Source organism: Populus nigra, chromosome 8 (assembly GCF_951802175.1).
Source record: "Populus nigra chromosome 8, ddPopNigr1.1, whole genome shotgun sequence".
Lineage (NCBI taxonomy): Eukaryota > Viridiplantae > Streptophyta > Magnoliopsida > Malpighiales > Salicaceae > Populus > Populus nigra.
The window spans coordinates 4,548,805-4,670,520 of NC_084859.1; the positions used below are offsets into that span (position 1 = coordinate 4,548,805).

The 121,716-nt window shown below is 34.4% G+C and overlaps 6 protein-coding genes and 1 non-coding gene across 13 annotated transcripts; all 7 read right to left on the reverse strand.

Annotated features, from left to right (window-relative positions):
- Nucleotides 1–12,619: 12,619 nt before the first annotated feature.
- Nucleotides 12,620–18,013, reverse strand: LOC133702186 (putative hydrolase C777.06c). 4 transcript variants are annotated; one of them, XM_062126446.1, is made up of 13 exons: nt 17,579–18,010; nt 17,060–17,184; nt 16,863–16,975; nt 16,672–16,713; nt 15,649–15,704; nt 15,465–15,541; nt 14,853–14,972; nt 13,703–13,779; nt 13,544–13,607; nt 13,350–13,400; nt 13,220–13,268; nt 12,874–12,991; nt 12,620–12,837 (listed from the first exon to the last, which is right to left on the reverse strand). In XM_062126446.1, coding segments are annotated over exons 1-13 (1,170 nt in total). In that variant the 5' UTR covers nt 17,856–18,010; the 3' UTR covers nt 12,620–12,836. The 4 variants fall into 4 exon arrangements, 3 of the variants coding, with proteins under 3 accessions (XP_061982430.1, XP_061982429.1, XP_061982431.1); XM_062126445.1 differs by having other exon boundaries at nt 12,620–12,991; nt 17,579–18,008; XM_062126447.1 differs by having other exon boundaries at nt 12,620–12,991; nt 17,060–17,237; nt 17,579–17,718.
- Nucleotides 18,014–35,928: 17,915 nt separating this feature from the next.
- Nucleotides 35,929–39,948, reverse strand: LOC133700902 (uncharacterized). The gene is made up of 8 exons (XM_062124632.1): nt 39,648–39,948; nt 39,391–39,483; nt 39,174–39,261; nt 39,002–39,063; nt 38,724–38,908; nt 38,452–38,632; nt 38,326–38,369; nt 35,929–38,232 (listed from the first exon to the last, which is right to left on the reverse strand). The coding sequence occupies exons 1-8, from the start codon at nt 39,720–39,722 to the stop codon at nt 36,147–36,149; spliced, it is 2,814 nt and encodes a 937-aa protein (XP_061980616.1). The 5' UTR covers nt 39,723–39,948; the 3' UTR covers nt 35,929–36,146.
- A 273-nt stretch (nt 39,949–40,221) lies between these two features.
- Nucleotides 40,222–41,545, reverse strand: LOC133702415 (glyoxylate/succinic semialdehyde reductase 2, chloroplastic-like). The gene is made up of 5 exons (XM_062126767.1): nt 41,531–41,545; nt 41,389–41,459; nt 41,227–41,299; nt 40,550–40,654; nt 40,222–40,474 (listed from the first exon to the last, which is right to left on the reverse strand). The coding sequence occupies exons 1-5, from the start codon at nt 41,537–41,539 to the stop codon at nt 40,316–40,318; spliced, it is 417 nt and encodes a 138-aa protein (XP_061982751.1). The 5' UTR covers nt 41,540–41,545; the 3' UTR covers nt 40,222–40,315.
- Nucleotides 41,546–83,973: 42,428 nt separating this feature from the next.
- On the reverse strand, nt 83,974–84,113 carry LOC133702446 (small nucleolar RNA Z247). The gene has a single exon (XR_009843736.1). It is a non-coding gene; the product is annotated as a small nucleolar RNA Z247 (small nucleolar RNA).
- A 2,157-nt stretch (nt 84,114–86,270) lies between these two features.
- Nucleotides 86,271–89,260, reverse strand: LOC133701794 (nucleosome assembly protein 1;2-like). 3 transcript variants are annotated; one of them, XM_062125886.1, is made up of 11 exons: nt 89,133–89,260; nt 88,955–89,065; nt 88,694–88,786; nt 88,476–88,563; nt 88,304–88,365; nt 88,026–88,210; nt 87,757–87,934; nt 87,631–87,674; nt 86,810–87,536; nt 86,699–86,716; nt 86,271–86,598 (listed from the first exon to the last, which is right to left on the reverse strand). In XM_062125886.1, the coding sequence occupies exons 2-11, from the start codon at nt 89,027–89,029 to the stop codon at nt 86,518–86,520; spliced, it is 1,551 nt and encodes a 516-aa protein (XP_061981870.1). In that variant the 5' UTR covers nt 89,030–89,065; nt 89,133–89,260; the 3' UTR covers nt 86,271–86,517. The 3 variants fall into 3 exon arrangements, with proteins under 3 accessions (XP_061981870.1, XP_061981869.1, XP_061981871.1); XM_062125885.1 differs by lacking the exon at nt 89,133–89,260 and having other exon boundaries at nt 88,955–89,124; XM_062125887.1 differs by lacking the exons at nt 86,699–86,716; nt 89,133–89,260 and having other exon boundaries at nt 88,955–89,125.
- Nucleotides 89,261–89,363: 103 nt separating this feature from the next.
- On the reverse strand, nt 89,364–94,267 carry LOC133701795 (glyoxylate/succinic semialdehyde reductase 2, chloroplastic). 2 transcript variants are annotated; one of them, XM_062125888.1, is made up of 12 exons: nt 93,950–94,267; nt 92,812–92,893; nt 92,564–92,629; nt 92,238–92,313; nt 92,112–92,167; nt 91,304–91,388; nt 91,128–91,188; nt 90,837–90,889; nt 90,693–90,763; nt 90,541–90,613; nt 89,902–90,018; nt 89,364–89,826 (listed from the first exon to the last, which is right to left on the reverse strand). In XM_062125888.1, the coding sequence occupies exons 1-12, from the start codon at nt 94,137–94,139 to the stop codon at nt 89,668–89,670; spliced, it is 1,089 nt and encodes a 362-aa protein (XP_061981872.1). In that variant the 5' UTR covers nt 94,140–94,267; the 3' UTR covers nt 89,364–89,667. The 2 variants fall into 2 exon arrangements, with proteins under 2 accessions (XP_061981872.1, XP_061981873.1); XM_062125889.1 differs by having other exon boundaries at nt 89,902–90,006; nt 93,950–94,266.
- A 13,659-nt stretch (nt 94,268–107,926) lies between these two features.
- LOC133701903 (heterogeneous nuclear ribonucleoprotein 1-like) lies at nt 107,927–111,160 on the reverse strand. The gene is made up of 6 exons (XM_062126079.1): nt 110,663–111,160; nt 110,466–110,506; nt 109,534–109,697; nt 109,299–109,401; nt 109,043–109,212; nt 107,927–108,937 (listed from the first exon to the last, which is right to left on the reverse strand). Exons 1-6 carry the CDS (start codon nt 110,890–110,892, stop codon nt 108,389–108,391), a joined length of 1,257 nt encoding a protein of 418 aa, XP_061982063.1. The 5' UTR covers nt 110,893–111,160; the 3' UTR covers nt 107,927–108,388.
- Nucleotides 111,161–121,716: the final 10,556 nt, after the last annotated feature.

A 121,716-nucleotide genomic window follows, 5' to 3' on the forward strand; every position in this document is an offset into this window, starting at 1 on the left:
GATGCCTCTCCCTATGTTCGATCAATTTGTACTCATAACTCTTCAGGTACTGGTACTTTACTCTCTAGCACATCTGAAGCTCCATTCTCATCTACAACCCCTCAATCTTCATCTGAGATTGTGGATCCACCTCCACGTCAGTCCATCCGCATTCATAAGTCCACAAAACTACCAGATTTTGCTTATTCTTGTTATTCTTCATCATTTACTTCCTTTTTAGCTTCTATTCATTGTCTCTTTGAGCCCTCTTCCTATAAAAAGGCAATTCTTGATCCGCTTTGGCAGCAAGCTATGGATGAGGAACTTTCTGTTTTGCATAAGACAGATACTTGGGATCTGGTTCCTCTACCTCCTGGTAAGAGTGTTGTTGGTTGTCGTTCGGTGTATAAGATCAAGACTAATTCTGATGGGTCTATTGAGCGATATAAAGCTAGGCTGGTTGCAAAAGGATACTCTCAACAGTATGGTATGGACTATGAGGAGACATTTGCCCCGGTTGCAAAAATGACTACTATTCGCACTCTTATTGCCGTAGCTTCGGTTCGTCAGTGGCATATTTCTCAGCTTGATGTTAAAAATGCATTCTTGAATGGAGATCTTCAAGAAGAAGTTTATATGGCACCCCCTCCTGGTATTTCACATGACTCTGGAAATGTTTGTAAGCTTAAGAAAGCATTATATGGTCTCAAACAAGCACCTCGTGCTTGGTTTGAGAAATTCTCTATTGTGATCTCGTTTCTTGGCTTTGTTTCTAGCAGTCATGATTCTGCTCTTTTTATTAAGTGCACTGATGCAGGTCGTATCATTCTGTCTTTATATGTTGATGACATGATTATTACTGGTGATGATATTGATGGTATTTCAGTTTTGAAGACAGAGTTGGCTAGACGATTTGAAATGAAGGATTTGGGTTATCTTCGATATTTCCTGGGTATTGAGGTAGCATACTCACCTAGAGGTTACCTTCTTTCTCAGTCGAAATATGTTGCAGATATTCTTGAGCGGGCTAGACTTACTGATAACAAAACTGTAGATACTCCTATTGAGGTTAACGCAAGGTACTCTTCTTCTGATGGTTTACCTTTGACAGATCCTACTTTATACCGTACTATTGTTGGGAGTTTGGTATATCTCACCATTACTCGTCCAGATATTGCATATGCTGTTCATGTTGTTAGTCAGTTTGTTGCTTCTCCTACTACTGTTCACTGGGCAGCTGTTCTTCGTATTTTGCGATATCTTCGGGGTACAGTTTTTCAGAGTCTTTTACTTTCATCCACCTCTTCCTTGGAGTTGCGTGCATACTCTGATGCTGATCATGGTAGTGATCCCACAGATTGCAAGTCTGTTACCGGGTTCTGTATCTTTTTAGGTGATTCTCTTATTTCTTGGAAGAGCAAGAAACAATCTATTGTTTCTCAATCATCCACCGAAGCAGAATATCGTGCCATGGCATCTACTACCAAAGAGATTGTTTGGTTATGTTGGTTACTTGCTGATATGAGAATTTCCTTTTCTCATCCTACTCCTATGTATTGTGACAACCAGAGTTCTATTCAGATTGCTCATAACTTGGTTTTTCATGAGCGCACTAAGCACATTGAGATCGATTGTCATCTTACTCGTCATCATCTCAAACATGGCACCATTGCTTTACCTTTTGTTCCTTCTTCCTTGCAGATTGCAGATTTCTTTACTAAGGCGCATTCCATCTCTCGTTTTCGTTTTCTGGTTGGAAAACTCTCGATGCTTGTAGCTGCCGCATCGTGAGTTTGAGGGGAGATGTTAAATAATATTTATGTGGTCTTATTTATTAAGGGTAGAATAGTACTTTCAGTTTGACCTATATATACTCTATTTGTATTTAGGTTAAGACTAAGCATTTATAATATACAGATTATTCAGAATTCTAGCCTCCTTTCTCTATTTGATCTCAATTAATTTAACATTCTGCACTTCCAAGTAAGAAATAAAAACCCTTAATGTTATGCATGTGGGCTTGTAAAGAAAAATCTACATATAAAATGTGGATTAGTTTCAAAGTTAATTTTTAGCACAAGAAAACATTTATGTAATGGATGCATTTATAATAGTTCCAGGCAAATTATAATAATCTCTCCAAAGAATTATAAAATAAAAAAAATATTTTAAAAAATCAATTATCATTTAAAAAAAGTTAAGCAAAACAATTTAAAAACTAAAAGATGAAGTTTGAATATGAAAATAATAAATTTTTAAGATCATAGATATTATGCTTTATGTTTGATTGTTAATGTTTACAATTAAAAATTACATAGTTAGATCCGATGTTAAAAGAAATATATTATAATTAAAATAAATATTTAGAAAAATAATAAATATAAAAGTTTTCAACACTTTTTTTTTATATAATCATCGATTTTATTAAAAACATGGCTATTTAGATAATAACCATAAAAAAAATAGGGCAACTTACATTGTGATAGGAAAAAGAAAAACATACAAAACAAATCAAAACATAAATAAATTCTATGTTAGTTTGTCTAAAATTTAATGCTATTTGCACTGATTAGAAGATTAGATCTCAAATATATGAACCGGTGATTATAGAAATTCAACCAGTAAAAGAAACACTGAAGGATCAAGCTAAAATAGAAACCAAGATTTGCAGTACTATCTTTAAAGACAATATCATTCCGAATTAGCCATCTATTCCAGGTTGTGTAGAAGGATAAAAGCTTCCTAGCTCTTTTTTGAAAATTTACAGTACCCAACGCAAATCATTGATATAACATAAAAGTTTTCAACATTAAACCATGTTAAATGATAAACCAAGTCATAGTTGGGATATTGCTCGTCTCAAAATAAAAAATCGCAACAATCTTGGTTAAAAATATTTTTTGATTTTCAATATTTTCAAGAATGAAGAATCCAAAAATGAACAATCAATATTTTCAATATATATATTATCACTTGCACATGAGAAACAATTTCTCATTTTTCGCATCCATTACAATATTATATCAGGGCTTAACCTGTTATTTTTCCTTGTGTTAATTTGTTTTAATTATTTATAGTAATTCATGTATTTATAGTTTTCCCGTATTAGTAAAACTGGCTCTATTAGAATCTGTAGTTAACTTTAATCCAAATATTGTTCTATTAATTGATCAATGGTAGTGAAATAAGCCCTAATTTAGTAATTTACAAATACATGATGTTATGGAATAAATTATTAACTCAAAATTAATTTTGAACACTTGAGAAAAATTAATATATATAAGGCCAAAATAATAGAATAAGCCCTCATCTTTGATATAATTAATGATTGGTCTCACAACTATGGACCAAAAGAGAGCAATTATTTTTTTCCCTTGTCATTTTGGTTGAGTTGTTGAAGGAGAAAATTATATTTTAATCCCAAATCTTTCATATAATTTAAATATAATTTCAGGCACAAGCATTTTTACATGTGGTTAGTTTAGTCTTTCAACTTTAAATATTGTAATGATTTAGTCATTAAAAACAATTTTCAACATGATTCTAAAATTTTATCCATATGCATGCATTTAAAAACATTAAAAATAGAATAAAAATATTGATTATGTGCTCCTAAAGCTAAATATTCTAAAAACATAGTTTAGTATCTTGATGATATCTTAATTTGAATCCAAGACTAGGGCATGTCAATGAGATTTGTTATCTTTATTAATTTCTTTGGTTAAAATATTGGGATATCTTGTTTTTTAGAATGCAATATATCAATATGGAGAATGTGTTCTTAAAATCTCTCATATTGATAAACAAGTTGATACAAAGATATCCCTAATAGTTGAACCAACGAAGAAAATTCTCAAAAAAATTGAATTTAAATTTTTGTCCAATGTATATTAAAATAAAAAGTTAAAAAAAATGATAATTACTTATTCTACTACATGATAAAAACAACTTTGCCTCAAATCTATTTCTTAATCATAATGCAATGAAAAAAGATAAAAAAAAAAATCAAATAGCATAGAAGTATACAAAAATCTTAATTTTAAAATTTAAAATTTCTAAATAAAAATAAAAACATAAAAATTTAATTTAATTTATTCATCTATTTAATTACACACACACTATGAACTACTCTCATAAAAAAAAAAAACTGAATTCAATTGACCAATCTAATAATGATTAGGTCAATTTTGTAATTGTTTGGTGTTAAACGATCATTCAAACCAAATGATTGTAATATGTATATTCTAATCACATATTAGAAGGAAATATGGAACTCATGGGATTAAACTAAATGAATATCTAACTAAAGTTATTTAAAACTATTTGAAATAAACCATCCAGAAAACAATAACAATAAAGAAAATTGTATAATGATTTATTGGTCATTAAGTGTCTCGATATGTTTTTACAAGTACTAGCATGACCTCTTATAGGCCTCATTTCCTAAGAAACTAGATAACAATTGTTTGGACAAATAATTGTCCATCCTTATTGCTATCTGTTAGATGTTAATATACCTCTTACACTTAATATATTATACTATACCTTAAAACAAAAATTATTATGCTAATACTGTATATATAATGTGTTTATACTATAGATAATACTGTAGACATACAATATTTTTTTTTTATGATGTTTTATTGTTTGTTTTGCCACGTGTTAGAAGTAGATTCATTGTTGTCATGAGCACTCTTTGCTTTGTTCACAAAGCATTTTATATTCTCACATTGCATTGTCCTTTAGGCAAAGTTATTTCTCCAGGAAGATATAAAATTGTTTCCTTACAAGGGTTTTTAATGGAAAAAGGTTAATTCCATGGTTTTAATAATTGCCTTTATGTTCCTATAATTTGACAAATAGTTGGGAACATGTCTCTAGGATCATTCAATTGATGCATCTGACCCTTCATATAGCATGACTTCTCGAAATTGTAAAAATTATTATTACCCTTTTTAAATTTTAGATTTTATACTCAACAATCTCTAAGGATGCTTTGGTTTCTGTGCAACTCTATTCATCTTTTAGGAAATGATCATGTGGAAGTTTCAGGAAATGAAACAAAAAACGTTGTTTTTGACACTTTTTTAATTTTTAGGAATTTCAGAATAATCTAAAATAAAACAATTTATAAATTCATGAAGGGGGGGTATCAACTTACCTTTTCATTTTCTTTAAGCAATGAATAATGTATATAACGCTTTGTCAAAAATTATTTACTCTTTTATACTTTTATGGTTGTCTTCTTTAGGGATGCTATGCATCAAATTTGTCTCTCCAAGATGCCCCCAACTTTAAACATCATACTATTCATTAAAGTATGGTTGTAACATCGATTATGTGGAAGGATTTCTTATTAGGTGGTATATGAAGAAAGTTTTGGCGATTTGACATAGCTATATTTAATCAAAATTATCATGTTAGCTTTAGAACATCCTCTAAGTCTAACAAATTTATGAACCAAAACAGTCATTATAGAGGGAAGTTTTAGAGAAATTGGTCATCACTTGAAAAAGGTTATTAAGTGATCATGAATCATTTTATCCTTTTTCTTCATTAGTCCAAAATACTAGTAGTTAATGAAAGGATGATGGGATATTCTGGTTTGTGTGGATCCAATCTTGCCCTAGCAAAGCAATATCATTCCCTTGCACCATAAAAAAAACATTTTGGTACTTATGACTCTCTTAATGATTAGTTCCAATGTCAAGATTCCTCAGGTTGCTTCAATATCCCTAATGAAACTTATGACTACTTTTTTTCTAGGGTATCATATATATATATATATATATATATATATATATATATATATATATATATATATGTATTCCTTGTTTTTTCTCAATTTATGAACATCCTTATTAGCAAAATGTTAACAATAACATCAATTATCAACCAAACCATCCATTTATGAAAGGATATACAAAGAGCAAAGATGTGTATGAACTTCATCTAGTGGTTTGGCAAATACCACCTTTCTTAAGCTAGGCTTCTCACCATCACCTGAATCATCATATTGGTTATAAGTGGTTTGCAAGATTTGTAGTCAACTAAAAATCATAAGGTATAGTATAATATGGTGATGTACTCTTCTCATTATCCTCATTGGGTGAATAAAAAACCATAACTTGTGGGTCTAAGGGTTTGCTAGGGTCACTCACAACCTCTACAAGGCCCTAAATTGCAAAAGAGAATGTAATTTATGATAACAACTAAACAAGGACCTTAATTGCAAAGAGAGAATTGTTATTTGTCTATCTCATTGGATCCAAAATTATTGTTTTTGCTATTGTGCTTTTTAAATCATGGATCTTACTATGATATGTTGAATTAATAGCTTTAACCTTCACAAAATCTTTCCATGTTAGTAAGTGTAGTCCTTGTCTCATTGGGGAGATTCTTCAACAAACTTAGGAGGAGGAATATATACTTTTGCATGATGCTTAACTATCATTCTTGCCACTTCATTGCGAGCTGCTATCATTTCTCCTTTTAAGGCCATCAACTTTTTCTTCCACTGGTAGTATTATTTATGTATTATGATAATTATTCTTTTTGGTTTCTAGTTTTAAGTGATGCCGTTCATCATCATCCACTGATGGGGGTTTTATGATGCATGTGGCTCTTATAGTTCACTTAGTTTTAGTTTGATTTTGGCCCCTAATTGAAGATGATACATTATCTCTCTAAGTATTAGAGAAATTTTTAATAATAAAACAATCCAATTTAAGTCTTCCTCTATCCCTTATTCATCATGGATGAGTTCGTTGTTGCCTATTAAGTTCATAAGAAGCATTTTTTTCGCTATACTAATAATATACTATTGATACTAGAATGTCAATTTTTCATGTGGAAGCATCCATGTTAGAGATCAAGCTCTACTTTCATTTCTGCAATCACTATTTCTATCACTTTTGAGCTGGTTGTTGTATCTTGATATTTAGATTTAACTTTGTTCATCATGAACTCTCCTCTAACATACGCGCGTGTGTGTGTAGGAAGCATCACTGATATTTCTTAATGTTTCATTTCAGTCATGTTTTTCTCTAGTGGTTTAGAAAAAGGAGTTATCTTTGATGATCATGTCCTTATAATTAGCAAATTTGAGCTTCTTAGCCTATATCAGTAGAGTATTTTTAAAGATCACACATTGATTAGTGTAGTGAGAATAAGTATTATGTCATCTGCACTATTTCTTTCCCGTGATTTGTTTATCAAATAGAACAACATGACCCACTAACAATTTAACATGTATATCCTTAACTAAGATATCAAATATCTGCTAGAATTTTTCCTTTTATCAATGAATTTAGAAGTGGATTTGTCATTATTCTGGATAATTTTTTTTAGAATTCTTACAAATATATGACCCAATAATGGTAAGTCTCGTGCTTCTTTTATCAGTATCCTTTGTGAAGCCAAACTTGTGTTGATTCACATTATAGTTTGAGTTTTGATAATAAGAATCCCTATATAAATTTCCATCTAATCCTTTTCGATTAACAAACATTCACAGTGAATGGTACAAGTCGTGAGTTGATTCAAATCAATGAATTTATAGTCTTTAAGTTTCTTTCTTATTTTAATGTTCATTCTACTCTTCACTAGGTGAATTAACTCTTTATCAGGGAAAAGAGTGTGACTCTTACTCCTTACTTGATTGCTTGAAGTAATTAATGAACTGTCGGACAAGTTCATCAGAAAGTTATGTTAACAACGCAAGTTTGAAAGTACTTATTTTTTTATTTAATTTGAAAAAAAATATGAATGGAATAAATACTTTAGTTGATGCCAATCTTGTATAGAATTTGAAGGCAACTTCATATACCAAGCATGAGCCACTCGAGTTAATGAATTACCAAGCAAATAAAGCTTGGTATGATCATCTATATTGCCATATTTAACCATGAATTTACAGAAATGTTCTATAATAGATTGACCATTATGCTGGGGGATGCAACGAATTTTGGATAGAGAAAAGTATGAGGGAATGGGTATGCTTGGTCGATCCAATCTCGATACAACTTTCTATGATATACTCTCGAGAAAGGGTAATCCAAGCCTAATTATTCTTGTAAATTCATTAAAAGTTGGTTCTTTAATTAATAATATATAAATGTTAAAGTCTTGACAATAATTACAAAGTTTGTTTTTAGAGAACCTTTGATTCATTTGGGTATTGGTTAGGGATTGGGACGAAATTCTCTTTAAGATTTGCTAAGTAAGAGATTCACTTTTCCTTGTTTTTACAATATGCACTCACCATATTACATATGGTAAAATTAAGGACATTATAAAATATTAAAATTAACTTTGTTGATTTTATATATAAAAATACAGATGTAGATTATGATGATTATAACTTTGCATCCGTAAATAATAGAGATCGATTTGGGCAGAATAAAATCTAAAATAATGTTAGTTTTGGTCAAAGTGGAATATTTAGCCAGAAGAAGAATACCCGTGATTTTGGGCATTGTGAAGATTCAAGTGGAGAATTAGGGTCAATTAAGAAGAAAATATTATCTTTCTAAGGAAATAATGATCTGGAGGCGTATCCAAAATGGAAAAATAAGGTTGAATGGTTCTTTAATTGTCATTGCTACACAGAAAAAAGGTAAAACTCGTTGTTATTAAGTTTATAAATCATGCACTAATATGGTGGTATCAGTTTGTTTTTAGCAGGAGGAGTGATGAAAGATACATTGATTCATGGGATGACATGAAAGCTATAATGAGAAAATAGTGTGTTCCTAACTTCTATTATAGAGAGCTCTTGCATAAATTATAGAGTTTATATAAGTTGATATCAAAGTTAGACTCTGGAATCAGGTTATATCTTTCTTGTTATCAATATCTATTTGTTTTCGCATCAGTTTTTTTCCTTCTTTATTCTTTGTTTTGTTATGAATTGCTTAAGCTAGTTTTGGTCTATTTTATTTTCCTTTTTACATCTGTCCTTGTTTATCTATTTTAATTGTGTTTTTTCTTGGAGTAAAAAAAAATGTTACATATCATAAAATTTATTTTAGGTTAAAAGGGATTGTTTCACATCTGTTTCACTTCTATATATATATATATATATATATATATATATATATATATATATATATATATATAAACCTTGGAATTAACTCAAAATTGATATTATAGTTATTTGGGGTGAAATCACACTATATCAAATTATGGATTCTTTTAATATTGCTTGAGTAGTGTTTCAATTCTAAGTTAAATTCTACCGCAAACTGATCACACACAGGTGTTCGATATCTAAGCATTAGAGAACAACCTATAAACTAAAATATGTTTTTTTTATTGGATATAAGGGTACTACATATCAAATTTAAAGTTGTTTCGATATCATTTGATCTGATTTTCAATTATGATGTTTAAAATTGCATAACAAGTCAAATTTAAGGTTGTTCCGATATTGTTTTTTATTATTTTTTTAGTTATTCGGTTTATTTATGTTATATTTGGGTTATTTAGGATTCAAATAAGTATTTTCATTTATTCTTGCTTCTATTTTGTTTCAAGTCTTTATATCATCCATATTTTGTATGAATTCGCTTTGCTATTTGTGAAATCATAATCATCATTTTGTTTTGCTTGTTTTCAATATCTTATTAATTCTTGAGTCACTTTATATATGTTTGGATTGCGTTACAATAGCCATTGACTTTGGTTCATTGATTTTTAGTTCGAAAGAATTACAAGAAAATGAGTTGAAAGGTAAAAGGCGTAATAAGAGCAATTGAGTGAAAAGCCTTGAATTGTATGAAACATAAGAGTTGTGAGGTTTAATTTTCTTGCTACAAATTGATTTTTGTAGATTAAAAAAATGTCTAAAAATAATGAGTCTGCAACTCAAAAAATGAATAACACCTTTCAGATACAAGTTTTCACCAAACAACTTGAGCTACTACTAGGGTGACGAAGGATCTAAAATATAAGATGGCTTTGATGAGACAATAAAATGGCGAGGTTTGACATAGAGCTAATAAGAGGAAGTTCAATATTAGTAAGGAAGATAAACTGAGGTTACACGTTTCAAATATTTATTATCATAATGCTTTTATGATGTTAGATAAAGAGCGCGAGGTTGAACGAATTGCAAAGGTTTATAAAAAAACAAATAAAGAACGTGAAGAATGGAGAGATTCAGTTTAATATTGAAAAGGTGAAAAGATGAAAGAGAGAGGCATGGTTATCATTCAAAAAATATGTACGCAAGTAGATGGTAATGCATGTTTATTTTAAAATATTATCGGCTACTATTTTCATACAATGTTGTTGGAGATAAGTGTGAGTAAAAAAAAGAACTCTAAAGGCTTCAATAAGTGGCTAAAGAATTTTCCATCATACCTATTGGTGATTCGAGGATGAATCATATTGAAGAGAGAGGGAATGACACGATCCAAACAAGGTTAAATTTAGATTCTTGCGTAAATTTTTCTATTATCCTGTTTTACTCTATTGAACATAACTTTTAATTTAACCGCTGGATCAGACTGATATTTTTATAGGAGTTGTTAGACATGCTATTAGATATTGGTTTAAACTTTCAGGTAAATCAAAAATTTTAAGGGATTATCTCAAACATGATCGAAGTTACTAGACGAATTGTGTTAAATCTGTCTGTCTGGACCTTTGTTTATTGTTGGACTATATTTAGAGTTACATAAGGAATTTTGCTAAGATTTTAATTGGGTTGGAAAGTAGAAATTCATAATTTTTCAAATATATATGGTAAGCTTTCTAATTCATCTAGAAAAGAAAGAACGACGTGTTTGAAGTCATGAATGAAATCTACTATGAATGTGTGAAAATTAGAGAAACATTGTTTCCTTGTATATTATGGATTCCAGACAATACAAAGATTCCTTAATGCTCTCTTGAAGGCACATGTGACAGCTGTTGGCTTACTACTTTACAAGAATTTCATGTCAAATAAGGAGATATTTCATAGTTTGCAAGAATTCCATATCCATTATGGAATGTATATGGAATATGGTGGCAGGGAGGCTTGAGATTCTTTTGTTGTTCTTTTCCTTATTTTACGAGATTTTCTTACTAAAAAAGAAGATTATGAGAGACTATTTAAATGAGATATTTCTACCACTTTTCTTTCTATTTTATAGAGCATACTTTTGGATAAATAAGGAAAGAAACTTCAGCACTTTATACAAAAAGCTTGTGCTTCATTGAATTTTAGTTAAGGCCCATTAGGTTGTAACCTAATAAAGGACTTATTATCTTAGAACTATATTATGTTTTGTTTTGCTGCAAATTTGAGGCAACCATTAGATATTAATGAAACTTTGTTTTGTTTGAGCAAAATTCTTCTTCTTTGATAGGACTTATCAAGGTATAACTGATCTTATAACGTCATTCGTAATCACCCAATACCCATATTTCTTAGTTACATGTTTACTCTAGGTCAAGATTCAACTAAACCTAATTATTCAATTTTTTTTGAGAAGTTATTATTTTCGTTGTGAGTTGCGTGGCCATGTCATATATATATATATATATATATATATATATATATATATATATATTCTTAGATTTGTTTGAGAAAAAAACATTTAATCTTAATTTATATACAAATTTTTCTCAAGATAGTGCTTGCCTACCATTGAAATAAAAAAAATATAAAACATGTCATATGCAAAAAGACTAGTTTAGATTTATACCTTTCTTTTATTATAGTTATAACATTCAACTCAAAGATCAATAAATGAACCCATAAATTAATAGGTGAACTCAAAATATGTCACTTAAATAAAAACTCGAAGTAAAACTCAATTCAAATTAAATTTTAAATTAATGGATGCTATTTAGATAAAAAAAATCGAAGTAAAACTCAATTCAAATTAGATTTTAAATTGATGAATAACTCACCAGGTCAAGAAAGTTTTATATCTATGCTTTCATTCATTTGCAAATGAAACAAAAACGCTGCGAGGTTTTTGTAATAGCTCAACTAGATATCTGCAATATCCTATTGAAGCAAAGAAAACAGGATATTTGCAACGTACAAAGTTGTTGTGCTTAGAAGGAGGTTTCATTCTCAATCCTATGAGACAAAGGAGTATTCATCCCATGTTCTAACCTTTAATTGAAAATGTGGGCAAAGTTTACTTTGCAGTGATGCATATTACCTCTAAAGATGATATAAGGTTAATTCTTCTGACCCAGCAATGTCAACTTGAGGTTTATGCCTATCTTTCTGCTTATATCATTATATTATATATGAACAAGAACAACCATGTGAACCACCGGGCCTCTGTTAAATGCCAACTTTGAATTCAGATGTTTAGTTGCCTGTTTGCCTGGTTTAGATAACCTGCTCTCATGATTGGCCTAAATCTTGGTCAGAAAAACAACAGCCATAGAACTATCTTAATCACTTCATCTCAACCAACGATTTTATCGTTTAATAAATCCTCCCAGAAACGCTTAGAAGTGAAAGCTAAATAAGTGAAACGCTTAGATTTGTTTCAGCACAAGGCAAAAAAGTCGAGTATTTCTTGTATGCCAGTGCTGAAAAGTCTAGATATCAAGCATCGATAGGTAGTCATTTCAACTGACCAACACAACATTTGGAATTAACCAATTCTAAATCATGTGCCGAAAATTCTAGTCCATCAAATGTATGCAATCGCATCCTTGTTGATGAAAGAAGTTACATTGTAATTGTAAACAGAAAAGTAACACTGTAAGCACAAACTTAAAATATGCAAGGAGTAAAAAAGGCAAATATCAGTCCCTGAATTGACTGAATCAGAGGCGCTCACAAAAATGACTGTAGTATGTTAGACCAATTGACATTTGAGGTATGCTATAGAATGCCTTTACTGAGAACAAAGAATGGGAAGACGTGACAAAATCTAGAGTGTTACGGGCACACACAACCCATCATAGCTTAGCTCCACATTGAGACCTTCTGTCTCCATCAATTTTGCAAGATATTCATTCACATTATCATGATCCATCAGGTGCATCATACCTTCAATATGGTTAATTAGGAAAAGAACCAAGTTAACTTTTGCAATTTCACTGAATGACAAGACTTGAATATGGTTATTAATGTAAATTAAGGAATGGCATGATCTAGATCATTTTTTTGCAAAACCATATGTAAAGAAAGGAATGGGAACTTGTATAGAAGTTCTGTTCTTCCAGAAAAGGCACAAAGCAGCACTTCTAAAATATATAAAAGGAGGCTTACACATACCAGTGAAAAGTGTTCTCCTTGGTTGAATTTTCCGTACTTCTTCTATGGCCTAAAAGAAAGTGAAAATAAGCATAGTTCTGAATCTCCTGATAATATAATCTTGTTACAAGAAAAGGCAAATAAAATATACCCTTGGAAGTCCAAAGTGTGTCGACGAAGACCGATCAGGCCGCAAAGCATCCTGGAGATATTTTCATATCATAAGCTAAAAGGGGAGTATTTGCAATGAACTAGAAGAAATGTGAAAGCAAACATGTGTGCCATTTTCAACCATGATATTTTTGTGTGTGTGAGTGTGTGTGAGAGAGAGAGAGAGAGAGAGACCATAATCAGGAGTTCACAGTCCTTAAGGAGTGGATACGTTTCTTCAGGTATTTCACTAACATCACTGCATGAGAAAAAATAGCTCTGGGATCTAGATAAAAATATTAAAGACAGCATAACAGTTTCCAAAAGAACATCTGTGATACATATAAGCCATACCTGATGTAACATATGTTACCAAAACGAAAACCAAGAGAACGATAACCATGACCATGCCACACTGGTAAAGGGGTAAACTGAAAAGAAGTTAAAGAAAGATGTGTGAGGAGTTGTCATACTCAGACAACGAAATATCTCTTGATCTCATCTGCAGAAGGGTGGGTACTCGAACTTTAGTTATATTGCCCTTGTAAATGTGTTGCAGTTTACCTCAAATGGGGAATAATATATTGAATTGGGTGTGTTTGTGTTTAACATTAAAGTAGAAAATTCAAAGAATTATTAAGACCAGGTCACTACACCCTCACAAGCAGGGTCACGTTATTACTTAAATAAGCACACAATAAAAGAAAAAAATTTGATTTAAAATCATATTTTTGTATCCATAGGATCCCAACTATAAAAAGCACATAGTAAGCAGGTAAGATCTAAAACAAGTGAGCCACTAGCCCCTTCTATGAAACAATAAAAAATGATACTCTGAGTCTCAGATCGTTTCCGATAAGCCATTTCATCACCAAACAGTTTATAACATGATGCAAATTTCTGCAAGTGAAGTTTGAACCAGTTAAGACAAAATACCATCTGTTCAGCAAAATCAACATTGTACACACATCCTTTTATTCTGACATGGTTTTGCAAGATTCATAAATTCCAACTTCCAAACAGCAATTAAATAATTTAACCCTTAACTAAATCCTGGAAAATAGAGTTTTAAGAGAAACTCTGCCATCATTCCTCATTCAGCTATGCTATTTGATGCTGGATTAGTGAATTAAGATGAAAATTGGCCTTGATTGCTGAAGAATTCAAATATCATAGGAACATAATGACTGTAAAATTCCTAACCAAGCTCCAACTGAGGAGTCTTCCAATATTTCCGTTTGCAGTTAACCTTCCCCAAATTTAGAATTTGGCATGTACACAATCAAAAAGACATAAATGTAAGTGTTTTTGACAGCAATAACTTAAATTACTTGATGACTAAATAGTCACAAGTACAGCTGGCCACAAAAGGAGAATCCTAGCTGGTAGGAGAACAGTTTATCAGTCAAAATAGAAATTCAAACTTCATCACAGGCCCAAAAAACCCATTACTTCAGCTAAAAAAAGACCTCAATTTGATACTAACTGGCAAATTGATGAATACCTTCAAATCATTCACAACAAAGGGCTCTTCATGTATTAGGTTAAATTGCAGCTCTGAGACAGCAGCACCTGGTGTAACCACACTTGTATCCACCAAATAATAATGAGTCTTCTTCATCACCTGAAATGATTTGAACATCATACAATCAGTTCTGAAATGTGCCCATAAAATAAAAAAGGTACATTGCCGTTTTGATATCAACAATTTCAGTATAGGGTTTCTAAGTATCAATTCACCCATCAATTTGGATAAATGTAAGTGTTTTCTACTAGAACAGAACAGGATTTCATGCTCTAATGAAATATTAGGCACAGTACAAGGGTATGAAAAGAAATAGATGAAAAAGACCTTATTGTAATGTTATGCAGCTGAGAGAAACCATGATTTTCTGATATGGTTAATGGTGAGTCTAAGAAATATTGAGAATTAAAGTAAAACTTTGACCAGTATATCATAAATTTCTAACCAATGATTTGGTCCAGGAATTATCATTTACATTACAAGCACTTTTAATGTACTTATAAAAATACTACCGGTTACTGAACATGTTAAGATCCAGAAAAAACAGAATTTGTAAAAAGAAATGCATAATTGGAAATTTGGAATTTACACCTCAAAATCACGCTCTGCAACATAAATTGGAATGTAAGGCTGCACATTGTTTGTCCAATCATGGAGATCATCCAGACCTGCGAGAGTGTGTATTTTAATGAAGAAGAAGAAGAAGAAACTTGACACTTCATCTCAATTATCTTTATCTAGAACAAATAACATTAGAAAGCTTTGAGTTAGAGACCTCCAATTGCATCAGCATGAGAATGAGTAATAATAACCGCATCAATTGTTCTTAGCCTGACAGGAATGCAGATAGTTACATAATGGCAAATACCTGAATAGACACATGCAATATAAGATAATCTGTTAAAGAACTACCGATTTAGTTAAGCATTCCCAACCCACCATTTTGAACTGTTACTCTGTCGGGATCTTAAAAGACAATATCAACATAGCAAAAACCTAATAGAAAAATCAAAATGTACATTGGTGCCATGTAGAACCAACTCATAGTTATTAAAGAGGAAAAGTCATTAATATAACATGCTAAACATCACCATTGACAACAGTTCATATTTTTATATTCCAGTGTACAAGTTATTTCAGTTTATGACTTAAGACTAGCCATCGTTCAGTTGCTCTCATACTTCCATGACCTATGGTTATGCATACAATAAAAAACAAAATACTCAACAAATACAGTTTCCTCTATATATGATGAAGTGGCTGTTTATGTCTCCATAAGAATGGGGAAAAAAACTTGTGACTGGAATAATGAAACTAGAATAGAAGAAAACTAAAGTAAATCAAGGAAAAAGTAGCAATTCATTACCTTGTATACTTAAAGAATACGCCATGATCAGCAAGTATAATTACCACCTTATTTGTGCATGCGCATGTGCGTCTTCAAATTTATGAATTCAAGTAGAAATTCAATCATGTATCATTTATAAAAGTAACATTGATGGTTCCAATACATTGCCACCTTAAATATATAAAAGTAAACCATCCCTCTCTATTTCATGCATAAAACCTAAAGATTCCTCTGCCTCATTCTGATTTATTCTTGCAACCGGACAACTTTCCACGCACACATTTAAGATTCCTTGGGTCAATTCTAACATGATGCTTTATCTGAATGTTATCCTAGCAGAGTTATCTTATCTAAAGAAAACGGCCACTGATCAAATTTGACTGGCTATTATTGATATCATCTGAATTAAAAGCCTCAAGTATTTCTAAAGTATGAAGAGCTAAAACTAACCCAAATGCAGGAAACCATCGAAGAGCACTATGGTAGAAAAACCTGAAGAATAGAAGTTGAAAGAAAGTCTGATCAAATAAGTAATTAGATATGTAGTAAAACCATGAAAATAATGCTAACTAAAAAGTCATGATTAATCAAACCAGTAAACAATACAATGACACAAAAACATAAAGCAGTCTGTCACATACTTGCCGACATCTATAAGAATGTTGCGCCTTCCAGAGGGTCCATGATAGCATATAAGGAGGCCTGTGTTAAGCCTCCTGTTCTTGTTACCTGGTTCCACAGCTTTCGAGCACACCTACGAAACCAGGAGTCACAAGTCTTGAAACAATCATGAAAACATAAACAGTTGGTGCCAAATGTGGATGTTTTGCAGCAGTACCGGACATTTATTTGAAGGATTGGTAAGGCAGCTGAGACGTGGAATCCCTTCACTAGTCCCCGTCCCCATAAAAATAATTTCAGATTGGCCAGCCTGTAACTGTGCATCAGCATTTCTACTAGCATCTGTAAGAACTCAATGCAGTAGCAGGTCAAAACTTATTGAAAAGCACAAAAATCTGCAAACAGCATGATATTATTATTGATAAAAATACAGCGCGTCAAAATCTCTAGTCAGGAAACAGAATCAATAATCTCAAAAACAAATGACACCTACTTGATTTGATTTCAAAACATCAAGAAAAGAAAACTCAAAAAAGGCACACGAGCCGTTGAATCATAATCTCAAAGTGAGCTCATTAGTAGGCCCCAGTAATCCAACGGTTCATATATATATATATGGTTTTATCTTGTCATGTTTTCTTAATGTAAGCATTTTTCGATATAAAAAACATATGTAACACAACCAAGACAGAGATATCTGAAACTAGTTAGTTCAGTTGGATGGTTGGTTAGTTACTTGATTGAAGACAAGCTTGAAGAATCCTTCTGAAGGGAGAGAACCCGTTTCTAGGAAGTGAAAATGAGGAGAACCCATTTCCTGAAAGTGAAGATGAGGGAACCCCATTTCCTGAAAGTGAAGATAAGAAGAACCCATTTCTTGAAAGTGAAGAGGAGAAGAACCCATTTCTTGAAAGTGAAAAAGGAGGAGAGGAGTTGAGATTGATGAGATTGATTTGGCGTCTGAAACTGGGCAGGGAAGGAGTAACGCGTACTGTGCCCAGATATTGAACCATCGTGTTCTTTTAATTAAAATTAAATAAATTGTGGAGAGGAATAAAGGAGCTTTATGGGTTCGTTGAAAAGGAAGGTCCCCACTGACGTCCCCAGAGACTCAGAGAGGGACGAAGATTCAGACGGAAAGTGGAGAGGAGAGTTAACGACAGATCGTTTTATTCATTACTGTTTAGTGCACTTCTCCAAACAACTTGTCGGATTCCTTTTTATCCTGTTAATTAATGATGCTCAAAAAAAGAATATTGTTAATCAAGATGTTATATATATATATATATATATATATATATATATATATATATATATATATATATATATATATATATATATATATATATATATTCTGATTAAAAACTTGTTTGTCTCCTCTCTAAAAGAATGATTAAGGACATAATAATAATAATAATAATAATAATGGATTGTTACAATGCCTACGTATTAGATAAAATACACTAGAAAATTCAATGATTCAAACTAAACCAAAATGAAAATTAGAGAAAAAGAATATTTGGTTTTATTGATTTATTTTATTTTTAAATTGAATAAAAAATATATAATTATAAAACCAAATAAATCAATGAATCAAACAAATGGAACTCAATGAATCCAATTTTATTGTATTTAGTTTTATTCATTTCTAAAGTTATAATTTTATTTTTCACATTGTTAATTAATATATTAATTAGCAATTTCTCTTTAAAGAAAATACTTGAAAGTTGCATGATGTCAACTCCACTATGGATTAACGTTTTTACCTATATATCTCCTAGATTCTTCTTTTCATGGGCATATAAATTCTTTTCTTGTTTCATTATTAACTTACATTGAAATTTCAAGATATTTTCTTTTAAGGTGGCATGTAAAGAAAAAAAAAGAAATAATATAGTTTAGAATTTATTTAGAAAAATAATACAGTTGTATATAATATTTATGACTCGAGTTACATGTAATATCTGTGACTCTAGTCAATTAAAACTTTAACCTGGAGCGAAGCTAAGATTATTTGATAAGGGGGGCCAAAACTAGTATAACAAGATATATTTTTTTAATTTACTGTACATAAATTGTAAAAATAAAAAAACTACATAATTTAGTTTTATTTAAAGAACTTATTACAAATATATGATGATTTTTGTATAAGATAAGAGGTTTAAAGTAATACCAAATTAAGTCAAAGCTATAAAGTTAATTTCATCTTCATAATATATTCATCACTTTAATTTTGTTGGTCTTTGTACCTATCAAATATAAACATACAAAATATATAAGAAACATTAGCTAAAACGATGCATTATTTATGTTTGATAAAACTTTGAAATAAAGTAAAAATAATAAAGAATGATTCTTACATATTTATTTTAATTGTGCTTGTCGTTCTTTCATAAAATAGAAATAATCGATTATTATATCAATTGTAAATCTTTCAGCAATTTTTTTTTCTATAGACAATCAAATAATTTGCAAGAAAATCATCCTCCATCTGATTGCGAAGTTTTATTTTAATAATCTTCATCGCTGAAAAAGCTCGCTCAGTAGTTGCTGTCGAAACAAGAAGAGTCAAAATAAGCCAACTTGTCAATGAATGGATAAATTATTGATTTTTCTGTTTCTACCAATCATTGACATAAATCAGCAATTGATGACATTCTTTAACTTCAAATGATTGGGTACTTCAAGCTTTTAATGCTGCAACTGAAATCTTAAATGAGTTTTTTCTTGGTCAGAAAAGTCTTCAGGATAGAACTTGTTAACAAGTAAGCATATATCTTCAACACAAAATAATTTATAGTTATTTTTAGGATCTAAAGTTGTGCTCAACTTAAGAAGCTCGATTGTTTGCTCATTGAATCTAGTATTTATCTCTTGCAATCGTTGATCAATGATAACTGTAAATATATCAACTCGGTAATAATGCTCAACTGTTATTGATTTTGTTTTACGGCGAGATTGTCTTACACTAGAAAAACAAGCATCCATATTAGGAACTTCAATGTCTTGATGCTTACAAAATGATGTCACTTCTTCTAAAAGAGTTTCCCAATCATCATCTCTTAACTTCTGAATTAAAATCTTTGTGGTAGTCGCCAAATACAAAACATTTAAAATGTCTTGAGATTTCTTTTGCAAAGCTTGACAAAGCACATAAGTAATTCCCATAACATTCTTCATTATATGCAAGATAAATGCAAAATCAAATGACATTAGCAACTTAAATGAAAAGGCCACATCACCATGTTGAGAATAAGTAGATCTATTTAAAGCGATGTTTTCAAGAACCAAGCAAGTTGCCCCATATATTTTTATCAAATTGCAAATTGATTTGAAATGCGAACTCTATCTGCCAAGTCGTTGCAAACCACCTACTTGATTAACTCCTTTACCCGTTTCAATCTCACAATATCAACTAAATGTTCAATTGTAGCTGCTTGAAAAGCCCGTAATTCATCATTACGCTTGCAAGAAACACTAACAATGTTAACAACAAAAATCAAATTCTGAGAGAAAGTGTGAACATCAGATATTTCTTTAGTTGCAACAATAAGAGCCAATTGTAATTGATGAGCTAAACAATGTACATAATATGCATAAGAGCAATCATTAATGAATAAAGCTCGCAATCCATTCCACTCTCCACGCATATTACTAGCACCATCGTACCCTTGACTCCTAATATTTTGAACATCAAGATTGTGATGAGATAAAACAAAGGAAATCTTTTTCTTAAGAGTTGAAGTAGTTGCATCTTTGACATAAACTATATCCAAAAATCGTTATTGTATAAATCCACTTCTATCAACAAACCTAATAACAAGGGCTATTTACTCTCTTCTGGATTTATCTTGAGCTTCATCAACAATTAAACAAAATCTTGCATCACCAATCTCATGATGAATTAAAGACTGGACATTTCTAGCAAAGACATGCAAAATTTCTTTTTGAATTCGATGGGAGGTGTATTTAGCATTTTGTGGAGCATTATCCAAAACAAGAGCATATACTTGTTCATTGTATGATGCTAAAAGTTCCAACATTTCAAGAAAATTACCTCGGTTTTTTGATTCTGGGCGTTCATCATGCCCTCTAAAATCATATGATTGAAATGTAAGCCAACGAACAATATTTATTAAAGCTTTAATACGCAATCGATTATTTAGAATTTCTTAAGTAGTTTGCCTTTTAACTACCTTCTTAATATGACATGACTAATTTTTTAAATTTTCCAAGCACCTGGTAGCAAATCTATGAGCTGAATCCGGACCTTTTTCCATATGAGTCAAAAAAGCACATCGTTCCCCGTCATTAACTTTTTTCCAACAATTGAATCCTTTAACAGTAAATGTGTCTGATCTTGACTTTCCAGATGGCCTACCTGAAAATAGATAGCAAGGGAAACAAAATGCAGTATTTTTCTCTAAATATTCAAGCCATGGATAACTTTTGAACCAATGAGACTAAAATCGACGATGATGTTTTTCACTAGTTAGCAGATATTCAGACATCAAAGGTTGATATGACCCCAAATTAATGTATGTCCTTCAAATTTCATCTTGTTGATTAACCGGGTATTCCCAAATTTAAAGACGATTGCTTGGATCTCTAATTGAATGAGCATTGCCGATTCTAGTAGGAGGCTGCTCACTAATCAATGCAGGTTCTTCATAAACTGAAGCACATTAGGGCTGCTCAACCATAACTTCAACATTACATATTAGAGTTGGTTCACTAGGTTGTGAGTTATCAATATTTTTTTCTCTTTTTCTTAAAAAAGGAATCAATTCTTCTTATTTTGTTCATGGTTCAACCTAAAATCAAAACATCTAAATTTTTATTGTTTTCTATTTTAAAAATTAATACAAATAACGATGTGTTGAAGCAATAATCAGAACCAAAAATACATTTTTACATGTAATTCACACTGACATATAAAAGCAAAATTAACATATTAAAAAAAGAAACTGATATATAAAAGCAAATCTAACATAAAATAAATATGAGATTATTGGTTTCTAAATAAGAAAACTTACATTGAATCAAAGCTGAGTATGTGTTCTACAAAGAACTCAATTTGGCTAGAAAGATTGTGTCTAATTGTATATTGGACCTGGTGATAGTAAGGTACACATGAGAAAAAATGATAATTTTGGTGGCTCTGCTAAAAAAAAAACATAAAAAAAATCCAAGTGTAATTGAAACAAACCCATAAAAAATATCCAATTAATTAGAAAAAGAAACAGTCACTATAACAAGAATTAAAAAAATGGTAAAACTAGTAGATATGAAAAAAAAGTAAATATAGTAGAATTATATAAAATAAACCTCATCAAATTCCTAACAAATTTATATAAAGAAAAGATTTTAAATTTGGGTCACCGCTAACTAATTACCTGGTAGCTTTGCTTTAGCCTTTCCACGTCGCTTTATATTCTTATAGTTTTGGGTTAGGGCTCTAGAGAAAGAAACGGAAAGATAATTAAATTGAAAAGGTTACTTGCCTTTTCTTTTCCACTCCCATGTAAGTAAGCAGAGCATAAAATAGAGACTTTTAAAGTGGAGAGTTTTAATAGCTAAGGAAATAATAATTTATTATTAGAAGGGCCCATCTCTTTAACAAATTACACTATCCATGCATTTAAATACTAAATAAAAAAAATTAAAATGTTTTGCAGCGGCTCGACCCTTGCCTGCCCCCCCTTAATTCTGCCCCTGACTTCAACCCTCCCCTTCAACAACTCCCTAGACCCATCTTATTTAAAAGATCCATCTAACAACCTTCTCTCCATCGTGAGATGACTTACTCTCTCCTCTCACTCATATGTTGTTGTTGATTCTAACTACAATCCCTATTAATTCATATGTTGATGTTTCCACCACCACTATTACTCACTTTTAACTATTTAAGATTTAAGATAAATTACACATTCTCCTCTATTAACTTGATAGCATTTTTTTGATTTTTGATTTTGATTGTTTTAGGGTTAAGTTTAAGGTTTTTTTAGGTTTTGGTGAATTGCATTTAAATTTTATTAATCAACTATAAAATGCTTATAGAGAAAAATGATGAATTTAGGTTGTTGTCAATTATGTTATGGCTAGGGTTTTTTTAGTTAATTTAGGATTTTTTTTCAAATTAGATATAAATTATGTTAACTAGCTATGAAATATATCAATTGAGTTGATGAATTATGTTATTTATGGAGAAAATTGATGCTGGGTTGTTGTCGATTACATTAGGTTTAGGGTTTCATTGAATAAAGTTTTGTCGAAATTATATACATTGATTAATTTGCAATATTGATAAATTAGGCTTAGGTTTGGTTGTGTTGTTTGACAAATATCTCATAGTATTAGATTACTAAGCTTTTATGGTGGTGTTATGATGTGAAACCTCATGATTACGTGGTTATGTAGTCCACAACAAAGATGATAACTTCCCACAAGAAAGCTGAATAATCAAGTTTGGTTGAACTTTGACATGGAGTTAACTTGTAACTAAGAACTAGAGGTATTGGGTGATTGCGAATGACCTATAAGGTCAACTATACCTTGATAAGTCAGATTTAAAAAAAAGTTTGTTCAAGCAAATCTAAATTTTATTAATGTCCAAAGGCTCTCCAAATTTGCAGCAAAACAAAACATGATATAGTTCTAAGATAATAACTATAATGGTCCTATATTGGGTTGCAAACCAATAGGTCTTAATGAAAACTCAGCTAAGCACAAGCCTAATGCCTAAAATAAACCTAAACATTGATTTTAGGCCAAAACAAGCCTAACAGAAATAAAATTTCAAAAACTAAAATATAATTATCCCAAATATTAATTAAAACAATAAATAAACCTTAAAAATATTTAGATTAATATGGAAGTGGTGTGTTCTGCCATCTAATCTTCATAGAAAGTTTTTCATTGATGCCCATTAACCTTGAGCACTTTCTTTGTTTCTAAACTTGTAATTTCAACTGCACCATAAGAAAAAACATTAGAAACAACAAAGGGTCCAATCCAACGAGAGTGCAACTTTCTAAAAAAAAGTTTCAATGATAGAGAATGACTTTGTCTCCAACATGAAACTCCTTTCTTGTAATCATTCGGTCATCAAGACTCTTGGTCTTTTCTTTGTAAATCCTTGCATTCTCATAGACATCATTTTGTATCTCTTCCAACTCTTGCAATCCCAATAACATCATATTTCAAGTTACATTGTTTAATGGCCCAAAAAGCTTTGTGCTCAAGCTCCACTGGTAAATGACATGCTTTTCCATAAATCATCCTATAAGGTGACATTCTTATAAATGATGATTTATAAACAGTTCGATAAGCCCAAAATGCATCGCCAAGTCACAGACTCTAATCTTATTGGTTAGGTTGCACTGTTTTCTCCAAAATCGACTTGATTTATTGATTTGAAATTTCAGCTTGGCCATTCGTTTGAGGATGGTAAGCTATGGAAGTCCAATGAGTCACATGATATTTACGTAAGAATGCTTCCATTGAACGATTGCAGAAATGAGTGCCATGATCGCTAATGATAGCTTTGGGGATTCCAAACCTGTTAAATATGTGAGTCCTGACAAAATCTAAAACAACTTTAGCATCATTAGTTCGTGTGGCTTTCACCTTTCTCCATTTAGATATAGAATCAACAACAAGAAAGATATAAAGATTACCGAAAGAAGAAGCAAATGGACCTATAAAATCAATACCCCAAACATAAAAAATTTCACTTACAAGAATATTCGTTAAAGGCATTTGATTTTTATGAATGATATTACTTGTTCTTTGGCATTTTTCACATGATTTTCAAAAGTAATATGCATCTTTAAAAATAGAAAGCCAATAAAGACCACTTTCAAGTACCTCATGGGTTGTTCTTTTTTATCTAAAATGCCCACCACAAGAATGAGAATGACAAAAAGTGAAAATGGAATGAAATTCACCTTGTGGTACACATCTCCTAACTACTTGATCCGCACAAAATTTCCATAGATAATGTGTCCCAAAAATAATATTTAGCATCAACTCGTAAGTTGTCTTTTTGGGATTTAGACAAACATGGGGAATTTTTTGGTGTCTAAATAGTTCACCAAATTAGTATACCATGGTCTTGTAGAGGAATGTAACACATATAATTGCTTGTCGGGGAATGTCTACAATTTACTTATTTTTGAATCTTTCATCCAAAAGTGCCTTCAAAACATAAAATAAAGAATATCAAGGCATTTTATATAAAAAACATAGGTAAAACACTAGGTAAACATGGGTAAGAGTATCGAATAATATGATTGCATCATCATATTAGACCACCAATAGAGGTGTTTCAGGTCCCGATACATCTTAGTGCTACCAGGATGTATGGAGAACTTGGACTCATGTGCCTCTTGTAAAACCATCCATTTGACTGTCTCGTCATTAGGCACGTACAACCATTGTCCCATCATTTGCTACCCAGAATTGGGTTTGTAGTATCTGTTCCCGATACGTTAATTGTACCAACAGTTGGGCTAATAATTCACCTCCTGAATTAATGCTCAATTTTGCACTCATCTCTTTCAATTCCGTCAATTATCGTTCCTTCCACACTATTGGCTTACTCAAGGCGATTTTATTTTTGCGATTGAGAGCATCTGCCACCACGTTTGCCTTCCTCGGGTGGTATTTTATGGTGCAGTCATAATCCTTAATGAGTTTTATCCACCTTCTTTGTCGCATATTCAACTCTTTTTGCGACATCAGATACTTCAGACTTTTATGATCAGTAAATATTTGGGTTTGAGACCCATACAAATAGTGTCTCCATATCCTTAGAGCAAATACTACAGGTAGTTCATCTCATGGGTCTTTAACTATCTCGATGTATAGGCGATCACTTTCCCATGTTGCATTAAGATATACCCTAATCCCTTCCTCGAGACATCATTATGAACTACAAAATATTATCTCCATATCCTCAAAGCAAATACTATAGCGGCCAACTCCAGATCGTGCACCGGGTAGTTCACCTCATAGGTCTTTAACTATCTCGATGCATAGACGATCACCTTCCCATGTTGCATTAAGACACACCCCAATCCCTTCCCCGAGACATCATTATAAACTACAAAACCTTCAGTTCCTGAGGGAAGTGTTAACACTAGAGTGGTGGTGAGCCTCATCTTCAATTCTTGGAAGCTTTCCTCACAATCTTCCGACCATACCCACTTCTTATTCTTCCTAGTTACCTAGGTTAAAGGGGTTGTAATCAGGGAAAACCCCTCAATAAATCTTTAGTAGTATCCTGCAAGTCCTAGGAAACTATGTATTTCGGTGACCGAAGTCAGTCTTTCCCATTTCAAGACTACTTCGACTTTCTAAGGGTCTACAAAAACACCTTCGGTCGAAATGACATGTCCTAGAAACACCACCCTTTCCAAAATTCATATTTACTTAGTTTTGCATACAGGTGATGTTTTCTCAAGGTCTGTAAGGCCTGCCTTAAGTGTCCCTCATGCTCCTCGAAGGAGTTTAAGTAAACTAGTACATCATCAATGCATACCACCATAAATTTATCAAGGTATGGTTGGAAAACCCAATTCATTAAGTCTATGAAGAGAGCTGGGGCATTTGTTAACCCGAACGGTAGCACCAAAAATTCATAGTGTCCGTAATGGGTCCTGAATGCAGTATTTGGTACATCTGCCTCTTTAATCTTCATCTGATAGTATCCTGACCTTAAATCTATTTTTAAAAAATGCTCTCGCTCCTTTTAGTTGATCAAATATATCATCTATCCGCAATAATGGGCACTTATTTTTTATCATTATTTTGTTCAGCTGGCGGTAGTCAATATAAAGTCTATGGGTTCTATCTTTTCTTTTTACGATAGAACCAATGCTACCCAAGGAGAATTACTGGGTCGTATAAACCCCTTGTCTAGCAACTCTTGTAGTTGAGTCTTTAGCTCATTCAATTCTGCTGGAGCCATCTGACACGATTGTTATGCTATGGTTGAGACTTTAGGGAAAATGTTTATAGACACTTCTACCTCTCGCTTTGGGGGTAGTCCTGATAGTTCTTCAGGAAATACATCTAGGAATTCCTTCACCATAGGAAAATCCTTTAGTTATGGACCACCACCATATGAGTTTAAGATGTATGCGAGGTGTCCCATGCATCCTTTTCTCAAAAGTTTCTAAGCTGTTACAACTGATATTAAGGCGATCGGTTTGGGAATCCTCTCTTCGAAAACCATCCTCTTACCCTTAAGTGTTTGGAATGTAACAGTTTTAGTATAACAATCTATTAGGGCCTTGTATTTACTCAGTCAATCCATGTTTAGGATTATGTCGAAATCATGCAATTTCAAGGGAATCAAGTTTACTTATGTTTCATACCCAGTTAGACTAACCCCCACTCCCACATACACATTATTTATTTCAACCATGTTCCTTATCGGAGTTCCAATTACGAACCCCTTTTCTATAACTTCTACTTCTTTTTCCACTTTGGTGATAATTTTCCTAGTAATGAATGAGTGGGTGGTGATTAGTACTTAAAAGTACATTTTTATCAAGGTTTTATATCATCATTTTGCACATGAAGTATCAATAACTCCTTAACTAAAGCATGTCTTATAATAACATGTCTAATACCATAAAATACCTTTAATTTATGGTAAATGTTCATCTTAAATGCAGGCCTATCATATAAATGAAAGGATTGATTGATGAGTAAGTACTGAAATTGAAAGGACAAAGAGAGGGCCAAACTTCGAAAAGAGATGATGGTTCAGTCTAAACTGGAACACTGTTCGGTCATTGGGTCATCTTTGGAGCTATAGATCTTGGATTTAGGTTTACTTTATATGGATGGAAAGCTAAGACATAGGCCTAAAAATTTCATGGGAGTTCAAGATTTAAAAAGGCTGTTTTCAAGTCCAAATTGTAGCAACAACGAAGAAGTCTGAATCTGTCCTGTAGCCTAGATACTGTTCAGTGTTCAGCCCATATCTTGAGTTCTAGAAGTCCAAATGACCTCAATTGTTTTTCCTGGAAAGCTGAGATAATTTCCTAGAACTTTCACGATTCAAGTTTGTTCGAATTCTGACGTTAGCAATGACGTTATGTTCAGACAAGAAGATAAGGATTGTCATCAAATCAATAGTTCCAAATTTTGACCTATAAAAGGAGGCATTTTCCATGCATTTAGGGGCTGGGTTGTTCAGATCAAGATCTTCCTCTTGCTCTCTCTCTCTCTCTCTCTATAATTTTGTAATGCTTAAATTTTGCTTTCATTAATATCATATTTATGCTTTTCATTTCCTTTCCTTTACTTAGTGAACTTGTATCTTATTTATGTTCCTATCTTGTTTATTTATGTTTCTCTTCTTCATTATGTTTAGCTAAGTTTATTATGTCAAGGTGAAAAGGTTACACTAATGGTGTAAGAATAAGTATAATATAAACTCAATATGGACTTCAATGCTTATATCCTAAACAACTTGCTATTAATATGTCTTATCATTTTTATCTTATTAACTCTTAATACCTTGCTTGTTAAATGGTTAATCTAGATTTGAATTGTATAACACTTGGTACAACAAATGCTTGGCACTTTCATAACTCAACCATATGGTATAACCTACACCTGTGCTATGAAAGGAACTTGATTTGTTGTTAACTTAAGTTAGCATCATGAATTTCTGACAATATTTAAAAGTTTGGTGTTACTTAAATAAGATAATTAATATGATCATGTTAACAATTTATAATGAGCTATTAATGACAAATAATCCGATTGGAACCTCCTTTGTGTGTGGTTTCCAGTTGAGTAATAAAAAAAGTTTATACTATACTTATTTGAAATACCATTAGTGGATCCTCTAACCTTGACATTTATTTTTATTAGTGTTTAATCCTCACATTAATTTTACATCTCAAAGTCCTTTTTAACTTATTATTGTTGTTGTTGTTGTTGTTATTAACTATAGTTTATATAGTTAACCTCTCTGTGGTTCAACCCCGGTCTTGCCAGGTTATTTATTACTTCAATACTCCTACACTTGGGAGAAGACATCAATCTTTTGGTCGTGTCAAGTTTTTGGCACCGTTGTCGGGGAGGTAAATTCTTGTACAAATTATAATATTTATTTTATTTTCATTTTTCACTTTTCATGTATCTAATTTTGTTTCCTTTTGTTTTGCTTTCTTCTTCTTTTTATTCTCTTCCTACACGTGCATGAGAGTTTGTTCATGTACATTAAATGGTAAACTTTGTAGGGTATCTTCATCATTTTCAGAAAATATGGTCGAAGAAGATAACTAGTCGCTTCATAATGAGAATAATGAGAATAACCGTGTTAGAACACTAAGAGACCACATGAATCCCACAAGAATAAGTGCACCCTTATGCATAGTTTTTCCTCTTGGTGTATCTCATTTTAATTTTAAGCCAAGCATTATTCAACATTTACCTTTTTTTTCATGGCTTAGATTTAGAAAATCCATACTTGTATTTGAGAGAATTTGAAGAAGTTTGTAACACCTATAATGACTTAAATTGTAGCATTAGTACCATTAGATTAAAGCTTTTTCCCTTTTCATTAAAAGATAAAGCTAAAACATGGCTACAAAATCTTAGGTCAGGATCTATTCATGCTTGGGATGAAATGCAACAATAATTTTTAAAGAAGTTTTTTCCATCTCATAGAACAAACTCTTTCAAAAGACAAATCACCACTTTCACTTAAAAACCAGGTGAAACATTTTACTAATGTTGGGATAGGTATCGAGACTTGCTTAATACATGCCCTCATCATGGTTTTGAAACATGGAGATTGGTTTCACAATTTTATGAAGGGTTAACACCTAAAGATAGACAAATGGTAGAATTGATGTGCAATGCAACTTTTAAAAATAAAGAATCTGATGTAGCAATGGAGTACCTAGATTTGCTAGCTGAAAATACTCAAAATTGGGACACCATGGGCACTTATGAGGCACCAAGTAAAACTCAACCTCATACATCTAGTATGTACAACCTTAGGGAAGATCATGACCTCCAAGCTAAATTTGCATCTTTAGCTAGAAAAGTCGAGGCAATTGAATGTAAAAAGAGTGGTCAATTAAAATCTGTTCAAGACATTGTATGTCAAATTTGTGAAACAAATGAACATGCAACCAATGACTGTCCAACTTTGCCTTCTTTCAAGGAATGCCTCTATAAACAAGCCATGCTTTAAACAATTTTCAAAGGCCCAATCATAACCCATACTCGCAAACATACAATCCTGGTTGGAGAAATCACCTAAATTTCAGTTGGAAGAGTGGTAACAATAATGCACAAACTTCACAGCCACCGTTTTAAGCACACCACACTTCCTAAAATTCTCATGGATATGCACCTCCTTATGCTCCACCTCCTAGAAGAAATCTTGAGGAAACATTGCATGCATTCATTGAAAAGCAGGAGACAATCAACACTCAAAATGCTCAAACCATGGCAGATCTTAAAGATACTCTTGCAAAGTTCACATCTGCTCTCAATTTTCAAGAGAAAGGTAAGTTTCCATCTCAACCACAGCAAAATCCCAGGGGGGCAATACAATGCAAATGCAAGTAGTTTTGGAAGCCAACACATGGATCAAGTCAAATCAGTCACTACTCTTCGTAGTGGTAAGGTTATTGAAAAACCCACTCTTGAACCTTGTGAGAAAGATGACGAGTCAATCTCTGAGGGTAAGGAAGGGGTTAAATCTGAACATTGCAACAAAAAGACTGATTCTCCGCCAACACTTCCATTTCCTCATGCCATGACCAAACAAAGGAAAGTCAATCACAACTCTGAAATCTTTGAAACTTTCAAACAGGTAAGGATCAATATACCTTTGCTGGATGCTATTAAATAGGTACCTTCCTATGCTAAATTTTTAAAAGATCTATGCATTGTGAAGAGAAAACTGAATGTGAAAAAGAAAGCATTTTTAACCGAACAAGTAAGTGTTATTCTTCAGAATAATAATGCTTTGAAATATAAAGACCCTAGTTGTCCTATAATTTCTTGCTTTATTGGAGAACATAAAATTGAAAGAGCTTTACTTGATCTTGAAGCTAGTGTGAATTTACTTCCATATTTAATTTTTCAAAGTCTCAATCTAGGTGAGTTAAAACCAACTTTTGTAACTCTTTTACTTGCTGATAGATCTATAAAAGTGCCTTGAGGAATAGTTGAGGATGTGTTAGTACAAGTTGATATATTCATTTACCCTATCGATTTTGTTGTCTTGGATACACAACCTGTTGAAGCATGTAATTCAATTCTTATCATTTGAGGACGTCCATTTCTTGCAACTTCTATTGCATTGATTAATTGTAGGAATGGACTGATAAAGCTATCATTTGGAAACTTGAAATTGGAGATGAATATTTTCAACATTTGCAAGCAACCTGGAGATGATAATGATTTACAGAAGGTGGACTTTATTGAAAAATTAGTTCATGATCAATTTCAAACCACTTCCAGTGAAATTGAGATTGATGAATCTGACGATGTGCAAATGGTTTATTTTCAGGAAGAATCAAAGGCAAATAGTTGGGGACCAAAAATTAAAGAATTGCCACCATAATTAATTGAGTCCATACCTTCAAGTGTTCAACCACCAAAACCTGATTTGAAGCCGTTACCATTCAATCTCAAATACTCATTTTGAGAGAAAATAAAACTTTTTTGATAATAATCTCTTCAAAACTTAAAGCACATCAAGAAGGTAAGTTATTACAAACTCTGAAAATGCACAAAAATACATTAGGATGGACCATAACTGACATAAAAGGAATTAGTCCTTTGATTTGCACACACATGATTTATTTGGAGGAAGATGCTAAACCCTCTAGAGAAATGCAACGAAGGCTTAATTCTAATATGAAAGAAGTAGTGAAAAATGAAGTCATTAAGCTTCTAGATAATGGAAACATTTATCCTATTTCTGACAGCAAATGGGTAAGTCCTACCCAAGTTGTATCCAAGAAGTCTGGAGTCATTGTGATAACAAATGAGAAAAATGAGTTAATTCCAACTAGGACTATTACTGGTTGGCGCATGTGCATTGACTATAGGAAACTTAATTCAATGACTAGAAAAGATCATTTTCCTTTACCATTTATAGATCAAATCCTAGAAAGAGTTGCAGGTCATGAATTTTATTGTTTCCTATATGGCTATTCAGGTTACAACCAAATTGAAATTGCATTGGAAGATCAAGAGAAGACTACTTTCATTTGGTACTTTTGCATATCGAAGAATGCCTTTTGGATTATGTAATGCACCAGCCACGTTTCAAAGATCCATGCTTAGCATATTCAGTGATATGGTTGAATATTTTCTTGAGATTTTTATGGATGATTTTTCTGTTTTTGGTGATTCATTTGATGATTGTTTAACTAACTTGGAAAAGGTTTTAAACAGGTGTGAAGAGAAGAATCTTATACTGAATTGAGAAAAATGTCATTTTATGGTAACAAACGGCATTGTACTTGGTCACATTGTTTCATCAAAAGGAATTGAGGTTGACAAATCTAAAATCGAGTTAATTGCTAACACCAAAATCTATTAAAGATGTTACATCATTCTTAGGACATGCTGGTTTTTACAGAAGGTTCATCAAAGATTTTAGTGTAATATCTAAACCATTGTGTAACCTTTTAACAAAGAAAAATGTTTTGAATGGACTGAACAATGTGAAAAAGCCTTTGTTAAACTTAAAAGCTTGCTTACTTCTGCTCCTATCATTCAACCTCCTGATTGGTCATTACCTTTTGAAATAATGTGTGACGCTAGTGATTATGTCGTGGGTGCTGTCTTGAGACAAAGAAAAGATAGGAAACCTTATGTAATTTACTATGCAAGTAAAACTTTAAATAATGCACAAATGAATTACATCACCACTGAAAAAGAATTAGTTGCAGTAGTATTTGCATGTGAAAAATTCAGGTCTTATCTTGTTGACTCACATGTTGTTGTTTTTAGTGATCATGCAGCATTGAAATATCTTTTTTTTAAGAAGGATTCTAAGGCTAGATTGGTGCGATGGATTTTGTTACTTCAAGAATTTGATATCACAATAAAAGACAAGAAAGGCACCAAAAATGTTGTCGCAGATCATTTGTCAAGATTGACAACAGATTCAAGATCTGACATCACACCAATCGATGACTACTTTCCTGATCAATCTTTATTTTCTGTCTCTACAATGCCTTGGTTTGCTAATATTGTTAATTTTCTTGTTTCTGGACAATTGCTAGCTCATTGGAGTACCCAAGACAAAAGAAAGCTCTTGAATGAAGTGAAGAATTTTTATTGGGATGACCCTTATTTATTCAAATATTGTCCTGATCAAATATTTTGAAGATGCATTCCTGACAATGAGGTAAGTAGTGTCATTAAATTTTGTTATTCTGAGGCATGTGGGGGTCATTTCTCATCAAGAAAGACAACTGCAAAAATCTTACAAAGTGAATTTTACTGGCTCACCATGTTCAAGGACTCACATGCATTCTGCAAGACTTGTGAAAATTGTCAAAAGTTGGGGATCTATTTCAAAACGTCACATGATGCATTTAAATCATATTCTTGTCATTGAAATCTTTGATTGTTGGGGTATAGATTTCATGGGTCCATTTTCTCCATCATTTGGTTTCTTGTACATATTAGTCGTAGTAGATTATGTTTCAAAATGGATAAAGGCAATTCCAAGTCGAAACAATGATCACAAAACAATGATAAAGTTTTTAAAAGAAAATATTTTGAGTCGATTTAGAACCCCTCGAGCCATGATAAGTGATGGTAGAACACATTTATGCAACAAACCATTTGAGTCTTTAATGAAGAAATATGGAATCACACACAAAGTTGTCACCCTTTATCACCCTCAGATGAATGGACAGGTAGAACTTGCTAATAGGAAGATCAAACAAATCTTGGAGAAAACAGTGAACCCTAATCAGAAAGATTAGTCTTTCAGACTTAATGATGCACTTTGGGCTTATCGAACTGCTTATAAAACATCATTAGGTATGTCACCTTATAGACTAGTCTATGGAAAACCTTGTCACTTGCCTGTAGAACTTGAACATAAAGCTTATTGGGCTATTAAAGCTTTCAATTCAAACTTTGATGATGCTAGTTAGTTGCGAAAATTACAAATAAATGAGCTTGAGGAAATAAGAAATGATGCATATGAAAATTCAAGAATTCATAAAAGCAAGAATCAAAGAGTTTCATAACAAGAAAATATTGAGAAAAACATTCAATATTGGTAAAAAAGTCTTGCTTTATAATTCTCGACTCCATTTATTTTCTGGGAAACTAAGATCAAGATGGAGCGGTCCTTTTATTATGAAGCATGTGTATCCATATGGAGCCTGTGATATCGAGAATCCAAAGAATGACAACGTTTTTAAGGTAAATGGATATCGTTTAAAAGTTTACTTTGATAATTTTTCAGTTGAAAATGACTCTATTGAATTGAGTGATCCTATATATAAAGATTGATTCTTTTTCTCACATTGTTTTGTGTTTCGTTTTGGTGTGAATTTTGTGTTGCTAGTCTCTCTCACCCCGGTCAAATGGCGGATAACTGTACTCCGTGACTCTTAAGTCGGTTCTTTTAGTTTCCCATAATAACTGATATGTGTGTATATACTTTTGCAATTCTTTGCTCTTTCTCCCTTCTTTGAATCTCTTCTCTAATTCTCATTTGAAAATGGACTCCACTCTTGAAAAATTGAAAAAGTATTTTCCCGTTCTGCCTCAGAATGCAATTATAAAAATTTACAATGCTAGATGTGCAAGATTCAAGTTGTTAATGAATCATGCAATTCCTGAAGATGTTCACTGGCTAATTGAAGCAAAGGTCTGATTATCAGATGACTCCTCCAATTCTTTCATTTCATACATGCTTGGAATAGGTAAAAGCACTTTTGCAAAGAAACATCATGCAAAACGACTGAAAGTCTGTCACAGATGTGCCAGATGGACTTGTAATGCAGCATGTCATTCTTTAGGAATGATATCTGTAAACCGTGAAGATAAAATATAATTCATTAAGGATAGCCTGAGTAAGGGGTCTTTAGATAATCTTCTATTGACTCTTGAGACGCATCCTAGTGGAGATGTGCATCTTGCAATTCATGATTTATGGCCACAATTCCATAAAGAACATGCTCGACATAGTCTTGGGAATTTGACTAAAAAAGACTCTGTTTGCCAGTTTTTAAGAAAATTGGATGGGAAGCCTATCCCCGACCCATAGAGGGTGTTTAAGCTGTTTTTGGATGTAAAACCAAGGGAAGATGTGAGCCACATTCACAACTACCTGTACATACATATGCTTTTTCAAAATAAATAAATAAATAAAGAGAGAGAGAGAGAGAGAGTGAGATTCCAGTTGGCCTATATATAGGTGGTATGATTGCATTTTTAATTTGTCATCTATAAAATCTTCTCTTCCTTCCCTTCATTTCTACTCAACCCATACATTCAACAAACATAGAAGTGTGCAGAAATGGCAGGTTCCTTAAGTCATCATATAAGAAATATTTGTGTTTTTAGTGGATCCAGTCTTGAGAAAGAAAAAGAGTTTTTAGAATCAGCAAATCATTTTAGTCAGGTACTAGCTGAGAGAAAGATTCATTTAGTGTATGGAGGTGGCAGCCTTGGGTTAATAGGGGGTGTCAATAGCTGCATTTTTAGAAGGTAGTCAGGTTTTGGGGGTCGTCCCCAAAGCTTTAGCAAAAGGGGACATCATTGGCAAAATAATTGGAGAGGAATTACAGGTTCCCACAATGTCTGATCGACTGAATGCAATGTTTAACCATGTTGATGCCTTCATTGCTTTACCAAGTGGTTTGGGCACATTGGAAGAGATCTTTCATATTTCCTCTTGGGCCCAACTGCACATTCACTATAAACCCATAGGTCTATTAAATGTTAATGGTTTTTATGATAAGTTGTTGTCTTTTTTTTATCATGTTGTGGAACAGGAATTTCTAACATCTTCAGCACGATAAATCATAATCTCTGCTGCTACTGATGAAAAATTGATTGACCAACTTGCGATCAAGGTTTGTTTTTCTTGATAAATTTCTGTTTTCTTTGACTTAGCATTAATTGTTTCTTTCTGTTTACTATAGCATACCATTAGATAACTTCACAACCCCCCCAATTGTATATCTTACAACATAAAAATTTGAATTAAACCTTCCTCATGGGATCGACCCCTTACTTATTCTATACTATCTTGTTTATTTAAGATAGGATAATTAAATTGTGCAACCACGACATCGCAACACCTCGTCGTTGTCCTCCTCCTCATCCTCGTAATCATTCTCCTCACCTTCATCATCATCGTCCTCCTCATCCCCATAATCATTCTCCACATCTTTGTCCTCCTCATCCCAATCATCATTCTCCTCATCTTCATCCTCATCATCATCGTCCTCCTCATCCCAATCATCATTCTCCTCATCTTCATCCTCATCATCATCATCAAACTTCTTCAGGCCCCATTTTCTTTTCCTTTCCTCATCCCCATCCCCATGATGGTCCTCTTTGATGTCCTTCTTCACACCTTGTTTTCTTTTCTCTTCGTGCTCAGCATCCTTATTGCTTTCATTGTTGTCCTCATCCCAATCATCATTCTCCTCATCCTCAACATCATCCTTCTTCTGACCCCATTTTCTTTCCTTTTCTTCATCCTCATCCCCATCCTCATCATGGTCTTCATTGATGTCCTTCTTCACACCTTGTTTTCTTTTCTCTTCTTGCTCAACCTCCTTGTCGTTTTCATTCTTCTCTTCATCCCCATAATCATTATCTTCATCATTGTCCTCCTCATCCCAATCATCATTCTCCTCATCTTCATCCTCATCACCATCATCATCATCATCATCATCATCATCCTCATCCCAATCATCATTCTCCTCATCTTTATCCTCATCCTCATCATCATCATTGTCATCCTCATCCCAATCATCATTCTCCTCATCTTCATCTTCATCCTCATCCTCATCATCATCATCAAACTTCTTTAGGCCCCATTTTCTTTTCTTTTCCTCATCCTCATCCCCATCATGGTCCTCTTTGATGTCCTTCTTCACACCTTGTTTGCTTTTCTCTTCCTGCTCAGCCTCCTTGTTGCTTTCATTGTTGTCCTCATCCCCATCATCATTCTCCTCATCCTCATCATCATCCTTCTTCTTGCCCCATTTTCTTTCCTTTTCTTCATCCTTATCATGGTGTTCATTGATGTCCTTCTTCACACCTTGTTTTCTTTTCTCTTCTTGCTTAACCTCCTTGTCGCTTTCATTGTCCTCCTCATCCACATCATCATTCTCCTCATCTCCAGCCTCCCCGTCCTCATCCTCGTCATCCTTCTTCAGACCCCATTTTCTTTCATTTTTCTCATCCACATCCTCATCATGGTGTTCATTGATGTCCTTCTTCACACCTTGTTTTCTTTTCTCTTCTTGCTCAACCTCCTTGTCGCTTTCATTGTCCTCCTCATCCACATCATCATTCTCCTCATCTCCAGCCTCCCCGTCCTCATCCTCGTCATCCTTCTTCAGACCCCATTTTCTTTCATTTTTCTCATCCACATCCTCATCATGGTGTTCATTGATGTCCTTCTTCACACCTTGTTTTCTTTTCTCTTCTTGCTCAACCTCCTTGTCGCTTTCATTGTCCTCCTCATCCACATCATCATTCTCCTCATCTCCAGCCTCCCCGTCCTCATCCTCATCATCCTTCTTCAGACCCCATTTTCTTTCATTTTTCTCATCCACATCCTCATCATGGTCCTTTTTGATGTCCTTCTTCACTCCTTGTTTTATTTTCTCTTCTTGCTCAGCCTTCTTGTCGTTTTCATTGTCCTCCTCATCCGTATCATTATTCTCCTCATCTTCAACCTCATCATCATCATCATCATCATCCTTCTTCAGGCTACATTTTCTTTCATTTTCCTCTTCCTCATCCTCATCATGGTCCTCTTTGATCTCCTTCACACCTTGTTTTATTTTCTCTTCTTGCTCAGCCTTCTTGTCGCTTTCATTGTCCTCCTCATCCCTATCATTATTCTTCTTAGCTTCAGCCTCATCCTCATCATCATCCTTCTTCAGGCCCCATTTTCTTTCATTTTCCTCATCCTCATCCTCATCCTCATCATGGTCCTCTTTGATGTCCTTCACACCTTGTTTTGTTTTCTCTTCTCGCTCAGCCTCGGCCTCAGCCTTATCACCATCACCATCACCATCACCATCATAATCTATACCTTCCAACTCAACATCCTCGATAACCTCTCTAGTAAACCATGACATGGCATGTGGAATGATTTTGTCCCGAATAATAATACTACCATCAACAAACACATGTCCAAATCAAAGAAAAGGAGAGAGATGCACAGAATAGACCCAATGAAGTTCACAGAAAGAATATGAGACTTACCCTACATTGTAGTCCTGTTCTATCCGGTCCTGAAGTTCATCATTCTGTGAACACAAGAGACCATGACATCAGTTAACATATCAACAATTACATTGCTTTCCTTGTACATAACGAAGCAGAACGTACAGCATCATCATCAAGACCATGCTCATTCTCAGGGATATGAGGAGGATTAAAGAATGTGAAGAAACTTTCACAGTTCTCAATTGTTGTGATGATTTTTGCAATCTTTGACCCCATTCTTGGTTTCTTCTTCACAATCACCTTCTTCGTCAAGCATTTCCCAGGAAACCATTCAATTTCCGTCCTAAGAAATCAGATGAAACATTATAAGAAGGAAAATTAGAAAGGAAGAGATTAAGAACTCTCAGGACAACAACATTAATATAATTAACTACCCAATTGCTTGACTCAAAATAGGATCAGATTCATCAATTATGTGGTAAGTCTTTGTCAGGACAGAATTTTTGAAGTAAGGACAAGGGTTGAAGTAAAACTCCAGCTCGAAACCCTCAGGATTTTGAAGTCTCGAACACTTGATATCTTTTATGAACTTTAGGACTCCTTCATCTTGTCCCTTAATCTATTGCAAGAATCAATTGATAAATCACATTACACAGTGATGAATCCAAAAGGAAGAAATATATGTGTGCATATGTGAGCACGCCTTGCATACCTCCTCTGCTAGTACTTCATGAGTTTTCATTGCAGTGAGCCAGAATTCAGGCACTCCTTTCTCTGCATTGAAGAAGTACTATACTCTTAAGTTCAATATAAGGCATTGCTTTCAAATACTCCATGTATGTTTGCCAAAAACAAGATATACTGTTAAAAATATACGCTAGTACCTTCTGTAGCTTGATCCTCTTTTATGCTATCTAATTCAGCAGACATAACCCCGTCAACTTCTTCTAGACCATTCACAATCTCATATCTCTGCGCCGAGAGCCCATCAAAAACTTAAATTAATTACATAAATACGGAACAAAAATTGTAATGCATGCTACCTCTGATTCAACATTCACGTAACACATGCAGAAGTATTAATGCAAAGACAATACATACCTTAGTGTATAGTGGTTGATAAAGCTTGTGGTATTTAGCTTCTAATGCCTTTCTCTCCTCAAGAAACTGTGCTTCCAGCTCATCATGTTGGCTCTGCAGAATACATCAATTCGCGTATGTAATTAAGCATGTCATGATCATCTATACATGTAATAAAACTTAACAAAAATGTTGAAAACTGGGCTATAAAATAACACAAGCTTATGAAAACATAAACAGCACAATGTTTCTTGTAGAAAGTAGATATATACACCAACCTGAAGATGTCTGAGACACTCCACGTGTTTGCTGACCTTGGGAGACGATGACACCTTCATGTTATAGTTACTCATACGGGAATGTTTGGGGGATGGGAAAATAAAAATAGCCTAGAAAAGGAGAGAAAGTGAGTTTAGTTTTCTCTTATGAGGGAAGGAGATGTCGATGTGAGCTTACAGGTTGTTATTTATAAGTTGAGAAAGTGATGTGTTTCTTGTTGTCTTGACTTTGGTATCTTTCTGATGCTGTTAAGGGGTTCGAGCATACAGCCCATTGGAATCGATTTCAAGTTTAACTGTCAAGTAAAGCCAGGAAGGATCAGCTTCAGGATGAAATTAATACCATGTCACTTTGGAGTTTAGAATAGATTTCCACTTCAAGTAAAGTATAGATAGGATTCTTTTATCTTGTTTCTTTTATCAATTCTACCTCAAAAAATGAGTAGATTATAAATTACTCCTTGTGGTTTATTGCAATGAATTTGTCCATCAATTATTAATTATGGTAAATTCCTTGTTCAGAAACTATCAATAGTTTAGTTTAGGGACTGCGCAGTGTATTAACACAGAAAAAAGACCACAAGCTGGTGATGATGACATACAAGAAAACTCGAGATCTCAGGTATAAGCCTCTCCTTCGTAACCAGGAAAAAAACACACAAGTTTGCTCAGGATTGCACTTTTCCTTTCAGTGCTTCAATCACTGCTGAAAAATCACTATCGCTAAGCCCGTGACTTTTTGCTACCTTGTATAGTTCATTTGCAGCTGCTGCAATTGGAGTGGGTTGGGAAACAGATTCTGCTAATCCCAGGGCAAGTCTCATGTCCTGAAACCATTGACTTCATTTTTGAGATGACAGCGTTGATTTAAATAGTGTCTGCAATTTAGAATATCTACAAACCTTCTGCTGATGCTTTAAGGGAAAAGCAGTAGGGTATAGAGATTTGACCATTGATGGACCTTTCAGCGAATACATCGGTGCACTAATGGCACCCTCAGACACTACCTGCAATTTCACCTATGTAAGAAGATTCCTACGAGGCTTCAATAGATGCCTTCAAAAACAACAAAATAAAATAAAATAAAAAAGATAACATCATTCTATATACTAGAGGCTTTTAGTTTTACCAACAAAGACAAGGAAAAAGAGTGCACGCTATAATTTTAAGAGTTTTTCAAGCCAGAACACCTAACAAATGAGGTCCATTTTGGATGTGCTCTTCCATTAAGTGCTGTTATTGAACAAGAAGGGTGCAACACCTTGATTCGTCTTGACCAAGGAATTTTAGTTAAGCATCATTCAGAACCTCTCTCTCTATCTCTCTCTATCTCTCTCTCTCTCTTACACAAACAAACGCAGACGAAGAAATAAAACAGACTGAAAATCAACGAGTTTCTTCATTTATTTTCCAGAGAACGGCAGAGCAATGATTATCATTGTGCATGTTCGAATGAGATAGAAAGAACAAGAATAATCCAATAAAAAACAAACAAGAGTATGAATTCAGTTAATCTTCATGGGGTTTGATGACAAGTGACACGACATAATCTAACAAGATTTTCTCTGTTCACAAATACCTCAACCAGTACATTTGGGTCCAGTCCTACTTTCTCGCTGAGAAGCAACCCTTTAGAAAAGGTTGCCATCATACTGCAAATTGTTGAAAACACCAGGTGTCACAATATAATCCAGCACAGAAGCAAAACAGAAAACAATTGACAAAAGGAACTCGGTAGAACCTGCCCATGATCATGTTGACAATAAGTTTCATTGCAGCCCCATTTCCGACTTCCCCAAGGTAAAATCTTGACTGGATATTATCAAAAAATCCATGTGAACAATAAAGTGATTAGTTTCCAGGAGAAAAATAGGATACAGTACCTTCCCCATGATATCTAATAAAATACTGGAATCTTAGGTTAACCAAGTTATTGGTTATAGTTAAAAAGAATTGCTAGATTGGGATCTCAGGTTTACCGAGCTAAAAACAAAGACCAAGGTTCAGGTTAAAAGGGGTCTCTAAATTGAGATTTCATGTTAACTAAGTTGAAGATAATATTTTAGTTCTCGTTAAAGACAATCGCCAAATTAAATCTCAAATTGACCGAGATCAAAACAAATACCAAGGTTTTGGAGGCGTCTCTAGATTAAGATTTCAGGTTAACTAAGCTGAAGGCAACATTTTGGTTCTAATTAAAGAGGATTGCTAGATGAGGATCTCAAGTTGATTGAGCTATTGGTTCTAGTTAAAATGAATAATCAAATTGGGATTCAGGTTGACCGAGCTGAAGAAAAGGACTAAAGTTCTGGCTAAAGGGGTCTCTAGATTGAGATTTCAAGTTGACCGAGCTAAAGATAAAAATCAAAGTTCTAGTTAAAGGGGTTTTTAGATTAGGATTTCAGGTTAACCGAGCTGAAGGCAAACATTTTCATTTTGGTTAAAGGGAATCTCCAAATTAGGATTTCAGTTTATCTATTGTTTTTTAGATTTTGGTTCTAGTTAAAGAAAATTGTCAGATTATGATCTCAGGTTGACCGAGCTATTGGTTCTAGTTAAAAGGAATCGCTAAATTTAGATTTTAGGTTGACCGAGTTAAAGAGAAAGACTAAGGTTCTAGTTTAAAAGGGTCTGTAGATTGAGATTTCAGGTTAATTGAGTTAAAGGCAACATTTTGATTCTGGTTAAAGGGGATTGCTAGATAAGATCTTAGGTTGATTGAGTTGAAGATAAAGACCAAGGTTCTAATTAAAAAAGTCTCTATTTTGATATTTCAGGTTAACTGAGTTGAAGGCAACATTTTGATTCGGTTAAAGGGGATCGTCAGATGGGATCTCAAGTTGACCGAGTTGGAGATAAAGACTAAGGTTTTGGTTAAAAGCGGTCTCTAGATTGAGATTTCAGGTTAACTGAGCTAAAGGTAACTTTTTTGTTCTTGTTAAAGGGGATCGCCAAATGGGATCTCAAGTTAACCGAGCTATTGGTTTTGGTTAAAAAGAATCGTCAAATTAGAATATCAAGTTAGCCAAGATGTTTCATATTTTGGTTTTAGTTAAAAGCGATCTCCAAATGAGATCTCAAGTTGACCAAGCTATTGGTTCTGGTTAAAGGAAATCACCAGATTGAGATTTCAAGTTAGTCGAGCTGTTTTATATTTTTATTCTAGTTAAAGGGGATCACCGAGTTGGGATCTCATGTTGATTGAATTTTTGGCAAAAAATTTGATTTTGGTTAAAGAGAGTCGACAAATTGAGATTTTAGAACAACCAAGATGTACATAGTTTGATCGTAGTTTTGGTTGAAGGGAATTGCTGTGAAAACAGAGTTTCAAGTAAACTGAACTAGACGCTTTGAGAAGATTAGTTTTGGAAAAACAATTGTTTGTCTTTACAAACTTACTATGCAAAGTACTTAACAAGTCTTTTCTCTATAAGTATTGTAAAGATAGGACATTTGTTATTATCTAATTTTTTACTTTGTTTTTGAAAACAAAAACCAAAAAATAGCAAAAAAAACAACAAAAACCCAAAAAAATATGTACGTCTTTTCCAAAGAATTTAAAATAAAAGAAAAAGAAAAAATTGCATTTAATTTTTAGGGATTTAATTATAATTGTGGAAAGGAGAGGATCAATTTGAAAATTGAAAACTCTCTCACCAAGCAACCCACTTTTTTAATCAAATAGTCTACAATCATTCTCTTAGTACAAAGGTTCTTTTTTCTTTCCTGTCTCCAAGTTATCAAATGAATGGTTGAGATTTATTCTTGAAATTCAATGGTTAATCTTGGTTTGTTTTGCCTTCAAGCTAAAGAAAATTTTCACCTATAAATAGATGGCTAAACACACACACACAAGGGCCAAGTTTTACATAACAAAAATCTTTCTTTCAAAAATACAATTTTATTTTAAATTGTATTCAACCAAGTTTTCTCAAAAATACAAAAATCCCATCTTGTTTAAAAAATAAAATACATAATATGTTTTATTTTTTTAGCATACATTTTGAATTTAATAATCAATTTATTAAATCCATGAGGATTTAGCCAATATTTCTATAACCAATAAAATTTTAATTCATGAGAATTAATGGTCAATATTATGGTATAAATGTTAGACTTACAAGTAAACTGATATTTAATTATCAAAAGTTGACCAGAAAATTCTCAGAATTATCCTGAATATTGATGTAGAACAAGTAGCAGAAGCATACATGCTCAAGAGGGATCACCCGAAATTCAAAGGCAACTGAATTTCGGTAGCCGAGGCGTCGAAGTCGAAATGCCGCGAAACTCACCGAGTCAATGCATTTTGCCGTTTGCGAAGGAAGTCAGCGACTGTGCCCCTGATGTCCACCAGTTTTTGGCCAAATTCCATCGTTTCGGCCCCGAAATCGTCATTTTTACCATTTTTAGAAAGTTTCGTTTTAGCCATAACTCTTGATTTCCGAGTCTGAATTGACTTTCGTTAATTCCTGTTTGTTCAGGATTCATAGGCCTTTCATATTCTGCATTTATCTCAAATTTGCCATTTATGGTAAATTTAATGTTTTGTGTCGTTTCCTTATCCATCATGGGTTTGGTTAGAGTTTTGCTTTAAATACCATTGTAAGGCCTCTGACCGGGGCAGCTATTGATTTTTGAATAAATAAACCTTGAGTTTTCTGAGAGTTTCTCTCGTTGTAAATCATTTACGGAATATTGACGTTGGTCGTATTCATTTACTGTTTTCTGCTGCGTCAATCTTTCGTTGTAAATCATTTATGGAATATTGACGTTGGTCGTATTTATTTACTGTTTTCTGCTGCGTCAATTGGTATCAGAGCACGGATTTGCCGAACTCGATGGCGAATAACGAAGCAAGAGACGAAAACTCTATTGGCGGAGACCATAGAGTAGAGGCCTTGTGGGCGGCAGTGGAGGAGACGCGGCAACAAGTAGCGCAGATTCGCGAGATGCTTGCTGTCGGGGTTAACCTCAATGCCAATAACAGGCCACCAGTTAACAGGGCTTACGCCGAAGGAATTGCTAGAGGCCAACCTGTTGATAGAAGACGCAACCCAGCACCTCACATCCAACTTGACAGCGAGGATGATTCTGACAAAGAAGATGACATGGGATACGGTTTACCTCCACCTATGAGACATCCGAGGGAGCAAGATGATTATCGCCTGAAAGCAGATCTGCCCAGTTTCAATGGGAATCTGCGAATTGAAGATTTTCTTGATTGGGTTACCGAAGTGAAGTGATTCTTTGAGATGATGGAGATACCAGAAGAAAAGATGGTGAGGTTTGTAGCCTTCCGATTGAAGGGAGGGGCTACAGTATGGTGGGATCAATTACAGAAGAATCGGCAGCGACAAGGAAAGGCGCTTGTAAAGACTTGGCGTAGGATGAAGCAACTGATGATAGGGAGGTTTCTGCCACCAGATTATGAACAATATCTGTTTCAATTACTTCAAGACTGCTCACAAGGATCTAGATCTGTGTTTGATTATACTGCAGAGTTCTCTAGACTCTTGGAGCGAAACAATCTTAACGAGACAGAGGGGCAGCGCGTAGCCAGGTATATGAATGGATTGAAATCGTCACTGCGAGATAAGATTGGGTTACAGGTGGTTTGGACTGTGGAGGAAGCTCATAATCTGGCATTGAAGGCTGAAATGATGGAGCGAAGAGGAGAAGTCTCAGGGTTTCGTCGAAACAATCCAGAGTCTTCGTTTAATACCAGAGACAAGGGTGGCAACAGCAGCCAAGCAGGCGTAGTGAATCAGAACAAAGAAAAAGGCAGCAGCAGCAGCCAAGCAGCCCAAGGCAACAGAAATATACCTAGAAATCCAAATCAGAACACGAACACGAACTTGAATCCCAACCCTTACGCCAGACCTGCACCTGGAGTCTGTTATCGCTGTCGAAAACCTGGGCATCTCTCTAACACTTGCCCGGATCGTCGCAGACCTGTTAACTGGATTAAAGGGGAAGAAGGGGATCCAGAGGCTACTGGAGATGATGTAAGGGAGGATGACTGTTATGAGGGGGTAGAGTTCGCTGAGGAGGATGGAGAACGAATCAACTATGTAGTGCAGCGGATATTATACACTCCAAGGCAAGAGGATGCAGGACAGTGGAATAACATCTTTCGCTCATACTGCACCGTGAGCCAGAAATTATGCGACTTAATTGTGGATAACGGGAGTTGCGAGAACTTCGTTGTAAGGGGCCTAGTTGAACACCTAAAGCTACCAACCAAGAAGCATCCGACTCCATACACTATCGGCTGGATCAAGAAAGGACCCACGGTGAAGGTAACTGAAATCTGTCGTGTTCTTATTTCCATTGGAAAAATATATAAAGATGAAGTAGATTGCGATGTGATTGATATGGATGCTAGTCATGTGTTGTTGGGTCGGCCGTGGCAGTATGATGTTGATATTACCTACAAGGGTCGGGATAATACTTATTTGTTCATGTGGGGGTCACATAAAATTGCTATGGCTCCTTACAAAAGGAAGGCACTGTCCGGTAAGGCTTCTAAAGTGGGGAAGCAGTCGTTTTTTACAGTGTCCAGTTCGGATACAAAGTTTGTGGCAGACATCAAGGGTGCGCCAGAGTTCTATGCGCTCGTAGTGAAAGCCCTCGTGGTGGAAGGGGAAGTTGAGGCTTCGGTGACAGTCCCTGACAGGCTGAAACCATTGATAGATCAGTTCAGGGATATCACTTCGAAAGAGTTGCCGAATAATATACCGCCCTTGAGGGATGTCCAGCACCATATAGACCTCATACCAGGGGCTAGCTCGCCAAATCTACCTTATTTTCGGATGAGTCTGAAAGAGAACGAGGTCTTGAGGGAGAAAATTGAAGGCTTGTTGCAGAAGGGTTTTATCCGCGAAAGCATGAGTCCGTGTACGGTTCCTGCTTTATTAACGCCAAAGAAAGATGGGAGTTGGCGTATATGTGTAGATAGTCGAGCTATCAACAAGATAACCGTTAAGTATCGCTTCCCAATTCCCCATCTAGATGACATGTTGGATCAGTTTGAGGGCTCGAAGTTATTCTCAAAAATTGACCTCCGCAGTGGATATCACCAGATTCGGGTCAGACCAGAGGATGAGTGGAAGACAGCATTCAAAAGCAAAGACGGGTTATATGAGTGGCTGGTTATGCCGTTTGGGTTATCCAACGCGCCCAGCACTTTTATACGCATGGTGAATCAGGTATTGAGGCCTTTTGTGGGGAAATTTGTTGTCGTTTATTTCGACGATATCCTTATCTATAGTAAAACCGCGGATGAGCATGTGGAGCAGTTACGGGATGTGTTGGCGGTGCTACAAGAGAACTAGTTATTCCTTAATCTGAAAAAGTGCAGCTTTATGATGGATAGCTTGTTGTTTCTGGGTTATGTGGTAAGTTCAGAGGGGATTCATGTGGATGAAGAGAAGGTCCGAGCAATTAGAGAATGGCCTGCACCAAAGACCGTGGGTGAAGTTCGGAGCTTCCACGGATTAGCCACTTTCTATCGCTGATTTATTCGGAACTTCAGTACTATCATGGCACCGATAACTGAATGCATGAAGAAAGGCAAATTTCAGTGGGGGGAAGAGGCAGAAACGAGCTTTGCGTTAATAAAGGAGAAGCTATGCACCGCACCAGTATTGGCCCTAACTAGTTTTGAGAAGATTTTCGAAGTTGAATGTGATGCGAGTGGCGTGGGAATTGGGGTTGTGCTATCCCAGGAGAAAAGACCAGTAGCCTTCTTCAGTGAGAAGTTGAGTGAGGCTCGTCAGAAGCTGAGTACGTATAACCAAGAGTTTTACGCCGTGGTCCGAGCTTTGAAGCATTGGGAACACTATCTAGTGCAGCGGGAGTTTGTTTTGTACACTGATCACCAAGCTCTGAAATTTATTAATAGCCAGAAGCACTTGGATAACATGCATGTCAGATGGGCAACTTTTCTTCAAAAGTTCCCTTTTGCTATTCGACACAAGTTTGGTGCTTTGAATCAGGTTGCCGATGCGTTGAGCCGTCGTACCAATCTGCTTGTGACATTGGCTCATAAGATAGTGGGGTTTGAGTGCCTAAAGGATTTTTATCAGGAGGATGAGGATTTCAAAGAAATCTGGGCGAAGTGCCTTGAGAAACACCCTGTCAGCTATTTTCATGAGAGCGAAGGTTTTTTGTTTCGCGGAAATCGTTTGTGTATACCCTGGATGTCGTTGCGAGAGAAATTGATCTGTGACCTTCATGGGGGTGGATTGAGTGGACACTTGGGCAGGGACAAAACAGTGGCTAGCTTAGAGGAACGATATTTCTGGCCGCAACTGAAGAGAGATGTCGGCAATTTTGTACAAAGGTGCTATATTTGTCAGGTATCTAAAGGTCAGTCGCAAAATACTGGTCTTTACACACCTTTACCTGTTCCTAACAATATTTGGGAAGATTTGTCTATGGATTTTGTGCTGGAGTTGCCTCGCACCCAGCGAGGGATGGATTCTGTTTTTGTGGTGGTTGATAGGTTTTCAAAAATGGCTCACTTCATCCCTGCCGAAAGACCTCAGATGCTTCACATATAGCCCAGTTATTTTTCAGGGAGGTGGTCCGACTTCACAGAGTGTCGCAGTCAATTACTTCTGATCGCGACACGAAATTCCTTAGCCATTTTTGGGTGCCTTTATGGAGGATGTTTCAGACTTCGCTGAACCGAAGCACAACCGCGCACCCGCAAACTGATGGGCAGACAGAGGTGACAAACAAAACTTTAGAAAATCTGGTTCGTAGCATTTGTGGGGATAAACCAAAATAGTGGGATCATGCGTTGCCATAGGCTGAGTTTGCTTACAATAGTGTTGTTCATAGCGCAACGGGGAAGACTCCTTTTGCTATGATATATGTGACACCACCGAGACATACAGTGAACTTAGTTCGTCTACCCAAGGGAGGCCCAGGATTTAGTATGGCTACTGAGAACATGGCTACATAAGGCCAGACCGTGCAGGAGGAAGTGAGGCAGAGGTTGGAAGCAACAAATGCAAAGTACAAGGCTGCGGCGGATAAACATTGACGTCGCCAGGTGTTTGAAAAGGGAGATTCCGTGATGGTTTTCTTGCGCAAAGAAAGGTTTCACGTAGGCACTTACAACAAGCTGAAGCCCAATAAATATGGTCGGTAACAGGTTTTGAAGAAGATCAACGATAATGCCTATGTAATTGATCTTCCCGAAACCATGGGCATTTCTAAGACTTTCAACGTTGCAGATTTGTTTCAGTATTATGCAGAGGAACACTTGTATCCTGATCCCGATCTAGAACCTAACTCGAGGTCGAGTTCTTTTCAAGTGGAGGAGTCTGATGTAGAACAAGTAGCGGAAGCATACATGCTCAAGAGGGATCACCCGAAATTCAAAGGCAACTGAATTTCGGCAGCCGGGGTGTCGAAGTCGGAATGCCACGAAACTCACCGAGTCAATGCATTTCGCCATTTGCGGAGGAAATCAGTGGCTATGCCCCTGATGTCCACCAGTTTTTGGCCAAATTCCAACGTTTTGGCCCCGAAATCGTCATTTTTACCATTTTTGGAAAGTTTCGTTTTAGCCATAACTCTTGATTTCCGAGTCCGAATTGACTTTCGTCAATTCCTGTTTGTTCAGGATTCATAGGCCTTTCATATTCTGCATTTATCTCAAATTTGCCATTTATGGTAAATTTAATGTTTTGTGTCGTTTCCTTATCCGTCATGGGTTAGGTTAGAGTTTTGCTTTAAATACCATTGTAAGGCCTCTGACCAGGGTAGCTATTGATTTTTGAATAAACAAACCTTAAGTTTTCTGAGAGTTTCTCTCGTTGTAAATCATTTACGGAATATTGACGTTGGTCGTATTCATTTACTATTTTCTGCTGCGTCAAATATTCATCAATTATAATTGGAAATATTTTTCACCACAACACACGAGTTATGGAAAACCCTTTTGCCTTCTAGGATAGGCAAACACTATCAGGACATTTACATGGATCCTAAGCAATATATAGACCTCCGGTTAGAAAGTAATCAAAACTTTAAAATTACATTTAGACCATATAATACAGCTTACTTCAGGCAAGGTATGCTAAGGATGTTAATATCTTTCTTAACCACAATAAATCTCTTATCCTTACAATTTCTTATAAAATCAGTACACCTAAGTTTCCTAACTACCATAAACCAAACAGCTAACTCTCATGACCCCAACAACACATGTCCCCTTGCGACAGGGTTAAGCACATAAACAAAACTGAGCAACGTTAGTTGAGAGCCTACACTTTTGACTTATGAGATCACATGGTAAGCTTTTATTGGTGAGAGAAGTTACAGTTTTTTATGGGTGCAGGTGTTTGATTGTTTGGATTTTCCAACTTTTCTTGAAACCAAGAGTTATCATTGAGTTTAGCATGCAAACTAAACTCATAGTTCAGATACAACCATTTTCATTTATGAGATCAGGTGTTAGGTTTTTATTTGTAAAAGAGATGTTATAGAATAGTATTAGCCACTAGAGGGTAGAGTTTGTTGTTGTATTTGAAGCGATATTCATAGTGGTTTCAAACATCATTCCTTCTTCTGATTCTTTTAATGTCTATAAAAAGTTCAATTTTAAACCTAGTTGCTTTTCTTGCTGTTGATTTTCTTTTATGACATTCAAAATGTTGTGTCAAACTATATAGTTTGATGGTCTATTTTTATGTTTAGAGTAAGGTGTTCTGTGGTAGCCTTAAAATCATTCACAAACAAGCTTTTCTGTGGTTCTTTATATTAATTCTTCGTTGTGGATCTGCAAATCTTTCTAGAAAAAATGCAGTTATGATTTAAAATCTTTTTTAAATCTCTGGAGTTTTTCGTGCATCTTAGATATACTTATGCTTTTTGCTAACACTAGCCTTTAGCTTTGTAAAAAAAAAAAAATAAGAAGGGAAAGAGATGCAGTATTTTTTAGAAAAACCTTTCTCCTTTAAAATTTTGATTGATGCTTACTTAGATTATGTGATGCCTATCTTATAAATTGGCACTTCTTTTGATTTCTTTTTTTTTTTTACTTGGAAAGCTTTGAATTTTGAAAACATTGCCTCTTGGCGATCTACTTTTTTACGATGAAGGTTCGACTCATTTTAGATAGCATTGTGTGACTTATCGTTCAATGTTGTCTTGCATCAAATGGTTCGATTGCTTTTCCTCATGGTTTTTTGCAATGGCTCTGCACATTCTTTGACTGATTCATAGCTATGACATCCATTTTCTTTGCTTTTCATGCATTTTTACTGTTCCAGCAGCAACCTTAGGGCTCCAAAACAGAAAACAGAAAATACCTAACTAACTATAATAATAAGATGTTTATGAGATGATCTTTTGTTTTTTTATAAGCAATGAGGGTACATTTGGAACAAGTTTTCAATGAGCTTAGCGTTTTGAGTCATTGTTGCATATTTTCTTTGTTTTCAGCCTCATCTTAACTAAACAATGCTTTAGTCTATTTAGTCTTTCATTGATACAAAGAAATAATTTGTTTTCTATGGCAGCAACAATGAAAATGCAAGGAAGCTGCATAAACAATACATTTTTTTTTATCAAAATATAAGTATATTAATATATTAAAAATTTACAATACTGGAGAACCAGCAAGTTTTGTATATAGTGATTTACAAAAGCAGGGAACAAACTCCCTAATAGAACTTTACATCAAAGCCAAGGAAAGGAAGCTAATAAGCTAAGATTAGCAGACAATAGTTATGTGAGGAACCATAAATTACAAGGTTCCCAACCTAATACAAAGCAAAAGTCAAGACAAGTAGATGGCCTAGGCACTAATTGGAGTAGAAAACACAAAAGTCTATCAAACCAGGATGCAAAAAACACATGAACACCATGCGGCACAACAAATCTTCAAGAAAAACAGCAACAACAAAGGACCAATAAGAAACATATGCAATGTGGCTTGAAGGACTGTAAACCAAAGAGAAGACAACTTCCCATAAGAAAGTTCATCCAGAACAACCACTAATATAGTTAGCTGACATTAATTTGAAGGTGATTGCACTCATGAAAGTGCAATATCATGTAAAATAAAACCTGAAATCTCCAAAATAGAGATTCAACCAGTGTGCAAGAGTTCTCAAAGACTCTTCTATTCCTTTCTTCCCATATCAGGTAGATAACAATGTTAAGGGAGACCCTTTTTCATTCTGGCAACAATGTTTTTCCCCTTGAGATTGAGGCCCCAAATAGCACTACTAATGGTGGCCATAACCCTGCAGACCCGAAGCCAAGATTTAACCTTCAACCATGAGAGGGATGTCCAACTGCATGCAAAGAAAAGGTGATTATGGCTTTCCTCATGATCCTGACAGAAGACGCAGCTAGCATCAGCATCAACAAAGTGCATCTTGTCTCGTGTTCTCAGCCTCCCAAGTAAAGCAAGCCAAAGGATGAAACTATGCCTTGGTAAACACCAAGGTTCCTAAATAGCCTAAACCTATGACACCGAGGTTCCTTTAAATCTCAGAAACTCATAAGCATAACCCGAAAGGCTCAGAAATATTATCTCAACTTTGCATCATGGAGATCACTTCTAATTGTCCCCCGCAATCTGCAAGGAGCTGATCTCGAAGAGAAATTAAGGACTTCCATAGGGGAGAGGAGGTTATTTGAACAGGAACCAACCAGATAGTAGTATCCCGCAAGTAAAAATGGTGCACCCATCTAATCCAAATCGAGTCAGTTTTTAAATGAATATTCCATAGCTGCTTTGCAATGAAACAGTTGTTCCTTGCCTTGATGTCATAGAGCCCAAGGCATCCCTCATTCTTTAGCAAACAAATGTGCTTCCAGGTAACTAAGGCAGACTTGTTTCTGGCAGTGTTGCCAGTCCATAAGAAGTTCCTGCAAATGCATGTAATTTGGTTGATGACAATATCTGGCATAGGGAAAATGTTGAGCCAAAATTGCACCATGCCAAAGAGAACAAATCTAGTTAACTCCAGACGCCTAGCATAGGATAAGTGCTTGCCCATCCAGCCTTGTATAGTAGATTCAAGTTTATGCAGGAGAGGGGAAAACTAGCTAGCAAGAAGCTTGTGGGTCTGAGAGGGACACCAAGGTATTTGAAGGGGAAGCTGCCTTTAGAAAAACAAGAATCTTGGAGGATACCCTGCTTCATATTGTCTCTAACTCCTCCAAAATATATGAAATATTTCCTTGCATTAATGTGTAACCCTAAGGTCTGGCCAAAGACATGCAACTGCTCTAGAAGAATCTGAATAAAAGATTTGTCCCCCCGATATAACAGAAGAATGTCATCTGCAAAAGCAAGTGACAAATGTTATGAAATGCACACTTCGGGTGATAATGGAAGCATGGTTGTTGAGATGCTATCTTCAGCATACATGAGAGATATTCCATGCAGATTAGAAACAAATAGGGAGAGAGAGGATCACCCTGCTGGACTCCACACCTCCTAGGGAAAAACCCATATAGGCTGAACAAAATGTTGAGGAAAACCCAGCAGATGAAGAAGCTCTCTGAGAAAGACCCATTGCACCAAATCAAAAGCTTTCCTAAAATCAATTTTTATGAGGAACTGGGGAGAGGTTCTATTCCTGCCATAATGCGTGAGAAACTCTTAAGCCAAGTTAATGTTATCAATCATATTCCACCCTCCAAGGAAAGTATTTTGAGCTGGACCAATAATGTCTTGCAGGGCACGGCACAATCTACCGGCTAGAATCTTGGATATCACTTTGTAAATCACATTGCAACAAGAGATTGGCCTAAAATCATTGGCTGAGTTGACATTAGCAGACTTTGGAACCAAAGCAATAATGCAATGATTAATCTGTTTGAGGATTTGACGAGAAGAAAAGAAATCTTGAACTGCCGCACAAAAATCAGCCCTAACGATGTCCCAAGATTTCTTGAAAAAAAGAGATGAAAATCTATCAGGACTAAGAGCTTTGTCATTACCAATGCTGAAGAGAGTTTCCTTGATAGCTTCATTTGAGACAAGAGCCAAGAGAAAACTAGAGTGGGATTCATCAAGACAAAGACTACTATGAACAACAATAGCATCAATAGGAGAAATAGATGATGAAGTTCCAAGAAGGTTTTCATAGTAATGAACAAATTCAGCTCCAACTTCATCTAAAGAGGTAGTAAGAGCCCCATTACCACGCTAGACAGCAGGGATGAAACTTTTCTTGTGCTTATGACTCATCAAAGCATGTAAAACCCTTGTACCTCTGTCACTTTTCTTAAGAAAGTTACACTTGAGCTTCTGGGCAAAAAACATTTTCTTAGCAGATTTGAGGTTGAAGAGATTCAACTTCATTTGATTAACTCTGTTCAGGAGAGAGATGTCATCTCTAGAATTGTGCAGGAGGCATTGATGATGCTCTAAATCAGCCTCAGCTCCAACAACTCTCTCTAAAATGTGACTAAAATGAAGCTTGTTTAAAGTTGTTGCACGTCACCCGCGCGATGTCGACTTGGTGATTTTCGTTAGCTTGATTGGTTCTGTTCTTGGGAGTCGCCACCTAGTATTTCATTGAGGGCTACTAGGAAACCCGAATATACTGGTCTTGTCAGAGATTCATGGGTAAGGGACTGGTTGTGGTTAGAGAAGGTGTCAGCACCCCTAACGCCCCCTAAGGTAAGTTGTTTCGTGACTTTGATGTGTTAAAGAAGTTTTAAAAATTTATCTTTTCATCGGATATTAGAAATACGACTTACGTGTAAGTTCATAATTCTTGACCGTGATCAAATCAAAATATTAAATTCTTCTTTATTCTTTGCAATTTTATCATAAATATATAAAATAAAATAAAAACATTTATAAAACAAATACAAACACACACATACACTTTTACTATATTTTTTCTTTTTTCCTTTTTTTTTCTTACTCACTACAAATTATACAAAATTCAAACTAAACAAAAATTACATTAAACACTTTAAAAATTACAAAACAACCCCTAAAAAATCCAAAGCCTTCTAGAATCTGCAGGTACAATGTTGAGGAAGGTTTCTGGGCGCGGGAACAATGGCGGTGCGTCTTTCCCACGCTCCCCCGCCACTGGCAGTGCGTGGGCTCACGCGCCGCCGTGAGGAAGAACCGGGAAACTTTGGGATCGGGAACGTCTTCTTCTTCTCTATCTTCCTACCCTGACGGTGACACTGATGCAACCATATTATTCGATAATTTCACTCACATTTAACTAGTGTTTTGCTTATGTTTTATATATAAAATGCCTTGATATTCTTTATTTTATGTTTTGAAGGCACTTTTGGATTAAAGATGCAAAAAGGAGTCAATTGGAGATAATTGGCAGATTTGACATTCAATCGATGTTTTATGCAGAGCGTGAGCTCTAAAGGTTCAAATGAAGTGATTCTAGTGGCATTAAAAAGCTAACATCCATACCTTTCTAGATATCTAAGGCAAGAAAATAAAATAAAGAAGCGCATGGAAATCGCAGCCTTCAAAGTCAAATCTTGCAATCTGCCAGTATTGACCTTCGGCCATTCCAACTTGAATATCTGGAGTAACAGAAGTCCAATTGATGCAAACTTAATTTTTTTGGATTCATGACTCAAAGGTCTGTAAACGCTCCAAATTTCAACCAAAAACAATATCATATGTGGGAGATATGATTTTGCAAAGATGACATCTGAATTCTGCTAGCAAACAGGTTTCGTGAAGAAACGAGTCCAAATTACGTTCCGAAGCATCTAAACCGATATCCATGTTTTTATTTCAGCAATTTAGCTCCTCTAAGTCAAAGCTTGAAGATTTCATGCAAGGCTATTTCTCCATTTTTAGGAAAATAGTTATTGAAGTGCTTAAATATAAACAGTCTACTTAATGGACTATTTTGTAAAATAGAGACCTAGGATTTCCTAGGATATAAAAAGAATGAGAGAAGAGAAGGGGGGCAGCTAGCCAAAAAGAGAAAAACGCCCTCTTCCTCTAAGAAACCCTAAATTATACATTCTTCCTTCTTTTCGATTAGTTGTTCAACAAACATGCAAGGCTAAACACTCTTTCTTGGTTGCAAGGACACGGAAACCTTCGGATTTCAAGAACTGTGAGATTTATTTTACCTTTTCTTTTCAGTTTATATGATGAATATGTTTGTTCTCCTATACTTATTTTCCTATGATTGTTTATTTTAATTGCTATAGCGGTCTCTAAATTATTATTGTAGACAATCTATTGCTAAGTTTGATATCAAAACCAGAGTTATGGTATATGAACTTGTGAAGTAACTGAGTTTAATAATTGTGGTGGATCTACATTATTAATCTTAGGGAGAACATTCAATCAAATCAAACATAGACTGCGGACAATTATGTTTTCTAGATTAATCAACTTATCTAGTTCTTAAGGCTGCCATTGAATTAAATTACTAGTGCGGACACTATGGTTGTTTGATGGTTAGGGTTAGTTATACGGCGGATCCGCTAACAAACCAATGTTAAGAAGAGATAAATATTCAGAATATAAATTGATGTTTCGTTTCCATGATCAATTCTGATTTCTGTAAGTGGATGTGTGCTTGTGACCAAGGTTTGTTCTTTTGATAATTTTCTGATTTTATTTTATAGTTTTCTATTTTCTTTTGCTTTAGCCTAGATAATGTCCAAACCCCTCCAAATTGCATATCATCTAGCACAAAAATCTGACTTGAATCTTCCTCGTGGGATCGACCCCTTGCTTGCTCTATACTATCTTGTGTGTTGTGTTTGAAGCTAGGGTAATTAATTTGTGTGACTGTGACATCGTAACAGACACCCACCGTCACCTGCAAAAGAAGAAAAACGCACAAACAGCAGTCAATTTTAATTTTTCTTTCCCTTTTTTCAGACCTCTTCCACTTCTGCTCTCTCATTTTCTCAGTCCATTTGATTGCTGTTGGCGGTGGATCTTGCGGTTGTGGGAACCCACATTGGGAGGAAGGGGAGCGTTGCTGATGGAGTTGGATCCGTGGTTCTGTCGGGTGGAGAAGCTGAGAGACGGCTGATGTGGGTGTTGTTGGAGAACGGGGGCTGTCGTTGTGGGGCTGCTCTCGATTATGGGGCTAGGTCGGCCAGGAGAGGGTGAGCGGCGGCTGGCCGAGAGAGGAGGCTGATAGGCGCCGGTTTTGTGTTGATGAGAGGGAGATGGGACAGTGTATGGGGCTGCTGGAGACGATGGGAGAAGGAAATTGTGAGCGGCGGCTGGTTCAGGAGAATAAGGTGTTGGGTCTGTTGGGTGGAAGGTTGAAGATGAGAAGAAATAGGGGAACAGTGATGGCTGGCTTGGTAAAGGGAGAGGAAGAAAACCAAGAGCTGCTGGGAGAGAGACAATGAGATGGCCCCGGGGGAATGTAGGGATCTCAAATGGCGGGGTGGGGGGGGTCCTTCGCTCTTTGGTTATGGGAGAGCAAAAGCCAAGGACCCTAGGGGATGGCGGCTGTGTTTCAAAAGATATCAAAAGTGGGTGGCTACGGCTCCTTTAGCTTAAGAGGGAGCACAGCGGCTCTAGGAGAAAGGAAAAGGGTTTTTTAGGGTTAGGGTTTTTTGTGTTTTTCTCTCTAAATGTGCAAAATTACCCTCCCTCCTCTTGTGTGTGTTGTAGAGACTAGTATTTATAGGTAAAAATATTGCTAGGTTTTCAAAATTGGTCCCTCAACTTCTTTTTTTTTGTAAATTTGATTTTTTATTTTATTTTTCTTATCAACATTGACTTGAATGAGGAAAATCGGCGATTTTAAAAATAACGTGTTAAAAGTCGAACGCGTTCCAAAAACCTTTGAAAATTTAAATTCTTTTGATACGATACTAAAAATGCTAAAAACGATGCAAATATATATAAAAAGGTATTTTTTTGGATTTTCGTTGTTTTTCGCTATTTTTGGATTTTTCTGAAAATTTATCAAAACATGGGTCAAAAATTGGGTAACAACAGATGTCCCCTCTTTACAATGCTTACGAAGCAAAACTCCTCAATGTTTTACATATTAAGCTTTGTAAAGAAAACTTGTCTTTTTGTCTTCTTAACTTGCTCAATATCCACTCATTTAAAGACCTTTTTTTAATGTTTTTTTTCTCTTTTCCTTCTCCTTTCTTTATCTCCTTTCTTTCTTTCTCTCTTCTTTTTTTTTCGTTAACCTGAGATCCCAACTGGCAATCTCCTTGAACCAAAACCAAAATCTGTGTGGTTAGGCTAACCTGAGATCCCATCCGGCGATCCCCTTTAACCAGAACCAAAATCTGTGTGGTTGGGCTAACCTGAGATCCCATTCGGTGATCCCCTTTAACCAGAACTAATATCATGTGTGTGGTTAGGCTAACCTGAGATCCCATGTGGCAATCCCCTTTAACCAAAATCAAAATCTGTGTGGTTGGGCTAACCTGAGATCCCATCCGACGATCCCCTTTAACGAGAACTAATATCCTGTGTGTGGTTGGGCTAACCTGAGATCCCATCTGGCGATCCTCTTTAACCAGAACCAAAATCTATGTGTGGTTGGGCTAACCTGAGATCCCATGTGGCGATCCCCTTTAACCAGAACCAAAATCTATGTGGTTAGGCTAACCTGAGATCCCATCTGGCAATCCCCTTTAATGTGAACCTTGTGATCACATAGTCACGCAACCCACACGCAAAGACACCAATTCCCAGAAAGCCAAATAAATCAGGTTTGATAGGAGTGTGACATAAAGATAACTTGTACCTAGGCACCAGCACTATTGGAAATGGAAACCCCCACCCAACGAATATTGATTCGCGAACAAGAAGTATAAGGATGACGCCACGAAGCCAGTTGTTCTTCGATAAGTCGTTTTTAGTTCTTTAGAGAATCAATGAAGGGAGATTATCCCACCAACACACAACAAGTGAAGCAAAGAAGTTTATTGATTTGAAAATTACATACCCTACATTTTAACACAAGAAAGTCAAAGTATATATTTTATTCGATATAAACTCTTTTTTCTTGAGGATCCGCTATAATAATGAGAAAGATTTCTGCATATACGGACAAATCGGTCGATAATATCAGAATCTGAAAAATCGGCCCAGGTCGGTTTACTAATGGGATGTCCTACTGTGTTATAAAATTTCATTTTTGCTAATGATCCAATCAAAGGAATAATTGAAACTGTTGTATCGAGTTTATTCATAATATTATCCATTAGAAATGCATTTTCTAGCATTTGACTCCGTACCACTGAAAGGTTTAGTTGTACACTTGAACTTGAAAGATAACCTAATAAGGCGAAAGAATGCTTGTATAATGAAAATGGGTTTATATGGATCTTTTGTGGTTGAAAGTACACATCAAAATGACATTGACATAAATTGACAAGGTAATATTTCCATTTTTTCATCAGAAGAGGTGTATCCTTTGAGACAAAAATGGATTTTCCTTGATATCTAATATAATGTATGAAAGGATCCTTGAGCAAGCATAGGTTGTCCCCCCAATCCTTAGTAAAGACTTCTACAAAATGTTCTATTTTTCCATAGAAATATATTCGCTCAAGAAAGACCTGATAAAATGTTAATCGAAAATGAAAGGATTGCTTACAAAGAAAAAAGAAAACGGACTCGTATTCATATACATGAGAATTATATAAGAACAAGAAGAATCTTTGATTGTTTTTTACAAAAAAGGAAATAGATTTCTTTTTTACATGTTTGGTTATGCCTTTATTTATACTGACTCTAGACTTAAAGAAACCCTAATGGACCTCCCTTAGGTGGACTTATATGAAGCCCACTTACAATTGGCCCAAATAAGTAATAATAACCCAAAAACTAATAAGAAAATAATAAAAATCCAAAAATTACCATCCTAAATATGCCAGAATCAGATTTGTCACCCTTAAGAAGTCTTACATAAACTAGGAAATATCTTATTCGGAAAATTTGTGTTGTTGCCCCCCTTCCCTTTGATGTCCTTGATTAGCTTGGATTTTCTTGTTTAACTTGGACAAATAAGAAAACAAATTTCCTCCTTTGTTGCTGATTCAATTACTTTCCTTCCTATGTTAGGAAAAGCATTAAATAGTCCTCCCCTCTTTAGGAATAAGATATGGCCAACTTCCTTACTTAATTAGGAGAATAAATTGCTGACTTTTTATCCTTGTAGCATTAGGAAAAAAAGCAAGCCTAACAAGGCTGGTATTGGGCCGGATATATCAACCCCTTGTTCCACATGAATTAGGCTCTTCTTGGACCTGAACTAGATGAATTAAAGGTTGTCCATCATGCTCCTTAAATGTCCCAATCCCCTCTAGGTCCATCTTTCTCCATAAGTTCTGAACAAGCCCATTCAACGCTTCTTTGCCCTAGCTCTTGTGATTGGCCCAATTGGCACCTCCAATGGGTCATTAGCATGATTATGCTTAGTGTTGGGCTGATCTGCATCATCCTTTAACCAGAACCAAAATCCTGAGTGTGGTTGGGCTAACCTAAGATCCCATCCGGCAATCCCCTTTAACTAGAACCAAAATCTGTGTGGTTGGGCTAACCTGAGATCCCATCCGGTGATCCCCTTTAACCAGAACCAAAATCTGTTTGCTTTCTTTGTTTTTGTGATTTTGCAGGACTGACATTTGTCCTTCCTAATTCCAAAGTTGACATCTGTCCTTTATGATGACTGAAATTAACTGGATTTTTCTTGATGACAAGGTTGGAAAACTTGGTGCTTCCTGATTGCAGGGTTAACCTAAAGACTCCTCATAATGACAAGGTTGATCTTCTCATTTCTTTGAGATTTTCCTAACAGTAAGGTTTATTTCATCTTCTTCTCGTTCCAAGGTCACAACCATGATTCTATGTTATTATTAGCTCAATGAATTTTTTTTAAAAATCTTGCTGGACTTCTTTGAGGATTTTCCTGTAACGAATAAAAATATGTGTGCAATGCTTTGAGGTTAGATGACATGCATGCATCCTTACCTGATTTGAAATATAGGTCCCCCCTCTTTGATGTTCCATTGTCATAGGGTGGCTTTGTTTTCTATCCAAAGCCTTCTTTGCTATTTCCATGTACTGGCCCGTTCATGTGCTAGTCATCCACTCAGCTGTAAGAGTTGTGCCTATCCGGGCAGTCCTCGATGATTACTACTCTCGTTGTTTATTAAGCATGAGTGTGCCCCCAAGTATGGTGTTGCTTGATTCATCACGAATGAGCTTAACCGATCATTCATCTTCTAGATTATCCTGAGAATTGTTCTCTCATTGATTGTGCGCATCATGCCAACACCCATCAAGATTGTCAATTAGTCATGAACTTGCCTCAAGTTAAAACAATACTCTTCAAGTATATGTTATCACCAGCCTTCTTGGAACTGCCAAGTCATCCAAACAAGCATCTCATAGCTTGTAGTAAAATGCTCTTTGTTGTATGCTCAATGTTCTTCTCAATGGATTCCTTTTATCTTATTGAATCAGATTGCGAAAAAAAATTTATTGCCCTCATCAATGATGTTCAATTTATCACCCATATTCATGCTGTGAAGTGCGCCTTTGAGCTTCAAAACATATGGTCCCACAATCAGTTTTGGTGGTGTGTATCTTTCTGACATTCATCAAATGCAACTATGTGATAACATTTGTTATAGCCATGTTTCAAAGAGTAACCCCAAGATGAAGATACGAAGTTGTCCCTTAAGTGCAGTGTTGTTTTCAATTGCTGCTGGAGTTCACTAGATCATGGAGTGTTTTTGAACAATATTGCCCCAGGTGTGATCTGAATATGCTCGTTCATTGATTATCTTTCTTCGAACCACATTGTCCTCCGTTCACCGATTCTTCATTTAATCATCTTTCTTTGCCCCCCCAGCTGAGCTGAATACTGTTTGATTTTCTTCTCAGAGTCCACTATATTGCCCCATGGTGTCTCAACTTTTCAAGGAATGTTAAGAAGAGTTGATGTCATTTCATGTCAAGGATTCCGCAGACTCAATCAATGTTCTTCTTTGTTTGACAATCTTTCTTGTTTTGGAATCAAATCTCATACTTCAAAGGTCATGTCTATTCAAGTCTAATTGTTGAAATGAAATCAGAGAGATATCAGTTTTGGAAAAGATCTTTTAAAAATCAAGCTTTTTGGTCAAAGACCCAACACACGTCATTCAATGTAATCCTTTGATTGTCTTGTATTTTGAAAACAGAAATCGACCTGTTGTAAGATTAAAATGGCCTTTCTCATGGTTCTTTGTGTCCACTTTAAACTCTGATTTTAGGTATATCTTTTTGATGGTCTGTGATAAGGTAACATTTTTGTGAATTTTAAAAATAAGATGCTTAGGCTTTATCAAGAAAAGTTGTTTATTTTCTTAGCATTTATTTTATCAACATGCATGATAATTAGCAGCTTAATTCATGAAGTCACGACCCTTATAGAAAAGCTCTTCCAGTTTTGAGAGCGTCATTTATCGGTTCAGATTGCTTACTTGATCGAAAAGGGCTTTTAAAAGCACGTATGCTAGCTTTGGTTCATGGCTATGAAAGAAAGGGAAATTCATAAGCTCAAAAAGGTGTTTGAAGGTTTCAAAGACTTAGGATCAACATCAAATATTCATCAATTCTCTTTCTCTTGTTGTTTTTGTAGGGAAAGTGACATATAACCTTGTTAACCTCAAATATCATAATTCTCTTAACCTAGGTCACAAAACAAATCCAACTTCTTCCTTAATGAATAACCAATCTACTCATTAGAGGCTTTATCATTGATACCAAAAGACAATGTTTGTAACTTGGTATTTTTTTTTGCATGGACTTTTGGCGTATGCTGTGTCTTTTCTTAATTGAAACCTCTTTTGCTCTTTCTAGCCTTGATAGGCATTCTCCTTCCTTAATCTTCGACTTGCCTTTAAGTGTTGGCAATTTCCACTCTTTTTTTTTATAGCCTTCCTCGAAGTTTTCTTACATGCCCCTAGTCTATGTCTTTTTCTTTTCGACTTTTCTCAATCATTGGACTTTTGTTCTTAGCCTTCCCCTTATTCATTGATTCTAACATTGTCTTCATCTTTGCTAACAAAAATCTCTTATTTGCCCCCAGTATGGGGTGTGATCCTAGTCAGGGTTTCTTGAAAGAAATATTCTATTAGGCTCAAAATGAGTTTGTAAAGGATAAATATTTTTAGAAAGTGAGGGGATGAACAAAGATGGCCTTTTCTCATTTCAAGCAAGGTCAGTTAGAACCAATAAATTTTGACCTCATCCAGTGTAATGATTTGGACTTGTAAGAATCATGATTCACGAGTCCTGATTAGTACTTAAAAGTGCATTTTTATCAAGGTTTTATGTCATCATTTTGCACTTGAAGTATCAATAACTCCTTAACTAAAGCATGTTTTATAATAACATATCTAATTATATAAGATACCTTTAATTTATGGTAAATTTTCATCTTAAATGCAGGCCTATCACATAAATGAAAGAATTGATTGATGAGTTGAAGTACTAAAATTGAAAGGACAAAGAGATGACCAAACTTAGAAAAGAGATGCTGGTGCAGTCCAAACTGGAACACTGTTCGGTAATTGGGTCATATCTGGAGCTGCAGATCTTGGATTTAGGTCCATTTTATATGGATGGAAATATAAGACATAGACCTACAACTTTCATGTGGAGCCCAAGATTTAACAAGGCCTTTTTCAAGCCCAAATTGTAGCAACAAAGAAGAAGTCTGAATCTGTTCAAGACATTGCATGTCAAATCTGTGAAACCAACGAACATTCAACCAATGATTGTCCAACCTTGCCTTCTTTTAAAGAATGTCTCCATGAACAAGCCCGTGCATTAAACAGTTTTCAAAGGCCCAACCATAACCCATATTCGCAAACATATAACCCTGGTTGGAGAAATCATCCAAATTTCAGTTGGAAGAGTGAAAACAATAATGCTCAAACTTCACAGCCACTGTTTCAAGCACACCATAATTTCCAAAATTCTCATGGATATGCACCTCCTTATGCTCCCCCTCCTAGAAGAAATCTTGAGGAAACATTGCATGCATTTATGGAAAAGCAAGAGGCAATTAACACTCAACTTGCTCAAAGCATGACAGATTTTAAAGATACTCTTGCAAAATTGACATCTGCTCTCAGTTTCTAAGAGAAAGGTAAGTTTCCATCTCAACCACAACAAAATCCAAAGGGGCAATACAATGTGAATGCAAGTAGTTCGGGAAGCCAACACATGGATCACGTAAAATCAGTCATCACTCTTCACAGTGGTAAGGTTATTAAAAAACTCATTCTTGAACCTTGTGAGAATAATGATGAATCAATCTCTGAGGGTAAGGAAGGGCTTGAATCTGATCATTGCAAAGAAAAGATTGATTCTCCGCCTGCACTTCCATTTCCTCATGCCATGACTAAACAAAGGAAAGTCAATCACAACTCTGAAATCTTTGAAACTTTCAAACAGGTAAGGATCAATATACCTTTGTTGGATGCTATTAAACAGGTTCCTTCTTATGCTAAATTTTTGAAAGATCTGTGCACTGTGAAGAGAAAACTAAATGTGAAAAAGAAAGTCTTTTTAGCCGAACAAGTAAGTGCCATTCTTCAGAACAATAATGCTTTGAAATATAAAGACCCTGGTTGTCCTACAATTTCTTGCTTTATTGGAGAACATAAAATTGAAAGAGCCTTACTTGATCTTGGAGCTAGTGTGAATTTACTTCCATATTCAGTTTTTCAAAGTCTCAATCTAGGTGAGTTAAAACCAACTTCTGTAACTCTTTTACTTGCCGATAGATCTGTAAAAGTGCCTAGAGGAATAGTTGAAGACGTGTTAGTACAAGTCGATAAGTTCATTTATCCTGTGGATTTTATTATCTTGGACACACAACCTGTTGAAGCATGCAATTCATTTCCTGTTATTTTAGGGCGTCCATTTCTTGCAACTTCTAATGCATTGATTAATTGTAGGAATGGACTGATGAAGCTATCATTTGGGAACATGACATTGGAGATGAATATTTTCAACATTTGCAAGCAACCTAGAGATGATAATGATTTACAAGAAGTAGATCTTATTGAAGAATTAGTTTGTGATCAACTTGAATCTACTTTGAGTAATACTGAGTTTGATGAATTTGAAGATTTGCAAATGACTTATTCTCAGGAAGAAATCACGGATGAAAACGGCATTGAAAATGTTGATGCGAATCTTTTGTCAAGAGTGACAACAGATTCGATATCTGACATCACACAAACTGATGATTACTTTCCTGACAAATCCTTACTTTCTCTTAGTTCAATGCCTTGGTTTGCTAAAAATATCAATTTCCTTGCCTCAGGAGACTTGCCAACTCATTGGAGTACCGAAGACAAAGGTAAGTTTTTGAACGAAGTGAAGAAATTTTATTGGGATGACCCTAACTTATTCAAACATTGTCCTGATCAAATATTTCAAAGATGCATTGCGGACAATGAGGTAAGTAGTGTCATTAAATTTTGTCATTCGGAAGCATGTGGGAGTCATTTCTCGTCAAAAAAGACCATTGCGAAAATCTTTCAAAATGGATTTTATTGGCCCACCATGTTCAACGACACACATGCATTCTGCAAAACTTGTGAAAATTGTCAAAAAGTTGATACTGGTCAAAAAGTTTTGCTTTATAATTCTCGACTTCATTTATTTCCTGGAAAGTTAAGATCAAGATGGAGTGGTCCATTTATTGAGAAACATGTGTATCCTTATGGGGCCTTTGATATTGAGAATCCAAAGAATGACAATGTTTCTAAGAGAAATGGACATCGTTTGAAAACTTACTTTGATAATTTTCCTAGTGAAAATGAATCCATTGGTTTGAATGATCCTGTAGATAAAGGTTGATTATTTTGTTTTTCTCACATTGTTTTTGTGTTTCCTTTTGGTGTGACTCTTGTTTTGCTAGTCTCTCATCCCGGTCAAATGGCGGATAACGGTACTCCGTGACTTAAGTCGGTTCTTTCAGTTTCCCATAATAACTGATATTTGTATATATTTGTGCAATTCTTTGCTCTTTCTCTCTTCTTTGAATCTCTTCTCCAATTCTCATTTCAAAATGGACACCATTCTTGAAAAATTGAAAAAGTACTTTCCCGCTCTGCCTCAGAATGCGATTACAAAAATTTACCGTGCTAGGTGTGCAAGATTGAAGTTGTTAATGAATCATGGAATTCCTGAAGATATTCGCTGGCTGATTGAAGCTAAGGTCCGATTATCAGGTGAGTCCTCCAATTCTTTCATTTCACACATGCCTGGAATAGGTAAAAGCACTTTTGCAAAGAAACGTCGTGCAAAACGATTGAAAGTCTGTCACAAATGTGCCAGATGGACTTGCAATGCAACATGTCGTTCTTTAGGAATGGTATCTATAAACCGTGAAGATAAAATACAATTCATTAAGGATGGCCTGAGTAAGGGGTTTTAGATAATCTTTTGTTGACCCTTGAGACGCATCGTAGTGGAGATGTGCATCGTGCAATTCATGATTTATGGCCCCATTTTCATAAAGAACATGATAGACTTAGTCTTGGGAATCTGACTAAAAAAGACCCTGTTTGCCAGTTTTTAAGAAAACTGGATGGGAAGCCTATCCCCGACCCATAAAGGGCGTTTAAGCCGTTCTTGGACGTAAAACCAAGGGAAGATGTGAGCCACAATCACAACTACCTGTACATACACATGCTTTTTCAAATAAATAAATAAAGAGAGAGAGAGAGTGTGACTCCAGCTGACCTACATATAGGTGATATGATTGCATTTTCAATTCCGCATCTATAAAATCTTCTCTTCCTTCCCCTCATTTCTACTCAACCCTTACATTAGACAGATATAGAAGCGTGTAGAAATGGCAGGTTCCTCAAGTTATCATATAAAAAATATTTGTGTTTTCGGTGGATCCAGTCTTGGGAAGGAAATAGCTTTTTTAGAAGCAGCAAATCATCTTGGTCAGGTACTAGCTGAGAAAAAGATTCATTTAGTGTATGGGGGAGGCAGCCTTAGGTTAATGGGGGGTGTGGCAATAGCCGCATTTTTAGGAGGTAGTCAAGTTTTGGGGGTCGTCCCCGAAGCTTTAACAAAAGGGGACATCATTGGAAGAACAATTGGAGAGGAACTACAGGTCTCCACAATGTTTGATCGAATGAATACAATGTTTAACCATGCTGATGCCTTCATTGCCTTACCAGGTGGTCTGGGCACATTGGAAGAGATCTTTCATATTTCCTCTTGGGCCCAACTTCACATTCACCATAAACCTATAGGTTTGCTCAATGTTAATGGTTTTTATGATACTTTGTTGTCTTTTCTTGATCAAGCTGTGGAACAAGAATTTCTAACATCTTGGGCACGACAAATCATAATCTCTGCTGCTACTGCTGAACAATTGATCGACAAACTACAATCTTTCACCCTTGTAATTGATCCTTCCATGAGTCGCATAAATTGGTCAACTACAGAAAGCCGTAAAAAGCTTAGATTGGATTTAAGCCTTCGTTTGTGAATCCTTGTGTCTTTTGGTTTTATTTCTAGCATAGTATTTTGTTCTGTTATTTCTTATATTTGTCTAAGTGTGTTTCAGGTTTGTCAGTGTTCGTTGATTCAGGTGATGTCTTATATACTCTATCTTTCTACATTAGGACATTGAGGACAATGTTTCATTTTGGTTGGGGGGAGAGGGTAGTAGTATTTTAAAAAAAAAAACTAACCAACTAACTGTTTTTGTTTTAAAAACCATTCGGCAAAACTGTTATTACTAGAATGGCAGAGTAAAGGGGAATGACTCTTGAGACGCATCTTAGTAAACATTTTCTAATGGTTATTTGCAATATTCATAACAAGGCCTATTAGAATACTTCTTGAAATATTCAGGTTTACAAACTCTCGCATTGTTATCACTTAATTCTGCTCATATACTCATTTAACAAATATTCTTAAACCTTCATTTTCACACACACACTTTAACATATGATTGTGGGTTGCACATTGGATTATTACATTATTTATGTTCTTTTGTTAAAGGTAACAACTAAGGGATAGGGATAGTTTATAATTTGCAAAAAAAAAAAACAAAAAACAAAAAACAAAAAACAAAAAGAAACAAAAAAAAAAGAAAAACAAATGATGATAATAAAAACGTAGATAAGTTTGGTTTCGTAGCCTCCCTAACCTAAGCAATTAAGCCCGAAGGGGTGTTTTAACACCTAATACCCTAAAGTCAACTGACTTGGGAGCTATTGGCCCAAAGCTTGTTACATGGGTTAAGGAGAAAAGCTTAAGGGAATCAAACATTGTACTATCTACGTATCAGTATCTGCAACCCGAGTTACTAAGCTCGTAGGGGTGTCTCAACACCTAATGCCCTAAGATCAACTGGTCTGGGAGTCATTAGCCGAAAGCTCGTTACATGGGTTAAAGATGCATTGTGTTTTAAGTTATATGTATAGATATTAAAAAAAAAGAGTAAAATAAAATAAAATAATCCCAACCCAAGGAAGTTAACCTTAAACATTAGAACAAAATATTGTTTTCTTCCAATAAAAGCCCCATAATCTATGTTTCATACATTGAGCACATAACAAGGAAGGTTTATTAATATTTTGTTTAAGAGATATTGAGCAGATATATAAATTTAATGAGAGTTTGTTTTATCTGGATAGATTAATGGAAGTTGAATGATGAATGCCTTGCTTTGTGGAATTTGCAAATTGTTTTTCTACTTTAACGCTTTAATTACTAGGGACTAGTAATAAGCTGGTTGGGGGTGTGATTAGTACTTAAAAGTGCATTTTTATCAAGGTTTTATGTCATCATTTTGCACTTGAAGTATCAATAACTCCTTAACTAAAGCATGTTTTATAATAACATATCTAATTATATAAGATACCTTTAATTTATGGTAAATTTTCATCTTAAATGCAGGCCTATCACATAAATGAAAGAATTGATTGATGAGTTGAAGTACTAAAATTGAAAGGACAAAGAGATGGCCAAACTTAGAAAAGAGATGCTGGTGCAGTCCAAACTGGAACACTGTTCGGTAATTGGGTCATATCTGGAGCTGCAGATCTTGGATTTAGGTCCATTTTATATGGATGGAAATATAAGACATAGGCCTACAACTTTCATGTGGAGCCCAAGATTTAACAAGGCCGTTTTCAAGCCCAAATTGTAGCAACAAAGAAGAAGTCTGAATCTGTCCTGCAGCTCAGACACTATTCAGTGTTCAGCCCATATCTCGAGTTCTAGAAGTTCAAATGATCTCAACTTTTTACCCTGGAAAGATGAGACAATTTCCTAGAACTTTCATGATTCAAGTTTGTTCAAATTATGACGCCATCAATGACGTTTTTGGCAGACAAGAAGATAAGAATTGTCACCAAGTCAAGATGTGGCCACCCACTCATCAATTAGTCAACAAATCAATAGTTCCGAATTTTGGCCTATAAAAGGAGGCATTTGCCATGTATTTAGGCATCTTGGTTTCCAGATCAAGATCATGCTCTTGCTTTCTCTCTTTATATTTTGTAATGCTTAAGTTTTGCTTATATTAATCTCTTGCTTATGCTTTTAATTTCCTTTCCTTGTTTATTTATGTTTCTTTCTTTTATTATGTTTAGTTAAGTTAATTATGTCAAGGTGAAAAGGGTACACTAATGGTGTAAGAATAAGTATAATATAAACTTAACATGGACCTTAATGTTGGATACTAACATGCTTTATATTTGTTATCTTGTTCACTTTTAATACCTTAATGTCGGACCGAGAGCAGATCTAAAAGGGAAAGAAAAATTAAAACCAACTGTTGTTTGTATGTTTTTCTTCTTTTGCAGGTGATGGTGGGTGTCACTTTCAGACCTCTTTCACTTCTGCTCTCTCATTTTCTCAGTCCATTTGATTGCTGTTGGCGGCGAATCTGACGGTTGTGGTAACCCATATTAGGAGGAAGGTGAGCGTTGCTGATGGAGCTGGATCCGTGGTTCTATCGGGTGGAGAAGCTAAAAGACGGTTGATGTGGGTGCTATTGGAGAACGGGCGCTGCTATTGTGGAGCTGCTCTCGATTATGGGGAAGCTAGGTCGGCCAGGAGAGGGTGAGCGGCGGCTGGCCGAGAGAGGAGGCTAAGAGGCGCTGGTTTTGTGTTGATAAGAGGGAGATGGGACAGTGTATGGGGCTGCTGGAGACGATGGGAGAAGGAAATTATGAGCGGTGGCTGGTTCAGGAGAATGGGTTGTTGGGTCTGTCGGGTGGAAGGTTAAAGATGAGAAGAAATGGGGGAACAGTGATGGCTGGCTTGGCAAAGGGAAAAGACGAAAACCAAGAGCTGCTGGGAGAGAGACAGTGAGATGGCCCCGGGGGAATGTGGGGATCTCAAATGGCGGGGGGGTCTTTGGCTCTCTGGTTATGGGAGAGCAAAAGCCAAGGACCCCGAGAGGACGACGGCTGTGTTTCAAAAGATATCAAAAGTGGGCGGCTGCGGCTCCTTTAGCTTAAGAAGGAGCACGACGGCTCTAGGAGAAAGGAAAAGGGTTTTTTAGGGTTAGGGTTTTTTGTGTTTTTCTCTCTAAATGTGCAAAATTACCCTCCCTCCTCTTGTGTGTGTTGTAGAGACTAGTATTTATAGGTAAAAATATTGCTAGGTTTTCAAATTTGGTTCCTCAACTTCTTTCTTTTTTTGTAAATTTGATTTTTCTTATTTTTTTTTTTGGATTTTTCTTATCAACATCGACTTGAATGAGAAAAATCAATAATTTTCAAAATAACAAGTTAAAAGTCGAACGCGTTCCAAAAACCTTTGAAAATTTCAATTCTTTTGAGAAGATGCTAAAAATGCTAAAAATGATGCAAATATATATAAAAAAGTATTTTTTTTTGGATTCTCGTTGTGTTTTGCTATTTTTGGATTTTTCTGAAAATTTATCAAAACATGGGTCAAAAATTAAGTAGCAACAAAAGTCTTTAAAGGACTCTTCAAAGATTTGAGTTTCCTGCATAAAACAAACATAGGAGTGCCTGCAATTAGGGATTGCCATCCTTCAGAGATTAAACTGCATAGTCTTGGTGATCAACCCACATATTAAAGAACTTGAAGGGGCGTCGACCTGGGGATCTATTGCTTCCAATCTGAATGTGAGCTCCTGATTGATCAGAGAAAGCACCCGGAGGGTGAAAATGCACATGGGATGTGAGCTAAAGATTTCAACATAAGGGATTGGCCAGAACACGATCTATTTTAGGCCAAATAGTCCTACTGAACCAAGTATAGTGGCAGCTAGTGTAATTCAAATCAGAGAGGCCCAAGTCGGAACAACATGCTCTGAAATTAGAGACTTCATAAGATGAGACAGGTCACCATTGTGTTTATCTTCCTAGGAGAGAATGGAATTAAAATCTCCCAAAACAATCTAGGGACTAGCTGGAGCCCAGGACTTAAGGTTGTCCTAAAGAGATCTGCGAGCAATAACAGTAGAAACCATAAACAATACATTTTGCTAATTGGTATATAGGTTATTGTAACTTCTTAGATGTTGTTGGACCATAGTTGCTGAAGAAGCTTTGTAAATAGTAGGATGCAATTTAGAGCTCATGCAACCTTTTTAGTTGGTAAATTACCGGTTTCAAGAATTTTCGTAGTGATGTCCTAAGGTATTTTGCTAACTGAAACTTGATGATGTGCAGATCTATTATCTTCAAAAACATGATACAAAGTAAAGTTATTACTCCACTATCTCACATATCAAATTAATGCATGTTTTCTCATAAGGAAAAAATCAAAGTCGTCAAAGTTATTGGATGATTCATATGCATACACATGATAGAGCGCGGACAATGGAATTAGTAAGTGTTAAAGTGTGATTTGTAATTTTTAGTATTATTAATTTTAGTTTTAATGAGTAAAAGTTCTCTTGGTTTTCCCTAGATTGTGAAAGTTCATGTGCTCTTAGATTTCATTAAATTAGTTCTTGTTATATAGTCTTTCTCTATTATGTTCTTGTAACCTGCAAAATAAAAAGAATAATAAGAAAATATTTATGGTATTAAGTTGCAGCTTTATTAATTATCATATTCAAATCTTCATCTTCTTTATTTCTGCAGTTTGTTTCCAGCAAATTTGGTATCAGAGCAGGTTTCTTTTGAATGGCTTCTTCATCAAGTATCTCTACTTTCTCTTATACAGCAACGTAGATTCCTATCTTTGATGGAGAGCATTATGAATATTAGAGTTCTCAAATGGAGACTATCTTTATTTCATAAGATTTATGGACATTAGTTGACGAGGGGTTTAAAGAACCACCCTAGACAGGATCTTCTACATCTTGGACAGAAAAAAATACAAAGGAATATAAGTAGAATGTGCAAAGAAATGCAACTGCCTTTAGCATAATTCAACGAGTAAGCAAATCAATTTATCTCGGAATTTTCTCTATTAAAAAGGCAAGAAAAGCATGGGAGATTTTTAAAAATGAATTCTAGGATTCTCATAAAGCTATCTCCATTCGACTACAGAATTTGTGGAGAGAATTTGAAAATCTTACAATGAAGGATATTGAGTTGATTAAAGATTTCTCTTCAAGAACCACCGAAATCATCAATCAAATCAAAAGTTGTGGGGACAATATTTTTGATAAAAGAGTTGCAAAGAAGATTCTTAGAAGTTTGCCACAAAAATTTGAGGATATAGTTGTTGTTATTGAAGAAACAAAAGATTTGTCAAGGCTTACAATTCATGAATTGATGGGATCTCTTGAAGCATATGAACAAAGAGTAAACTAGTATAGCAATCAACCAATTAAGCAGGCATTTCAGATTAAAGCAAATTTTTCTGATAGGAAGGCAACAAGATTTCATCAAGATCAAAGAGGAGGAAGATCATTTTTTAGAAAAGAAACATATGGAAGAGCAAGTGAAAGTCAGAATCATAGCAAAGACAAAGGTAGAAACAGAGGAAGTGGAAGAACAGACTTTCAGCTAAGAGGAAGCAGCAATTTATATTGCACTATTTATAAAAGAACTAATCATAAAACTTGAGATTATTTCTTTAAATGTACCAGATGTAAAAATTCCTCACATTCTGACAGAAATTATTGGCATAAAGAAAAGGAAGATGGCAGTGGAGAGAACAGTGCAGCACACTTTTCAAAGAAAGAAGATCAACTATTCTATTCTTACATGAATGTAGAACACAAAGGAGAAGAAGTTTAGTATCTTGATAGTGATTATAATCATCATATAACTGGTAATCGCTCAAACTTTGAAACTCTTGATAAAGCTTATTCTTCTCATATTGAACTTGGTGGCAGTAAGAGGGTGGAAATCAAATAAGAGGTGATGTTACAATCCACTCCAATAAAGGTAATAAAAAAAACATATTCATGATGTGTTTTACTCTTTTATCATTGGTTAGAATCTGTTGTGTAGGACAAATGATGAGAAAAGGTTATAAGCTGATTTTTTTATGAAGAATAATATGAGATTTATAATAAGAAAACAAATTAGAGAATAACTTGTCAAGATGAGTTCTAATAATGTTTTTCCTCTTAACATGAAATCACTTCATAATGTTGTTATTAGAAGTGAACATGTTGATGAATCTCATCTTTGGCATTTCAGATATGAACATCTGAATTATAATGGCTTGCAACAGTTAAAGCAAAAGAATATGGTTTCTGGTCTTCCTTCCATCTAGAACCAAACTGGAATCTGTGAAGGATGTGTGTATGAAAAAATGCATCGTTTTTCATTTTTAAAGACAACCTGGAGAACCAATACACCTCTTGAATTAATTCATGCAGATATTTGTGGCCCTATTCGAACTCTATCTATAAGTAACAATAGATATTTCTTACTCTTTGTTGGTGATTATTCTAGAATGATTTAGATTTATTTGCTTGATAAAAAATCATAAGCATTCTCTTTTTTTTTTTTTTGCTATTCAAAACTCTTGTAAAAAAGCAAAGTGGGTGCCAGATAAAGGCTCCAAGTATAGATCATGGAGGAGAGCTTATGTACAAGCTTTTTCTTGATTATTGCAAAAAGAATGGTATTCAAAGGCAACTTATTATCCGGCATACTCCTCAGTAGAATAAAGTTGCAGAAAGGAAGAATAGAATTATTGAAGAAATGGCAAAAAGAATTTTATAAGGGAAAGGACTTCCTAAGAAGTTTTGGGTTGAAGCTATCAATACTGCAAATGACATTCTCAATAGATCTCCAATAAAGGCAGTCCGAAATCAAACTCTGTTTGAAACATGGTATAAACAAAAGCCTGATGTTAGTCATCTTAAAGTATTTAACAGTATTGCTTATGCTCTTATTCCTTCTCAAAGCAGAGACAAGTTTGATGAGATAGAGGAGAAACTTATCTTTATTAACTATAATGATGAATCAAAAGGCTTTCGACTTTTCAATCATAAAAAGGATCAGTTACTTTTTTTCAAAGATGTTATTTTTATGAATCTACAGTTTAGAAATGGGAAGATACAGTCAATCCAGAATCAGCAACACTGGAGTTACTTGAAGCTTTAAAGCAACCTAATGTTTCCAATTCTCCTTCTCAAAATGGAACTTGTTCAAATTCTCACAATGAAGGAAACTCATCAAGTTCTAATGAAGAATCATACTCAGAATCTCCTCCAATGAGATTTCAACCATTAATTGACATTTACAACTCTAGTCATGTTGCTTTCTTTTCAAGTGAACCTCGAAATTTTAAAGAAGCAGTAACAAAGAAAGAACAGAGGAAAGCTATGAATGAGGAGATAATAAGTATTGAAAAGAATCAAACATGAAAGTTAGTTGATTTTTCAAAAGAAAACAAGGCAATGGGTGTTCAGGATCAAATACAATGAGGATGGCAGTATTCAGAAGCATAAGGCTAAAATTGTTGCTAAAGGCTACTCATAACAACCTGGAGTTGATTTTACAGAAACATTTGCGCCTGTTGCAATAATGGAAACTATCATAATATTTCTTACTTAATCTGCACAACTTCAATTACAGGTTTTTCAACTTGACATTAAGTCAACATTTCTTAATGGAGAATTGTAAGAAGAAGTCTATGTTGAGCAAACCCCAGGATATGAATTAAAAGGGAAAGAAGAAAAAGTTTACAGACTTTGTAAAGCTCTTTATGGATTAAAATAGGCACCAAGAGCATGGAACAATAAAATTGATCTCTATTTTCATCAAAATGAATTTAAAAGAAGTAAATTTGAACCATCATTCTATATGAAGAAAAAAGGAGTGGACTTTCAAATGGTCTATCTTTATGTTGATGATCTAATATATACAAGAACAAGTAAAGATATGGTTGCAGAATTCAAAGATGTTATGATGAAAGAATTCAAAATGTAAGACCTTGGATTGATGAGATATTTTCTTGGCATTCAAATGAAGCAATCTCCAAGGAAAAATTTTATTTCTCAAGAAAAGTATGTTGCAGATCTTTTCAAGAAATTCGACTTGTCAAAATGTAAACTAGTAACATCCAAATGAGAAGTTACAATAGAATGATGGTGCTGCTAAAGTGGATTCAAAGATTTTTTTGAAGTCTTATTGGATGTTTAATTTATCTCACAAATTCAAGACCTGATATATTATTCCCATTAAGTATTATTTCTATATTTATGAAGGATCCTAGCCGACCTCATTGTGCAGTAGCAAAAAGAATCCTGCGATATCTTTAAGGAATAAAGGATCATGGAATCATGTACAAGAAACAAGAAGATAACAAGTTGATTGGTTATTCTAATAATGACTAGGCTGGAAGCTGTGATGATAGGAAGAGTACATCTTGTTATGTATTTTGTCTAGGAGCAAATATAATTTCATAGCATTTAAGGAAGAAAAATTCTGTAGTTTTATCTTTTGCAGAGGTAGAATACATTGCTGCAAATAAAGCAGTATATTAATTAGTGTGGTTGAGGAGAATTCTTTTGATTTACATACTATTGTATTATGTGATAACATGTTAGCAATTGTAATGACCAAGAATCTAATTTTTCATGCACGATCAAAGCATATAGAGATAAGACATCATTTTATCAAAGACATGGTGAGCAACAAAGAGATGCAACTAGAGTTTATCAATACAAATGATCAACCTGCAAACATTCTCACAAAAGCTATTCTAGTTGAAAAGTTTCAGCAATTCAAGGAGTTTCTAAAGATTACAAATTATGAGGGAGTGTTAAAGTGTATTTATAACTTTCAGTGTCACTAATTGTTAGCTGTAATGAGTAAAAGATCTCATGGTTTTTCCTAGATTGTGGAAGTTTATGTGCTCTTAGATTTCATTAAATGGAATAATAAGAAAACATTTATGGTATTTAGCAGCTCTATCAATTATTGGATTCAAATCTTTTTCTTCTCTGTTTCCAACAATAAGAACTAAACAAAGATGATTTTGAAAGTAAAAGGTCAATAATATTACAAATAAAAGTAAAGGGGTAAATTAGTAAAAAATCAAGAATAAAAGGACTAAATAAAAGAAGTCTTAATTGAAAACTAACTCAAATAAGAAGTTGTTTATATTCCCCACTTAGTTTTTTAATTTATTTTTAACCTCTTTTCTAGCATAGTCTCTAACAAAAATATTTTAGTGAGTAAAATGAAATGGACAATAAGAATGAGGGACCCAAATATAGTTTAGAAGACTATGAGAGATATTAAAAGGATTTAAAATTTAAATTAAAAAATTAAAAACATTTAAAATTGAAATTCAAAAATAAAGGAATTTAAAGTTTAGAATTAACATTAATGGAATTAAATAAAATAGAATTGAAATTTAAAAAAAAAAGAATTTAAAACTCATATTAAAAATGAAAAAAATAAAATCTAAAAATATTTTTAAATTCAATTATAGGATTTTTAAATTTAAGGAGGAGCATTATAAATAGACAAGGAGAGAAACAAGAAGAAGAATTTTTTTATGGAAAGAAATAAAAAAATCAAAAGATAGAAATTATGAGAGAAAGTGAAAGAAAAGAAAAGAAAAGAAAAGAAGAAAAAAATAGGACAAAAATAAAAAAAAATTAGGGAGATATAAAAAAAAATATTTTAACAAAAACAAAAAGACAAAAGACTCTCCTTGTTTACTAAAACTAAACCTTAGCCGCCTACACCATAGCCTCGCATTTTTCTAATACTGCTGGAATCTAACAACTTAGGGTCCGTTTGTTTACGCGGTTGCGGCTGCGTTTTAATTAAAACGCAGTTGATGGTCGTTTGGTAATGAAAAAACTTAATTTACTGTGTCTGGATCCCACGTGTTTTTCGCGGCTGGAACGTTAAAAATGAAAAGCAGGAAAATCATGCTTTTCATTCACTGTGCATGCTAATTGTACTGTTCACTGAACAGTGCAATTAGCATGCACAGTATACACGGTACACTGTTCAAGTGAACAGTGCATGAGAATTGCACTGTTCACGTGAACAGTGCAATTCACTTGCACTGTTAGAACAGGGTTTTTTTAAAAAAAAAAAAAATAGTTTAAAGTAAATTAAATTTATTTGTACTGTGATATGAACAATATATTTTTACTGAAAAATTAGTATAGAGTAAATTAAATTTAATCGCACTGTAATATCAATTTTATACATGATAATATTTTATTTAATTGTATTATTAAATAGTTTAATGGAATAATAAAAAATATTTTATATAAAGTATTATTTATTTCATAATTTAATATGAGTAATTAATTCTACAATATTTAAATTTAAAACTATCAATATTAATATATATTTTTTAAAATTATTTTATAACCTCAATTTCAAAAGCATTTTTACCCAAACACATTAAACTACTTTTTTTCAACCTCAATTTCAACCACAGTTTTAACCAAACATCTATTTTTTCAAACCAACCTTAATTAAAAGTACTTTTTATAAAAGTATTTTTTTCAAACCACAACCACAACCACTACCGCAATACCAAACACACACTTAATCATAACCTCAGAACTTGAAATCAACTGTAGTCTTTATCTCTCTTGCTTTCCCATGTTATAACCCAGCCTAACCTCTCCCAACCACGCAATCTTTATTTTGATAATGTTTGGAAAAACAGTTAAAATCATGTTTTTTAAAAATTATATAAAATATTGTTTAAAATTAAATTTTTTTATATGTTTAAATTATTTTGATGTGTTAATATCAAAAAAATTAAAAAAACATATTATTTTAATATATTTTCGAGTAAAAAATTAAAAAATATATATTTTAAACTGCAACTACTATCATATTTTTAAACACATATTTCCTCGAAAACATAAGCCCACGACCAAAACTATTGTCTCCTCTCACTCGAAATCGAACACAACAACCTCCTTTATTTCCCTTATTATAATATATACTAAAATATCTATGACAAACAGAGTACTTTTTTATTCTTACTCAATTTGTTTTTTAATTACATCAATGTAAGCCTAAATTGATGACTAATTTGTCCAATTTTGTTAAAGATTGGAAAAATTCAATTATAGGGCAGTAGAGTGAAAACAATGGAGAAATATAATGGCCAATCTAATATTCTTAGGAAAAGTTCATTTTGGTCCAAAAATATTTTTTATTGTTTTTTTAATTACATCATTTTCAAGCCTAATTGCATGGAATATGGCTCAAAATTATGGTAAATTTATAAAATTAAAAGTTTAAAGATAAAAAAGTAAAAGGCGAATAAAATTGATGGCTACCCACAAATGTTCACTACATTTTTTTGGTCTTAAATTTTATTTATTTTTTATGTTTTGGTCTATGTATGAGAGAGAAACAAAAACCGTTAAAAATAGCATTAGAAAGAGAAAATGTTTAGTTGTCATAATTTCGGCAACCAAAATGATCAAGTTTTATGTTAAGATGATCCATTTGCGAGGAAAGTTTGTTGGTGGTGGTTTTGGATCCTCATATTATCAAAAAAATAGATCCGATTTTAGGAAAATTTATGTTATCAATTTAAATTTTCAATTTTTAATTGATTTCTTACTATTAAAGGGCACATGAGGGTTTATTGAGGTTTGTAGGGTTTTCCTCGGATATTTTGAGGTGAAACTTTGGTTGAAAATTGGGTTGTTTTGGTTAAAAAATGCAAAAATTATGTGTTATTAGTCACAATAGAAGTCGAGTCATCCATTTCATTTTTTAAAAAAAAAAAGTTGGATAACATCCATTTTATTTTTTTAAAAAAAAAAAAGTTGGATGACATGTTGTACTCCACCTTAAAAAAAACAAAGAATCATGGTGCGCTTGAGCCTGGCCTTCAGGCCCATAAGCGTCTAGCATTCTCCTTCTTCTTCTTCTAGACCCTATCATGAACCTTAGCCCCTTCTTCTTCTTCATTTCACTAAAAAAACATGCTAATTCATTTACTTTGATATGATTTTTCATAATATTATAATTATTTTCCTGAGTTTTAACAATTTATTTTTTTTAATTGTTATGTATATGATATGACAATAATAAATTGCTAATGAAAATTCAATTAAAATCATATTTTAAAATTCTATTTTTTCATATATTAAAAAAAATTCACAGGTTTTTTTGGTCATCTTGAATGTTTTTCTTAAATCAAAATTGAATTATTATTGTCGTTAAGGTTTCTTTTAGATCAACATGCTTGAGCTTCTTCTTCTCTTTTTGTTGTCTATTCTTTTTATTTCTTTGATTTTATTGTTTGTATTAAAATAAAGTTTTGGTTCGATCTGGAACATAGCACAGGGTAGTAATCTAATGCAAGCTAAACAATATAACCACCAAAGCAACAACCCTCCACCAAGCATGACAAGTCCTCCTTCTCTCCCAAGTGTTGTGCCTTGTGCTCCTTCAAAAATAGTTCATGGTATTGATGATTTTATGCAGAATGTGGTTGTTGTTGCAGGACGAGAGCCCCCTAGAGGCAGGAAGCAATATATAACTCGTAGCATGGTTGCTGCTACTACAAAAGTTGGTGAGCATGTGAAGACTGATGTTGTTGTTCTCTGTGAAGGCAGTGGTTCTGCAAAGATTCGGCCTATAGCAAGCAATAGGCTTCAAAGCAAGCATGAGGGTTCAGTTTCCCCTTCTTCTTTCTTATGACTCCATTTGGATTTTGATGCTATTTTATGTAGTCTTGTTTTGGTTTTACAGCATCTCTGTATGTGGATTTAATACTATTTCAAGGGAGCATGTTCCCTTTGTTACTTAGTGTTTATTGTACATTTGAACTTGCTGGTCTCTAGCTTTGTTTCTCTCTAGTTGTTGTTACATGTAGCGTTGTGCATGTAAGTTTGTTATGAAGTCGTCTATTGGGTTGTTCCCAGCGGTGCTCATCCTACTGTGTGATCCATTGCACTGGATAGTTATGCTTGCCATGGCCTAGGTGGAAGCTGGCTCTGATGTTGAGTGTTGGTAGCTCCTACTTATTCTAGGTTTTCTGGTTTGCTAGAGTAGCACCCTCTCTGGCTTAAGTTGCTCATTTTGTTTCTTGGTCAACTGAACCTCTGTTGGCTTTTGTTGATCTATTATATGTTATTTTGCTGTTGTTTATTGCTGCTTGAAAACTTTACAGAAACTTTAAAGAAGAATGCTTGAATACTGTTGTATTTTCGTTGCTTAATATGTGCATGTACAAAGGGTTTAAAAAAAAGATAATGCTAACTACTATCCTACATATGTGCATGTATATCTGATGAGTTCAAAATTTAAACAGCAGATACAATCTTGTTTGATTTCAAAACTTTGAATATTGGATAGCTAAGCTCCTGCAAATTTGGTGGTTGTTGCAGCATGTTTATGCTCTTTGACTTGTTCTTCTACACGCTCTTGCAATCGAAAAGGTAGGGACCAAACCCTGAGATTGTCACGAAAAGTATGAAATCGGACAAAAGGAAGCAGTTTTGTTAGAGCATCCGTATACTGATCTTTAGAAGAAATAAATTGAACATTAAGTTGCCCACAACGAACCTGGTCATGAACATAATGAAAGTCAATTTCAATATGCTTTGTGCGAGCATGAAATAGGGGATTACTAGTTAAGTAAGTAACCCCTATGTTGTCACACCATAGAATGGGAGAATGCACAGCTAGAATACCAAGATCATTAAGTACTGATTTAATCCATTGAAGCTCTGCTGCTGCATTGGCAAGTGTTTTGTATTCGGATTCTGTACTGCTGCGAGCAACGGTTTGTTGTTACTTATAGCTCCATGAAACCAAATTATTGCCCAAGTATACACAATAGGTGCCAATGGATCATTTGTCATCAGGATCAGACACCCAATCTGCATCACTAAATGATTATAAAGTAACACTGGCAGTAGGTTGTATTAGTAAAGAATGAGAAATGGTGTGTTTTAAATAACGCAATATGCGTTTGACTGCTGCCTAATGCATCTCCATAGGATTATGCATAAACTTGCTAACTTTATGAATTGCAAATGCAATATCTGGCCGAGTAAATGAAAGGTATTGAAGCCCTCCAACGATACTTCAAAATAAAGAGGGATCATGGAATGCAACGCCAGCAAATTTTGATAATGGCAGTGAGGTTGACATGGAGTAAGACAGGGTTTGGCTTTGTCCATTTTGTTGCGCATCAAGAGGTCTAGAATCTAACGTCTCTGTGATAGATAGAGACCATTATCAGTGTGGAGAGCTTTAATGTTTAGAAAGAAGCTTAGGTCACCCATATCTTTGACTGCAAAATCACCCTGCAACAAGGTGATCACTCAGTTGATAGAATCGATGTCACTTCCAATTATGATTATGTCATCGACATAAATCAAAAAATAAATAAGAGTGGAACCTTGATGATAAACAAAGAGGAAGTGAAGTGATCGGCTTGACTGCCGATAAAACCAATAGATTGGAGCTTATCTGTTAAGCGTGAAAACCATGCTCTTGGTACTTGACGAAGACCATGGAGAGATTTTTCCAGTTTACAAACATGGTTTGGAAACTGAGAGTGAATAAAACCGGGAGTTTGAGACATGTAAACATCTTCATGTAAGTAACCATGTAGAAATGCATTTTGAACATCAATTTATCGAAGAGGCCAACCACGTGAAACAGTTAATGATAGAACCAACCTTACTGTTGTTGGTTTCACCACATGACTAAATGTCTCGCTAAAATTAACGCCTTTTTGTTGATGGAAATCTTTGGCTACAAGTCTTGCTTTAAATCTGTTAATATCACCATTAGCTTTCCTTTTGATCCGGTATACCCACTTACATCTAACTAGATTAGCATTGGATGGTTTGGGAACCAAATTCCAAGTTCCATTCTGTAGTAAAGCATCAAACTCTGTGTTCATAGTAGTTCTCTAGTTTGGATTTTTAATAGCCTCTGTGTAGCAAGTTGGTTCTGTCTCTGGTGTTTGGAATGTGGCCAGAAGGGCTTTAGGAATAGGATATTTGACGTGGGAATCAAATGGTAATTTTGGCTTATGTATGTTGTTTTTGCTTCTTGTAGTCATTGGGTGCCAATTTTGCGTTGGTGGAGCAGAGGCAGAGGGTAAAAGAACTTGGGGTGGACTATCAGTATTTTGAGGCTCGGTGATATTTATTGCAGGAGAGATCAAATCAACACAATGATCACGTGGAAGACCAGATGAAAGGGCCATATACAGAGTGTTTGATGCAGTAGATGATGGAGTGGCACCTGCAAAAAAAAAAGAGGAACTTGTAGAAGATAAATTGAGATTGGATGGTAGCGTAATAGAAGTAGTATTTGATGAAGGATTGAGTGGTTTAAATGCAATGTATGGATAGAGATTTTCATCAAAGACAACATGACGGGAAACAAAAATTCTATCTATGGAGATATCTAGACATTTGTAACCTCGATGACCAATACTATACCCAATAAAAATGCAGTTTTTGGATCGAAAATCAAGCTTATGGTGATTATATGGACGTAAATAGAGCCAGCATGCACATCCAAAGGTGCGTAAAAAATTATAATCAGGTTTTTTATGATGAACCATTTCATATGGAGATTTATGATTTAAGATTGGAGTGGGAAGTCTATTAATAATAAAAACTGCAGTTAAGAACGCATCTTAACAAAACATTTGAGGCAAATTGGAGTGAGTAAGCAGGGTTAGTCCAACTTCAACAATTTGCCTATGACATTTCTCAATGGCACTAGCCTGTTGATGTGTATAGGGACAAGTTATTTGATGGTTAATGCCTTGATTGTGTAGATATGTATTTAAGTTACGGTACTCTCCCCCCCGCCTCAATCACTTTGAAAATCTTTAATTTTGCTGCCAAACTGGCGTTCGACAACAGTTCGAAAACTGAGAAATGTTTGATGTGTCATATTTGAGTTTTAATGGAAAAAGCCATAAAAATTTAGTAGCATCATCTAAAAAACTAATATAATAGCGTGCACTAGAAGTGGATAATGTAGAAGTTGGCCCCCAAACATCCAAATATATTAATTCTAAAGGTTGTGAAACTGTAACATGCATATTTATAAAGGGTATAGCATGGCTCTTGGCCAATTGACAATCAGAACAAATGGAGCGAGTTTTATGTGGAATTAGTAAAGAAATAGCCTTATTGATAACTAGAAATGAAGCATGTCCAAGACGACATTGCCAGATTTGAGAAGACACACAAATACTAGAGAAAGCTTATGGTTGAAGATGAGCTAATGAAGTTGAGAAGTTGTAGAGTCCATTACTGAGGGGGCCGCGATGTAGGATATTCCCCCAAGTAGTCCTTCACAATGAAGAAAGAGGCATGAAACTCAAAGAAAACGTTATTGTCTAGAAAAAAATGATGAACAGATAACAAATTTTTTTGAATATCAGGAATAAGCAGAATTTGATTAAGAACAAATTATTTAGAGGGAGAAGATATAGTAGAAGTGCTACTGCGCATAATTTTCAGACATTCACTATTAGCCACCTGAACATGATCTTGTGTATCATGGCCTGCATGGGAAGCATGAATATTGTTCATGTCATTGGTGAGATGATGAGTGGGTCCTGTATCGGGATGCCATTCTTTATGCGGTTGCAGATAGTGTGCAAAAAGCAGTGCTTGTGGTTGGTTCTTGGAATTGTATAGAGCCTGTTAAGATAAATCAAAGTGATGATAGCATTTGCGAGCACTATGGCCTGGTTTGAAGCATACTTGATAGATAAGAGATTGTGATTGGTTGGAATCATGAAACTGAGAACGTCCTCCACGTCCCCGACCACTATAATTACCCCGATAACGATTGGAGTATTGAAATGTTCCAGGTTGGCAGTTGTATTGCTGGGGTTGTGTAGTGACCAGATTGGTAGAAGCGGTAATTTGAAGGGGTTGATTATTATGATTGATTCGTGATTCATAGATGAGAAGCAGAGAAAAGAGTTCCTCCAAGCTGACAGGATCAAGCCGTGAGGAAAATTATGCAGGCTAGGGAATCATACTCCTGGCCAAGTTCAGCAAGAATATAAGTGATCATATCATCATTTGTGAGAGGTTGTCCAACAAGGACAAGCTCGTCAGCCATTCTCTTGAATGAGAGGAAAAACTCATTAGCTGTCAGTGCGCCTTTTCTGGCATTGGCTAATTGAGTTCAAATTTAGATCACTTTAGCATAAGAAAGGAAGGAGAAATTGCGCTCAAGTGCAAGCCATACCTCACGTGAGGTGGTGTAGGACATGACTTGAGTGAGTACATCTTCTGTGAGGGAGGAGTTGATGGTGGCTAGGATTAAGGAATCTTGACGAAGCCACTATTGATACTGAGGATTTGGAATTTTTTAAAGGATACCTATGGCTCGAATGATTTATTTTTGTGTATAGGCTGTTTAACTTTTGCAAATGTGCTTGATTCGTGTGTATGGATTTGTATGGACTATTTAGCTGGATTGTTTAGTTTTCATGGATATGCTTGATTTTTGTGTATAGATGTGTTTAAATTTTTGTGTGGATGCGTTTTATGTATGGATGTGAGCTTTAATTCAAGAAAAATAAATATGCTTAACAAATTTTCTAAAAAAAAAGAACAATATGAATATTTTCGCATGAGTATTTTTTTATATATAAAAAAATTGTTTCTTGTTTTTTTAGTTGTTTGTTAAAAATAAATAAATAAAAGATTTCTTGATTTTCTATGTTCATTTTTTGTATATACTTTCTTTCAAAAATTAAATATGATTGAGGTGCTATATTTCCAAAGTAAATTGTTTTTTTAATATTAATTTGGATATGAGTTGAAGGGTAGCTTGGAAATACTCTATTGATTTACTACTCCATTATATAGTAAACCACTATCCTACTAATAGATTCAACAACATTTTTTTAATATATATATTGTTCTATTCTTTGTTTGCAAATGTGCTTCTTTTTCTTTCTTTTCATCAAGGTTTGAAAATCTTGTTTAGAAACATCTAAGTGTTAGGATATATTAACTTGTTCGTTGTGAGTAGGTTTGGGATGAATCAATGTGATCCCATCAAAACTCATTGAGAATGAGTGTCTCATTTTGAAACTACTCAAAGAAAATAAGTCAAAGCCCAACTAAATATTCATCATCCTCTCGGGTCTAATGCTTGCATTCTAAAAATGAAGATTAAGTCTTGTTGCTTGTTTCAAATTCTAAATCACTGTCTTAAGTTTCAGTTGCCCTTTACCATCTATATGTGTGTCTGAGAGAGACAACACTTTATATATATATATATATATATATATATATATATATATATATACATATATATATATATAACATGTAAATATTGTTGTAGTCTTTGTTTGAAAATATGCTTCTTTTTCTTTCTTTTCACCAATGTTTGAGAATGCTTGTTTAGAAATATCTAGGTGTTAGGATATATTAACTTGTTCATTGTGAGTAGGTTTGGGATGAATCAATGTGATCCTAACAAGGTTTATTGATGGCGAATGATGGCCTTCGGTCTCATTTTAAAACTACCCAAAGAAAATGAATCAAAATCAAACTAAACATTCATTATCCTTTTAGGTCGTACACCTACATTCTAAAATAAAGAATTAAGCTTTGTTGTCGGTTCTAGATCCCAAATCATTGCTTTAGGTTTTAGTCGTCATTTACCATATATATATATATATATATATATATATATATATAAACATAAAAGGTACTTTTATCATAAAATGCAAACGTGAAACATTATATAAGTGTTTTATATGCTGAAAAGCAAGTAGCCATGAATTAAACTTATGTTTTATATGATTCAACATGTTATCTTTATTGGGATAAAGATCAAATCTGACTTATTAAGGTATAATTACCTTGTGGTGTCATTCGATTTAATTTCAATAGTGTTGGTGTCTTGGGATAAGTTTCTATTGTGTCACACTTCTCAAATCTAATTTTCAGCTTTTTTAGGGAAATATCATTTTTATTGGGAGTAACTTGATCATGTGATAAGGAGATTTGTATCAATACTTTTATCATAAAATCCAAACATGAAGTAGTTTATTTTTAAGATGTCTTGGGGTAATTTTCATTTTATTATTTTGTATAATAATCTCTGAATAACTAGTTAAAATTTTTAATTATCATAAAATTAGATGGAATTTCCTTTTATTATTTTTTTCCTTCAACTCGCATAGATGTCCCATGTGACACTTCACAACACTGAAAATCAACAGAGTGATTTGTTTAAGCTAGTAATGCATCATATTGACCATGATATACACAACAATATATATAGCATACAATATCAAGCAGCCATTAAATTAGATACACTGATAGACATTATTTCTAGTTTCACTCCAAATGCATAGCTAACGAAAAGAAAAGAAAAGAACATTGGCCATATCGATATATGTAGATGATAGATAGATAGTCAATGCCAGAGAGCTAAAGCTTTTGGTCAACTAGGACCGATGATGCTACAATCTTTAAGCTGCTCCTGTCATTTGTGTGCAAGTGTGATCCAACTCCCTTTGCTGACCTTTCTGAATTTGTGCCCCTCCAATCTTCTGCAATAAATAAAACCAAATCAGATTTTCTCGGAACTTTATACACAGAACAACAGATAGCATAAAAAACTAAAATAATGAAATATCAGCTGCAACTTGCCTTGTGTCCATCGGATGACTGAAAGAATATTGCAAAGAAAGAAACAGTGGAAGAATATGTTAGCATCTTCAAAAATATGGAAGTCTAATTTATCAAATTGATGCACTTTACCTTCTTCCAGACCCGTTTTTCTTCCTCTTCCTCCTCATCCTCGTCTTCAACATCCTTCTTTAGACCCCATTTTCTTTCCTTTTCCTCATCCCCGTCCTCATCATTGTCCTCTTTGATGTCCTTCTTCACACCTTGTTTTCTTTTCTCTTCTTGCTCAGCCTCCTTGTCGCTTGCATTGTCCTCCTCATCCCCATCATCATGCTCGTCATCTTCAGCCTCATCATCATCATCCTTCTTCGAGTCCCATTTTCTTTCCTTTTCCCCGTCCTCATCCCCATCCTCATCATAGTCCTTTTTGATGTCCTTCACACCTTGTTTTCTTTTCTCTTCTTGCTCAGCCTCCTTGTCGCTTTCATTGTCCTCCTCATCCCCATCATCATTCTCCTCATCTCCAGCCTCATCATCATCATCATCATCATCATCATCCTTCTTCAAGCCCCATTTTCTTTCCTCTTCCTCATCCTCATCCTCATCCTCATCCTCATCATAGTCCTTTCTGATGTCCTTCTTCACACCTTGTTTTCTTTTCTCTTCTTGCTCAACCTCCTTGTCGCTTTCATTGTCCTCCTCATCCCCATCATCATTCTCCTTATCTTCAACCTCATCCTCATCATCCTCATCATCATCATTGCCATCATAATCTATACCATCTAACTCATCTTCCTCGATAGCCTCTCCAGTAAACCATGACACAGCATGTGGAATGATTTTGTCCCGAATAATAATACTATCATCCACAAAACATGTCCATATCAGAGAAAAGGAGAGAGAGATGCACAGAATAGACCCAATGAAGTTCACATAAAGAATGTAGGAATTACCCTAAATTGTAGTCTTGTTTTAGCCGGTCCTGAAGTTCATCATTCTGTGAACAAAAGAGACTACGACATCAACTAACATATCAACAGTTACATTGCTTTCCTTGTACATAACGAAGCGGAACTTACATCATCATCATCTAGGTCATCCTCATTCTCAGGGATCTGAGGAGGATTAAAGAATGTGAAGAAACTTTCACAGTTCTTAATTATCATGGTGGTTTTGGTCTTCTTTGACACCATTCTTTGTTTCCTCTTCACAACCTTCGTCGTCAAGCATTTCTCAGGATACCATTCAATTTCCGACCTAAAAAATCAGATGAAACATTATAAGAAGGAAAATTAGAAAGGAAGAGAATAAAAACTCTCAGCACAACAACATTAATATAATTAACTACCCAATTGCTTGACTCAAAATAGGATCAGATTCATCAATTATGTGATAAGTCTTTGTCAGGACAGAATTTTTGAAGTAAGGACAAGGGTTGAAGTAAAACTCCAGCTCGAAACCCTCAGGATTTTGAAGTCTTGACCACTTGATATCTTTTATAAACTTTAGGGCTCCTTCATCTTGTCCCTTAATCTATTGCAAGAATCAATTGATAAATCACATTACACAGTGATGAATCCAAAAGGAAGAAATATATGTGTGCATATGTGAGCACGCCTTGCATACCTCCTCTGCTAGTACTTCATGAGTTTTCATTGCAGTGAGCCAGAATTCAGGCACTCCTTTCTCTGCATTGAAGAAGTGCTATACTCTTAAGTTCAATATAAGGCATTGCTTTCAAATACACCATGTATGTTTGCCAAAAACAAGATATACTGTTAAAAATATACGCTAATACCTTCTGTAGCTTGATCCTCTTTTATGCTGTCTAATTCAGCAGACATAACCCCGTCAACTTCTTGTAGACCATTCACAATCTCATATCTCTGCGCCGAGAGCCCATCAAAAACTTAAATTAATTACATAAATACGGAACAAAAAATTGCAATGCATGCTACCTCTGATTCAACATTTACGTAACACATGCAGAAGTATTAATGCAAAGACAGTACATACCTTAGTGTATAGAGGTTGATAAAGCTTGTGGTATTTAGCTTCTAATGCCTTTCTCTCCTCAAGAAACTGTGCTTCCAGCTCATCATGTTGGCTCTGCAGAATACATCAATTCGCGTATGTAATTAAGCATGTCATGATCATCTATATATGTAATAAAACTTAACAGAAATGTTGAAAACTGGGCTATAAAATAACACAAGCTTATGAAAACATAAACAGCACAATGTCTGTTATAGAATGTAGATGGTTATATACACCAACCTGAAGATGTCTGAGACACTCCACGTGTTTGCTGACCTTGGGAGACGATGACACCTTCATGTTATAGTTACTCATACGGGAATGTTTGGGGGATGGGAAAATAAAAATAGCCTAGAAAAGGAGGGAAAGTCAGTTTAGTTTTCTCTTATGAGGGAAGGAGATGTCGATGTGAGCTTACAGGTTGTTCTTTATAAGTTGAGAAAGTGATGTGTTTCTTGTTGTCTTGACTTTGGTATCTATCTGATGCTGTCAAGGGGTTCGAGCATACAGCCCATTGGAATCGATTTCAAGTTTAACTGTCAAGTAAAGCCAGGAAGGATCAGCTTCAGGATGAAATTAATACCAATATTTCATCTGGGGCAAAGCAAAATTCACTCATGTCACTTTGGAGTTTAGAATAGATTTCCACTTTAAGTAAAGTATAGATAGGATTCGTTTATCTTGTTTCGTGTTGTGCATTGTTTCTTTAAGTGAAGTACAAATTACTCCTTGTGGTTTTTTGCAATGAATTTGTCCATCAATTATTAATTATGGTAAATTCCTTGTTCAGAAACTATCAATAGTCTAGTTTAGGGACTCCGCAGTTTTTTTCCGACAGACTTGTATTAACACAGAAAAAAGACCACAAGCTGGTGATGATGACATACAAGAAAACTCGAGATCTCAGGTACAAGCCTCTCCTTCGTAACCAGGAAAAAAACACACGAGTTTGCTCAGGATTGCACTTTTCCTTTCAGTGCTTCAATCACTGCTGAAAAATCACTATCGCTAAGCCCGTGACTTTTTGCTACCTTGTATAGTTCATTTGCAGCTGCTGCAATTGGAGTGGGTTGGGAAACAGATTCTGCTAATCCCAGGGCAAGTCTCATGTCCTGAAACCATTGACTTCATTTTTGAGATGACAGCGTTTATTTAAATAGTGTCTGCAATTTAGAATATCTACAAACCTTCTGCTGATGCTTTAAGGGAAAAGCAGTGGGGTATAGAGATTTGATCATTGATGGACCTTTCAGCGAATACATCGGTGCACTAATGGCACCCTCAGACACTACCTGCAATTTCACCTATGTAAGAAGATTCCAAAGAGGCTTCAATAGATGCCTTCAAAAACAACAAAATAAAACAAAATAAAAAAGATAACATCATTCTATATACTAGAGGCTTTTAGTTTTACCAACAAAGACAAGGAAAAAGAGTGCACGCTATAATTTTAAGAGTTTTTCAAGCCAGAACACCTAACAAATGAGGTCCATTTTGGATGTGCTCTTCCATTAAGTGCTGTTATTGAACAAGAAGGGTGCAACACCTTGATTCATTTTGACCAAGGAATTTTAGTTAAGCATCATTCAGAACCTCTCTCTCAAACGCAGACGAAGAAATAAAACAGACTGGAAATCAACGAGTTTCTTCATTTATTTTCCAGAGAACAGCAGAGCAATGATTATCATTGTGCATGCTCGAATGAGATAGAAAGAACAAGAATAATCCAATAAAAAGCAAACAAGAGTATGAATTCAGTTAATCTTCATGGGATTTGATGACAAGTGACACGACATAATCTTACAAGATTTTCAGTTCACAAATACCTCAACCAGTACATTTGGGTCCAGTCCTACTTTCTCGCTGAGAAGCAATCCTTCAGAAAAGGTTGCCATCATACTGAAAACACCAGGTGTCACAATATAATCCAGCACAGAAGCAAAACAGAAAATAATTGACAAAAGGAACTCGGTAGAACCTGCCCATGATCATGTTGACAATAAGTTTCATTGCAGCCCCATTTCCGACTTCCCCAAGGTAAAATCTTGACTGGATATTATCAAAAAATCCATGTGAACAATAAAGTGTGATTAGTTTCCAGGAGAAAAATAGGATATAGTACCTTCCCCATGATATCTAAGAACGGAGCGACTGTTTCATACAGAGATTTGTCACCTGAAAGATAGCACATTATGCTTCAGTTTCTAGCAAGTGATTCACTATGTTATGCAGCAGAGATAAAAAAAAAAAAAAAAGGTATAGGATAAAATACGAGCAGACAATAACAATATTGTGGAAGAGGTATATGAAGCAATCTTATTAGTGACCAGAAACTTTTAAAATTTCAGTAGTCTCTACATCATCCATAAATTTGAACTTGTGGAGGGAGGACAAATTTAAAATCACTTTCAACCTGCAGTAAGAAATATAAGTTGCCCATCTTCTGCTGGTTTCTTTGAGCCAGAAACAGGAGCCTACAGGAAAATAATGTAAAGGTTACTGGAAGTTCTCTTAAAATGGTTATCATGCAACTTGATCGAACATGTCTTAGTTTCAGTAAGAATAGTTGCAGTGAGAACAGATTTTCACTTCCAAAAATGATGCCCCAGAAGCTTCGATATGTCCACAAATCAATTTAGAAGTCCCACCATCAACAGTTGAAACATCCACATACCTGTCCATCATGCAGGCAGATGTGGCTTAGGTAGATAGAGAGAAACAAATATAGCTTCAATAAGGCAAATGTAGAAAACCAGCTGAGAATAATGCATTGTTAATCCTTATCCATTCTCATATATCCTCTGATCCAAGCCAAACCAGGTGTGGATATAGGATTTTATCTCTGTTGAAAATCAATTGTGAATGGTGAATGTATTAGCAAGCACTTGACTCTTACAAGGTATTAGGAAGGATCTTCAAGCTATTAAATCAGAAAAGGAACCATATGAAAGGCAGTTTCTAGGATATTCTTCTCTGTTTTCTTTTGGTTCAGTAGAAGTTTAAGTGGGCCTTGACCTTGAGCTACACGAGGGAATCAGCCTCCCCAAATACCTCCCACCTCCCCTCTTGGGAATTGAAACTGGAATGATTGGTATGGTGGTACCATGCCAGGTGAATTTTTGAGCTAAGCCAACTAGTACCCACCAGATGATACTTCTGTATCAACATATAAGTTGGATCTTTTAAGTTCTGTTAAGAAGTGGCTAATTCTCCAAAATGAACACCAGCAGCTAGCAACTTGCACATTGAAATGCTCAAATGAATGTTGAGCAAGCAACGACATAATCAAGTATTCACAGAAGGTGGTTCTAGTATGAAGCTAGGAGCAATGACCAATGGGAAACGATCTGAAGAACATATAAATTCCCTATAATGAGAAAGAACAAGGAGAGAATACCCTTTTCCTGGACCCATACCACTTGCAGCTCCATGCTTTCCACATGCAACCTCCACCTGAAATGAGGCCACTATTGGCTTCCCAGTATGAAATACTTAGGAGGCAATTAAAATAAAACATACTCACTGCACATTCTGGATCAGCAAGCATTGCAAATGTGACATCACAGGCTGCAGTTACTTCCTCAGGAGAAGGCTTATATCTGCATAAGAAAACAATTTGTAAGATTTCTTCCCTGCTTCATTCTGTAAAAGATTGCACTTTGAAGAGTTGCAGATGATAGCATCAAGAGCAATTAAAAAATAGCTAGATCCCTGCTCCCGGAATTAAAATGAATGCTGAGTCATCCTACGTTCACTTGTTTCAAGCGTCTCATTTGGAGGTAGTCCATGACCATTTCGAAATTCCATAAATCATTTACTTCATAGGCTGTATGTACATTAAGTGCTTACTTTGCTCCCAAGCTGATGAGAGGATCACATTTGCTCTTGGTCCTGTTCCAAACAGTCACATCACACCTACAAAATGCCAAGTATGGGATTAAACTAAACAGTCCAGAAAATAAAATTGGCTCAACATAGCCCAATCTGATAGCTATTTTATTTTTTTTCTTCTGTAGCTCCTGATTATGCAAAAATAAAATACACTGCAGCCATTTGATTCTGTCAATCAAACAGAGTAACAACAAAATAAATCATACCCGGATTTTATGAGATTCTGAGCCATTGGAGAACCCATAATTCCAAGGCCTAGAAAGCCAATAGTTTTTGGAGAGCCACCATCTGCAAATTCAGAAAAGGGTTTGGTTAGAGAGGGTAAATACACCAAAAACATGTTTTTATACATGAAAAGCAGCTCAACTGATAGCTAAATACAATCACGATTATCTGTTAGAACATAGGTCAAATATAAAACCTATGCTTTATTATGAACAAACAAATTAATGAGGTATTCTAACAAGAAGGCGGTCACAGTGAGACTGCCCCCGGCACATCATCATCGTAAACAGTTTGTCTCCTGGCACTGCTGCACTCTAACAGGTTTGTGACACCTCGTCATTTTCCATTTTGAAGATACGAAGAACAATACCTTTGATGTTCAATGTGCATGTGCCATTGCACGGTGCTAGTTCCATTTGCAGTTGCATAAAACTATTGCTTTTGAAACCTCTGGTCAGATTCAAGAATTTTACAGACCAAGCATGCTCACAAACAATTCTGTATCCACAGGCACATTGCTTTAGCACTAACAACCTAATCCTTCAACATGTATTCATTTTCTTGGTATACATGCAAAACGAAGCAGCTTGTCCTGTATAGCAACCATACTGCTAATTTTGCAGTTCTAGTGCCAATGTGTATTTGCACTGTGCCCCACTTAATCCATCCATCACAATGTCTATTTCCATACGTTTTGTATAAAATTTACGGTCACAAATATCATTATCTGTATCAGATCGCACCATGTAAATTCTCAATTTGTTCTTATCATAAAAAAAAAAAAAATACATGTGCAGGAAGGACTAATGTTTCTGGTTTGACTCTCGTTGCTCAACTTGAAAGACATCATGAAATGAATCTCAATCTGCAATCTCCACGCAAATGCAGTTTTCAAATCCCATTCAAGTTTGAAGGCAAACACTTCAATTACTAAACAAGTGAATTAAGCGGGAAAAGCCAAGGAGCCACCTGTTAATACTTTCTGAATCCTTGACATAATAGTAATTCAACCTAGTTTGGCGTGATAAAACACAAACCCCATAAAGTTTCGCAGCTCAAGTTGCTGAATTGTACATGAAGAAGAAGAAGAAGGAGAAGCAAAGCAAAGCAAAAAAATACCATTAGCAGGAGAAATTGAAGCTTGGGCAGAGAAGGGCCTGAAAGGTTGATTAGTGGGAAAAGAAGAAGAGATGGGTATTGGTCTAAAATGGATGGGAAGTTGAGCGCAGAAGCTTGAACACGTTGCCATGGAAGCAATTGATGATGATAAGAAGAGATGACCGTTGCTGGCCTTAAGCAACAAGGACATAGTCCCTTCCTTGTTCGCTTGCTACTGCTCTCTTCTCTTGCACTTTAAACGGTTGTCTGTGTCCAAACCAAAGCTAAGCTCGCATTTCTATGCAACCTCTGCATGTTATCAAGGGGATAAAGAAAAAGATAGAGGGTCACCCTTTTCTTTTTCTTTTTCTTTTTTTAAGAGAATAACTAATTTTGGTCCCTATAGTTTTAGGGAAAGGTCATTCCTCCCCTTATTTTCATTCTATTCAATTTCCCCCTTCATTGAAAGAATGCCAAATTAGACCAATTAATAAAGACATTCAATGAACCATTTAGTAGGTGGCCTAGTGGTAAAAGCTTGAAACTAAAAGGTTTACTCTCCTTGTAATCTCAGGTTCGAGTCATGTAATTGTCAATATTGATAGCCATTGGAGGCTTACATAGCCGTTAACTTCAGGATCCATTGAGATTAGTCAAGATGCGTGCAAGCTGGCCCGAACATCCTAAATAAATTAAAAAAATAAATAAATAAAGACATCCAATCCGTCAATTATTGAAATGGAGGAGGAAATTGACTTTTTAGGAAAAATAGGATTCTCTCTTTCTTCTTTGTTTGATATTCAAATTTGTCACTTCATTTATAAAACCTGTTTGCAATAAAACAAAAAACAATATTTGTTCGTAACTAAACATGGAAATGAAGGCTACAATTAACCGTGAACATTAAAATCAACTAAAAAAATCATGATCAACTAAAATAAAACAATTGACCACAATAATAAGAGTTTATATAATTGATTAGAAGGTTTAGTCTTGTTTCCCCCCAACAAATTAAATTGATTAGTTGTTGGATTTTTTAAAATATATAAACACAATAAAAATATTAATTTTAAAATTTTTTTGAAGTATCAAGAATCTCATTAGATAATATAGGCTCTTTAGGATTTGTAAGAAAATTACCAATCACAATTTTCTTATTTCTAGGTTAGTTCAACTCTTCAAGGTTACATTGTCGCAAAATAAAAATTATTTAATTGTCCAATTTTTTTAAGAGAGATGAATTGTTATATTTGAGTGTTAGGTCTTTCTTTTCTCTTTTATATATAAAGAATATATTTAATTGTCCAATTTATATATGTTGGCCTTAATATAAATAAAAATCCTAATAAAAATAGGATTAAATAAATTAAATAATTTAATTTATTACAAATTTAATAAATTGATTAATTTATATATGAAGATCGAGTATATCATCTAACAACATGTCATAATCTCTCAAATATTTAGAATATCATATGTTGTTGAACTTAATCTTTCAATGATTATTTACTTAGTGTAATTATTATCCCTTCATCAAGAATATTCTTATTTAAACATTTGAGCATGTAGTGTGTTTGTTCTATCAAATCATATTTGTTCTAAAAAACATAGTCATTGATTATTTGAATAAGATTTGAAATTCTTTTTAAATTATTTCAAATCTTATTCCACTTTACGCAGGTATTTCCCAATTAATACTATTAGAGAAAATGTGGAACATTTTTTCTAATTCACCTAAGTAGTGAATCATTTTTTGATCACTCAAATACCTTAATATAGTTTATGTTATATCCAATATTTTTTTATTTTCTACAATTGATTAAGACAACATGTAATTAAGATCATGATATCACATCCCTATATAAGATAACTTGATAATTTTTAGTCTAATTATCACTTACACAACTACCACATGAATCTTTCTATAAATATAAGTGATTTCTCTATATATAATCATCATAAGAAGTAGCAGAACACTTTCTCCTCCATGTTCCTATGAACTTAATGAGTGGTCTTGACTCATGATCTCATGACCTTAGTATTTTAAGGAGTAATCCCAGCCATGCTTTCATGTTCAACAGCCATACCCCCATGATCTAGGACACTCATTTCTCTCATAAAACCATGATCGTAACTATCGTAACAACTCACTACACTATTGTGTAACTGTCAGTCTATGCTACCGAGTTTGTTGTATTTGTTATTGCCTTGAACTGTCCATCGTTCAAGTCCAAACTTGAATTAGTACACTACTCGCATAGGCCATTATTGTCAATTCTGCCACTAATTCTGAATCTGACATTGTTCCATGGACTGTCATTGCCCAATGTGTCTTTCCAGCAATGTTTTTGTCAATGTATTCATGCTGAATTTTTACTTCGTTACAAACATTGCAAACGAAGATCAATATTGATATCAATAGGTTGATCTTAAATAATGGAGTTCAATAAAAAAAATGTTTTTTTTTCATTTTAAAATGTAAAAAAAAAGGATCCAGGTCCATGAATTTTTGAATTCAATTTGATTTTTTTTTAATTCTTAGGGTGATTAGATGGTGATTTAGTGTTAAAATGGGTTTACTAAAGTTTCTAGGTTTTTTTAAGGTATTTTTAGGTGAAAATAAGTTAAAAACTATATTTTAAAGGTCTAAAAACTCGAACTTCATTTTCCAATCACTAGATATGACAAAAAAAAACCAATTAATGAAACATCATCGACGGACAACATTTTATCAATCTTTCTTTTTTTAATAGGCAAATAATATATCATTTGTCTCTCTTTTTTTCAAAAGATAATCAAGCACACGAGTCTAGCTTCCAAACCTAAGGTGCTTAGTTATTTTGCTTTCAAGCCTAGGGGCTTTTAGTTTTTTTGCTTTCAGACCAGGTATGCAAACCTTACTTGTTTCTTTTAAGGGAATTTTGATACATCATCTTCTATTTTTTTCTGTTAATTAATTATTTTTTGTAAATTTCTTTTAAGATAATGTTTATAAAATTGTTCAATGATAGTGATATAATAACTTTTAAATAAGATTATAGATTTTATGGTAATATTAGAAATTATTTTATGAATAATTATATATGAATCTAATATATATAATTTAAAAAAAAACAATTTTATTATGGAATATTCAATGAGAATAAAATATATATTTTATTATTTCTATATTGTAAACATTTATATAATTTTCACAAATTAATCATTCTTTTATTTTTTTTCATACAGTCACACAAAAAATATAGATAAGTTTTAATATAAAAAACTTTGCTTTTAATAAAAAAAATGTTTTCATCCAAAAGAATAAAATACATGAATAAAAGAATGATATTTGGACTGAAACATTTATTTTTTACTCGATAATATAAATCATTGGAATTGTTACAAATATTTATTTTATTTTTAAAAATTTATATAATAATAGATTTCGAACATATCTAACAATACCCAGCTTTTTTATTATTTTATTTTTTATTTAATATTTAATTAATATCATCTCATTTTTTAAAAAAAATAGCTTAACTATTTTTTAAACAATAATAAATCATTTGGATGGTTTATATAATTTCGTAATACATCCAAGAGATTATTGTTATTTATATTTAATTTTTTTCTGATTAAATTTAAAATGAATTAGTTGTATTTACATCATGCATGCATTATATATAATAGGAAAACTCTTAAGATAAATATAAGAAAATATATAAAATAAAAAAAACAATTAAGATAAAATATTTATATTTGTATCTATTTTAACTTGGTGAGGACACCAGACCCACACCACAAACTACACGAGTATATGGATGGAGACGACGTAGGATGACCTAGCCTGTCACGCTTTGGTTAAGAGACTAAGCCTATTTGGGCCTATCTCGTTGTTATTTTATTTATTTAGCCCATTTAGGCGTGTCTCATTGTTATTTTATTATTTATGTTAAACAGATTGATTTGATGGACCGATTCCAATAGCGAGATGTTTTAGGGTTTACTATTTATATGTTCCTCTGTCATTTTGTGAGACATTTTTTATGATTAATGAAAATATTGCAAACTTTGCATATCTCCAATCCCCTTTCTTCTCTTCTTTAGCTTTCTTCTTTCTCTAAAACTTCTTTCTTTTCTTGTTTTAATTCTTATTATTTATTGTCCCGCATCAAATTTGGTATCAGAGCATGGCTTTTAATTGTTCTTACAATTAAACGACCCATATGTTTATGCTTAACCCTAGATTGATCTAAAAAAAAAAGTGTATTGTTCTAATTACAAAAAAAAAAAACATTGTTCATCAACACTATTCATCATCCACGATTGTAATCGGATTTTCCAGCAGTGGCGCCTCAGCCAGTCACAGCGGCAGACCCACCACCGAGAAGACCTGCACATCAGTCCACCGATCCATGCCGATTTGCTACCTCCAACACAGACCAGCGGCAACCACTAGATTGACACCGCAAGAGACATTAGTGGATCTCCGATTTCAGCAGCCAAACCAGTGGCACAAAACCACCAGCCACAGCTACCCACAAACCTATCACCGCCAATACCGACTAATGGTTCCTCCTAACAAAGGCAAGCCTCAGCCAGCGTCATCCTCTTCAGCGCCAGCGATTGAGCTTCAGCTGGCACCGTCCACAGTACTATTGCCCTCAACCATTAGCAACAGACAGAGCAGTAGAACCGGCCGGCAGCAACCACCACCTTCAACAGACTGCAATTGTCCTTGCCTTCAGCAATCACGCCGCGTCGCCAGCAACAACAGGTTACAGGAGGTAGGGAAGAAAGAAACAGAAGCTAGTAAAATAATTAACTCAACCACGTCAACACCACGTCAGAGCATCCGCGTCATCAGCCACGACATCAATTCTTGCCACGTTGTCTGCCACGTTAGCAGTTCCTGCCATGTCAACTAGCATATCCTGTCATGTCAGCTGCCACGCAATCCTTCACTGCCACATCATCTGGACATAATTTTTACCCATTGAGAATCATCATTCCTGGTATGCTTTTACACTTGTTAACTAAGATTTAGCATTGATATTATTCTTTGTGCTTGCCCGTAACTAAATTACATAGCTTGCCTTTAAATTGAATTACCTTAATTTTGAGCTTGTTTATTGGCATTGAAGATCTGATCCTCTTAATTAACTATGGAGCTTGGTTAAAATAGTGGGAAAACTGAAACATTGTGTTTGGATTACTTGTGTGCATTTAGAGGACTTACATTGCTTGTTTGCGTATTTTCCTGGTTTAATCCGTCATTACTTAGTCTCCAAGATAAAAATAAAAAATAAAATAAAATAATAATAATTTTTAAAATATTAGTTATAATTTTATTTTGCGTTTTTACTTGCAAGTGTTATTTGTGATTTCAGTCTTAGTATTAGTTTTTGCATGCATTTACGTAGTGGTTGTTTGGTACACAATTTAGAAGTCATAGCTACCATGGACCCGAACTCTAGTAATGTTCTTAGAGATATTCAAGAAAAATTACAACTTATGCGAACGAAAATGAGCAACATGTCCAATCAAATGAACAACCTTTCTGGGAGAATGGAGTCCATAGAAACTTTGCAAGTAAGACAGTCTGGTGAGAGTGAACATTCTAATGACAACATGGGAATCCTCAAAGACCAGTTCCTTGTAGGAACCGCCACCATAACCAACACCAGGGTTACAATGACTTTGTTAACCCTAACGATAGTGAGGGTTTCAATGATTACCGTCAAAGACTAGGTCATCCTATGAACCGTCAATACAATCGCAATCAAGGTCATCATGATTACGATGACCTTGACGAGCGAGTCATTAGGCATATCAAGGTAGAAGCTCTAACTTTTGAGGGTCAACTTGACCCGTGGATCTTTGATAGATGGATCCGTGACATGGATCAATTCTTTGGCTGGTATAATCTATCTGAGAATAGAAGGGTAAGATTTGCAAAATGAAACTTAGTGGAACCGCTCAGCTCTATTGGGAAAGTGTAGAAGAGTCTTTGATTAGGAGAGGTCAACCCCCTATTACTAATTGGGTTGAAATGAAGACTAAGTTAGAAGAAAAGTACTTGCCTCGTTCTTATAGAGGAAATCTTTTGGACAAGTGGAATAACTTGAGGCAATGAGGCAAGTCTGCCAATGAATATGTGTCACAATTTGATGAGTATAAGATGAGGTGTGCAGTTAGGGAGAATGAAGTGATAACCCTAAGTAGATTTCGAAAAGGCTTAAACGATGACCTTAGAAAAGAGGTTGTGCTTAGAGGTGTTTCCACCCTTGATGAAGCTTATACCCTAGTACAAAATTATGACTTGGTCACAAAAAACCAGTGGACAAGACGTCAGGACACTCGTAATACCCCTTCTAAATCTCAACCTGGTAGTAATAACTCCATATTAGGTGCCCCACCTCGTAAGTCTAATCATTTGATTTCCCAAATACCTAGAGAAGACAAAAGTAAAGGTATTTTTCATGAAGCACCTAAGACAACCTTAAGAATTCAGTGTTTTAAGTGTTAGGGTTTTGTCATATTTGCTATAGTTACCCTAATAAGGCTGTAATAGTCTAACTGTACGACTCGATCAATGTTAAAAGATTCCAACATATCCTTTTTATTTGAGGGTAACTTTTTTTAATTTCCAAAAATTCGGCAGAGTTTCATTTGCATTTAGGACATCCCAAGTTATCGACTACTATCAGTTTACTCAATCAACCCATCATCACAAGGTCCCTTAATTTTGGATCTTATATCAAACCTCATAATTCCACACACACACACACACACACACACACACACACACACATATATATATATATATATATATATATATATCCTACGAGTAAGTTCAATATGAACATAGTCCAACCCTTGATGAAGCTTATACCCTAGTACAAAATTATGACTTTGTCACAAAAAACCAATGGACAAGACGTCAAGACACTCGTAATACCCCTTCTAGATCTCAACCTGGTAGTGATAACTCCATATTTCCTCTTAGGGTTTTGGTCATATTTCCTCTAGTTGCTCAGGGTTTTGGTCATATTTCCTCTAGTTGCTCTAAGAAGGCTGTAATAGTCCGACTGTACAACTCGATCAATGTTAAAAGATTCCAACATATCCTCCTTATTTGAGGGTAATTTTTTTTTAATTTCTAAAAATTCAGTAGAGTTTTGTTTGCATTTAGGACATCCTAAGTTATAGACTGCTATCAGTTTACTCAATCAACCCATCATCACAAGGTCCTATAATTCCGGACCTTATATCAAACCTTATAATTACACACCTCATACAATCCACATAATATATATATATCCTACAAGTAAGTTCAATATGAACATAGTCCAACACATCATATCATAAAATTTAAAGGAAAAGGAATACTAACATGCAAAGAAAGTATTTATAATATAAGAAGTGTTCTTAAATATTTCAAAAGGGTTAATTACAAGATAACTAAAATACTACATGCTAAGCTGAACCTTTATAAATACATCAAGGTTTGCACAAAAGTATATTATATAAACAAGTTAATTCCCTTTTGTTTTAAGTTAAATATTTACATAAGCTTCACAAAGTAGAGTCCTAAACTAATGATCTTCCTGGATGTTTGATGGACCTGTTACATAAATAAACATACCATTATATTGATAAAAAAAAATATATGTATGCTCATGTAATGAATATGAATGAAGTATTAACTTTCTATCGAATCCATGAGAATTCTAACAAAGAACTTATATTTTACTTGTAAATCTTTTAAACTCAATTAACACTCATTTATATATTCTTAATTAAATAATCTTATTTACTTGCATAAACTGGGTGACCTTACAAGGTTTAATCCTGTAATTCATTTCCCGGCAATCCTATCATGGATGCCATTAACCGGAGCTAATCATGTAAATCATTTCCCGGCAATCCTATCACGGATGCCATTAGCCGGAGCTAATCTTGTAAATACACTAGGCTTTATTTACATTGAACATGATATTTATTATAATTGCATCTACCAGAAGGATTCTAAATTGTATAAGTGCAAATAGGAGGGAAAATCACGCACCTACTTCGCCTGTCTCGCGACCTCCCCTAACAGAAGATCCAATCCTGGTTGCTCCTCCTGAATCACAAGGCCAATATTATAGAGAATTCATATTCATCCATTACTCATATGTTACTTTCTATGCATGTTCATTTCCTTATAATAACATACATACATATATCATGTATATTTTCAGAGTTAGTATCTCAATATACAAGTGTTCGTATGACTCAATTCTTTTATATTCTTATTTATAGTATTCACGTGAAAGTCTACTATTATTGTCTAACTTTGAACTATTACTGTCCAATTTCTAACTATTACTGTCTAACTTTGAACTGTTATTGTTTGACTTTGAACTATTACTGTTTGACTTTTCCAACTATTACTGCCTGACTTTAAACTGTTACTATTTGACTTTTTCAATTGTTACTGTTTGACTTTGAACTGTTACTGTTTAACTTTTCCAATTGTTACTGTCTGACTTTGAACTGTTACTGTTTGACTTTTCCAACTATTACAGTCTGACTTTGAATTGTTACTGTTTTGACTTTGAACTGTTACTATTTGACTTTTCCGATTGTTACTGTCTAAACACTCATCAGATTTTTAACTATATCTAAAGTTTTAAAACTCCATTTTAAGTGAGATTGATCTCGTTAGAAAGCTAAGACACGAGGCTACTAGTTTTCTGAGGGAGGAGAACCTAGTTTTGCCTCCAAGATAGTCAAAATTGTTCATTTACTAATTAGTCCTACTGCCCTACATAATTAGTCACGACTCAGTCTCAGTTGGTAACCCATAACTAGAGTTCTACATCTCCAAATTGAGCAAGATCAGTTTCCTTGGTTAGCTAACATTCAAATCTACAATTTTTATGGGGAACCCGATCCTAATCCCCTCATCCTCCTACCCAAAATCTCATTAAAAGTTAGGAGACAAGTCTGTTCAGATTCGTCTCCCCCTCCCCTTCGCACAATACTTTCATAAACTACATACCACACATATGAATTAACTTAATCTCAATAATGAGTAATTTTTCCCCAATTTATGTCTAAGAACCCTAACCTATGATTCAATATCAAGGCATCAATTTTTTATCGAATTTAAAAATGATTTTTTTAAGATCATGTTTAGAATACCTTACCCGGTACAAATTAAGATTTTGATCTTCAACCAGTTGAAGATTTTCAACTCCCTCCTTTCTTTTCTTCATGTTCAATTTCTCTCCTTTCTTTTCTTCTTGTTTAATTTCTTGGTAATCCTTTGCTCTCAAGTGTTTATCCCATCTATAAGCTCTTAATCTTGGATGGGTTCTTGAAATTTTTAGTATCTGAATTGGTATAAAACTCCCTATCTTCTCTCCTTATGGTTCCTGCCGATTTTTTTGGTGAGGAGAGAGTATTTATACTCTATATTTTCTCTTATTTGCATTTAGGCCCCCCCTTTCCTTTAAGTGTATAATTCTCTTCAATTAAATTCAACCCTCAACAGTACCGGGTTTATTATAATGTCTCGAATTATTTCGCCCGGAAATTATTCAAAAATTTCTGAATTTCTGTTTTTATTTAACTATATGCATGAATTTCTTCACTTTTATTTATTTATTATTTTTACCGGGGTTTACAAAGGCTCTGTTCATCAAGGGGCAAGAGGATATGAGTGAAGTAGATAATTGTGATAATAAGGTATATGAACCCAATCCCGATGACTTTCAGGATCTAAATGATGAGAAGGATGAGTCTAACTTGCTAGGATGTGTTAGGTCTATATCCACTCAAATCAAGACAACCAGGTTAAGTGTGGTTAGATGTGCTTTAACACAACCTAAAGGAATTGAGAATTAGAGAAGGACTGCTATTTTTTACACTTACATTAAATATGGAGATAAAGGGTGTAAGATCATCATAGACAATGGTAGTTGTATCAATGCAGTTTCCTCGGGTAGTGTATCCTGCTTAGGCTTAAAGTCTATTCCATACCCTAAACCCTATAATGTGTCCTAGGTTAATGATACATCTATAGCGGTCAAAGAGATATGTCTTTTTCCCATAAAGATCTTGGACTATCATGATGAAATTTGGTGTGATGTCATTCTCATGGATGTAGGGCATGTCATTTTAGGTAGGCCTTGGTTATATGATTTGGACGTTATAATTTTTGGACGATCAAATTCTTGTTCATTCACTTTTCAATGTAAAAAAATCCAACTTATTAGATTACCTCCAAGGTCTAATGATAATAGTCAGAAAAAGAATAAAGTGAAAGAATGAGGGCTTAACATAATAAGTCTTAGGGAGTTTGATAAGGAGATTTGTGAGGAGTCTGTTGTGTTTGCTGTAGTGGCTAAGGAGATTGTAGAAGATTTTTTAGAAGAGCCACTTGAAGAGGTAAGAGAAGTGTTGAAAGAATTTCTAGATGTTTTCCCTTCTAAACTACCTGATGTTTTACCCCTTATGCGTGATGTTCAACACGCCATATATTTTTTCCTTGGTGCCACATTACCAAACTTGCCTCATTATAGGATGAACCCGAGTGAACATGCTGAATTGCAAAAGCAAGTGTGTGAGTTGTTACAAAAGGGATTTATACGAGAGAGTTTGAGCCCTTATATAGTACCTGCACTGTTAACACCTAAGAAAAATGGATCATGAAGAATGTGTGTAGATAGTCGAGCTATTAATAGGATTACAATCAAGTATTGTTTTCCAATTCCTCGATTGGATGACATATTAGATATGATGGTAGGAGCCCAGATCTTCTCTAAGATTGACTTGAAGAGTGGGTATCATCAGATTAGGATCCGTCTGGGAGATGAGTGGAAAACAACATGTAAGACTAATGATGGATTATATGAATGGCTAGTCATGCCTTTTGACCTTTCCAATGGACCAAGCACTTTTATGAGAGTAATGACACAAGTGCTTAGGTCATTTATGGGAAGTTCTTTGTGGTATACTTTGATGATATTCTTATTTATAGCAAAACCAAGGAAGAGCATTTCGATCATCTTATTCAAGTTTGTACCACCATAAGAAAGGCAAGTTTGTTTGCAAATGTCAAAAAGTGTTCCTTCTTTACAAATCAAGTGGTCTTTTTAGGGTTTATAGTGTCATGGAAAGGAGTCTCTGCTGAATCCTAGAAAGTCCAAGCGATAGTAGATTGGCCTGAACCTAAGACTATTCATGAGGTTCGTAGTTTTCATGGGCTTGCAACTTTCTATCGTCGTTTCATTAAGGGATTTAGCACAATTATGTCGCCTATTACAGATTGTTTGAAACAAGGTGAGTTTAAGTGGAGTAAAGGAGCTAATAGGGCATTTGAGAAGGTTAAGTAGAAGATGACGAAGGCCCTAGTAATGCGGCTACCTGATTTTACTAAAGTGTTTGAAATAGAATATGATACTTCGGGAGTTGGTATAGGTGGAGTACTTAGTCAGGAACGTCACCCTGTAACCTACTTTAGTGAGAAACTTAATGAGGCAAAACAAAAGTACTCAATTTATGATAAAGAATTTTATGCGGTGGTTCAGGCCTTGCGTTATTGGCGCCATTACTTGTTACCACAGGAGTTTGTTCTTTACTCCGACCATGAGGCCCTTCACTATCTTAACTCCTAAAAGAAGCTCAATCACAGGCATGGTCATTGGGTTGAATATTTTCAAGCATACTCATTTGTTTTGAAACATAAATCTGGAATAGAGAATAAAGTTGCAGATGTTTTGAGTCGTCGGGTAACGTTATTATCTAGAATAAGTGTTGAAGTCACAGGATTTGAGATACTCAAAAAGAAGTATGAATCTTGCTCAGAATTTGAAGAAATATACTTGGCATTGAAGGATGAGAATCACCGTGTTATAAATGGTTATCACCTCCAAGATGGATACTTATTTTGGGATAATAAGCTTTGTATCCCGAAAACATCCGTGCGTGAATTTTTGATATGGGAGATTCATGTTGGAGGTCTTGCAGGATATTTTGGAAGGAATAAAACCATCGAAGAGGTGGAACGTCAGTTTTTCTGGTCTAGTTTGAAAAGAGATGCGCCAAATTGGTAGGTCAATGTTGAACTTGCCAACTAGCTAAGCGTAGAAAACAAAATACTAGTCTTTACACCCTATTGCCCGTTCCCACCTGCTCTTGGCAAGATGTAAGCATGGATTTTGTGTTTGGGCTTCCACGTGCTGCAAAGAAACATGATTCTATTTTTATGGTTGTCGACCACTTCTCTAAGATGGCCCATTTTATTCCTTGTACTAAGACCACAAATGCTTCCAGAGTTGTAGAACTCTATTTTGACGAGATTGTCAAGTTGTATGGTCTTCCTGAAACCATAGTTTCGGATAGGGATGTTAGATTTACAAGTCATTTCTGGAAAATCCTTTGGCATATGGTAGGAACCAAATTGAAGTTTTCTACTACTTACCACCCCCAAATTGATGGTCAAACTTATGTGGTTAACAGGAGTTTGGGCAACCTTTTAAGGTGTCTAGTGAGTGATCATAAAAGGAATTGGGATTTGATTCTTCCTACAACCCAGTTTGCCTATGATATCTCTATCAATAGGTCAATAGGCATGAGTACCTTTAAAGTTGTACATGGTTACAAGCTTAGGAAACCTTTAGACCTTCTTCCCATGTCCCTTCATGCTATAGTGTCTGAGTCAGCCGAGTCTTTTGAACGTAGAATTCAGGATTTGCATATTGAGATCACTAAATAGATTCAAGCAAGTAATGCGCAATATAAACTTCAAGTTGATTTACATAGACGACATAATGAGTTTAATGTGAGAGACTATGTTATGATACGGATTAGACCCGAGCAGTTTCCTTCGGGAGCTAATCGAAAATTGCATGCACGTAGTGCCGGGCCTTTCAAAGTGCTACAACGGGTTGGTCCAAATGCTTATGTTCTTGATTTACCACATGATTTTGGCATTAACTCTACATTTAACATTGAGGATCTAGTTGTATACCATAAGTCACTTCCTATTCCAAATGATCCATTTGAGATACCACTTAACTCCCCTCCCGATGATCCTATTGAAACCTCTATCCCTTTCATCTTGACATCAGCACAAAAGGATAATATTGATGATATTCTGGATGAACAAGTTGTTTTTAACAAGAATGGTGAGGTTCAACGGTTTCTAGTTCGTTGGGTAGGTCGACCTAACTCAGATTGCACTTGGATTATTAGAGATACTTTGCAGCAGTTTGATCCAGATCTTTGGAAGTACTATCAGAGTCGGTCAGTGCTACACTCGACAAGGTCGAGTTTCGCTGACCCCCGGAAAGTTGGTAGGGACACCAGACTCATACCACAAACTACATGAGTATATGGACGAAGACGACATAAGATGACCCAGCCTATCACGTTTTGGTTGGAAAACTAAGCTCATTTGGGTCTATCTCATTGTTATTTTATTTATTTAGCCCATTTAGACCTATCTCATTGTTATTTTATTATTTATGTTAAATAGTTTGATTTGATAGGTTGAACTCAATAGTAAAATGTTTTAGGGTTTACTATTTATATGTTTTTCTGTCATTTTATGAGACAGTTTTGATAATTAATGAAAATATTACAGATGTTGCATATCTCCAATTCTTTTTTTTTTCTTTAGCTTTTTTTTTCTCTAAAACTTTTTTCTTTTTTTGCTTTAATTCTTATTATTTATTGTCCCGCATCATAACTTCTTACTGACTCCCCACTTTAATTTTTAGATCATGTTTAAAAATATAATAGTAGTTACTTATTAAAATGTTTTTTTTTTAATATATCAAAATAATATTTATTTTTTATTTTTTAATATTTATTTTTTATATCAACTATCAAAATAATCTAAAATATAAAAATAAATAATTTTAAATAAAATAAATAAATTTTTACACATACCCATTTGGACCACACTATCAAAGAGGGGCTTAAATATCATTACTTACGATAGCAGACAGAGAGACCTCATTAATTAAATTATATGATTATTTGACTGAAATTAATTCCAGAAATATCAAATACATACATGTACATAAACAGATCCTCGAAACAATGGTTAGCAGCATTGGTGCAATAAACCTTGGTGGTTGGTGCACAGAGTGGTCAGTGACATTGATCAACTCAACACAAGTTTAAAACAAAGTTCTATCTAACGGTAAAACTGACATATTGTACAAGAGTTCCAGCTAAGTTGTATTTTTTTTTTTTTTAACTCTATCAAGGAAGGAGCCGATAACCTAGGGCCAAGTACCATAATTTGAATTTGCGTTTTCACAATTACAAGAAACATTCTATAACCAATTCAGTCTCCTTATAAACGATAATTGCAACAGAATATCCATCAGTTTTCTGAGAACAGCCCCTACCCTTACCAAGCATGTAGATGACATCCTTCATATGAAATTGCCAGGATTTGATGCCATTGCCTCGTTACTTACGGTAAGGATGATACCTTCCAGTAACAGCAGCACCACCATTTGCACTGCCAGCATACCCCTTATTACTACCATAGCCACCACCAAGAGCATCACCATTGTCATACCTTTTACCGCTGCCAAAACCATCACCATCACCAGTTCTCCCATATGCTTTACCACCACCATACTCGGCAGCATTATTGTAACCACTTGGAATGCCATAACCACTTCCTCCATAGACACCAGTTCCATACATCATTGGCCCACCAAACCCGAAACCATAACCATATGCACCATAACCACCATAAAAACCAGCAGTGCCTGCAGGGTAGTTTCCTCCATAACTGCCATAACTCCCATAACCATCATAGCCACTATACCCATCATATCCTCTGCCCATTTTTCGACCATAACGACCTACAGAACTATTACTAGCACCAAAGCCACCTGCACCATTGCCAGCACCAAAGCCACCTGCACCATTGCCGAATCCAGTATAAGACTTTGCTGTACTGCCATAATCACCACCAGTTCTCTTTGGTTCAGCCTTCTTTATTTCCACCTAAAATTTATATTGAAGGGCTTGAGCTATTAAAATCTCACAAGAGCATGCCATAAACAACCAGTAGGATGACAGGAATATCTATTCAGCAGATATATAACCTACCTGTTTACCACCAAGCTCATGTGTTCTGCCCTCTGAAAAGATTTGTTCTACAGCATCTTCAATGTCAAATGTGACAAACCCAAATCCCCTAGACCTTCCAGTCTTATGATCTAGCATAATCTGGTGGTCTACAATGCTACCATAAACAGAGAAGTATTCCTTTAACTCATCTGTAATATGAAAATACAGTCAAGGGAGCACATAAATTTAGCTCATTCAAAAAGGGAAATTCAATATGAAAATTGAGCTATGCTACCTTCAGTCAAAGAAGGTGGTATTCCACCAACAAAAATTTTCTTTGTTCTTGTTACTCCTTTAACGTCCATATCTTCCCTTGGAACTGTCCTCTTCACTTCCACCTGGAATAAGAATACAACAGTGTAAGCTCCAAAATATCAAGAATTCCACCATTTATAATGAAAAAGCAATGAATAAAATTATCAACGACTTAAACATCTTATGATGTCAGGAAATGAGTGAGTTAATGTTACCGCTCTGCCATCTATAACATGGTCTTCCTCCAAAACCCTATCAGCAACTGCAGGGTCAGCAAATGTTACAAACCCAAACCCTCGTGGCCTTCCAGAATGTCTATCAGTCATTATTACAGAGTCCATGACTTCTCCATACTTGCTAAAGTAATTAGTGAACGTTTCTGAAACCAAAAGGATGTGATAGATATTAGCACAGAAGAGAGACAATTCTACCCAAGGAGAATTTTATGATAAAAGATGACAAAACAGGCCTAACAGAAACAATATAGCTGTAATCATGCTGTAGAACTAAGCAGCAATCCTTCACAGGTGGAAGGCATATATTCTTCAAATTTCTTGACTTAGTGTCAGAAAACTAGCTTGAAGCAATTGAGAAGGCAGATAACCAATTACCCTAGATTGTGTTCATAAGAGATTACTAATACTAGAGGTTGCACAATTCCTATTGCTGATGGAATTTGATCCAAGGTATGACCTGCCAATACGAAATATAATAGACCATTTCCAAAACCATTCCATAGACTTACATATAATGCAACTACACAGCTAAATTGAATATCTATAATGCAATCCACAAAGTTCTCAATTGTTGGTCAACATACAATATCCAGACTCTTCCCATTGTGAAATATCAGGCGCACTCAGCACCACAAGTCAATGATTAAACCTCAAGATGGCACATATATTTCACAAAAAAACCAAAAGAAATGAAACAAAAATATGCAGCCATGACTCTTTAACACAAAAGTAACTAGATAACACCACATGTATTACAAAGCCACACAGAAAAAGCTTGCAATTAAAACTGCACCAAGCAAGTTAGCTATTCGAAATACAAGCCATTGTAGGAATTCTAATGCTCAATTCAATCCTACAAGACATTAATAATTCTAAAACAACAAATTATTAAAACAGTAAAGTATTATTACCTTCAGTAGTTTCCCAGGAGACACCACCAACAAAGAGTTTTCTACCAGCAAAAAAAAAACCCACAAATTATTTCCCCAATCACAATCATTTTCAGCAGCGAAATCCGCAATCTGCTTTTGATTTAATCTAAGCTTCTAAAAGAAGAAAAGACCAAAATCCCTACATGCACAGAAACATTACAAATTTACAAACTAACCCTGCAGAAGAAGAGTCACGATTGTGATGATGATGATGATGATGATTCATTGATAGGTTTCTTTCAATTCCTCCACTACCTATGTCCCCCTCCTGCTGTTGCTGTTCTTCCTCATAAAAACCTTCTTGCTGCTGCTGCTGCTGATGCTCTTCGTCACTATGGCGGTTAAAGGCAAGGACGTTATCTCCATATTGCCTCTCTGGCGGTGGATAATCATAATCCATTGACATATTTTGTACCTAATCAAACAAAAACCTGCAAAAGAACCACCTTTTTTTTACGATCTTGCCTAACCCTAACTACCAATACCCTAAAAGTAGACTCGCCTAGATTGATTGATTCAAGAACCCTACTAGCTAGGGTTTTGAGCAAGCAGAGAGAGGAATTGGGATTCGATTTTGGAGTTGCAGAGAAACCCTAGGTTAGACTCGCGCAAGGTGCCGTGCAAGAGAGCGACTGGAGAACAAAGAGAGTAAGTAATTCAATTTGAAATATTCGATTTCTGGAGGTGGTTTATTTTCTTTATATTGATGGTTGGAGTGTCAGTGTTGAAGTTGAGCCTGGAACGGCGTCGTTTATGGCATAATCTAAAAGCACATGCATGCCCACCGTTGTACGGTCAAAAATAAAGGCCAGGCCAAGCCAGATTTCATGTTCAACCACAAATGCATGAAATATGGCCTCCTGGACTCATATAAAATAAATGTTCACAAGCAATCCTTTTTTTTTTTTTCGTGAAAGCTCATGAATCTTGATTATATTAAAAAAAAACATTTGTGAATAGTTTCATATATTGTTAACATGGATGAAAATCATTTATTGGTATTGATGAAATGCTCATTATGAAAAACTTACAACATAATTGAGTTTTTCTTCATCGTGTTCTATACTAATAACTAGAAACTAGAAACCCTCGTATGTTTAAATTATCAAATACAAAAGAAATGTGTGTGTGAAAAGAGAAATATACGTGTAGAGAGTGTCTATAAAAAGCAATGAGAGTAATATGTTATGTTAAGTATGCTTAATTGAGCCTATATGAGCTTGTCTTCTTCCATGGTGACTTGTGGTATGTATAAATACCAGAAGTTACATAAAATTGTCTGGTTGAGAGGAAAAATGATAAAGAATATCATTTTTTCTTAAAAAGTTAAGTTATTGATTGGTGTTTCATGTTTATTATTAATCGAGATGTATGTGATTAAATAAATCTTATGCATGAAATGCACCTCTACCCGCATAAAGGTTTAGATTTTTCTTTTGATATAATTATGTTTTTTTTCTTCATATTATTATGTTATTTCTAAATGTTATTTATATTATAGATTATTGTAGTTGTTGTTAATAATTTTATGAACAATGATTCTCGAATTCCCTTTCTAAAAGGAGCTACCCTTTAGAATTGGAAAGACAAAATCTTTTTTAACATTAAGGTGTATGGATTTGGACCTTGCATTGCATTTAAAAGATCCTATTATGCTAACAGAATCAAGTTCTTCTATAGAAAAATGGCATGTAAGAGGTGGCAGCGATCCAACCATTTAAGTATGATGCTCGCAAAGCCCTATATTTGCAAAAATAACATAAGAGGTTTAATTCATAAATGCAATAAGGTTAAAAACTACATGAAAACTATTGAAGAGCAATATGTCAGTTCTAATAAAGCATTGGCTAGCACTCTTATGAATAAGTTGTCTGTGATGAAACATCACAAAACAAGAAGTGTGCGTGAACACATTATAAGAATGAGAGATATTGTTGCATGGCTAAAGTCTCTTGAAGTTGATATTTTTTAATCCTTCTCTGTCCATTTGATACTCAACTCCCTACAAAGTATGGACCATTCAAAATTTCTTATAACACACATAAAGAAAAATGGCTAGTAAATGCAATTTTAACCATGTACGTGATTGATACGTGATTGATTCTTATTATCAAATAAGGCTCAAAATAGTACGAGATAAATATTGAGATTTTCTCAATAATATAGGCCTCACATATTGATGTCTCGATATGCGCCTTGTTTTTTTTTTATCTTTTTCTTAAGGTTGAACACCTACATGAAATAAAACGAATATTTTCAATTAACATATACAATGAAAATAATATCAAAGATTACATTGCATATGTAATCTCTAACCTCAAACAGATAAATCCATCTATACTGGACCAGGCCTTCAAGTTTTGCCTTATATAGTAAATGTATGGGTAAATGCTTCATAGAATCAAAAAAAGATGAAAGGAATATCATCTCAAGTTTGCATATTATCTCGACGATATTCGTTTCAAGCCTCTCAATGTGTTGTGTTTACAACTTACTAGAACATATATCTCTAAAAAAAATGATTAATCTCCATGAGTGCATCTCATATCCTCTTTGGAAATAAATCACGATAAGCTAATGGAATGAGTGTTTGCATAAACACGTGGCAATTATGGCTTTTCATTCCATACAATCTACAATCTTCTAAATTAACCAACTTTGATATGTTCAAGGTATGTCCATTGGAAAAACGCAGATTCTTCAGCCATTGGTACAATAGTAGTTGTATATTCTTATCTAAGACGAAGCTTGCTTTGGGCTTTACAACTTATGACCTAGCATAAACCAACTTCATATTTTTACGGTGCCAAAACAACATTATATCCATTCTAGCCTTGATGTTGTCCTTTGTCTTCCCCTTCACGTCCATAACCGTGTTGAAAATGTTCTCAAACACATTCTTTTCTATGTGCATGATGTCAAGGTTATGGCGGAAGAGATTGGTCTTTCAATAAGGAAGCTCCCAAAAAATACTTCACTTTACCTAGTTGTGAGTCAAACCAAAACCAGGAAACTTCTACTTATCAGATTGGAAACCAAACACATAATGTCACCATACTCTGACACCACGTCATATAATTCTTCACCAGAAAGATGCGAGGGTGCAACATCCTTTTCAACTCTACCAATAAAAAAATCCTTTTTGTTCTTTTTGTACCTGTGATTCGTTGGCAAAAAAGGCCAGTGGTAGTAAAAAAAGACTTTCTTACCCCTATTTGTTAGCGTGAATGCCTTATTGTTTTCCATGTAGTATGAACATGATAGTTTTTCATACGTGCTCCAACTAGAAACCATTTCATAAACTGGAAAATCATTGATAGTCCTTATCAAAACTGCTATCATAAGAAAATTATGTTTCATCGATACATCATAAGTTAACATGTCGGAGGACCACAACTGCATCAACTCATAAATCAATGGTTAAAGAAAAACATCTATATTCTGGCCTGGTCTATTAGGACCAGGTATGACTGTAGATAAAAACGTGAACTCCGGTCTTATACATATCCTTTGTGGCAAGTTATAAATCGTTAATATAACCGGCTAACAAGAATAAGGTGCAGCAAATGACTCGAATGGATTGAATACGTCTGTATATAGCCCAAGACGAACGTTTCTTAATTTAGCTGAAAAGTGAAGATGCACATTGTTAAAGTGTTTTCATACTTCACCGTTGGAATGGTACATCGTCACTCCATTAACCGCATCATGTGATTAGTGCCATGTGATGTGCTCTACAATTTTTGGTAACATGAATAACCTCTGCAATCTAAGTGTGATTGGAAAGTATCTAAGTTTTTTATGTGCTATAAGAGTCTTTCCTCTGTCATTCTAAGTTTATAACGGGAATGCCCACATGTCATGTACTTGTTTAGCTCATCATTTTCAAGGCAGTATAGCATATAGATGTTTGGATACATGTCAATTTCTTTGGTATCCTAAACTGAGGGGTTTTATCATGGACTTAGCAATATAGAAGTTATCTTTTCAGCCTGTTCCCTACAGGTAAAATATTTCTCACCCATTTGATAATTCTATCATAATCGACCTCACTTAACCCATAATTCGACTTGATGGAAAACACATATGCAATGACCGAAAATTTACTATGATTTGTGCAACCATCTCATAATGATTCGTCAGAATCTTTCAAAAGATCAAAAAACCTGGTTGCGTCTGCATTAGGTTCTTTATCTATGATTGGACATTGACCGACATAATCCTAATTCATTCTCATCGCATTCATAACCATAGTCCTATAAAGATTATTGTTGTTAGTTTTAACTCCATGCACGTTGCTAGCACTAGAAGTTACCCAACCATCCTTTCTACCATGGTCTCGTGAGGAACAAATGGTTCTCCGTGTACATGCCAACATAGGTATTCCTTCATGAACCTTTTGTGTAGAAGATGCATTGGTACAACATCTAGATAGAGAAACTTTTTATTTTGACATGTCCTATATGGACATCTAATACTGCCTCCACTAATATTTTTCAGAATAGATGTTGCGTAATTAATAAAATCTTAAACCCCATTACAATAATTCATCCTCCACAATCCTTAGGGTAAATCCTTGTACATCCATGAATGATCATCCATGACTTTTATTGAACTTATATATATAATGATGACAACAATATGTATTAATTAACTATGTTAAGTAAATAATCAACCTACTTTCATACTTCTTTTAATTCATTATCAATTATCTACGTATATCTAAAATTGAAAAACATTAATTTACGGAAATTACAACTCGATAATAAAATTGACAAAATATAAAACGGACTCGTTAAACAAGCCACTATTTATATCATTAAACACACCTAAGTCGGTAATTCGATATAAGTTTCAACAATTTAAAAACAAATATAATTTTAGAAAATCTAAAACAAACCATAACATGTACAAAATCATGTATCCATACAAAAAGTTTGTTAGAGGAAAAAAAATAAGTAAACACCCAAACAAAATATATATACTACAAAAATATGCAATAAAAAAATTGACATTTCAAAATTATGTTCAAATTTAAAAAATGATAGATTTACTTACTTAAAATATTAAAAAAAACGCAATAAAATTCATGTTGTGACTTGAAAAGTCGAGGAAGGATGAGTTGAGCTGAGATGAGAGGGTGATGTGGGGAGGGAGGGGAGGCTGTTAGTTGCAGATTTTGGGTGAGGGGGGTTTGTTTAGTTGCTGAGAGGAAAAAGAAGAAATGGGGGAGGAAATGGTCGACTAGGTCATATATTAACTGTTACCAATAGAATTACTAACTAAATCATTCGGTCTATCAATCCATCGACAATTTTGTCGGTATAAGTGACACGTTACAGTACGACTTTCTCTATTTGAATCCAATTGTAATTCTATTGGTAAAGTGTACACAAAAAATTACACATTATCCTATCTTTTGGTTTTTTTAATTTCTTTTTATTCTAAATGGGATTCCCTTGGTATTTACCGATAAAAATGGCGATGAGAACAATTCGGTTGGTAAATACTATGCCAAAATACCGATGAAATATTTTTATCGATGATTTCATTTGTATTCGTAGATTTTCAGGTAGTGTATATAACTTGTGAAAGTTGAGATGTAAAGACTGGATATGCTCTCTTGGTGCTCACCAGGTGATTACAAAGGTCACTTGAAGGCCCTGTTTCGATAGCTTGTTAGAAAGCTCTGACAATATGTTGGAGGGATACAGCACTGATCATGAAGTAGAATCAGGGAAGCTATACACCTTATTCAGTGCCCTAGATTACCCACAAGCTTATATTAGCTTCTGTACCTCACTTTTTTTCGTGTTTTTTATTTTTTTTTATTTTTTTGGATGGATGTTCAAATTTATTATGAGCATCAAGGTTGCTTAGACCTTCAGACCATGCAATCCCTTTTATCAAACTTTATTATGTTTTTATCAGTGAAAAACTCTGTATACAAATATCATATTTGAGTGAAGCATGTGGGAGTAAAAGGTGCAGCAGGTACCGAGCTGATTGCTTAGTAACCTTGTATACTTGTTGAAATACTCTTTTTCATTGAAAAGAAACTTGAAAGCCTTTTCATCTTCAAGTATGACCCAGAAGACATGTGATGCTAAAGAATTTCTTAAACAAATATTGTATACCGTAACAATCAAAAGGAATTTGCTGAATCTGATGATAGCCCATTCACTTCGGCTGTGGTGAAATTATACAGTGAATGACGAATCAAATGTATCCATCTGTGCAAACTTTTGGATTTTTTCATTCTAAGATGTGTTTTTTTTCATAAATCCTACATATGAACTTTTTCAAATAAAATGTTGATCAATGTGCATCTCTTTGAAAGAAATGAATTAATGCACTCCTTAGAGCTTACTTTAATTCCCTGCCTTAATTAGTGTTTTTTTTACTAACCATTGACACGTGATTTACCATGTATCAGATAATTTTTTTTCCAACAAAAATAATAATAAGCAGGCTATTTCAATGTTTTTTTTTATAGTAAATACAAAAAAAAAAAAAAATTCAAAAAAAAATTCAATTCAAAAAATAACAACAAAAAAAAGAACCGGATAAACTAATTAATCTATCAAACTTGTGATTCGGATCATATACCTCAATGAAATTAACAATTTATAATTCTTAAGATTATTTTTCATTTAATTATATGTAACCAGACTTTTTTTATACAAAATAACAATTTAAAAAATTAAAAATAAAGGTTGCGTGTGGCACTAAATAAAAAATAGCCTTAATCTTTCTAAAGTTTGATAACAAAAGGAGATTTTGTTTTTAATTTTTAAAGGGTTAAAAATACATTAATTTTGGTTTTTAAGAAGGTGAAGTGTATAGGCCTACTCACACGTCTAGCACATAAAATAGACTTGGTTTGCTCTCTTCCCAAGAGCATACAACAAAAAAACATGTTATTCTTTTATTTTTAAATATTTAAAGATGGACGACATATTGTTTACCCTTTAATTTAAAACTAAAACTACAGATGACATGTCATTTGCTGGATTAGAATCTAGCTATCAAGAGTCGTTGAAAAACTGGGCTCTCGGTATATTTTCCCTAAAAAATTAAATTTCAACCATTTATAGCCTAAAAAACCATAGACACCATGATAAACTCATTCATGGCCTCAAAAAACCGTACAAAAACCTGAAAATCAATTTGAAACCAAAACTCTTCTTGAGCTCATATATGTTTTTTAAGACAATTTCAATGTGGAAAAAAAGAAAACATTAGGGGAACTCTTCTACCGAATGGAATTCATTGACATAAAAAAATTGGACTATTTTGATGGTTGAAGAAGGCATTAAAGATGATTTTCTCTTCTGATGATGAAAATTTGATGACTTTTTCTTTCTCTTCTTAAACCAATGACTGAAAAATAAAAAAATAAAGTTTTGGATAAAATTGATTTTTTAAAAAAATTTGAAAATTAGAGGGACCCAATATTTTATAATTTAAAAGGTGTTATGGTAAAATAAATAAATAAAACTTAAATTGGCCTTCAATTTGGTCGGAGAAATTAAAAAAATAAATAAATTTTGCACTATCAAAATTCACATACAATAAGTTTGGCTCTATAGTGGAGTGTGCTTCTATGTGTTTTTTATAATAATAATTATAATGTTGATATGAATAAATCAACATCTATTGCTTTTTTTTTATTAATTTATGCATCAGTTAAAAAAAACCAGATAATTTTAAAACTACTTCACAATATCAATTTAAAGCATGTTTGATATTATGATAACGATTGCTTTTCAAAGTATTTTTTGTTTGGAAATACATCAAAATAATATTTTTTTATTTTTAAAATTTTATTTTGACATCAACATATCAAAATGATCTAAAAATACAAAAAAAAATTTGAAGTAAAGAAAAAATTAATTTTTTTAAAAATATTTTTAAAATACAAAAACAAACGGGCTTTTAATTTATTCAAATATGGTTCAATAGGACTCTCCTCCTATCTATTCATTCTTTGTTTTTCTTTTCCAATAAACTCCTGGGATAAGGTTAGATAATTTTAGAAATTAATCTAGTCCAAGACTGAAAGCCATAAATTCATTTTTAAACCTTTTCTCTTTTGTGATTTCATGTATGTGAAAATTACAGGTATGGGTTAATTTCATTTCAACCTCAGAAACACCCCAGAAGTTGGGGGGAACTAGAAGAAGAAAAGCAACATAAATAAGGTACATGCTTCCCAGTGAGGTTTCTTGAATGACCAAAATCTGGCCGCATTTCTTGAAACTTCAAACTTCAAACTATAATTTGTTGCTGAATTCAAAAGAAGAGAAACAGAGCATTAAAAAATAACCCAAGTTCTGGTCTTGTGGTTGGCCTTGGAGGCCATTAAATTGAAGAAAATAGACCAAGATAAGGCCTGACTGTTTTTCACGTAACCATGAAGCTTGTGAGCCTATACTTCCACAACGTGGAACCCATCTCTTGTAGGAGAGCGAGTCAGCACATTTGAGTGCAGGCTTCAACTACATTCGTTGCTCACACGCTTCCTACGAGAATGCATCTGATTTTCACATCATGTCTACGTTCGCAGTTGAATAAAAAAACATTTGGAGCTCCATGAACAAATTTCTGTAAGACGAAAAAAATGTGATGCGTGGAGCAAAGCACATGAAAAACTTTGCGTTTCCACATGAAATGGCAAAAATAAAGACCGTTATTGCAAGATAACATGAATGTTTGAATAACTGGGGGTGTTAATAATTTGTAAAATTTAATTAACCAAGAAACAATTTTTTTGATAAGGGTGTGAAAAGAGACAAGGGGCATGTTCATATTGGGCTTTTTAGTATTGGCTTCCATGAGGGTGTTAGTTAACCAAGTTATTTTATTTATGAAGAAGTTATCTTGTTTTTATCTAAACTAGACTTTTCTATTTTCTTCTTGTAGATCTTGGTAGAGGTTGGTGTTTAAAAATAGACCGATATTTCTTCTCAAAATGAAAAAATATCAAAGAGAGGAGAGGAGAAGCAACTACCACGTGTCTATTGAGGAGAGGAGAAGGGAGGGGGGTAACCCCCCGTAAAAAACCAAGAAGTAGAAGAAGGGCTCGCCTTAGCTTAGAAAAAAGATAATGTAGAGTTCCAAAATCCAATATGCTTAGGAATAAGACTGATGTGCTGGATAATCAGTTAATTTCTTAGTTCAAGTAATATGATTTATTTTCTCTAGCCAAGATATCTGATGGCTTGATATGGAAAATTTAGGTGATTGACAGCTGATACCTGTAAAAGATTTCCTTTAATGGATGTAGAGATTCTCAGATATTTAAGTTAGTAACTTTATAGAAAAATCATATTGATATTTTAAAGAGATACACTTTAAAAATATATATGTTGGAAGTGTTAAGAATAAAGAGATTGTGAACATTTAGTTTGAAAGATTCATGGTGTATTTATAGCCTATAAGTCTTGTCTTTTTGTGGAGAGAAGAGACTGAAGTGTAATTTTACCCTTATGCTATTTTGAATTGTATTCCATCTAAAATAATACATATAAGACCAGTGTAAAATATTAATGGACCTACATGGAGTCCTAGAAAAAATCCTAAAGGGGTGTTAAGCTCGGGCAAGGTGACCGAGCCCAAAAAAGATGAAAAATAGGTTCGTACGTACTATTTAAACTAAAAAATATTATGTTAGGGTGTGACGGCTCGAGCCTATGAAAGTGTTGGGGTGCCTACCCAACCCCAGCTAGGTATTACAACACCCTTCACAAAGCTAAACGTGACAACATGTCCAATTGGATTATTGCCCGGGCCCTTGCTTCTCATGAGTTAGGTTTGGGCTACCACACCTGAACCCATGTTTTTTTGGTTGTTTTTAGGTTTTTATACTCTTTTAAGAATTTTTATTTTTTTTTTATTTGGATCCATTAGATAATATATCACCCATTTGATAATCAATAATGTACACTAATATACTCCGGCACAATAAGCTTTAATATAGTTAAAGGATATTTGTTAATAATTGAGTAAAGTCGGATCAAATTATCTAAACTTAACGAAGGTAGAGTTGAATTTGTAAAACTATTTTATAGAGCAAAATTTGACTATTCGTAAAATTATCACTGGGATTTTTATAAACATTAGCTTTATAAAAGGTTGTTATGGTGACGGAGTAAGGGTCATCCAATCTATTGTTGCAAACTATTATTCTTCATTTAATTAATAAAATGCTATATTTACGTATAGTTAGATGTATTTGTGAGAATGTTTCAAATCTCCACCTCAACGTAAGCTTTTTTATCCGGTATGTTTTTGTATTTTAAAAGTATTTTGTTAAAAAATTAAAATATTTTATTTTTTTTATTTTAAATTATTATTTTTTAGTATTTTTAAATCATTTTGATGCATTGATATAAAAAATAATTTTTAAAAAATAAAAAATATTATTTTGATATATTTCTAAATTAAAAATACTTTAAAAAGTAACCGCAACCATAACCACGTTACCAAATAAGTAAAATGTGGAATTATGAAAACACAATGCTCTATTCTTCTATTTTGTCAATATTTATAACACCCATTTGATGAAAATCAAAAGATAATAATAATAATAAATCAGTTTTTCTAAAAAATATTGAAATTAATATTTTCGTAAAATGAATGAATAAATATAGCAGATGAGCTTCTGGCGGGCACGGAAGCCCATCATTAAAACGGTGCGTTGTAACAGTACCATGACACGAAATCAGATCACACACTCCCTTTTCTGATTGTAATTATGACAACAACGCTTGTATTAATTTTAATTAACCAAGTATCGGACAAGCACATAACGTGACCCTCTTTCATTCACTCTCTCTCTCACCCTTTAATCATGCCATTGCCAGTTTCCATTATAGTAACAACTAATTATTAGACTCCAGATTCGCCGCAAGTCATTTGTTTTTTTCTAATTAAAAAACTTTATATACACAATTTTTTTTTATGTGTTTTTATACATAATTTTATTTTTATGAAAATAAAAAACTTTATACATATATATAAGTAAATAAATTAAGAAGTATATTTGCTAATAAATAATAAAAAAATTATAAATGATAACTAAAACTAGAAAAATTAAAAGATATTTGTAAATTAAAATATTTTATTTTATTATAAAGAATATTTATCTGGTTATGTTTGATAAATTTATTTATTAAAATAATTTTTTTATTCAATCAAATGATAATAGAATAGATGTATATATTAA

Coding starts and splice junctions, on each gene's coding strand:
- LOC133702186 (XM_062126446.1), bottom strand. CDS start 17,855: ATGGTTCAATATCTGGGCACAGTACGCGTTACTCCTTCCCTGCCCAGT. Junction 13,780..14,852: donor TTGTTGTGAATGATTTGAAG/GTATTCATCAAT, acceptor ACTTCTTTTCAG/TTTACCCCTTTACCAGTGTG. Junction 13,401..13,543: donor ACTGTGAACTCCTGATTATG/GTCTCTCTCTCT, acceptor AAATATCTCCAG/GATGCTTTGCGGCCTGATCG.
- LOC133700902 (XM_062124632.1), bottom strand. CDS start 39,722: ATGAGTAACTATAACATGAAGGTGTCATCGTCTCCCAAGGTCAGCAAA. Junction 39,484..39,647: donor AGTGTCTCAGACATCTTCAG/GTTGGTGTATAT, acceptor TGTATTCTGCAG/AGCCAACATGATGAGCTGGA. Junction 39,262..39,390: donor ATCAACCACTATACACTAAG/GTATGTATTGTC, acceptor CTCTCGGCGCAG/AGATATGAGATTGTGAATGG.
- LOC133702415 (XM_062126767.1), bottom strand. Junction 40,655..41,226: donor ACCCAAATGTACTGGTTGAG/GTATTTGTGAAC, acceptor GTGAAATTGCAG/GTAGTGTCTGAGGGTGCCAT. Junction 40,475..40,549: donor CCTTAAAGCATCAGCAGAAG/GTTTGTAGATAT, acceptor CAATGGTTTCAG/GACATGAGACTTGCCCTGGG.
- LOC133701794 (XM_062125886.1), bottom strand. CDS start 89,029: ATGAGTAACTATAACATGAAGGTGTCATCGTCTCCCAAGGTCAGCAAA. Junction 88,787..88,954: donor AGTGTCTCAGACATCTTCAG/GTTGGTGTATAT, acceptor TGTATTCTGCAG/AGCCAACATGATGAGCTGGA. Junction 87,675..87,756: donor ATGACCTAGATGATGATGAT/GTAAGTTCCGCT, acceptor TTTTGTTCACAG/AATGATGAACTTCAGGACCG.
- LOC133701795 (XM_062125888.1), bottom strand. CDS start 94,139: ATGTCCTTGTTGCTTAAGGCCAGCAACGGTCATCTCTTCTTATCATCA. Junction 92,314..92,563: donor CTCATCAGCTTGGGAGCAAA/GTAAGCACTTAA, acceptor TTTCTTATGCAG/ATATAAGCCTTCTCCTGAGG. Junction 90,614..90,692: donor GTCAACATGATCATGGGCAG/GTTCTACCGAGT, acceptor TGGTGTTTTCAG/TATGATGGCAACCTTTTCTG.
- LOC133701903 (XM_062126079.1), bottom strand. CDS start 110,892: ATGTCAATGGATTATGATTATCCACCGCCAGAGAGGCAATATGGAGAT. Junction 109,698..110,465: donor CTCCTGGGAAACTACTGAAG/GTAATAATACTT, acceptor TTTTGGTTTCAG/AAACGTTCACTAATTACTTT. Junction 108,938..109,042: donor ATGAGCTTGGTGGTAAACAG/GTAGGTTATATA, acceptor TATAAATTTTAG/GTGGAAATAAAGAAGGCTGA.